The sequence below is a fragment of the Phyllopteryx taeniolatus genome, chromosome 15 (genome assembly GCF_024500385.1).
Source record: "Phyllopteryx taeniolatus isolate TA_2022b chromosome 15, UOR_Ptae_1.2, whole genome shotgun sequence".
In the NCBI taxonomy this organism is placed as follows: domain Eukaryota; kingdom Metazoa; phylum Chordata; class Actinopteri; order Syngnathiformes; family Syngnathidae; genus Phyllopteryx; species Phyllopteryx taeniolatus.
In genome coordinates, this window is record NC_084516.1 from 13,464,831 (window position 1) to 13,583,174 (window position 118,344).

The 118,344-nt window shown below is 41.2% G+C and overlaps 5 protein-coding genes and 2 long non-coding RNA genes across 19 annotated transcripts; 3 read left to right on the forward strand and 4 right to left on the reverse strand.

The window, feature by feature from the left end:
- Positions 1-9,201: 9,201 nt before the first annotated feature.
- rai14 (retinoic acid induced 14) lies at positions 9,202-55,638 on the reverse strand. Of its 5 annotated transcripts, none has more exons than XM_061800023.1 (21): positions 55,406-55,637; positions 52,889-52,965; positions 31,786-31,916; positions 29,472-29,560; positions 28,801-28,865; positions 28,626-28,683; positions 28,177-28,247; positions 23,580-23,686; positions 22,434-22,615; positions 22,186-22,211; positions 20,983-21,069; positions 20,641-20,721; positions 19,652-19,756; positions 19,060-19,161; positions 16,656-17,249; positions 14,555-15,021; positions 12,960-13,128; positions 12,651-12,818; positions 12,415-12,573; positions 12,270-12,335; positions 9,202-10,512 (listed from the first exon to the last, which is right to left on the reverse strand). In XM_061800023.1, exons 2-21 carry the CDS (start codon positions 52,922-52,924, stop codon positions 10,426-10,428), a joined length of 2,850 nt encoding a protein of 949 aa, XP_061656007.1. In that variant the 5' UTR covers positions 52,925-52,965; positions 55,406-55,637; the 3' UTR covers positions 9,202-10,425. The 5 variants fall into 5 exon arrangements, with proteins under 5 accessions (XP_061656007.1, XP_061656005.1, XP_061656008.1 ...); XM_061800021.1 differs by having other exon boundaries at positions 16,656-17,339; positions 55,406-55,636; XM_061800024.1 differs by lacking the exon at positions 19,060-19,161.
- A 4,302-nt stretch (positions 55,639-59,940) lies between these two features.
- On the forward strand, positions 59,941-74,738 carry scarb2c (scavenger receptor class B, member 2c). Of its 2 annotated transcripts, XM_061800313.1 has the most exons (12): positions 59,944-60,183; positions 60,461-60,618; positions 61,852-61,996; positions 62,105-62,296; positions 62,416-62,507; positions 65,463-65,582; positions 69,245-69,423; positions 69,497-69,615; positions 71,531-71,604; positions 72,915-72,966; positions 73,294-73,446; positions 73,902-74,738. In XM_061800313.1, exons 1-12 carry the CDS (start codon positions 60,064-60,066, stop codon positions 73,938-73,940), a joined length of 1,443 nt encoding a protein of 480 aa, XP_061656297.1. In that variant the 5' UTR covers positions 59,944-60,063; the 3' UTR covers positions 73,941-74,738. The 2 variants fall into 2 exon arrangements, with proteins under 2 accessions (XP_061656298.1, XP_061656297.1); XM_061800314.1 differs by lacking the exons at positions 73,294-73,446; positions 73,902-74,738 and adding an exon at positions 73,107-73,261 and having other exon boundaries at positions 59,941-60,183.
- A 3,100-nt stretch (positions 74,739-77,838) lies between these two features.
- Positions 77,839-92,214, forward strand: LOC133465030 (AP-4 complex accessory subunit RUSC2). 8 transcript variants are annotated; one of them, XM_061747361.1, is made up of 12 exons: positions 77,917-77,965; positions 78,083-78,147; positions 78,436-78,502; positions 82,260-83,436; positions 83,678-83,891; positions 83,970-84,797; positions 86,247-86,323; positions 87,003-87,177; positions 87,254-87,359; positions 87,434-87,480; positions 88,226-88,784; positions 89,199-92,214. In XM_061747361.1, exons 4-12 carry the CDS (start codon positions 82,312-82,314, stop codon positions 89,281-89,283), a joined length of 3,216 nt encoding a protein of 1,071 aa, XP_061603345.1. In that variant the 5' UTR covers positions 77,917-77,965; positions 78,083-78,147; positions 78,436-78,502; positions 82,260-82,311; the 3' UTR covers positions 89,284-92,214. The 8 variants fall into 8 exon arrangements, with proteins under 8 accessions (XP_061603350.1, XP_061603349.1, XP_061603344.1 ...); XM_061747360.1 differs by having other exon boundaries at positions 77,892-78,147; XM_061747364.1 differs by lacking the exon at positions 78,436-78,502 and having other exon boundaries at positions 77,892-78,147; positions 82,260-83,128; positions 83,225-83,436.
- On the reverse strand, positions 88,057-89,299 carry LOC133465031 (uncharacterized). Its single transcript, XR_009784533.1, has 2 exons — positions 89,160-89,299; positions 88,057-88,461 (listed from the first exon to the last, which is right to left on the reverse strand). It is a non-coding gene; the product is annotated as an uncharacterized LOC133465031 (long non-coding RNA).
- A 2,585-nt stretch (positions 92,215-94,799) lies between the features above and the next one.
- Positions 94,800-100,880, forward strand: si:dkey-106l3.7 (uncharacterized). The gene is made up of 6 exons (XM_061800311.1): positions 94,800-95,549; positions 97,901-98,035; positions 98,519-98,666; positions 98,755-98,837; positions 100,122-100,210; positions 100,401-100,880. Exons 1-6 carry the CDS (start codon positions 94,836-94,838, stop codon positions 100,498-100,500), a joined length of 1,269 nt encoding a protein of 422 aa, XP_061656295.1. The 5' UTR covers positions 94,800-94,835; the 3' UTR covers positions 100,501-100,880.
- Positions 100,881-102,224: 1,344 nt separating this feature from the next.
- rnf208 (ring finger protein 208) lies at positions 102,225-103,677 on the reverse strand. The gene has a single exon (XM_061800312.1). The coding sequence runs from the start codon at positions 103,313-103,315 to the stop codon at positions 102,539-102,541; it is 777 nt and encodes a 258-aa protein (XP_061656296.1). The 5' UTR covers positions 103,316-103,677; the 3' UTR covers positions 102,225-102,538.
- A 407-nt stretch (positions 103,678-104,084) lies between these two features.
- LOC133490350 (uncharacterized) lies at positions 104,085-114,875 on the reverse strand. Its single transcript, XR_009792176.1, has 3 exons — positions 114,284-114,875; positions 110,219-112,110; positions 104,085-106,632 (listed from the first exon to the last, which is right to left on the reverse strand). It is a non-coding gene; the product is annotated as an uncharacterized LOC133490350 (long non-coding RNA).
- Between the last annotated feature and the right edge of the window lie 3,469 nt (positions 114,876-118,344).

Sequence of the window (118,344 nt, forward strand, 5' to 3'; positions counted from 1 at the left end):
GCATACATACTGTGTCATTTTTCTACTAATTGCACATTTTTTTGTTCTCAATACAATAAAATGTTTGGCAGAAGAGGCTTTGAAGATATTTTTTTACAACACCAATTTCAATGATGCAACACGCAATCAACTCATTAAAATGGTACAAAAGAACAAAATGGAGAAATTGAACATAAAGGACATCAAGATGCGACTACTTTGCTCTCCGACATATATCTATGCTATCACATCAAATTGCTTTTGTACTACATCTTATTGAATTTGTAAAATAATTTTTAAACATCATATTGACAGTGGATCACAGAACTCTAAAGATTAGTTGGTCAAACAACTCGGGATCGAAACAACTGATTAAGCTTCCAGACTGGACAAAGGGGCTTGGATTTAAGTGAAACTTAACTAATATATACTAATCACAGTGTGTTAGTTTTTACTAAACCCTACAAACATTTGTAAGCGAATAGACTTTAAGGTTATGTTCAAACTAAGAATTTCAAGGCAAATATAATCCAAACCAAAACTGTAAGGATAACAGGACATGATGGGACAATAATAATAATAATACGGTTTTGCTCAATTGCTAAGACGCATTTCTTGAAACCATCCATCGGTTTCTCTAAACTGTAAACACAAAACCCAATTTTCAAGCTACATTCGAAAAACATCAGATTCGGTGCTCAAAACCAAACATTGTTGTCAAGTCAGAGCCTGCGTCAATAAAAATGAAAAACACCACCAAACATTCATTACACACAACATAGGAAAAATTGATCAGATCACAAGGCTGTATAGGCTGTGTAGGAATCTTTATTGTTCACAGAGGAATGCATTTTGCAAAACGAAAATCCTGTTTAGTACTTGTAAAAGAAAGCCAACAAAAAGAAAAGTACTAGGCCTACAAGTATAATGGAAAATTGATATATCGAAAGAACATTTTGTGAAAAGCAATGTATAGAGCCATACTGTAAACATGTACAGTACGCAATGAAAGAAGCAATTACCCGTTCACATCTCTGACTCTTTGGACTATGGTGGACACAGTGAATATGCTTAGATTCGACTGCACTCGCTGCATTCCCGCTTCCCTCCTTGTCAAACCATGGACAAGAAGATGGTCTAGGAAAGTTGCACGTATTTCACCCGAAATATATAATTGTTCTTTGTCTTACAGGGATACTCTACCTCCTCTCTCTCCTCTTACTCCTCGACCGTCCCTTACTCTTGCACTCGCTCTGACTCTCGGATTGTCTCTATCAGTAGTGAAACTTCAACAGCCAGTGCTCCCTGAACTGCCACATGTTTTTTTCCCAAATCATTAGCCACAAGTGTGATCAGTTTTGAGTTGCTGTGTTTATGTTGAGACTCCTGAACTTGAATTGAGTTTAACTTTTGCTACCTGTGCTTACTATTATGCATCATAGTACAAAATGTGTTTTAATGGGTGAAAATATGTTTGCAAGTTGGATCTGAATAGGTGAAAAGTGATTAGGGTTCTACCAAAAGAGTGACCGATTCAATAAATGGGTTCAGGGCACTGAGCATTTGGTTCAGACAATAGGGTTTTGCATTTTAGGAATTGAGAAATACTGTAATGTCCTTTGTTTAATCAGGAATTGAGAAGAGTTTTTCATTTACAATGCAAACGACAAAGAGGGTCAGAATCTTGAAAGTGTCTTCAAGTTAACGCAACTTTTATACTCCTCAATGATTGATTTGGTATTAAATCCTACTGAACTTGCTTGAAAATAGACTTGATGGATCCTAACGCTAATAATTACAAAAAAAAAAAAAAAAAAAGATACAACCTGCGCAGTTGCAGTGAATATTGTAAAATAACAAAACTGAGGCTTAGCAAAGATTTATCGATGATTATTCATGAATCATTTTGGTGGTTGATTGACCAATTCTGAAGAAGACCTTCACTTAACAAAACTAGACAAAGCAGTGAGTTTCCTTTGGCTTTTGTTTTTTGTGTGTGTATAACCTTGCCCGAAGTCAGCTACGATAGTCTCCAATTAGCAATGAACCTATTGAGGACAAGCACCGTAGTCTAGAAAATGGATGGCTTGTGTAACCTAATGTTAACTCAACTATGCTAAAATCTCACTTAAAACATCACCTGTAATGATGGAAAAAGTCCCACAGATTTCATTATGTCTTACGGTAAAACAAATAAATACATCTTATGGGGCTCCCTGACTGGAACATAACACCGCTAGTTCTCATAGTTGACATTACTGACATGCCCAAACGTTCCCCAGAGGCCGCATGCCAAAAGCAAAGTTTCCCTGCGGTGTCACCCAACAATCTTTAGCTGGATGCTAACACAAATGTTTCCAGAGCAACACAGACATCATTGCCTCTTGGTGTTTCCCCAAACTGATTTGTAAGAGTTTATTAAAAACCTCGTTTCCATGTAAACTCGTTACATTTTGCTTCCTAAGAATTGGATTTCTTTATTCAAGGATGAAATACTGGTCTGAAATGCTGTTACATCAAATGAGATATTTCTATGTCATTTGGGATTATTTTGCCAAATTGTGAAGCATCATAGTCATCAATCATTTCTTTCTTTGGCCTTTCGGTTAGCCAATGGAATTTCTCAGCATTCGCACATCATTTCTTTGACAATTGCCATTTTTCCTTGGCTGTAAAGGAAACATATTTTTCATTTTTTTTTCAGAATTGAAAACAGTTCCCAGGTGTCTTAACATCTCTGTGATTTTATCCAAATATCCCAAGGATAAAATATGATCGGACACTTTACACATCATATTTCATGTCATGCTGGAATCATCTCGTTTTTAGGGGCTGTCTCATACAAGTGAGCAGCCAGCCTTCATCCCGACCCATATACTTCTGGGCCAATGGAAAGTCTGGCTTCGTTACCAGATGACCAGGGGCGAAGCCTGAGCTTTGCAAATTTGCGTGATGTCGTTTGTCATATCGGCATCAAGTGTATGCGTAACAGTGGACTGGATCCCGCAAGGAAGTGTGCACGTTCAGGCTGGCGTTTGCCCGACGAGTGTGTGCTGTGACCGGCTGCTTGCTTCTACTTGGCGAAGGCTGTAAGGTCATCAAAGCCTTCTGCTGGCCTAAACAATATCAAAAGCATTTACGACCTAAATTATTTATATTGTCTCATGAAATTGTATGAATTTGCCGGCAATATTCCCGGCAGTGTACTGTATTCTCTGTATTTTTGTCCAATCAGATTTCAGATAACTATGTGCTGCAATGTCAATCTGCCCCAGTGGGCCTTCAGAATCAGCAGTGCTGGCCGATGTAATTTGAACTATATTAGCAACGGGACTGTTTCTTCTTTAAATTCGCCTCACAGCATAAACCCATTTTCAGTTCTCTGATTACCGTAGTTAGTCAGAGACACCTCTCTAGCCATCGGCACACATTGATACGTTAAATAATACCCATCACGTCTGTTTTTAGTTTAGGTTTTTGTCATGTGATTAAGAAATTTTGATTCTGAACTGCTCCAAATTATGTCTGTGGCACAGTTGTGTGCTGTTGTATTGCATTTTTGCTTAATACTGATGTTTTTTTTCTTTTATAATTGCAACGCGATAGTAAAGGTATTAAGGTGGATTAAGTTGGTCTAAGTCCCCACTGAAGGCCCAGCTACCAAATGCATGGCCTGCTAGTGGCCCAAAATGTGGAAAAAAGCAACTGCCAGGGCCCATTCCATCAAAATCCTTCTTTATGTCTAACCTAGGTCTAAATGAGTCTGTGACCTGATTTAAGTTCGATACAGTTTGATTCTACACTATGCGGTATGTCGGTTGAGTGCAAAAGCCCTTGACTACCAAACCGCTTCTAAAATGAGTGGATTTGAAATCGCCATCGTTGTGACGTAGTTTAGCCAATTCATTTTCAAGTACCTGCCCATTTCGTGGTTGCTACACTCATCTCAGCAAAAATGACTGAGTGACAACCTGGCTGCATCTTCTTCAAATCTTAAACTTTACGTCACCTGCCAAACTCAGGAGAAGTTGAGGAATATCCGTCCATCCATCCATCCATTTTCTGAGCCACTTCTCCTCACAAGGGTCGCGGGCGTGCTGGAGCCTATCCCAGCTATCATCGGGCAGGAGGCGGGGTACACCCTGAACTGGTTGCCAGCCAATCGCAGGGCACATACAAACAAACAACCATTCGCAGTCACATTCACACCTACGGGCAATTTAGAGTTGTCAATTAATCTACCATGAATGTTTTTGGGATGTGGGAGGAAACCGGAGTGCCCGGAGAAAACCCACCCAGGCTCGGGGAGAACATGCAAACTCCACACAGGCGGGGCCGGTCCTCAGAACTGTGAAGCAGAGGCTCTAACCAGTCGTCCACCGTGCTGCCAAGTTGAGGAATAAATTGATTAAATTTGTTTTTGGAGAAATTCCTGAGTGTTTCGGAACTGGAATTGTGCTTGGGTCGGGCCCATTTCGTGGAGGATGACTTCGTAAACATAAGCTTACACACACTACTGGAAGTGCATTTTGAGCGTCACACTGTGACGCACTTTAGTGAGAATCGCACAACAGTATTTACCAAGCATGGATCATGTCATTATTAAGAAATGCACAAGATAAACAAATGATTAGCCGACAGGAAGAATAGTTGATTCTTAAAGTGACAAGTTGGCCGCCAAACTGCAGGATTCGGTGACAGCCGTGATAACTCAACAGTAAGTTGTGGTTTCGGTCTTCAAAACAAACCAAAATACTGACCTTTTATCTGCCACTTCCTCTTCACTTGACAAAAATTGGGGGTAAAAAAAAACATTTGATTTTCAGGTTTAAAATAGGGACAAGATGTCTGTTTTAGCACAGATAAGAATGTGCCAATCATAAAATTGGCTTAGAGTAGCCCTTTAATGCGGCATGGTGGACAACTGGTTAGCACATCTGCCTCACAGTTCTAAGGGCCCAGTTTTTGGATACTCAAGCAAGCTGTCAATTACTATTATTATTAGGTTTTTTTTATTTCCTGTAAAGTTGTCATTTTGGAGATGAGGGGATTCGGCCCAACAGCAACGAGATATAAAATTTGAGTTAATACTGACTCTTTATATTATATTTCAGTCCTTTCCATTTTTTTTTTTTTCCGGGGGGGGGTCCTATAAAAGTTGTAATTTTGGAGGTGGGGGTATTCCACTCGACAGCAACTATATATAAAATATGACGCTTTATAGTATAGTACCCGGTGTTGTACCTGAACGAGTTCAATGAATGAAAGTACATGAACGAGTTCACACTTTGGGCGAACGTGAACTGAACTTAGTTATTTCTGCCTGATGAACGTAATTCTGTTGTCTGTGAACGGTTTTCGGGCCAAAATTAATTTTCATTCAAGAGTGCCAGGTTTTGTTAGGGACTTCCAGGACAAAACCTGGCTGAAAACACTATACAAGCCTTCATATGTCGGGGATAAACACCGTATTTGTGCGGCCATCATTCATGTTTGCATCGCCTTTGTGCGAGTGTTCGCGAGGTGCGTTCAGTGACACTGCGTAAATGGGAGTGAATTTGTTCTTTGGTACATAATTGTAAAAATCGATTACTAGGAAAATTATTTGTATCCAAATGCTTTAGTTATAATATGTCATAATATGGAATGTATTTTGTTGCACGGTGGCCGACTGGTTAGCACATCTGCCTCACAGATCTAGGACCCGAGTTCCCATCTGGCCTCCCTGTGTGGAGTTTGCATGTTCTCCTCGTGCCTGTGTGGGTTTTCTTCGGGTACTCTGGTTAATTGACGACTCTAAATTGTCCATAGGTGTAAATGTTAGTGCCAATGTTCGTTTGTTTCTATGTGCCCTGCGATTGGCTGGCGACTAGTTCAGGGTGTACCCCGCCTCTCGCCAGCACACCCGCCACCTGAGTGAGATTAAGTGGTTCAGAAAATGGATGGATGGATGGTTGGTATTTCTATATTGCACATTTGACTTATTGCGAGGGTGGTCTGGAATGTAACCCGAGCGATTGAGGGGGATTACTTTACGACAAAATGGTAGTGGGAAGTGATATGATGCTATTTTTCACATGTAAATACAATTGTAATCATGGGCATTTCCCAAAGCATCTGTAATTTGATTACACATTTTCTCCCAGTAAAGTAATGGATTCCATTTACATACATTTTGTAATTTAATTACAAACACTGGTCGTAACATTACACAAAAGCTTTTCTTGAAAAATTCATTATTCTCCTGAGATTATATGGATAAATCTTTGTATTTTCACGACTTCATTATAGGCTGAGGACGGGTCCTCACAGTTCTGAGGACCCGGGTTCAATCCCCGGCCTCGCCTGTGTGGAGTTTGCATGTTCTCCCCGTGCCTGCGTGGGTTTTCTCCGGGCACTCTGGTTTTCCTCCCACATCCCAAAAATATGCATTAATTGGTGTGACTGTGAGTGCGAATGGTTGTTTGTTTGTATGTGCCCTGCGATTGTCTGGCAACCAGTTCGGGGTGTACCCCGCCTCCTGCCCGATGATAGCTGGGATAGGCTCCAGCACGCCTGCGACCCTAGTGAGGAGAAACGGTTCAGAAAATGGATGGATGACTTCATTATTTGCAGTATTTAATTTTTAGTCTTTTTGCCCAGCGGGCAGGACACAGTGCCAGGACAGGAAACCAAGTGGTTTTGTGCCACTTGTTAAAGAAAACAGAGGACAAGATAAATTATCCTTAGTTGGTGTGGCGGGGACTTTTGAGCACTTTAAGAGCGATGACATGGGCAACCTGCTGACTAACACAGCAAGTTCATTTTCTTTTTTACAGAGTGTACCCTTTCGTATGCTTCTTGATGCAAAAGAAGTTCAACAATGTTTGTTTTCAGGAGTGTATGGAAGCACGCCAGTATATCAATTCAATCTATACTTTGGTCAGTTTGTCACAAGTAGCGGAGAATAATTGGGAAGTGTGCAACCATCCATCAATTTTCTGTATAGCTTGTCCTCATTAGGGTCACAGGCGAGCTGCAGCCAGGGCACAAATAGACAAACAAGCATTCACACTCACATTCACACTTATGGACAGTTTAGTTTTCAGTAAGCCTAACAGGCATGCTTTTGGAATGCGGAAGGAAGTCAGAGCGCCCGGAGAAAACCCACACAATCACTGGGACAGTGTGAACTCCACACAGAAGGCTGGAGCCGAGATTTGAACCCTGAATCTGAAATTTAGAGGCAGAGGAGCTCACCACAACCTCCCGGACTGCCAGACAATTATTCAGCATTTGGTAAATGTTGCCACCTAGTGGTCAATGAATACCAATACCAACCCATTATTGTCATCCCCCGTCCTCATTTTTCCTGTATTTAAATGTCGGTCACTGTTCACGTTGACAGGTAGGAGTTAGCTGACAGTTTTTCTTTTTTACTTTTATTTACCCATCCCGTTCAGCTGCATGGCCATGCAGAATGGTGGATCAGGCCCCAGGAGTCCAGCCAAGAGACGTGAATGAATACCCACCTCCCACCCTATTACTATCGTTACCAATTGGCAACCATTGTCCCGGAATCGTGATCACGTGTGGTGGGTTGTCGTGCATTGGGGAGACTAGTGGGGGTGAGGTGAGACGGTGTCTCGTCACCCCCACCCAGATCAACCAACTCCCCAAAGGATATGTGAATGTATGTGGTGCATTAAAAATCAGTGGGGGGAAGGCAAGGCGGGCCAGGGAACAGGCCGGAGTGCCGGAACACCTGGCCGAGTGTCCTCCCCACCCCGACACTGCCCTTCCTTTACCTATGGCTGTATGATGCATTCAAACTGGAGGACTGGCCGAACTGAGAAGGGGAGCGATTGGCCCACCGTCCACATCATCATGCCTTGCGAATGAGATGTGAATGTGCCCAAGGTGTGAAGTATGTACAGTGTGAGTAATACAAATGTGTAGACTGCATGAAGTAAGAGGCTATACTCCTGCGGGCCCGGCCTGACCTGCTGGAAGACCACAGAGAGAAGGGGGACAGCACCTCCCCGCCCTACAGCTTACCCACCCAGCCCCCTTCCCCGCCACCACCCAGCAACCAGAACAGGGCACAGCAGCCAGGCCTGCCTAAAGCGGGATGCGCAGACACCTCACGATAGGCCCCCCAAGTCAGCCGGTGACCCCACACAGCCTGAGCAAGAGAGGGGGTGGCGACCACGGCGGAGCGCCCCGGGGAGAGGCAAGAGGAGGACACAGGCCCCGGGAGCAGCAGCACGGCCCCCTGCACCCCACCCGGAGACTAGGACGAGGCTCCCGGAATGGGGCCATCGGACACCTCCCTGGCACCCAGAGACGGAGAGCTGATCCAGGTTAGAACGTTTGGCACAGATATTTTCTAGTGTTATATACTCTATGACAAGATTTGGCCATTGGTTAATGTTAGTAGCTTGTTTATCTTTCCAGTTTAACAATATTGTTTTTTTACGATTGCAAAATTACAAGTATCTGTTGAGCATGTTTATTCGGGAGAGCTATACTGTTCACGGTTATTCTAGCTAGGAAACGTTTCAGGTGGTCAGTGATAGCGCCACTGTCCTCTTTTTGAATGGGAACGAGAGAAGCTACCTGTTGTGTCATGTGATAGATAATACTAAAGCCTATGTGCTACTGAATAGCAGACTGACTGGAAGCCCGTTAACATTATTATTCCTTTTTAGGACAGAGAGAGGATCAAAGAGATAAGTTCACATATTAGTATTTGAAGTATATAAAGCGGCCGGGACATTTGGCTTGGCGTGCACACAACCGGTGGCGCTCGTGCACGGCTTTGCTGACATAAGGCTACCCTATAAGTCGCATTGTATTTGTTGAATAGTAATTTGTAATTATGTTTTGTTAAAAGTGGGCTGTTTGTATTGGAAATTATATAGGAATTGGGCAGAAAATCCTTGCAGCTCCAGAACCATCACTTTTCAGGAACCCCAAAAAAAAAACCACATTTGTGAAGCCATTAACATTGCATCGTCAGAGAGATAAATAATTTTTCCCCCCCAACACTTTAGATTGATTTGATTTACAATTTGTAAAAATAACAGTCCCACATGGCGACAGTATAGATTTGTGTAAAAATATGAAATTGACCAAATTAGGACATAGGTTTCTGCCTGACAGTGACGATGTATATTATATTTGTCGTTTTGTTATAATGCATTTAATCACAATGTGAATTGTTAAAGATGAACACAAGTATAATATTTTAGTATTAAGTTTATTAAAGAGGGCACAAAAATCAACTGTACATCCCCACAAAATTGCTGGGAAAGAAACAGCAAACTTGCATTTTTCCTTTTTGCCCTTGCAAAATATTTCAGAGGCCCTGATGGACGATGGTTTTACGACATTTAACAAAGCAAAACATGCAACAACAACAAAAAGACTAATCTTCTCACACCCCAACATATGTTTGTCAGGAGTGTCGTTACCATTCTTCCTGAGCAACACATGAGAAATGATAATGAAATCAGGCAGATTTGTATATTCCTTTTTGTATACTAACAGTCAAAACACCCCAGAAAAAGTCACCTGCTAAGTTCTATGGCTCTTGGCAAAGTACTAAGGCAAAAGAGGGTGGAGGAGTGAACCTTTTAGGAGATATACTACATAAAAGTGCTGCAGACATTAAACATGATGAAATGGAGCTGGGACATCAAATTAGTCTAATATGGCATTTCACAGCTCATTTAGACTGTGATGCAGACGAGTCAGAGTCACATTAAATTGTCTTATCAATAAGTGCAGGCACAATATCTACTAAATGAGCCCATCTTTCTATGACACTGAATATTCAACCCTTTACAATGTAAAAAGGACGCGAATAAAAACTCGAGTTAACATGTCAGTAGACCAAATAGTGCATTGTTACATTGGAGGACAAAAAGCATAACATTCAAACACAAGCCTCCTCTTACCGTACAGTAACTTGGACAAAAATACATTTTTAGTATCGTAAAAAACATACAAACATCGTCATGCAAATGTGGCCACAATCTCATGCATTGCTATCAGGGCAAAAATAATAATTTAGATTGTACCAAGGAAAGTGTTATACAATTGGACAGCAAGTAAAAATATCATAGTTGTATTGTAAAAATAGATGCTATAAATGGCAGCACCAATAAGGCTTTTATTTATACACACAATGTAACAGAACAGGATTGTAGTCGTTGCTTTCGTGCATCAATGTGAGATTTAAAATGTACTTTGTGTACGCACAGATAGGAAGTTGGGTTGTTGATTGATGTTAATGAATGTTTGGTCTCTTGGTTTCCCATGATTTTCTAGTTGAGACTTTGCAAGCAGACCATGTAAGTCTAGAGGCACGCTGTGATGCAGCCTCGCAGGACATTGGCAGCAGCACTTGACTTCAGTGTGTTTGTTTTGGGTTTGTTGGCTTTGGAGCGTGCTCAGTGCATCTCAGCAGGCCTCCTCGGTTTGACTTGGCACCTTGCACATCATCAAGATTTGCTTCAAGGCTTTTTGCACATCCTCGTCCATCTGGCCCTAAAGCACATAACAAAGCACAAACCATCAACTAAAGCAGGGTACACGCATACTGACAATCGGGCCAAATTTGAGCATTTTTCCCTACTTTGCAGTGTGTTAAGAGTGATTTTTTTTTCTCAGATCTGCTCACTTAAAACACTTAATATTAAACCTGGTCAATATTTACGATCGCAAATCCTAATGTAAATGGTCAATACTGAGTTGGGCCGAGTCATAGGCTTTGTGATTGTGACGGAACGACAGCCAATTCGGAAGCGACCTGAAGTTTCCGCTGTTGCTGGACACAAATACAAGAAGTACTCGTTGAGTCGTTTGTACAACGTCTCCCAAGTCGTGCGCCGCATTAAATGTGACAAAGGAAAAGAGTTTGCAACCACAATCTCGTCACCTGTCTTGTTAACAGTTAGCGTAGCTCCGGGGTGTCAAACGTATGGGCCACGAGCTACAACCATCCCGTCAGAGGGTCCAATCTGGCCCATGGAAATAGAGAGCACATTGTCAAAAAAGGAGCTGGTTTGTGTGTAGGATTAGCGAGTTAATGAGGTAAACAGCTCGCTCGACTGTGGCGATGTCATTTAAAACGTCAGCACTTCGCTCCAAGTTGCTGGTGTGTATGTTAGTCCCTAGTTAACACGCACGGGAAAGTTAACTTTTTATGGTTGCTAGCCCACGAGGTAATGAGCTAGCGAGCTAAGGAGCTAAACAGCTCGCTCCACTGCGGCAGAGTCGTTTAAAACGTCAGCGCCTTTCTCTAAGTTGTTGTGTGTGTTAGTCCCAAATTGACACAAACGCGGGAAGGTTAAGTGTTTAATAAGCATAACCTCAGTGGCACACGTTATTCAGCCAGTAGTTGACTACAGCGAATGAAAGTCAACTTATATTCGATTGACAGGTGAAGGGCTCGTTTTCAGCGGCCCAACCACACAGTCATATTGGTGCATGTGCGTTTCAACCTAAATGCAACACTCCGCCTTTAATCAGAAACCTGTAGTGTTTCTGGTCTACTTTCCACTACTAGCCAATGTACAGGAACGGGTGAGGGCTATCATAGCCATTAGCCACTGCAATTTTTCAATGAAAGTAACTGTTGTTGCTAATTTTGTCGATTGGAGATATCACTACTGACCACTAAAATGACCACTTCCCACTTAAATGACATTCTGAAATTGGGTGCCACTCAGGATTTCACACCTGATATTGATGCACTTGTGAAGGCTAAAAGATGCCAAGTTCTAGGAGCAAAGTAAGCCTACTTCATATAAAATCCTCTGCCACCGTTGCACTGGGAAGAATATAGTATTGTTAAAATGAATGCCTACTGTAGAAATATCTGAAGACATAGAATATTGCAACATGTCAATCACAAGCTTCAGTTCAAAAGAGATGGTTTTGTGGAACCCTTTTATGTTAATTTCATGCACTGCCAAAACGTGTATTTTTATGTATACATTTACAAGGTAGGCGGAACACTGTAGTCTCTTTCTGAATAGTAACCATTTTAGGTGGTGTGATGAGTCAGTTCAGATTGTCAAGAGTTCCAGATGGATGTGGAAATGTATGTGAATTTAAAATGATGTCTAGGTCTTAACTAGACCTAGAATAAAAATAAGGGGAACAGTGAACATAGAACAATGTGGATATGTTTCGGGATGTTTTCACATGCTGTTAACGTTTTGACTGCAAAAACGTTGTATATCACCACTGTTGAGTGATTCATCGTCGAACATAAGAAGACAAATGAGAGAACGCAGTACCTGAACAGCATAGAGAAGGTGCATCCTGTAGACTGACACGATCTCATTGTGCTGCTTCTTGGACTCCTGTAATGTAAACAGAGTAAGAGTGAGGGAGTACGAATTGTGTAATTTCATATGAAATTAAATGTAGAATCAATCTTACGGCTAGCTGATACTGCAGTTGTTTGACTTGTTGCTGCAATGCTTCCAGCTGCTGGTTCTGCTGCTGTCTCTTGGAGGGTGACCCTGAGCTGTACGAGAGCTGTGATAGGCTATTTAAGGCCTCCTTTAGCTTGGCTACTTCCCGGGACAGGTCGTCTATCTGGGTGGGATGAATGAGATGCTTGACTTTGTTCATGGAGAAAACAACGACAAGCCTTGTCTGACAGAGTGACCGACCCGCTTGTTCTTTTCCCTCTCAGAGGCCACGTGGTTCTCCACCAGCTGCTTGAGCTGACACACAGCGTCCTGGGACTCGGCCAACCTGGAGCTCAGGCTCTGGTTCTCTTTCTCCCTTGACGTCAGAACCTCCTGTATGGCCTCCCGCTCTGCTCGATTGTCCCGCGCCTTTTGATTGGAATAAAATGGCAATTATAAAAAGCAAGCACAAAACGTTGTCCACCCCTAGGGCTAGTCCCTCCACAGAAGCTTCATTTTACACAATTCTATGCTTCCAACTTTGTGGCAACAGTTTGAGGCCCCCCTCACCTTTTGCCAGGCATCAGCCGCCTCCAGAGCCATCTCGTCTTGCTTCCTTAGGGCCTCCTGGAAGAGCTGCATTAGGTGATTCACCTTGCCCTCCAGCTGCTCTCGCATTTTATTGTGCTCCTCGCCGGAGATTGAATCCTCCGAGGTGGTGTCTTTCTCCACCGTCAGCCTTGAGGTGAACAACCACATGCTTACACATAGAATGAAATGCCTCGAAAGCCGTGGAATTGAGAGTTTAAGCAACATTTTCTGGAAAGGTATGTCTCACCCAAGTCAAATTTGGATTTGAAACCATCATGTGTGATGTGAGAATCAAAATCTTCTTTTCCTTTCGGCGTGTCCCGTTAGGGGTCGCCACAGCGTGTCATCCTTTTCCATGTATAAGCCTCTCTCCTGGATCCTCCTCTCAAACCCCAACTGCCCTCATGTCTTCCCTCACGACATCTATCAACCTTCCTCTAGCTCTCTTGCCTGGCAGCTCCATCCTCATCATCCTTCTACCAATATACTCACTCTCTCTCCTCTGGACGTGTCCAAACCATCGAAGTAACTTTGGCTCCAAAACATCTAACGTTGGCTGTCCCTCTGATGAGCTCATTTCTAATTTTATCCAACCTGGTCACTCATACAGCGAACCTCAACATCTTCCGATATGAGACTCAAAATGATTAAAGTATTTAGCTTTTCTTTGATCTTTTTTTTTCCCTCCCACTTTTTATGTGATTTCGCCACAGAAGGGTACCAGTGACCAGTAACTATAAACAAGGAAATTGAAGTTTGCAACATTGGCAAGGGTTTGGCTGCTTTTATTCTCGATCCTTTGCGAATAATGACTAATATTACAGCTTACTGAGTCAGCTGTGAAACACTTCCTTGTATTCCCGTATAAACTCCCCAAATGGCCAAGGCACGCACATCAGAAAGAGCAGCGCAACTGAATGTTGAATTGAAGCAAAAAATGTAGTAAAAACAAATTCTTTACATTATATTTAATTCATTTCTGTATATTTTTATAAATAGTGCTATTTTCCTTATTAAAAAACACATTACAAATATTTTGTTGTGAGGCTGGAACAAATGAATGGCATTGTCATTCATTTCAATGGGGAAAGATAAATGTTTGAGACAAGACTGTTTTGAGTTAGGAATGTGGTCACGAAACTAATTCAACTCATATCTCAAGGCACCACTGTATGTTGAAGTGATACATCTCAACTGAGATACTAACATCTTTGTTTGTCAGGGAGGAGCAAAGTTTAGCCTGGTTTGTTAGTGGACGTTACGGAGACTCTTTGCCGGAAGTGGATCCATGTACACACAAACTTCCGGTGTATTTTTTTCCCAACATCAAATCAGTTGTAAGCCATTATTTTTGGGGGTAATGTAAGATGAGTTTGATATGATTAAAGTGTTTTGGGATCATAGTTTGTGGCATAGGTACAGTTTTAACTGTTAATGAAGGCAATTATAGACATTTTGGGGGGAGCTTCAATCACTTGAGGTTTTTCGCTATTTGCAAATGTAACTTAAATTGTCGCCTGTAGAACATTTTATGACTTTGGAGGTTCCATTGTAAAGAGTTCTGCTTCACTCACCTGTTCTGGAGAGAATCCAGTTGCAAGGTCTTCTGGCAGAGCTGCTCTTTCAGTTCTTCCGATTGGCTTTCTAGCTCTTTGATGGCATTTCCTAAAGACGAAATCACTTGAGTGTGGTCAGCGAGGGCAACAGAGCTCTGCGCCTGAACCTCCGCTTCCTGCCTCAGCTGCGAGATCTCCTCCAGCGCTGCAGAGTACTTTTTTTCCATGTCGGTGAGCAGCGTTTGCATCTCCTCCAGCCGGTTCTGCATCTCCTGGTGCAGTTCCTCCAAGGGCGGAGACGGCGCCCGGCTGCTCTCGGCCAGCTGCTTCTGCACGGCGCCGAGCTGAGCCCGGGTTTCGCTGTAGGAGTGCGACAACTCCAGCAGGCGACGCTGGAGTCCGCATATGACCTCGTTGAGGTCAGACTTCATTTTCTCAAAATCTTTGGCCGCAGCCTCCACAGGAACTGTGCCCCTCAGAGCCTCCTAATGAACCGCAATGATATATTGGATTAATATACAGTGAGGATGGGGATGAATAAAAATACTCTTTGTAGACATTTTTTTTTTTTTTTTACTATTGGATGTGTTTTTTCATTGCTATTTCTTGATGTCACGTTGGCATGTAGGCGGCATGTAGGTGGCACGGTGAGCGACTGGATAGCACATCTGCCTCACAGTTCTGATGACCGGGGTTCAAATCCCAGCCCCGCCTGTGTGGAGTTTGCATGTTCTCCCCGTGCCTGGGTGGGTTTTCGCAGGGTACTCCGGTTTCCTCCCACACCCCAAAAACCTGCATGGTAGGTTGACTGAAGACACTAAATTGCCCATACATGTGAATGTGAGTGCGAATGATCGTTTGTTTCTATGGGCCCAGCGATTGGCTGGCGACCAGTTCAGGGTGTACGCCGCCTCTCGCTCAAAGATAGCTGGGCTAGGCTCCAGCACGCACGCGACCCCAGCAAGGATAAGCGGTACAGAAAATGGATGGATGTTGGCATGTATTTTGACTACTTGGCAGCAATCAGCATTAAATGACCAAGTCCACCTATTTAGCTGACTAAATGGGCTGCAGAAGAATTAGGAATAAGAAGAGAGTGTTCTGTAGTGGAACCAAACATCTCCAAATGACGTTAGAGCATTGATGTATGTCCACGTGTGAGCTGGAGTCTACGTATGAACGAGATTACAGTAAACCGCCGTTAATCGTTATGTTCCAGAAAACCACCGCAGTAAATGAAATCCATGATATAGTGATTAATTATTTATTATATTAGTAAAAACTAAAACTGCACTTTAGAGAGAGGTGCAGGTATTTTATATTTCCACTTGAGGTCACTATCGACACACAACACAAGCACATGCCTGTTAGGCACGCCCTTACTTGAATGACGTGAACAACGTCAACCCATGCAGACATGGGGTGAACCGTGAACAGGCGATTTCCTGAGTTACAAATTTGCACTACTCACACTTACGGTCCTGGTAATGTAGTCAGTAAGAAGCATTATGGGTACCCAGAATTCATTGCGGTGATGTTTTAAACTGCAGTACTGTAGTTGTAGAAAATCTAGTTACATTTTTCTGCTTACATGCATTTGTTCCTGTCAATATTGTTATGAGTGTTTGGATTAGCTATTCGGCGGGCTAAGCTTGGTATTTCCGAATTGATTTCATAAAACTTGTGTTGTAAGCGGCAAGGGGGAGTCAGTAAGGTTTCTTTACCTGCTAAAAACATTAGCCCAGTAACCTTTTGTCGTTGCTGCCACGTTTAATTCAATTGGCCTATAAAGCTGACTGTATCAGAGATGTGCAGGTGAAATTATACTACTGACCTTTAAAAAAAATAATAAAAATCAGCGATGCAGTGAATCAGCAATAAATGAACCGTGATATAGTGAGGGATTCCTGTATTACTCCTTTCCTGATGGTGAAAGGGAGGTGTCCATTTTAGGTGTTTATTATTATCAACAGAATGACCCAGCCTGTGCTTTGCTGGTGACCAGTCCCAGGTGCACCCTGCCTCAGCTGGGGTAGGCTCCAGCTCACCCGCGACCCTCTTGAGGATAAGTGGTATCAAAAATGGATGGATGGATGACTAAATGGTGCAAGATGTGTACCTGGAGCATCCTAATCTCCTCCTGTGCCTCCTTGTACAGCTCCTCCATTTTTGCCGTCCTCCCCTGTTTCTCTATAGCGCTGCGTCCCTCCTCCTCGGCCCTCCTCAGCGCCTCCTCCAGCTGTCTCAATCTTTGAGCCGCGTTCTCATGCTCGCAGCCCGTCTGGACGAGCTGCGCCTTCAACTGCTTAACTTCCTGCTCGAGCGCAGACGCTTGCCGCTGATTGGCCAGCTCGCCTCCCATCTGCGCTCTCAACTCTTCCACCTCCTCCACAGCTTGGTGGTATCTCTCCTGGGTGTCTGTCAGCTTTGCCTGCAGCTCCGCCAGACTCTCGATCAACTCTTCCTCTTTTCCTTTCTCCCTCACGCTTCCCTCCTCTCCCTGGCCCATTTCTGTGCTCCTCTCAGGTTTCAACAGAGCGTGAAGCGAGCGGTTCTCTTTTCTGGTTTCCAGCAACTTCATCTGGACGTTCTCGAGCGCCTGTCTTAACAGTCGTGTCTCCTCTTGGCTCCCCCTTATCCCTTCATCCCCGATTCCGTCCTCCCGCGGTGCGTGGGCGGTGGAAGGTACAGCTGCTGCTAGCTCTAAGTCATCCTGTGTGGAATGGAAGGAGGAGTTAGAGGTCATGCTGTCGGGACGGCTGGTTTCTTTCAGGTCCTCGTTTGCTTGGAGTGATGGATGTTTCTGCGAACAAGAATCAGAGGCTGAACATAAACAACCCTGAACAAAAAAGTGCATGTTTGGCTCTTTTCCCAGTGCATGGTACCTACTTGGCTCTGCATAACTGTAATTGCTATTTGTTTACTTTTGTAATGGCAAAACCTGGTACTATTTCTAGCACCTGGTCTTCCAGGGTTCCAGATTAGTACTCTGTTAATCACCAGTTAGACATTGAGCAGATTCATTATCTTAGCATCATTTGAGGATGCATTGCTTTAAATAACAAAAATAACCCAACCTGCTATCATTGTAATCTTAAGCAATTTTTAAAATGTGAGCGAGCCCACCTATGATGAGGCCATGTGTGTACTTAATGTTCTTCTTGTGTATTCTATATAGTAAACTATTTGCGGGAGAAAGGGACCAAGCCCTTCCATGTATAGCAAAAAAAAAAAAAAAAAAACGCAATTGGCACGCCCCCTAAAAATATTTCTAACTGCCTATATTAACAGTTTGAACTGGAAATATTCCAAAAACTATGGTCCAAAAAAGACTAATATAATTTCAAACTCATTTTATAACATTACTGTTAAAAAGTTTGGCTTACAAATTATTTCATTTTGAATGTGTGTACATGAACATATACATTGTGGGAGGTGTGGCGCAGAGGATAAGAGTACCGGAGGGTCGCCGATTCCTATCCCGCATGAGCGCATGTCGTTGCTGTCTGCCTATGCGAGACACCTAACCCACATTGCCCATGAATGAAGGTGGTTGGATATTTCATGGTGGTCAGAGGGGCCGTAGGTGCAGAATGGCAGCCACCCTTCTGTCAGACTGCCCGAGGGGAGCTGTGGCTACACACATAGCTTACCACCACTCGGTGTGACTGTGGAGTGAATGAATAATGCATGCTCTTGTAAAGCATCTTTGAGTGCCGAGAAAAGTGCTCTATAAGTGGAATGCACTATTATTATTACGCGCATGCGGCGAAGACTCACAACTTCCACTAACAACCCAGGCTAAACTTAGCTCCTCCCAGACATACGTTGGTCTCTCAATCAAGATGTATCACACAATTATTACTTTCCAATTAGCCAGGGTTTTGGCGCAATGTTGAGGCATCTTGGAATAGCAATCGGTGAGTTTTTCGGTTAAGTAGCACAGGATGGGTTCACAGATTGCCAGAAAATACAAAGAAGAAAGAGTAGTCATTGAAGAAGTAGTAGAAGACAACAGAATCACTGTTATCTTAGCGTAACTACATTTCAGTTGCAAACATTTACGATTGTCGGCCCCTACCATTTCCAATTAGATTAGATTTGGGGGGAAAAAACTCTTAATACACCCCACATCAAAGGATAATCACTCAGGATAATCTTTGGCAATCGGGCCCTTGCTGACTTTGGCTGCAAGGGAGGGAAACTGCTCAAACTTGGCCCGATTGTGGGCATGTGTGTATCCCGTGTAAGCTTATCCTTTGGTTGCAGCATCCACAGTCTCCAAATTGCTGTTCTCGTGTTGCCCTGAGTGTCCTCTCGAATAAAGTTAAGTCTCTTTAACATGGTCAACAGCCATACCGAGGGGCAAATACAGCACCAGCATCCGTCTGCTGAATTGTTGTCATGCATTAGCGGAAATCTACCAATCCAAAAGCAAAAGAAAGGTATGTAGAGCTGAGCCGAGCTAGTACGGTGCAATGTAAAAGTAGCTTGAGCCTTTTATTGTGCTAAGGGCCACTTACCTTAAAATTGCTGGCCAGTTGCTGGTTTTCCAGAGTAAGAGCGGTAATCTTAGCTTGAAGGGCTGAAACAAGAGCGGCGGATACCGTAACACCGGGCTCTACCTGTCAGTGCATACAACACATCATATACATTACCAGGTAAAGACACATGAGCAGGCATGAGCTCTGGACCACTCGCAAGTCAGCGAACAACAAAACAGGTCCTGACGTGTAGGCTTTGGTTAGACCTCCTCCAAGAATGCTGAAGGTGAACAAGTTGAGCTCGAAACAGATATCTCTTGGCACTAAACTCTAAATATCCATCTAGATTTGAAGTTTTAAACTTGTCAAACGCGTTGAAAAGGTAATATAAAACACATCTATACAAAGATGTTTTCATTTCGAACAGCGACAATGTGAAAACATTTTAGTTAACGTACTGTAGAAAGATTCACAAAAATTCTTTGACATAATTCATACTATGTTCTGTCACTCTATTGACTAATGCTCTACTTTGCAAGACAAAAATATGATGTCACTCCTAAGCCAGAGAAGGTGTCCCCACGTTTGTCTTACTGTCTTGTCTAAAAAGCTAATGTAGTGTTTTAATAACCTTCGGATCCACATCATCGGCGTCCCTCGAGTCGTCCATTGTCTCGGGCAACATGGTTCTCTGGTTGTTGCGCAGCCTCTCGAAGTCCTCTCGGACTTCATCCTCCTTCCACACGAGAACAAAGGCGAGGGAGCAGTGGGGGTGCGAGAAAAAGTGGAGTGGGAGTGGAGATTGGGAAAAGATAAGAGGGAGTAGAGGTGGGACCTCGTTGTGCATTGACATTTTGTGGTGCTCTTCTCTTGTCTTCTCCTTAATTAATAACGGCATTACATTTCCTTTCATTTACCTTCACGATAATCTTGTGATGTCGTATTTGTCAAACATTCACCAAACATTACCGAAGTACACTTCAATCACACTACAATCTAATGAGATCCAAATTTAAAGGTCCCCTTCAATCCGTTTTTTTTTAACTTAATTTTTGCAGTTCTTTTAGGAGTTATGCATGATAATTTTGGTTGGAAATGCATAAAATGTCATTTTTCAAGCTATTCTAGTTGGTCTTTTCTGCTAGGCATTTGAGACTGATATTTTTGTTAGAAAGGAATCTTTTATATATTTGTTATTGATTTATTATTGTATTATTCTTATTATTAGTTAATTTATTCATGTATTACTGCTATAACAGCTACATTTCCCCTCTGGGCATCAAGTAAGAATATCTTATAAATCTGACATCCCTGCATTCTCGCAGCATCGCTAGCTCTCTCACACACTTTACTCATGTAGAGTTTTACAAGTGTGGCCAAGTGACGTCGGTAAAATATATGCAGCCTAGAAGCACATATCTCGGGTCAAATATTTCCAACATGAGTGAATGAGTGTGTTGTTTAATTTAGACACTGTCTTTTCGAGTATGGGCCACTATGTGATTGGTTGTCATTCGCAGTGGTGTAGGACTGCACTGTGTTTTTAATCTTGTAGTATATCTCTAATGTCACGGATAGTGAGTATATAATCATCCAATTTCCGGTGCTTTTGATCATTACCTTGTAGTTGAATCGCTTTGGAGTTTCACTTTTGTTGGATGATGGGGTCCCAGAAACTGAAGGAGATGATGTTCCAGACTTCTGCAGGTGGACAAAGTTAAGAGTGAGTTTATCTGAAAAAAATACTACATTTGTATGGAGAACAAATCCCAAAAGCTTGTTGAGACTAAGATGGTTTTATCCGCTAATAACATTTGATCCTTGCTTTTGGGAAACAGCTGTTCAAAGTTTTTTTAGAACCACTCGGAAAATAGGCTAGACTACCGTAATAAGTTTACAAATGTGTATTAATACAGAGTGCAGGACATTGATACATGCGAACATACAGAGACATGCATTTACCTGCAGTGGGCTAATAGGAGGTGGAGGTGCTTTTCGTTTTTTGGGAGTTGTGATCCGTTCATCACTTAGCTTAGCTACTTGATCATGCTATAGGGGTCAGCAAAGAGCGAAGAGAGAAGTGGAATCAGTGGTGGTTAGTTCAAGGAGCTTCAACGACTGAGTGACAAGAACTGCGTTTCTTTTAATCACAACTAACAGGTTTACACGAGCTGAGACTGTTAATATAGAAAGCTGTGGAGGTCATCTAAATGTGGCCATGACAATAAAAATGTTTTTTTTTAAATGTACATGTCGTATTTACGCAAATGGTGGCTTCTGCTTTAATCACCACAAATAAAATAATAGGTAAAGCCACAGGGTGACTGCAATTACCTTTTACAGTATATATGACTAATACCATCATGTCACGACATTCGCAGTAGAGGCCTTTAGCAAAACACACAACTTGCACTGCAGACATGGCATATGTAAAGCTTAAGTTTACAGTTTAAAGGCTGTTACTGTATGCAGCGCGCAGCATTCCGCAGTAAAACACTGGAAACATTTCAACTTTGACCAAAAAAGAATTTGGGGTGGAAAAAAAAAAAAAGTTAGTGAGGAGTTGGAGAGGAAGCTTTTAGAATGGATTCGTTGCATGCGGGACAAAACAGATCATTTATTTGTGGAAAAAAATGTATTTATCAATTTTTTGATAGGACTTCATTAATGAGCTGGAGCCTATCCCAGCTGACTTTGGGGAAGAGGACTGATCGTTAGCAAATCATAGGGCAAAAAAGCATTCACACGCAGAGTCACACCTATGGATAATTTAGAGTCTTGAGTTAACTTAAGAAGTATGTTTCGAGGATCTGGAAGGAAGACTGAGTATCCGGCCAAAACTCACACAAGCATGGAGAGAGCTTGCAAAGGAAAGCCAGAGCCGAGATTTGCATCCCGAACCTCAGAACCGTGAGGCAGACGCGCTAACCAACAGGGCAATGAGATGTCCTCCACGTGAAAATTCTAAACAAATACATTACAATTGAAGGCCTCCCCTCTTTAAACACCTTAACCCAATTAACTCTGCATTTGAGTAAATGAACACCCCCACTGTATGAGTATCAGTATTACATCTAGAAATGTAGACAAAACAATAGCTTTTCTTTCTCACAGTTCACTGATTGATTTGTGGAAAATGTTTTGTAGCTCTAGTGACGTTCTTACCGCGGGACTTCCGGGAGACTTGGGATCTGTAAATTGTGTGAAAGGAAAAAACATTTAACTAAACATCAACTCATTCACACATCCAAAAGCAACATGACTGAGGCTCTCCGGCAGATGGCAGTGTTGCTCTGAATTGACACCAAAGAGGCATTATTCTTATACAGTAATACTATACTGTCGTGCAAATTAAATGGATGAACTGAACATTCAATCTAGCTTTCTTTATTGATCCCGTGTATGTATCTCACCAGGGAGCTGCCTGGTCAGAGCAGTAGTGAGTGCAGCTTTGACCTCACAGTTGGTGGACAATTTGGCGTAGTGCAGGACATCGTGGCCGTGCAAATCCACTGGGGACAGGTGCGCCCCCCTGTGGACCAGAACTTCGACGACAGCAACCGCATGGGACTCTGTGGCGAGCATTAACGCCGTCCTGCAACGTACATTCAAAAGTGGCTATTTACTGTCCAGTGAACCGCCGCGGGCGAATGTGCAGTTCAGCATTCGTTAATTCGCCCATTGATGAATGTTTTGGGGTGAACCTATCATCCATTATTTGCTGAAAACCCCACATTTTCACTGTGTTTGTGCCTTAGGCCAAAGCCATGTCTAATATAAAAATATTTCTTTGGTGTAGCCTTGTAGAATATTGGTGCCAAGCAACTATGTTGAAGTGAGGGGAGGAACTTCATTTAGTCAGGCCGTAGCATTTCCTAATAGAAAAACGTGCTTTGCCGCCATCTTGTGGCAACTATGGCAAATTACAAACCTTTTCAGCTGGGCTTCACTTCCTTCACTATTTTCACGGCAGGGCTCAGTACCCATGCCCCGTAAATAGTGGGGGGTTACTGTACATTGGGTCCTGGGTTTACCAAAATTCCGTTTCTACGGTGGTGACGTAATCCAAATTTGGACATACAGTAAGTTGCAACCCACTATTGGCGATGACTAACCTACACTAATGCAGTAGTTAACTAATAATTACAATAAATATTTGCATGAAAACTGCTACTAGGCTTTGAATATAAAACTATTTAATGAAAAAAAAATAAGCAGTAAACTAGGTGTGTCTTTTTGTGCAACATGACAAAACTAGTTAATTGTGTGCTGTTTGTAGCCTGATAATGTCATATTTTAAGTATTTGAATTAAAAAACACTTGTGGGCCATCTGTGTAAAGCAATTTCATGAAAAACAGTGAGCACAGCAGTGAGCACAGCAGTGACACAGCGTGCCTTCTTGTGTCGCGTGAACACAATCTTACGGCACATGCTGTTCATAACCTTGAAATGTCCTATGTTGCGACCCTAAAGTGAGAACCCCCTGTATACACAGCACTGTGCACAAGACCTTGCTTTGTGTCCTTGTTTGCGAATTGGCTGCTGTTTTCCTCCCTACCTGCCACTGTTGTCAGAAGTGCTGATTTCAGCGCCGCAGTCCAGCAAAGTGAGGCACACTTCAGCATGGCCGTGTTTGGCTGCCAGGAGCAAAGGGGTGTGCCCGTCCTTTGGGGAAAACAACAGCAGTACCAACATCAGATACAGAAAAGGAAGTAACCACCATCCGGATTCAAACACAAGCCCTACATATATATACATCAGGACATGGAGTTGGACAGTAGACACTAGCATTAGACATGAATGGTATGTTCAGTGACTGTGTGGTGAGAGAAATCTCAGAATGATGTGAAAAAAGGGGTGAATGCGTCATGGCACCAAACGCAAATGTATAAGTGGGGATGAGCAAAGAAAACATTCATCCCTACAATGAAAATATTGATAATACAGTGGAACCTCCAAAGTTGACCCCAAATGCAGTGTAGTGATTAAGGTTGGGCATCAAGAAACAATTGGAACCGGGACATTCCGGTTCTCCCGGAATCGTTCAAAGTAGAAAATTTCATTTCCCAGTTTTGATGCCTACAGTCCGCCGACCCCGAAGAAGAAAGGGGCAAAAACCAAACGAAAAAGAGCGCGCACGAAGACGTGCTTATGCCCAACGGCGGCGGTGAACAAAAACGTTTCTTAACTTTGTTCAAATGAATGACCTTTCGCCTCAGTGCAACACTTGGAATAAGATTATATTGTGCAAAGGAGGCTTTCGTGACGTGTGTAAGTCGGACATGCTCCCTCCCTCCCGCTCCAAGCCACAGCCTACACCGCACGGAACTTCAGTGTAGTCAATTGGGTGAGTGTGAAACAATAAAATACGTCTATGCCAACATTAAGGCAGGTAACAAGTTAAACGGTGGGTTGCACTCTGGCACTGATGGTTTTTAGCGTTTATTTTTGTCTTCAAACCAACATAAGACCTGATGACAGACACAAAAAAATAATTACCATACTGGAAAGAAAGTGGAACCAGTCGCATTACAAGCTTAACATTGGGCTAAAACTTCACCAAAGGTCAAACGAGCAATTTTACACCACGATGAATTAGGACAAAATTCACATAAACGTTGTATCACAAACACAAACCTTGCACCTCGTCGGTGGGTAGGTCAAGGAATCAACGTTTACGGAGCATTTGGTTCCATTCATTACTCATTTTCATGTCGTCTCATTTCTCATTTTACTTTAGTTTTCACCGATGTCGTGTGACGTTAACTTTTGTGCCAAAATGTTGAATTCCGGTGCACACCCTTCAAAATAAAACCCTACATGCTTAAAACAGGAAGTCAAGTTAAATTTGCACAAATGAACCATTTGACATTATAAAACAGTCACAAATAATTATTATAACAATGATATATTTAACTTTGAGTTAAAACAATTACACACACATTGCCTTTTAGTTCATGGGTTTCATATTGATACTGCTTATAAAGAACCCTGAGTCAAATGTTCATTTTAGTGTGCTGCGGGCTGCTAAGAAAATGGATGTTCATAATTTGGACACCCCTTATTTAAACCATGCAAACTTTTTTTGACCGAGCCTTCAAAAAGAATCGGAATCGAGAATCGTTTGGAACCAGAATCAAAATGAGGAACTGGAATCGGAACCGGAATCGTCAAATTCAAACGATGCCCAACCCTAGCAGTGAGTAGATAGCCTATCCCAGCTATCTTCGGGCGAGAGGCAGGGTAAACCCTGAACTGGTCGCCAGCCAATCGCAGGGCACATATAAACAGACAACCATTTGCACTCACATTCACACCTAAGGGCAACTCATCTGCAACCTTAATGAGGACAAGCTCAATACATAACGGATGAACGAATATACCGTTGTTAGCTTCTTTTTATACTTAGGTGAGCATTTAGGAACGTGAAAACATTGCCTGTAAAGTTAATGTTTTTATGATGTCCAAAGTTGGAGCCTGGAACTAATACACTTTACATTACTTCCTATTGGAAAATTTGAGCAGAACTACTTGGTAGTCCACCGGCAGTCACAGAATGGATTGTGTTGCAGTGCATTTACACTTCTCTATGAATGGCCTCTGTCGCATTTCTTACCCAGAACGTGGCAGCTGCAGCAGTATGAATGTATTTTTCCCGCCAGGAATGGCAGCCCTTTAACCTTAAATTCAGATGCACCAAATGCACCACAAACCTTTGACTGTGACCCCGGGATGTATGAATGCCATGAACATGCTGAGAGGAGCTTATGACTAAGAGTGTCAACTTCACTGTCCTGCAAAAGTGGATTGGGTCATCAACTCTTCAAACAAAAGAGCATTGTAGTAAGTAATGAAGGCCCAACGCCAAAACCAAGCCCCAAAGTGAATGGAATTTAAAGGACTATTCTTAAATGATTTGGCACCAAGCACCCTACCAAGTAAATGTACAACTTAAAAGTATTTTGTGAAATGTATTTGCACATAATAAGGTTGGGTGGGTTTAAAATTTCCCCCAAATAATGTTTGAAAACAAACTATTAAATGCAATGTATGTATTGTTCTTAAAAGTTAAATATAACTGAACTGTACTTCAACAAATATACTGTACTGGGTGAGTAACAAAGTTAAAGCCACTGTAACATTATGCACACTGAACATTTAATTCAGTGATTCTTTCGTGTAGCACTACATACTTTGAGAATCACTGCCTAAAGGTTATAATCCCTTTATGGGACAGAAACACCTGTTCAACCTTGCTGGCACTATTGCTAGTTGTAGTGTACAAGTATTAAAGGGGAAAAGGTGGTCAAAAAAGATATCATGTGTAATACATCACATTATGTCATGAAGCTTTGATCTACAGCAGATTACAATTAAACATTAGGCTGACAGTCATGTGCAGCTGCAAAGGGCAAAAGGGTATCACGCAACAGCCGCGTCGTGTTTTATATTACAAGGCTTCCGCACGCATCCATGCGGCGAGTAGAAAACTATGTAGTAGCACCCTCAGAGCCCGGTTAAAGACTTTAGCAGGCCTGTGTCTGCTCCAATTTCTGTCGAAAACAGTTTCTAGGCAGTAATCTAAAGAGCTGAATCATTTTGTTCTTCCCCATTTAACACAAGCAAACAGATATGATTAGATACTTACGCTGCTCAACAAGCCTCTGTTAATTTTTTACTTGATTGATAGAGGTTAAGGTGGCACATCTGCCTCACGGTTCTGAGGGCCGGGGTTCAAATCCCGGCCTCGCCTGTGTGGAGTTTGCATGTTCTCCCCGTGCCTGCGTGGGTTTTCTCCGGGTACTCCGGTTTCCTCCCACATCCCAAAAACATGCATGGTAGGTTGATTGCTGACTCTAAATTGCCCGTAGGTGTGAATGTGAATGTGGCGAATAGTTGTTTGTTTATATGTGCCCTGTGATTGGCTGGCGACCAGTTCAGGGTGTACCCAGCCTCTCGCCCGAAGATACCTGGAATAGGCTCCAGCACGCCCGCGACCCTAGTGATGATAAGCGGTACAGAAAATGGATGGATGGATAGAGGTTAATAAAGTACATATGTGATAAATGAGTAACAATATTTTATTAATTTTTTAATTTATTATTATTTTTTTAATTCTAAACTTAAAACCTCAACTGGAATCTTACTTTTCAGAGAACACATGTTCATAACCACTGAGAGAAAGTATACAGTGGCACATTCATATAATTAAAAAAAAATTTAAAATCAAACTGACCCATCTTTTCAGGAATAAAAAAAAACCAAAAACAAACATGAAATATTGCAACTTCAAGGTATCTTCAAGCTTTAAAAGACCTTTTTTTTTAAAACATAATTTAGATCAAATTGCTTTTAAATTGTTTTATTATAGGGCGGCAGACCTATTTTGTCACTAGTATGGCAGTTAGAAATATTACAATATGAAATCATTGTCTTTACAGTTAATAAAGGTTTCATGACATGCCACTTTGACTATGGAATTCAGTTTCAATTGATAAGATGAAAAATAGTCCTGCAAAGGTTTCATTGTGTTTCAAAATATGCAACTGAAAACCTGAGGAAGGTGTAATAGTACACAGTTACATTGTCTCCGGCAGGAATTTATGTTTCCATTCATGTCAACAGATCCTTCTGTTTCCGACATACTGTATGTAAGACCTCAGTCATGACCTTGTTTTTATTTCAATAACTTACTGAGTGTTTATTTAAAATTGTGGGAATGTCACACGTGTATGTTGATGATTGAGGCTGGAAATTCAAATAACCTACACACACATTCACTAAACATCATGCCAGCCACTCAGACCAGACCACAAGCATGGAGCGCCACTGCAATGGAGACCACGTCTGCGGCTTCAGAGTAGTTCTCACAGTACATTGACCCCTCTAGCAAAGATGCATACATGCAAGGCACGCACTAATGTTACTCAAAGTACAGAAAAACAAATGAAAGATCAACTTATGAGTACAGCTGCGGCGCACTGTGATTTACTGCCTGCTACTTTTTACTTACTCTATCTTCAGAAACATAAATAACATCAAACGGATCCAGAATACATGGTGGAAGTGGATGACAAATATGTCCTGAGGTATTCTGTCCCACAGCCTTGTCCGTCTTTCCATAAAATAGGAGGAAGAAATGACAATGTACGTACGGCATCTTTGAGGTTGATAGCACTTTTCATTTCACACAGAAATTGGACAGTCTGGATCTTCCCACCAAGAGCTGCGGATGAAATGAGACAGACAATACGTATTTACAATAGCAGCATTCCGTAGAGATTGCAGAAGCGGATTACAACGATTTCTGACAGACCAAACCAATTAAGAGAGGATGTTTCCTTCCAATAATCCACCTAAATAGGGAAGATGCAAGCCCAGTAATTTGTTGAATAATTCATTAATCATTTTACTACTACGGCACCACTTTTGTGTTCCGTGAATGGCAATTAAATTCCATTTGATCACTTAATTCCAAGAACGGCAGATTCTTTTGACCATATGAGATGTGGGTTTATGAAAAGAGATATTTTCCCACAGCCTGGTCCAACAATTCATCCTCAATAAATCAATAAAATGAACTTTATATTTGTTGAACACTTACCAGCATGGTGCAAAGCGCTCCTTCCTGAGCCGTCAACTGCATCAACAGGACATTTACTCTGGAAGGGAAATAAGTTGTCTGAGTTATGTTTTGTGCAGGGAAAAGCTCCAGACTCGGTTTTTAGTTCCCTGAATAGCTTTAAACAAATAATGTGTCTCAAACTATCGGAAGTTACCTGAATAAGCTTTTTGCAGCATTCAGCATGATTGTTCTTGGCTGCTAGGTGTAACGGGTTCATACCTGGTGATTGATCAATCAGTAAGAGTATATCCATTAGAAAAGTTAGTTTGGTAAAAGCAAAAATAGAAAATAGGAAGAAATACTACCAGAAAGTTATATTATATTTTTTTTTAAGAAACTTTCTTTTTCCTCTTAAAATACAACTTAAAAAACAAAATAAAATAAAAGTACAATAGACAAACAACACAAAAAAAACAACTATGAATTAGTTCATTTTTGGAATGGTGAACTTAGTTAAAAAGTTTGAATTATGAACTATGAACCGAACTAGTTCATTCTTGGAATGGTGAACTGAACTTCGAAGTAGTTCACACAGAAAATGAACTTTCCCAACACTGACTATGCCAAACTGCTGCTTGTTGTGAAGTGAGTTGAGTTGCGTTTACTGCCACCATCTAGCGCTCATATCTTGAATTTATAAAAAAAAAAAAATAAATAAACTACTATCATAGTCGCTTAATACAGTATTTTATTTTACATGCATGTGTAATGGAATTGTATGTGGTTTAGCTCCATTTGTTTGAGTGGTATGTGTAGCCAACTGACCAAGCAAGTACAGTACAGCTATTGTCACAATATAGTGCACAGACTGTGTACAACACAAACCTGCAGCATCAGCCACTGTTGGGTCAGAGCCGTGTGAGAGGAGGACAGCTAGGCAGTCGGTGATACCACGTGACGCTGCTACGTGAAGACTGAATAGAACAAATGTAAAGAAACAGGAAAACGTTTGGAAGAGGTATATTTGACAACTGAAAATGCAGCACTGATGCCATGTGATAGAGCACCGACCTCTGCCGAGGTTGCACCGTTTGTCCACTGTACAGAACATTTGGGCTTGACGGTTTGTTAGTTAACAGGCTACTTTCACATTCATGGAGAATGACGTAAGGCATCGGGAATACACAGGCAGGGCTCTACCATTTGGATTCTGGGGGAATGCTTCCATGGTGACCCAAGAGAAAATGAATTCATCAAATTGTTGAGTGTCACATTTGTGCTTGTCCATTATTTAGCAGATTGCTTCCTGTTTCAAAGAGAAAACTGAGGAAGCGAGACTTACTGTAAGTGGTGTACACATACAGTATACTGACAATGGGGCCAAATTTGAGCATTTTCCTCCCTTGTGATTCAAGTCAACAAAGGCCCAATTATTGGATGACTCTGAAAGATGATCCTGAACAGTTATCCTCTGGCAAATGATTAGGATTCATTTACCAAAAATAAAGTGCTGCACCACAACTAACTAATAAACACAACAAACTAAACAACAAGCAAATAATACCTCTTTCCTACACGGATACCCTGGTGGAGGCCTCTACAAATGGCACTAAATGGCTCTTCAACTTCCTTACAGATCAGTAGTAATGATGCAAAGGAGCGCAACAACCAATACCATAATAGGGGGGAAAAAGCACCCTTTTAATGGTGGATGTCTGTTTGTACGTGAGTTCAGAAGGCAATCAGTTGAAACTGTTTCCAGCCCACTGACACACACACACCAACCACAGCTATGCCCACATGCCTTTCGATCAGCTTTTTATCCCCATGGAGATGCCATGGACTCGCCCTTTGTGGGGTAGTCTTGCAAAGACTGGACTGCCACATTCTTTATGACGAACAAAGTATCTGCGAGCCTGAGTGTGTTTTTGTGAGCGAGAAAAGGTCAATGATGTGAACTACATGTGTGGCGCATTTGTTTCGCCAGCACACTCAGGTATCAGCGGTTTCTCCCTGCTTTGTGATGTTGCTGGCTGCTGAACACATGCAGGTCAGCGGGTGTTGTGTTGCAAGTGAAAAAGAAAGGTCAAATATTAACACTGAGCTTCGGCGTGTTATAACCATCTCAAGCTGGCTCCCTTCAAAATGTAAAATCCACAAGGCTAACAAAGCAACCATTTTATTATTAGACAGACCCACTATGTGATGTGTTCATTATCTTTTCCCCAGTATTATTTGTTTATTAGGGTGGAATTAGACTATGATTCATGGTGAATTAAAGGAGACGGAGGATTTCTGGCAAGTACTGGCTGCTTAGTACATGTGACAACAATCACCCATCTTCTTTATGTGTATCAACGTTCAGGCTTCAGGATTGGTTTATTCTGAACACAGCCACATCCACAGTTGTACTGAAAGACGGAGTGCACACTCGTGAAACCACATTATTTCACTTTTCATTTGTACATCTCTCTAAAATAATACCAAAATCCAATTGAGTTGCAGAGGTTATAGGTCCCATTAAAGGCAGATATTTTTGAATGCTTTATCTTGGTCTCATGTTCATATCACAGAAACCTGGTATTTGAACAGGGTTGTGTTACTCTGTTACATAATATTGGAGTTGTATCATCATTAAAACAGAGAAATTGCAGACAACGGCCCGTGGAGAAATGTCAGCATCAATACAGAATGCTCAGTTACACTTTTTCACACCGCATAAACGCTATTCACTCCGTTTCATGGAGTTCAGATACAGATCCAGGGTCTGACATTAACGGTGGCCGTTTTATTAGGCAAGAGAGTTCCGTGTCAAGGATGCTGCAGCAACCCATTCCAAATCAAATTACCCAGGCAAAATCCACGTGAGAAACCATTGGAGCATCATATTTTCATTGACTACTCGAGTAACTCGCTTAAAATATCACGAGACCTAATATTTCTTCTGTGTCATTCTGTAAATAGAACTGTCACTACATTATTGTATATTAGAATAGCGATATAATGCCCATACGTCATATTGAATAAATGAAACATCAAAACTGAAATTTACAAAAATTAAGCTGTCAATATTTTGTCACTCATAGAGGCTTTTTTTTGAAAAAGTTGATTCGTATTCGAGTTATAAATTGATCCGTGGGCACATGGTCCTACAGTGTAAATCCAGCCTTATAGAGTACTTTACGGTATTTTTACTTACGCTGATTTGCCTTCGCTGTCCAGCTTCACAGCGCTGGCACCTTTCTTGGCGACAAGGGATGCCACCTTCTCCGCCTCACCATGCTCCACTGCAGCAAGCAACCGCTCGTCATTTTTGTTCCACTCGTTGACCTATGGAGGCACAAAATGAAAGTGAATTGGCCAATGGTGAAGTGAAAAAAAAAATTATCTTCTGTACTACGGTACGGCGATGGGGAAAAAGTGAAACACACAAGGTTATATGATTTAGAGGAAAATGTCCCTCTAAAGTCGCACAAAAATACAGTTTGAACCATCCTCATGTCACGTGTGAAGTTACATCCATACTACACAACATAATCATTACTCGTAATCATTAATAAATGATGCTTTAGTATTTGTTTTTTTAATGTATTTATTGCAACAACCTTGTAATGCCGGACGCATTTGCAGCCAAATGTCTTCTCTTGGATGCTGTTTTTCTATTCCCTATATTCACTATTGCTGTTGAAATGATGCAAATTTACCCATTGTGGCACTAACAAAGGTTATCTTATATTTTATTGCATTGTCTCAAGTAACATAGCAGACTAGCAGTGATGTATGTACTAATTCATTTCCAGTTGGTGTGTATTGCAGTACTTTCTCTCTCAACACTCATTCATTTGCCTACTATTTTGTTGTTCAGAGTTGGTTACTCTTCCTATATGACAAGTGTACTTTCTCACCCAATCACTTATTTTGGTGTTTTGTGACTTCATGTCATGATAGCTTAGCAATTAGCATGGCATTTTCATCTTTTTCCTGTTAATTACTCCTCGTCCTACGTGATAATGATACTTGTCAGACGTCTAGCTTATTCGCTGCCATGGAGGCGATGATGAGTGACTTATGCTGCGTTGACAACAGATGCGAAGCGTCTCTTCGCCTCCACGCCTCGGCACCGTGTTTAGCCGGGTTTGCTGGAGCTTATGGGTAGCTGGCACTGCATGCAACAAGCATTCCACCGCAGTACCCCAACAGTGGAAAGCAGGGAGGTAGGGCGACTGTTCATTGTGGACGCGCCATTATTTTTCTTCACAATGTAGTGTACACGACTGCGCGCTGGCCGCGTTTTTTTGCCTGCGTCATAACAGTAGCCTGTTTCGGCCGTTTCATTTCGGTGACAAAAGTCGTTCGGCCCGAAACAAAAAATGCACTTTCAGGGACATTTTCGGCTGAAAGTTTTCGGTAACCAAAAAATCGGTGCATCACTTTTCATTCCACATAGATTCTCAATATGGTCAGGTGTTTACACACAAACTTTTCAAAATGTCCTCTTTGCGCCAATACTTAATGTGAGTCATGTTTCTCACAGGCAGAGAATGTTACTTTGGCTTAGCTCAAGCCCGAAGAAAACATTTGTTCTCATGAGCAATTTCCAGTGTGGACACTCACATAAACACACGTGTCCACAAACTGGACGGATTTCTTTTGTTGGCAGGCTGTGAAGTCCGGTATCTGAAAACTAAAAGCATGAGCTCATACCGTAAGAACCCTGCAATACTTGCCACCAAAGTTGCCAAAACCTTGCAAATTTGAGCGAGAATAAAGGTGGATCCCTAAAAAGTGATTCCATGCATGCAATTGTACATATGACAAAACTGTACAGGATTTAATCTGACCTAATAGCCTACTGACCTGCACCATAATAGCGTTGTGAACTCTTTGACTCCATAAATTGTTGTGTTGCACAAAGTCGGGAATGTGTACGCCGGTATAGAGATAGACGGTGAAAATAGCCTCTGTGGCAAAGGCCCAAATGTAATCAGTAAGATACATTTTGCACAGCGGGTGGAAAATTGGCAGTAAAACCCTCGGCTGTCATTAAAACAGATAGAATGACAACTAGGCACTGCGGTACAGACCACAGAGTCGACGTGAGCCAGCGTAATGAAATGAAAAAATGGGAGACATGCTGACTCAGACATTGTCCGCCCTTATGTACGGGAAAGTTGATCCTTATCTAGTTGCTAAGACACAAGACTTGAAAGCACTGAAGAGGTGAGAGACTATTTCCAAGGAAACGTGAGCTGAACTATTTCAATGACAGAGTGAAAATAACGGACAGTATATTAAGACACAGACATTTTGAGGAGATATATGGCCACCAGGTGTTCTACCAAGTGTGCCGTGAGCTATTATAACACATTACACGTCAACCTTAAAGGTCAAACACAATCCGTTCCGGGTGCCCGTCAACCTCTTATTTGTTTGTATTTAGGAACATGGAAATAAACTGTTCAGGGCTCAAATAGAAGAAAACATTTTTAACGGCTTTATTTGAGCTGTCCTACAAGTGTAAAAAGAAGCTGACCCCCCAAAATTTTTAAAGGTGCATGACCAAGAATAGCATTTAAAGGAGAACTAAACCCAAAATTTGTTTTTTTGCAAGAACACGTTGTATGTGGCACCAGTAGTCTACACACACTATACTAATTAGTCATCTATTTTCATCCATCTCAGGGGGCCCTCTGCTGTCGACCGAAATAAATGTCACACCGAGTCGCTCGCTTGCGTTGCGAACGTCATGTGACCAAACCCGGAAAACAGGTAGCAGACTCCCCGTCTATGCTGCAATAAGTAGCATAACTACGGGTTCATGAGACGATGGCACTAAAAGGACGAACATTACTGCAGTTACTGAGTCACTTAGTTGTAAAACTCTTCTTCGTTTGTGTCCGTATGACTGTATGTACACACCAGAAGAAGCGCAAGGACTGGAACAGATTACATTTCAATGGGGAAAGATGATTTGTGAGAGGAGTGTTTTGCGTTATGAGTCTGGTCGACCAATGAATGAAACTCTTAAGTCAAGGTACCACTGTACTTAAAAAGTGTTATTGTATTCACAATTTACTGACACTTCACATTAAGATTAATTGTGTTCTTCAGCGTCGCAATAACGTCCACTATATAGCTTGTTGCGATACTGTATAGTGGTAGCTATAAGAAGCAAATCTGTGGGGTTAATATTACTTGCTGAGTTGAAGTCTAATGAGATTTTCTGTCTTGCATGACATCACACAGTCTTCAGTTTTTGTACAGTTGTGCTGCTTATAAACATAACATTTGATTTCTGATGAAATGTGCTGTAGATACCAGAATATCCCAACCCTTGCAAAAGAGGTATACAGACACACACGTTAGGGCTCAACGATTTGAATAACAGCCTTGCTGGCAACCATTTCAGTAACTCTCTTGAAAAGCTTTCACCTTATGTGAACCTCTGAATGTGTCTACAGGAGAAAGGCTACCTACCATATGCTTCCTGATCAAACAGAAATATTTACAGTGCACTGCTTATTACAGCACCAGCTCTTGTTAATCAAGTTTTTTAAGACAGACAAACCAAGGCTTCGAACAACCGAAGCGCTTTGTTTACTTTTGTGTGTTTCTCAGACGTTCATATACAGTATTCATTGAGCTCCTTTCATTCATTTTCTTTACCTCCGCAGGGAACAAAAAAAATCCAAATGCCAGTTAGTGCCTCTTGTATGACGGCTAGGAACTGTAATGTGTACAGTTGATTTACGTATAACTACGGACAAAATGTAAGTAAGGCTTCTTACTAGTCTGCTCTAGGCATTATCGACAACAGCTAGTGCAGCAGGTTTCTTGATTGTTTACAACCAAGTTAAGTTGTCAGCTTCAAAGTGATGCACAAAGTCGCACCCTGTTAGTAAATGTTTTGAGATGTTGATGGGAATTAGGCTGGATGCCAAAGTTCAGTGAGTACACAAGATTGTGAAAGATCACACATTTGATGCTGATTAACGGGAAATACTTTGTGGATTACCTTAGTTGAGCTTATTGTGCAACATTTGAGCATTTTACAAAGTGATAATACTGTTGACAAAGGTTCATTTAGGTATCCTCACATAGGACACGAGAAGGTAATGGATTTTGCACCATTCCCTACATACATTAGATGGCAGCATTCGAGGGGAGGATATTTGTGAAGAAAATACTGATCCACGGCCCAGTGGCCGCTGGGTTGTTAATAGGCTAAACAAAAGTGAAATCAGCGTGACCCCGATAGCCTTAGACGACATTGTCATAGACAGGTTGAAGTGGAGCGGAATGCGCTGCTCTACTTTCAGGCCCGTGTAGCGTCATGGTGGGGAGGCTGATGAAATAATCATGTGCTCGCAGAGAGCATGACTCAGCCCCTGACAAAAGTGACCAAAGTGGTCCCACGCAGACACGCAGGTGGTGCTACTTCAGTGTACTGGGTGGCATTAAAAGCACTGGAACAGAAATATGTCATGGGCCTTTTAAGAGCATATCTTAAGACAAAGTAGGTCTAACTACTAAATCAATTATACATTCCTAACAACAAAAGACAAACTCCATTACTTTTCACTGTATTGCAGTAATGTAAGGCATCACTCCTAGTTTTGGTAATACAGTATAGTGTTATCTCAAGAACATTGCAATTTAACCTTGTGACGATGTCTCATCACTTATAAATAAAATGTCCTGCTGTCATATTAAGCTAACAAGTCCCGTCTTCCTGCTGCCTGTCTATACCCCCACTAGCAGGCTTTTCAGTTACTGCAAATGTGTCATTGGACAAGAGACATGTCAGTCATTGTAACAGCACTATTGAGTGTATGTACAAGTGATTACGTGCAGCAGCAAGGATCATGTTTAAGATCTGTATAAATAGCGCATAATGCCTGACAGCTAAATGTTATTCATTATTTTCTTTATTTTTATTTTTTTTTTTTTACCTTGCTTTATTTTTTCTATTGAAAAAGATGAATTGGAAAATTTCATGTGAGAGACTTATACTGAAAGTCCACATGAGGAGAATATATATATTTTTGTAACTGAATGATTTTAGTTTTAATCTGAGGCTAATAAAACAAGTACTTTAGTTACATTTTTGTTTTGTCTAAAAATTCAATGGCGAGCCGGCCTATTCAAATGTCTAGCATTGCTTTGAATGGTTGTCTTCTGGGCCATTGATTGTCATACTGTAGAATTATGGACTTGGTTTGTTTTACCTCTTGGGATTCATAATTTGTATCTATCAATGACCTTCTGCGGTATTACATGGCGCATTTAAGGTCTTTAGCCACTTTGCTTTGCACAGGCAGTGCGTCAAAGGCCGCTAATCCCGCAATGATACTGTAAACCGGTCACGTCATTGTTTCTGTGTGTACTGGGAAATGGAATAGTCCTCACTTCCCTTCTAACTTTCAGTGGAGTCGAACAACCCACCTGGAGCTCTCAGTTTCAAACTCTTTCTTTTTCAGTTGACTTAGTAAATGCGACAGGGTGTGGACACTGGTCCAGCTTCCCCTCGCTGTTTTTAGCCAGATGCTCATTAAGACACACAGAGAGTTTGCTGATAACACTAAGAGTTTCCTGTTTGTCCAAGCCAGAGCTTGGCGGCAGGGACAAGAGAGAAAAAGAGCTAAAGAGATAGGGAACAAGGAAGAGGCAAGTTGAAAAAGGAATGTGGAACGGTATAACAACAAAATGTCACAAAAAACAAAATTATTGCTTTTTCACCTCTCTACCTCTTTCTCCACCTAATGTACAAACCGCACATTGATGTTACATTCCAAATAAAACACACACTTGGTAAAGCATCCGTGGATGTTTGTTTATCTACTGGTTTTTGGTCAAACATGTCCGCTAAGAGTGATTTCTCTGTTTCTTTGAACTTCCTTTACTCCATGAAGGAAAAACAAACACTGATCTGGAAACAGGACTTCCTACGGCGTAGATGTGTTTTTTTTTTTTTTTTTTACAGTGCCACAGTCACTGAGAGCAGACAGAGCTAGACATGCAAACATTTACTTTCCAAACACTCGATATTTCCCTTCAAAATATAGGTAAAGCTGTTTTTGTTGATATATGGATAAAAGTGTTTAGGTGGACGAGTTAGGGACTTTGGACCTTATTTACACAAGCTGGAAAGCCAACTGAAATTGGTAAAGTTATATTTTAACGCCTTTGCACAGATCTTCAATCTTCATTGATTGATGAATCAACAATCTGTCACTGCAAATGATTTCACAGGAAATCTATTGATTAAGGCCGAAATAACCTGTCGGTGAACAGTTGAGTTCAGACGTGTGAAGCATCACCTGGTTAGATTGGAAGACAAATAGCATCTAAGTAAGTACTAAACTGCAAAATTATATTTCTCTTATATGTAAAAGTGAAAGCAATATCACTGAACCGGACTACAACCCTCAAACTTCTTGGCAGTCAATGAAGAAAGACAACACTAACTCCAATGGGATTAACCTTGTAGTTTACGGGAATTTGCTTTGTTTGGAAAAGACAGGAAAAGGATGACAGGACGGGTGTATCTACAGAAGAATAAAAGGAAAAGAAATGTAGAAGTAAAGCCAGACACTGACACGTTTACAATATTACTGGCCTTTGATCTTCCGTGGGTTGTAACAGCGAACGCCTTATCTGCAACAAAGCAGATGGTCTCGAATGTCTTCAAACAATGCATCCTTTTTTTGTCAAGGCACAGACAAAAGATCTTACCACAACTTCATTGAGCAAAAAGACATGAATGTGAGAAAAGCACGCACCCACGCACATACTAGAATCAGAAACCAGAGGCTCATAATGGATAATTATGATCTGGACCCCAAGTATTAACATAACATAGACTGTATACTGTACAGTATCTATACCATAAACCATACTTTAAGCTTAAGTCATTGACTATACAAAACCATTCTCTATTTTTAAGCATCCAAACGTTTTATTTAAAAAAATGGTGCAGTTCCAGGAACAAAAATAATCAAGCTTTTTGTGCTCATTCAGATTGCAACATTGTAGCAAACTGCATTAAAGATTCATTTATTCATCTTCCGTACCACTTCTCCTCACTAGGGTCGCGGGCGTGCTGGAGCCTATCCCAGCTATCTTCGGGCGAGAGGCGGGGTACACCCTGAACTGGTCGGCAGCCAATTCCAGGGCACATATAAACAAACAACCATTCACACTCGCATTCACACTTATGGGCAATTTAGTGTCTCCAATTAACCTACCGTGCATGTTTTTGGGATGTGGGAGGAAACCAGAGCACCCGGAGAAAACCCACACAGGCCCGGGGAGAACATACAAACCCCACACAGGCGAGGCTGCGATTTGAACCCCGGTCCTCAGAACTGTGAGGCGGATGTGCTAACCAGTCAGTCTTCGTGCCGCCGCAAACATCATAAATCTATCAAAAATTCATAAAGTCTCTCATCTTACTGCTGCAACTATGTACTGTATGTGTGATTTGCAACTGGAGTCACAAACCATTCCATTTCAGCAAAAGGGAAGATAACAGCACATGTCCGGCATTGTGGCTGCAAGTCAAGACAACCCCGGGTTAAAAATAGTCATCATGCAACACTTCCTTGGGCTACTAATAGCTATTCCTGACCTATAAATAAAACACTGCTGGACTTGGAAATGAAACAGCATCACTAAGAAGGTTTGCTGATTAAACCAACTATGACTCAAAGCTATTTTGACGCTTCATTTACTGTACATTCATCAGCACACACACTCAAAGCAGTCGGGCACAAACAGGAAACAGGCTTCGTTTGGCCACTTGATATGCTGTAGCTGTAAATCTATCATTTTTTTAGTACTTAAATCATAGGGTTCAACTAAATACACAGCCTGGTAACTGGGAAGCAAAAACATTACAAGCCACAAATCAAAACGGTCCCCAGCCAAAAGTCTCTCATGAAGGAAATTTCTCATTTTTTTTCAGGTGAACTGAGACGAACCCTTCCCTCATCCACATCCTAGCCTGATATATTGTTCCAGTTAGGCCAAACAGGCCAACCTCAACAATATGTTTGAACCAAACATAAAGCTGGGAGCCAGATTGTTCCTCCGATTCAAGTAAATAAAGAATAAAGACATAATCCGTCTGATTTTTAGCCTGATTCGCCAACCAAATCAGCAAAAGTCTGATTATCTGATGGCTGTGAATAATCCTGATATTATTCCATGGTGTGAGGTATGGTCAGAGTGACTTCACCCTCCCAGACAATAGATGTTGACCTAAATTAGACATGTTCAAGATTTCCAGTCAACAATCCAAGAACATACAAGCCACAAACTTTGTGATTGTCACGTGAATTGGATCTACCGATATAGCCGATCAGTAATCGAGCTGTCTGAAAAGATAGATGCATAACAAACAAGTTAGGGCAAAGCCTTCCACCACTGAAACAACGAGGAGAAGAGTCAGCACCGCAATGGCGTTACCAGGAAGGCTAACAACTAGCCAAGGTGCTGCTTATTTGTGTTTTCCAGCAGCCCGAATTCTGCGCAAGACCTTTCTGTGTCTCTCAGGTCAGGCCGGGTACTACCTCAGGTTACATTTGATTGCGCGAGACTTCTGTTTTGGGGGACGAGACTCTTGCCTTTTGGTGAACATGCACTTAAGTGGGGGGGTGCTTTGTTGGTCATCTCAAAGTACACCACACACACATTTTTATATCTCGTAATTATTTGTGGGATGCACCCCACTGAAGGTATTTAATATTTTTACTTAGGCATCGCTTTGCTGCGATCCCCTCTCCACAAGCTGTCTTTTGACTTCCCTCAGCCTCTTTATCTGCTCCTGGCCATTTTGTCTAGAGAAGATTAGTACCGGCGGCACGGTGGCCGACTGGTTAAAGCGTCAGCCTCACAGTTCTGAGGTGCGGGGTTCAATCCCCGTCCCCACCTGTGTGGAGTTTGCATGTTCTCCCCGTGCCTGCGTGGGTTTTCTCCGGGCACTCCGGTTTCCTCCCACATCCCAAAAACATGCATTAATTGGAGACTCTAAATTGCCCGTAGGCATGACTGTGAGTGCGAATGGTTGTTAGTTTCTATGTGCCCTGCGATTGGCTGGCAACCAGTCCAGGGTGTACCCCGATGACAGCTGGGATAGGCTCCAGCACGCCAGCGACCCGAGTGAGGAGAAGCGGCTCAGGAAATGGATGGATGGATGAAGATTAGTACCTCTCCCAGTACGACCTCATGCTCACAATGAAGTTAGAGTAGCGAGTCATGCTCACTCCATGCGGTGCCATTAAACTTTGTTCAACAATAGTTCAAACACGTTACAACCAGACCTTGATCATAACAAGGGATGGGCATAATCTGTTGATTCATTGATCAAATTACATTTGGGAAAAATGTTACGTCCTTACCGATGAAGGCCCAATAGAATCCACTCTTTGGCAACCACTAGCCAGCTTCCAATAAATGTCGGCCCAATTAGTTCACTGCCTAAATGGCATCTGACCAAAGGTTAGCGATGGTTATGTCTTAATTCCTTCAATAACTTCATTTGCATAAAAGTCCTGCAAAATAGCATCATCGGAACCTTAATAGTGGGTCCAGCAGGGGACTGTCTGGTGCTAAACTCTGTCCTGCCTTTCCCTTATTCTCTATAATACAGGCATTGTCCCGCCACTTACGGTACTGATATTGCCGAATGCAGAATATTCATGGGACAATTATGGCCCTCCATTCCATATCAGTGCTGTTTATACAAAACAGCAACATGGAAAAAGAGATGTGGCCCTCTCTTATGAGTTTAAAAACTTTATTGATTCATAATTTATCATAATCCATAGTTGATTTTGTTGCGCTAGAAAGGGAATTCATTAATAAGAAACATCCAACAAACATGAATTCATAAAAGTGTGATTTTACAATGCAGAGTGTCTTGTTAATTTTTTGATTCTCAGCTTTCTAGAGTTGAGGTAAAAAGGGATAACTGGAAGGAAGATCCCTGTCTTCCTTTAATTGGATCTATGCTTAAACCCTAAGTCTCTTGGACTGTTGTGTGATAACACTAGGGACCTCCCGGAGAGGGGACACAGTGGCTGTATCACTTATTAGCAAACGAACATCCCACTGCGCACTCTGTATCCTGCAAAACGCCAGAATCAGAGACGTAGCAAAAAATTATCATTGTCACCTTTGCTTGATACACAGAATCCAAAGGTGGGATAATCCCAAAACGGTGCACTTTTTACAGTGACTTTGCTGACTGCAATCATAACTACATGCGGGGCAATGTGGCCAACGTCAGGTCAGGTGAGGAAGAAGTGACCACCCGGTTCCAGCTCTCCCTTTTCCCTGCAACTTTGCTATTCCCCCATACAGCCGTGGCTTTGACTCTCCCATTACGAGTCTGTGCAGTTCACAGAACAGTATCATGAGAAAAAGGCAGAAAATTCCTTTTATACGCATTGTGAAATAGACTTCTGTTACGACTCTGATAGTACTTTCTCTCCCATATGCACTGAAAGAACACAAAGAATCGGATAGCCTCAAATCATGCAAATCAAGTCTCGATCATATGTGGATAAAAATCCAATATGAATCGTATGTCTTCCAATTAGACAGCAACGAAAGCGGACAGATCAGATATAGGCTGTCATTGTGAGCCAGAATTTAGCAAAATGCGCTGATGAAATAAATATACCCACCCAAACAAAAACACCCATGGTAACCAAACAAAACCAAAAAAACCTAGGAGGTATTAAGTAAACATAATTACAGAAAATATTTGTATGAAAGGGGCGGCACGGTGGACGACTGGTTAGAGCGTCAGCCTCACAGTTCTGTGGACCGGGGTTCAATCCCCGGCCCCGCCTGTGTGGAGTTTGCATGTTCTCCCCGTGCCTGCGTGGGTTTTCTCCGGGCACTCCGGTTTCCTCCCACATCCCAAAAACATGCATTAATTAGAGACTCTAAATTGCCCGTAGGCATGACTGTGAGTGCGAATGGTTGTTTGTTTCTATGTGCCCTGCGATTGGCTGGCAACCAGTTCAGGGTGTACCCCGCCTCCTGCCCGATGACAGCTGGGATAGGCTCCAGCACGCCCGCGACCCTAGTGCGGAGAAGCGGCTCAGAAAATGGATGGATGGATGGATTTGTATGAAAACACTTCCATCCATTTTCTGAGCCGCTTATCCTCACAAGGGTCATGGGCGTGCTGGAGCCTATCCCAGCTATCATCGGGCAGGGGGCGGGGTACATCCTGGACTGGTTGCCAGCCAATCGCAGGGCACATAGAAACAAACAACCATTCACACTCACATTCAAACCACCGTGCCGCTGAAAGCACTTCTAGGCCATAAATATAAAACAAATGAAAAACACTACTCGGTGAGTATGCCTTATGATGACATATTTTTATGCTGCTGCACATCCGAGTTCAGTTTGCAGCGTCCCTGACTTGAACTGTCGTAAACTGAGGAACCCATTCTAATGGCCGATGGCCAATGAAGTAGGAGTCTTTTAGACTCGAATCAATCCAGGCCGGAATAAATGCTATGTAATGTTTAATACGATGTTTGTTTTTGTGATTAAATATACTGTAAATTGAATTCAGAGATTTGCCTTTGAATACATTATGCATGTTTGAAGCATGTGCTATAGCTGAGAACTATGTACAATGTAGTAATGAATTGTGGAGATAAAGCTTTAAACTGTTTTTTCACAATTTGTTTTCCTGATTTTTGGGGGGGCGTGACTAAAACGGCGCCCAGTGACGCGCTTGAACGTCCTGCATGAGTCCCCCCTCCCCCACTATATAAGAACTTGAGCGCCTTCATTTGCATCAGTGGTTATCTGGTGCAATTGAGTTACTTAGTTATCATTACTAGGCCTTTGTATCACTACAGCGTGCAGTTAGCTAGCTAGTTATGCCTACACTCCAGAAATGCATCTTCCCTGGATTCTGCAATTTAACAGAACAGCTTGTGTCATTATTTTAATTCCCAAAAGGGATTAGCCCTTTGCCTGTCCGCCGACAAAGAGGAGCCCCGGAAGTCCGTTAGCTCGTGAGCTAGCTGGTGGCTTGCGCCTGTTGTCGCGGCGACGACGAGGTGGGATATATTCTAACCACCGGAGGCTTGAAGCGGATATATTTCCACGGCTCAAACGAGTAGGGATGGGCATAAGAAACATGTTGGATGAAGTAGTATCTGGTTTTTTTTTTGTTTTTTTTAGCAGGGCATGGTTTCCCACACATTAAGCGAACCCACCCACAGCGCTCGTTATGGGGGATTTATGGCATACTACTATTACATTGCATACTACTATTGCATTGCCTTTAATGCTGACACTGAGTGTATCCGGCTAGTTTATGTTTGAATGAGGACATCTCTCCCTGGCTCAGATTTGTCAACACAGACACCCGCCCTTCCTCCCCCGGATTAACAAGGGTCTCTCCCTGAGGCTTTACTGTCACGCCCAGTATTAATACCCTTTTGCTGCACCCAGCCAGAATAAACTCAGACTGGCCACATCGAGTCAGACTGGGCCAAATAAAACATTCCCTACCAGAGAGACGCTTCAGCTGTATAAGAAATCATCAACAGCTGAAGGATTAAGCCGCCAAAATGTTAAGATTTCAATTTTTTTGCTTTGCAAGGAATTGAATCTATGTGGTCTATAGTTCCGCAAAATTTACTATACCCCGTGAACAGTGTAATTAAATGCTTTTATCCCCACAGTGCACAAAGGATTCTGTAGAAATGTTTTCAGATGATCAGCATGTGACTGAGTGCCTGGGCAGTGCCGCTGTATTTCACACAGCAGACATTCCACCACGCTTGATAAGGAGCTCACCATTCCTACAATATTTACACAGCTAAAATTAGATGATGTATATTGCGGAATCGCAGCAAAATTGTTGACATGTTCAATCAGGTTCCCGTGCTATGTCCAACCCCCCCTCCATCCGGATTAATTGACGCCATGGAACAGATGTGTGGAGTGAGAGGAGATGTAATCCGTGCGTCAATTAAATGTCTGTTTGTGTCTCTGCAAGCACATTGTGGATATGATGTACTGTACATGGAAGTTTGAGTGGGGGTTTAATCCTACCTAGACTGGCAGCTGTGGGAGCAGTTTTTTAAGTCGTGACAATATACGAAGGGCTGTGCGAGGCACTATTATCAACAATAGCATATACACAGAATACAACAAAAACGTTGCATGTATTACACGCGAGTGTGTGCAAAATAGTTAATGTTAAAAGGGATAACGGGCCTGAATGTGAAGGCTATAGTCAATGAAAATGACCTGCTTTCATACAAGTAGTATGTTTATGTGCCGATTCTCAGAATCTAATGTTAATCTGTTCATTCAACAACACTTCGGCTCTCAGATGATAGTGGTTTCTTGTTGTCCGGCTGTCGATTCTGAAAAAAGAAAAAGGCAGATCTTCGCCGTCCGAGCTGCCAAGTCATAGTTGTAGAAAGTCAGAGTGAGGGTGGTATTATTTCAATTAACTTGACTGTGATGTCACAGTAGCATCAAAATCTGCACAGCTTGCTGTAGACAAGTTCTGACAGAGTAGCACACGAGAAATGCACTTGATTGTGGGTTATTGTGATGGAGGAAAAGCAATGCAACATTGTGGCGGTACAAGGGTAAGTGATTTTCTCGTTGTACAGATGTTAAATTCTTTTTACACTTTTCTGAATGTTAAGAATGTTGAACTATTACTAGAGACATTGCCTCTCCAGTTAATAAAGGTTTGTATGAGGAAAGAAAACTAGCTTCAACCCCCCAATAATATATATAATATCCCAGAATGGCTTTGACCTAAAAGCTTGCGCTATATTTGTGAACATGACTCTACGAGAGTCATTTTTAGAATGGATTACCAGAAAGTAGCAACTTGCCATTATGATTTCTGCCGTGTGATTGTTCATGTGTTTGTCTCATTGTGGCTGTTTGTCAAACCTTTTTCCCATAAACCCAGATTACATGTCTGGTTGCCCTAACATACACACACATGCACACACACAAACACCTTATTATACACATTTTACAGTTGAGTAGCCCACATAATCCACACAAATTGTAGTACACACGCACACACACAAACGTGAAGACAAACACATTACAGTCTACCAGACTCTGACTCATGTTGACCTTGCATGACCAAGTATGATAAAGCAACATAAGTAAAAAAAAACATTTGTAAAGAAAAGAATTAGCTTTGTGTTAAATCATAAAACGGAAAATAAAGGACTGGCTTTGGGGGAGAACATTCCTTGGTAAACTGTCACTGACAACCAAAACCCAAAATAGAACCAGGGAGGTATTTTAATTCTATTGTGGTCGGTATGAGGAGCAATGGAATGACTTTTGGCTGCATGGTTTAAACAATGTAACATTCTTTTTGACATAACTTAATGACCACCATTTGTTTTAATCCAACAGTTGTGCAAAGCATGCTCACAGTTGGGGGGGAAAAAGTTTTCATCGTTGCGTTTCTTTTAATTGAATGCAAAGCAATGGACAGTGATACAGAGTGTGAAAGGAAGAACGAAAGTAGGCCAATCAAAGTGCTCAATAGAACGTGGGAGTGATGTGTGCAAAGACACACACAAGTGCAAATGGATTTGCTCTGCTCGTGTTTCTAAGCAACCTTAAAATCCCGACTCGTCTTTTACTCCTCTCAGTGCCTACAACTGGCTGACGTAGCAGTGAAGATGGGCAACATGCTTACAACGCATCCATCTCAGACAATGTACACCTCTTCTTGTAAATACAGTTTTTTTAAGGCTGGTACAAAAAGGTCAGATTGACACAGTCCACTGCTGAGACCTCGCAGAGCTCAACACCAAACGCGACGTTTTTTCTGAACAATGGACGTGGTTGTTCTCTCCCACATAGCAGACTGAATTAGCAATCATTTACTTCCATCGGGCCGCATGCCCAGCCAAAATCACAGTGATTCATATTTGAATTTGCAAGAAATACCAAGGACATCTGTCAAATTTTATATCGATTCTATTTCCCTTGAGCTCTGTTTCCACATACTTTGTAACATCATGTGGAATGTAACTTACAAGAATACACAAAACTAGTCTAGAAGAACTCCACTGCATCATACTGAGAGAGGGTTCTAATATTTTGACTTGCTATATGGACTAATGAGCTCTCTGTATGAAAGAGTACAGTCCTACACTATTGCAAACTACAGTCACAATAATCAATACAAAACATGTTAAGAAAAAAAGTTGACATTCTTATTTTGTATTGGATCTCATTTGATCAGGAAGATGAACAGTAGATATAAACATTCTACACACCTCTGTTCTAATGCCAGGTTTTTGTAATGTAAAAAAATTAGAGTAAAATAAATTATTTCAAATGTGACGTATAACCTGCATAACCCAATTGAAATATAATAGATTTTTGATTCTTTTTTGCTGGTTTTTTTTTGTTTTTTTTTAAATAAAATCTAACTGTGCACACCCTCTACTAACTGGTATGTCGGTATGTTCAGAATGAATCAATCACTTTCAAATTCATGTTAAATTGGAGTCAGCACATACCTGTCATCATTTAAAGTGCCTTTGAATAAGTCCAAATATTTTTCAGTTGTTCTAGTAGGCTTTCCTTGACTTTTTGCTTTCTAGCAGAGGCCTCCAGTTTTTGTGCTAACACTGACTAGTCTTTTGAATTGTTCATCATTCCCTCCACCTTGACCAAGGCCGCAGTTCCACTTTAAAAGAAACTGCCCCAGCGCATGATGCTGATGCTTCACTGTGGGTATGGTGTTTCTATGGTGATGTTACACCCTGGACTGGTTAGCAGCTAATTGCATTGCACATATAAACAAACAAGCACTCACACTCACATTCATGCCTATGAACAATTTAGTCTTCAATAAACCTAACATGCATATTTTTGGAATATGGTAGGAAGCTGCAGTACCTGCGGAAAACCCACACGAGCATGGGAAGAACATGAAAACTGTAAACAGGAAGGCCAGTGCCAATGTTTGAACCCTTAACCCCAGAACTATGAGGCAGATGTGCTAACCTTTAGGGTATTGTAGCTCAATTTAATTAACTTTACAGTAATGGCATTTTAAAATATTTATTAACTAAAATCATTTTAATTGAAAATGGATCTTGTAAAGAAAGCAGAGGCCGCTCTGATATTTTTCCTTCATTAGCTTATCCATGACTTAAGATCAAATATTGCTACACACAAAAAAAAACATGACTGCTAAGAAAATGGTGCTTCTGAATGGACTATTGTACAGTGGAGCCCCTAAAATCATGCAATGTGGAATTTGACCCAAATATCTCTGGAAAAATAGGCATCTAAAGTCTTCAGAACCGCCCTCAAGCAAGGCATCAACATACCTCGAGGCTTCAGCTCGGTGAGCAACTAAATGTTAACTTCACGTGTTTTGCCAGTGAGAATGACAAATCTATGTCCAGGCTGCTCAATACAATATGAATAAACAAGTTGATATCAATAAAAGTAAAATGGAATAAACACGAGCTGTGTTTAGTCCTAATGAAGAGGTTCACCTCGCAAGCACAAGCAGTAATGCGCCCTCTGCCACACATTGTCAAAGTTAAGGATGAGCAAACAACTTTAGCTGTAGGGCGGTTAAATTATTTTTATAATTGCATGACAGTTAAGAATGTTAAAAAGCATGACGCACTAAGTTGACTTCTTATCACCATCCTCCCTCTTGTCTACACAGTCTGTCACATCTCATCTGAGGGTGTGTAGTTTTAGGTTTCTTACAAAGCAACTAGCTTTTTATATTTAAGACTCTTAATAATGTTAAAAACAATTTTTAATATTCTCTATTTTACTTAATGATTAGATTCAAATGTCTTTTCATCCCCCCTCAATGCTGTACATGTATTTATTTTTACTTGTATGGTCGTTTCTGTATTATTAATGCAACACAGTGTATATGTGTGAATATTGCTACTGCAACACGGGCTGAAGAAAGCAGCAATCTATCTAGCAAGCGATCAATCGATCTAGCAAGCATCACTTTCCACTGCTCGGCATGCTATGCGTCAGCAAATGTTGAGTAGTACTTTTTTTTAATTAACATTATCTGTACAGTTCATAAAGTTTTATGTATTGATACTGACTTACATTTGAGTACCGTAATTTCTCGTGTATAATGCGCACCCCCAAAATTGACCTCAAAATTCTGGAAAAACCCTTCTATCTATGCATAATGGATTTTTACAATGCATGATTTTGCTTCTACCCATATGATCAAAACATGAAGTATTATCTGTATTTTGTTAGTTTTTTTTCATAGAATTATTCTGAAGTTAAGCAGTTTATTTGAATACTTTCTTGTTGTTGACTTGCTCTTTTTTTGAAATTCACAGCCCTACTTTTATTTAGTAAATGAGAAAACACAGTTGTGCTCATATGTTTTTCATTTTACCCTAATGCGCACTTGACAATTTTTGGGGGGGGGGAAATGCGCATTTTACAAGAGAAATTACGGTACATGCCGTTGCTGCATACTGACACTTGACTATGCCTTGCAATTTTGATGAAAATGTCTTTTATTTTACTAAACTATTGTTCAAAAATACAAACTTTTATTGAACATGACAAAAGTTTCAATCAAATATAACACTCCTTTTCCACGCAATCAAATATTGTGTTTAAAAAAAAAAACATTTAATATTATATACAGAATAAATTTAATTTCAATAAGTATAACACTTGATATTATTATTGTTATTGTTATTATTGTGTTTTATGTTAAAATTTGATGGAGTATAGAACTCTACCAACAAGAATAGCTTGGAAAGGGACATTCTGGGCATTTCCAATCCAAATAATCTTGCAAACCTGATGAAAGGGCATTAAAGATTCATTCATTCATTTTCCATACCGCTTATCTTCACTAGGGTTGCGGGCGTGCTGGAGCCTATCCCAGCTATCTTTGAGCGAGAGTTGGGGTACACCCTGAACTGGTCGCCAGCCAATCGTAGGGCACATATAAACAAACAACCATTTGCACTCCTATTCGCACCTTTGGACAATTTAGAGTCTTCAATCAACCTACCATGCATGTTTTGGGGATGTGGAAGGAAACCGGAGTACCCAGAGAAAACCCACGCAGGCACAGGGAGAACATGCAAACTTCACACAGGCGAGGCCGGATTTGAACCCAGGTCCTTAGAACTTTGAAGCAGATGTGCTAACCAGTCGTCCACCACATAAAAAGAAAAAAAATGACTGGAAGTGGACCTTTAAAGGTTTATACTTCGTTTTGCCTGATGTGTTATAGTATTAAGGGAGCGTAGATGAAGCCATTTGTAAGAAGAAATATGTGCTTGGTTGAATATACGCCGTGTGTAATTCTATTTATTGTGTGTTTAGTTTTACAGTAAACTTCAACAAGAGTGTCTATAAACAGCAGGAAGCAAACACACTTTGACTCTTTTTGAAGAACTGTTTACCATTTGCTCAACTGTAAACTGTATACTCAGGGTGGACAGAATAGTATATAATGTATATGACAGGCTGGTATTAAGTGTGATAGTTATCGGAAAATTTTTATGAGTCCGAGTTAGAGTACAGATGTACAGTATTGACACCAGTTTCGCTGCATCCCTTCCTTTATGGCCAGTCTTTAACGGTGCAATGGATGAATTCCAGTTACATGATTTCCTATTAGAAAATACTGTAAATGAATCTGAACAAATCAGCTTGCCTTCAACCTTGGCGGGTTCCACCGTTATGGAGCTCATGTTTATCTTGACCGGAGGGGATTGAGAGAACGTCATTTGGATTATTTGCAGTATAGGAATACCTCTGCTGTACATTCGATATTCCACAGAGGAGTTTTGAAACGCATGTCATGACCAGAGGTGGGTAGTAACGTGCTACATTTACTAAGTTACATTTACTCAAGTAACATTTTGGATAAATTGTACTTATCATAGTAGTTTGAATGTAACATACTTTTTAGTTTTACTTGAGTATTTATGTGAAGAAGAATCGATACTTTTACTCCGTTACAATGATCGACATACCGCTCGCTACTTTTATTTGTCCATTATTGCGTGTGCGATATATTTTTAGACTTCATCATCGCGTTGTTACGCCAATCCAACGTGATTACTAGTGTCATTAGACTCCAACTCACCAATCAGACGGCACAAGGCAGTCACATGACCGCACACAAAGCCTTCGTGGGGCAATCAAAGTCACTCATTTAGGGGGGAAAAAAAACTGAGTGTTTACGTTGCAGACTCCAAAAAACAACAGCTTTGTCATGCAGTGTAATCTTAAATTATGACTGCCCAAACATGGATACTTCAGCCCACTTCTAATTTGAGAAAACAAAACACCTTGCGGTAAGTAGTTGCTCTCTCTCTCTCTCTCTGGCACACGCTCTCTCGCTCTCACACACACACACACACACACACACACACACACACACACTATCAATAAGTCAGCAAACAGCTTCTTAATTCAGTCATTTAAGTGAATAAAGCAAATAAAGTTTCTGTAGGGCTTGTCTTGTTGGTTTTTGGACAGTGCCAGGTGTGTCTGGGCTCCATCTATCCATCCATTATCTGAGCCGCTTCTTCTCACTCGGGTCGCGGGCGTGCTGGAGCCTATCCCAGCTATCATCGGGCAGGAGGCGGGGTACACCCTGAACTGGTTGCCAGCCAATCGCAGGGCACATACAAACAAGCAACCATTCACACTCACAGTCACACGTACAGGCAATTTAGAGTTGTCAATTAACCTAGCATGCATGTTTTTGAGATGTGGGAGGAAACCGGAGTGCCCAGAGAAAACCCACGCAGCCACGGGGAGGACATGCAAACTCCACACAGGCGGGGCCGGGGATTGAACTCCGCTCCTCAGAACTGTGAGGCAGACACTCTAACCAGTCGTCCACCGTGCCACCTGTGTGGACTCCAATATAAATAAACAAACAAACAAACAAATAAATAAATAGTGGCACATCTGCCTCACAGTTCTGAGGAACGTGCCTGCGTGGGTTTTCTCCGTGTACTCCAGGTTTCCTCCCACATCCCAAAAACATGCATAGTAGGTTGATTGAAGACTCTAAATTGTCGGTAGGTATGTCAGTGGGAATGGTTGCCCTGCTATTGTCTGGCAACCAGTTCAGGGTTTACCCCGCCTATCGCCCACATTTAGCTGGGATATGCTCCAGCATACCCGTGAGCCTAGTGAGGATAAGCGGTGTAGAAAATGGATGGATGAATGGAAGTTACTCATTAGTTATTCTTTAGTTGAGTAGTTTTTTCACTAAGTACTTTCTTACTCAAGTAAATATTTGGAGGACTACTTTTGACTTTTACTTGAGTCTTATTATTATATATTAACAGTACTCGAGTACAATATTTGGCTACTTTACCCACCTCTGGTCATGACTAAGTCAAGGTGGAAAATTACTCCACCGACTAGGACAACCCTAGAAAAGATGACTCTTCATTTCTATTGTGCTCATCACATTACCCAACCACACGCTGTAAACATTCTTGACTCCATTCACCAATCCTCTACTTCGTAAACTTCCTTTGAGAATCCAAGTTAACCAGGAACTTCCAGACTTTTCCTGTTTGCTGTTTAGCTCTGTTGCCGCCAACACCACGATGACAGCGGATGAGTCAGACAAGTGGAGACGCCTCACTTCCTGTGAGTGTTCAATATGTTAGACTGCGAGGCAGAGACAGATGCATTCTTGCCAAAAGATGGATTAATCATCTGCAGGGTGAAATGTGCAAGTAGAGAACTGCAGTATTGTGGCCTTTGCTGGAATTTAGCCCAGCATTCCCACACTGTGGTCCTCTTAAGTGAGTAACTTTCAGGGAAGTATGGTTTCTGCTGCGTTTTTGTTTCACACCGCTCCAACGCCATCAATCATGGCTTCTCGACCTCATCCCCTGACTGTGACCTTATTTTTCTCGAAGTGCTACCTTTCTCGTGGCACCGCCAATTAAAGATGTCAAAGCATACCATGTCACACTGAGCTTTTCCCATGTGTTTTCTGTTTACAAAAAGCACACAAGGGGCTAGGGATGTGGGGGGGCTAAATGGATTATACTCATACTCTGATTCAAAACTGTTTGGTTTACTTTTGTTTTTCTTGCAAAAATATCAATCATTTGTGCAGCTCAGAGGTCAAGAGAGGCTGCCATAAATCATCCACAGCTGCCAAAGACGTGCACGGCCCTCCGCCATGTGGGCACGCGTGTACGCGCACTTCTTTCTTAGTCACGAGCATGTGTTTTAGTACTTACATCAGTTTTCCTGAACTTGGCTTTAAGGCTCTTCATGTTCGGTCTAGTAGTCCATGTAGTTGCTTGCTCACTTCCAGCTGGAAGAAGGAAGAGGGGTGGGGGGAAAAAACACACAGATGTTGAAGCACCGACTCGTTTGAAATGTTGTTTCTCGAACATATCTTTTAATTTGAGGTGTCCAGCAGCACAGAAGTAAATCAACATTTTAAATTTGATCCCACTTTTACATTGGACTTATTCCCCAAGCAACAGGCAATTCCGAAGTAGACAAAGCACATGCTATTCTAATTTGAACCTCACTGCAAATGGTTTCCAGCTTTCTATGGTTTCCTCCGATGTTTTAAATCACCTCCAAACCCTTCGGGATCTCTGGCAACTGTATTTCTGCCTTAGTTCCCTCAAGCAAGCGCCATTTTTTTCTTGGCCGAGATGACCTTGTCCATGATTTACCTCTGAAAGTATCCCGGTGAGCATTGCATCCTTGCAACGAGGCTACTTCATTATGTTTCCAGGCTCTCCTGCAGCTGCTTGTATTTCAAGCATGTATGCAATGCTCGGCTATTTGAATGTAAGTTACCTGCCAGTGTTTGGCTCTTTAAATGAATGCAGGGGGAGAATATGGTCGCATTTTATTGAGTATTAGAGGAGCAGACACACATTGATGTTGGGGACCACATATTTTTAGATATTAGAGGTTTTATATGGAAAAATATGGCTGTAAAGTAAAGCTGGGTGATATGCCCTTATAATAAAATCAAGAAAAAGAAAAACTACTTCCTCTTGAAAATTCTTCCTTTTAGTCAAAACATGTAATGTGTGTAAACAGGACCCTTGATGAATTAACATTTTAAATAATTTAACATCATAAATGAAATGTCAAACTGCATGGCTCGGCTAGTCCATATGTACGACAGTAACTCTGCACCCCAGCTTTCTCACGCGCTTATGTAGCGTTTTACAGGTGAGGCAAGGCGACCTTGGCAAAATATTTGCAGCTTGGAACCACATACATCAGCTTTGTCATGTCTCTGCTTCTCCAGCGTACACATGGGCACCATGTTTTGGAAATGTTCCGCACGATTGACTCTGTGATTGCCTTCCACTGCACTCCTTTCTTGTCATTTGGGAAACAATGTGAAAAGAATTCTGCTCATTGTCTGCTTCTTAGCGGCAATTAAACTTTTTGGGAAAAAATAGTTGCAATGTTCAAAAGTGAGTGCACGCATCTCAGTACAATATGGCAACAATAAGTAAATAATAATAATGAAGTGTACACAATGTATTGCTTTACTTCACTGGAGAACTTCTGACTGTATAGCACTTGTGTGACAGTTATGAAAGTTTAAACGCACTATGCATAAAGTCGACTTGCTTTCACCTTTTACACTTGTTTGACAGATGTGAATGCTAAAACGCACTACGAATGAAATCAACGTTAGCGGTGAGTACACATATGAATTGCTGTACTTCACCTGGTGACTTCTTTGTACACTTGTAAGAAGGTTCAAACCATCCATCCATGTTGGAGCTATCTTTGGGCGGAGGCGGGGTACACCCTGAACTGGTCGCCAGCCAATCGCAGGGCACACATAGACAAACAACCATTTGCACTCACATTCACACCCACGGGCAAGTTAGTCTTCAATTAACCTACCATACATGTTTTGGGGATTTGGGAGGAAACCGGAGCACCTGGAGAAAACCCACACAGGCACGGGGAGAACATGCAAACTCCACACAAGGGAGGCCGGATTTGAACCTGGGTCCTCAGAACTGTGAGGCAGATAGATGTGCTGACTAGTTGTCCACTGCGCCGCCATATTCAAACTAGAATTCCAAAATTCAGAGTTCTAATTTAGCTGTGGGAATGAATGGGACTTTAAGGGAATAAATTCCTAAAATTTCATAGTTCCTATGGAAAGTTTCCAATTTGGAATATTTCCAAAATTCCCCAGCTTGACTTTCCATTGAAATTAGAACTTTACAGAAATTTACTAGGAATTTTCCACCCGTTTGCATCCCTAGATTAAAAGCAATATGCATTAAGTCAATTTGCTTATTACCTATTAATATGCAGAGGTTAACTTCTTTTTAAACTTGTATGACAGTTAAGAATGCTCAAGGGAACTATGCATAAAGTTGATGTTAGCAGTGCATACACAAAGATGGATTGCTTTACTTCACCGGTTAACTTCTTGCACTTGTGTGACCATTGATAATGTTACAATGTTACTCGAAACAGACTGCACAGCGACCGTTTGACCCTCTTATCTGATTATGAACATGTTTGCAGATCTACGTACTCCCAAGAATCCACAAGCCGGTTAAAGTTAACTTCCTTTTGTATTCTGCCAGCTAAGAGTTGTAAACGAAGAGTTTCCCATTTCAAGGCGAACAAGACTAAAGTAACGTGCATCTCCGCGACCGAACCACTTGACGAGTACGAGACTGCAGCAAACAATTTGAACGAACGTCCGAATTCCGTGCGATTCATTTGCCGAGAATGCATCTACTTACCCTTTCTTGTTTTCTTTCTTTTTTCTTTTTTTTTTTATGGAGTCGCGGAATTCTCTTTTTAGGAGCCAAAAAGCGGATTAGCGAGCGAACAGCGAGTCGTTGTTCTGCCGCCGCTCGAGTGGGAGGATGCAGAGAAAGCAGAAGAAAACAGTGCGGGCGGACCGAGCGACACACTGGGCCGGCATACATTCAAAGTTGGGGCTGTTGGCGCCCCCCTCCCCCCTCCCTCCACGCACAAGGCTGCTGGCCGCCTCTGTAGTGTGACGTCACACGGGCTCTCGTGACCGAGGAGTGGAGGGCGTGGGCGGGCCCGGTGGCTGGGGGGCGTTCGTGCCCTCCATTGTGCTCCATTCACGATCTGCTTGCGGGGAATTTGCTGCTTCGCATTACAACGGAGTTTCCCCAACCTTTATTGAGCCAAGGCACATATTTGACATGATATACTGTAGAAAAATATGGCACACCACCAAACAAACAGAATGTCACAAAAAAGTACATACCAGCGGTGTCAAACTCATTTTTTTTCACCGGCCACGTTGTAGTTACGGTTTCCTTCAGTGGGTCGTTACGACTGTGAAACCATATAAATGGTAAATCGCTTCATCATATGATGCAATAATTGAAATCAGAATTCAAGGACAATTATTAGTTTGTTCAGCTGTCTCAACAATATTTATTAAATATGAAAGTTAAAAATGTTGATAGAGATTTTAGCAAGAATCATGAAAGTTGACACACATGATTTGCTTTCACGGACCACATCGAGTAAAATGATGTAGTGGGCCATATCTGGCTAGGCCTTGAGCTTGACACCAGTGGTCTACACCGTAATATGGTACCTTGACTTCGGAGTTTAATTCCTTCCGCGATCATGCACGTAATTGGACAGTGAATATAAAAGTCTACACAACGCTGTTGAAATGCCAGGTTTAGGTGATACATAAAAAATGAGACCATGATAAAACAACCAAACTTTTTCCTCCATAATTTGACATATATCCTGTACAAATCATTTGAGGGGGGAAAAAATATCAAGAGGGGAAGTAGAACTAACTGGGATAATGTGGTTGCACAAGGGTGCATGCCCCTCTCATAAGTGGGGATGTGGCTGTGTCCACAATTAGTCCCCAGACTCTGCTTCCTCATGGGAAGGCATGTAGGTGGAATTGTCCAGCCGGTACCCATTAGCTGCCTCCGGAGTCCCACGGCAGAAACGGCCCTATAGGACTCCTTCTTCAGCTTGACGGCATCCCTCACTGTTGGTGTCTAGCAACGGGTTTGGGATTGCCGCCATGACAGGCACCGACAACCTTACAGCCACAGCTCCAATCAACAGCGTCAACAATGGAGGCACGGAACATGGTCCACTCAGACTCAATGTACCCCGCCTCCCCAGGGACATCGGCAAAGTTCTGTCGGAGTTGGGAGGTGAAGCTCCTTCTGACAGGAGACTCTGCCAGACGTTCCCAACAGGCCCTTACAATAAGTTTGTGTCTCCCAGGTCGGACCGGCATCTTCCCCCACCAAAGGCGCTAACTCACCCGGCCGGGCCCCAAGGGTGCGGTCCCGGCCACCAGGCGCTCGCCTTCAAGCACCGACCCCCAGGCCTGGCTCCAGAAGGGGGCCCCGGTGTCCCACATCTGGGCAAGAGAAACCTAGGTCCATTTGTGTTTATCATCATAATGGGTCTATGAGCCGTCTTTGTCTGGTCACTCAACTAGGCCCCGTTTTCCATCTACCATGGGCGTAGGATCATCGGGAGTTTTTTTATTTGCTATTGTGCTTCGTTATTGTTTTGTGTTTTGCACTTCAGGGCCACCGTAGTCTTGGGCCAAAGTCACGTAATACTCCGAAATCCACAGATAGCTGGTCAGGAATGCTCACACCAGATTGTTGCCTTCATTCCCAATTCACAGAGAAACAGACTTCACTGTCTTTGTAGCAGAATCCCCAACAGCCACAGGCACCAGGAAACAAAGTAGCAGAACTCGAGGTCAGAAGCAGAAGGAACAGACAAACGTGATCATGTTTTGCTTTCATTCAATAGACAACGTGCTTTGGCCACCTGGGGGCAGTATACTACAGAAATATAGATATACTATACATGGAGAAGCGGCACGGTGGCCGACTGGTTAGAGCGTCAGCCTCACAGTTCTGAGGACCCGGGTTCAATCCCCGGCCCCGCCTGTGTGGAGTTTGCATGTTCTCCCCGTGCCTGCGTGGGTTTTCTCCGGGCACTCCGGTTTCCTCCCACATCCCAAAAACATGCATGAATTGCAGACTCTAAATTGCCCGTAGGCATGACTGTGAGTGCGAATGGTTGTTTGTTCCTATGTGCCCTGCGATTGGCTGGCAACCAGTTCAGGGTGTACCCCGCCTCCTGCCCGATGACAGCTGGGATAGGCTCCAGCACGCCCGCGACCCTAGTGAGGAGAAGCGGCTCAGAAAATGGATGGATGGATGGATATACATGGAGATTGTCTCAGGTCCTCAGTAAGCCTAAGTCATATTCGTCATTCTTCGCCAAGGAAAAATAATATATAATAATATGTGTTGCCCAACCGTTTGTGTTCAAATATCACCAATGCTATCCGTTAGCCTGTTTAAGCCGTTTTTAGGCGTTCGCGTTAAAGTGGTAGATTTTAAAGGCAAAATTATGTGGTTGTCTTAAATACACAAAATGTAATTCTCTTAAACAGTAAACTTTACTTGGAAGTGGCAATGAACAGCTTGAAGCGTCATTTTGAAGACTTGTTGACTGTCTGCCAAACTGCTTCTTGTTGTGAAGTGTTAGATCGCAAGTCAAAACAGAAAATCAGCAGAACGGCAGCTCGTATCTGGCAAAACTCACAAATCGGTTCACTCGTATTTGAAGGCACCACTATATTTTGGAATTGGGCTGAAAAAAGTAACAGCGCACCAGTCCTGAACAAGCCATACATATTGTTCTTGACTGAGACATGGCTACTGGGAACCCCATAAGAACACAGCATAGCCTTAGTCTGTCTGCTTGACTCATTCTGCATTTGCACCTTTATAGAATTTGCGTTTCGTTTCTGTTGTTTTGCTTTGAAACTATGCGAGTTAGTTGGTGCATGTAACCACACTGCAGTAAAAGTATCGATGCAAGCAGCAACGTGTCAAAGCTGTAAAACTGCATTGACTTGATCTTACTTGATAAACTCGGATAAGCCTGTTGCAACCTCACAATCTGTCACAAAGACATACGCAAACATGTAATTTGAGTGCAAATATATCAATAAAACAAAGGTGAGAAACAAAATCAAACGACCATAGAGCCCTGGAAAGAAATTAGGTCACTGCAAAATGATCAATTTCTCAGATTTTGTTTCAGTAAAAAGAGCATTTGTTTTATTCTATAAACTACAGACAGGTCCCAAATTCCACATTACAAATAATGTCATTTAGAGGAAATATAAACATGGTAATAAAAAAATAAAATAAAAGAAAACTAACAAAAAAGGTCATAGGTAATGTTTTTCCCCCCCAGCACTGTATGTTGTTTGTGCACATGTGGACACCACTGACCTCTAGTGGAGATTCTGAGTCAATGTCAGCATAAGGTGCCTGTGAGACTTTCCCATTCATTCATTCATTCATTCATTCATTCATTCATCTTCCGTACTGCTTATCCTCACTAGGGTCGCGGGCGTGCTGGAGCCTATACCAGCAATCTTCGGGCGAGAGGATGTGGGTGGAATGTTGCCGTTTAAAACAAGTTCACAGATTTGACAAAACGCAAAAAACATTGGTAGCCATGATGTCCGCTGGCCGGAAGCGCAGCCGCACTGCAACCCTAATAATTGCCCCTGCATTTGATTATTATAGTTTTTATGATGGATAACTCGTTTTGTACATAAGTCGAGGATAGAAATTGTGGCAAGCTTTCTCGGGCCGCATAAAATGTCATGGAGGGTCCGATCTGGCCCTTACCTGAGTTTTACACCTGAGATGTAGCTGATATAATGCATTTTTTAAATGTTTAAACGTATATTTTACCCTTACACTCACACAATTTTTTTTTATTATACTGCACAGTATATGTATTTTGTCAGGCGACCTCCAACAATGGAAAAAACAAAACAAAACAAAACAGGAATTTTAATTATTTCAAATAAATCACTGAAGGCTGTTAAATCTTTAAATCTATAAAACGTTTACACAGAAAATGGCAATTCTAAAATGCAATTAGCGTTTCCTTGGAAGAAATACTAATTTTTAAAAAATGAATTAAAATTTAAAATGACTAGCCCGTAGGGTACAGTGTAACGTGATTGCATACAAAGATTAATAATCGGTAAAATTGGTACACGGGCACAAACAAGTTTAGTTTAAAAAAAAACGTCACTGCATCAACAGTTTATTAGGCGCTAGGAAACAAAATACATTAAAACAATTAAACGTGTGCGTTATGTAATTTGTATTCCTCGAATATGAGGCATTTGGGGAGATACAGCAAGAAAAGGTGACTAGCGAAGAAACAGGAAGTTACAGCAGTGAATTATTACATTGCGGTAGTTGGTCTTTGGTTGCGCAGGCGACTTCCGGGTGTATCAAAACATACGTGAGGGCCGTCGGACGCTGTCATTTATTAGCGGCACTTGTCACCGTTAGACGCCACTCAGTGGGGTCCCATCATGCTTAAATCATGTTGTATTTACGCAACCGGATTGTTTTCGTTTTTACTTCTCATCCTGGGCATCGCGCTGGCCTTGTCGAACGTGTTTCCAAAACTAGTCGAGTCAGTGGTGGAAAAGGTAAGCAAACGCCATCCGACGTTTGACATTTCAGTAGCCTTGTCTTGTCTATGACAGTTGCGACACAAATGATGGTCTCGGCTGGCTAAAGTTCAAGACTAAAAACAACCCGCCGTTTGTTACCTCCCTCACTGGCCTAATTTTGTTGTAAAATACTGCCACACTATGACCTCTTTACCCTCGTGATATCACGTTCAGCTTGGTCAGCATCTATTATTTATTTATTTTTTTCGTACGGAACTGCACATGTTCTCAACCGAGCTTAAACTTCTCTCAGGAAATTGTGTTAAAGAATGGCAGCGACGCCTTCGATGCTTGGGAGGATCCACCCGCGCCAATCTACATGCAGTTTTATTTCTTCAACCTGACCAATCCCCTGGAGATGCTGGACGGGGAAAGGCCTGCTGTGTTGGAGATTGGACCATACACTTACAGGTAAGTGTGGAAAAACTACACAACAGAATAGAGGGCACGGGTGTAAAATACCCCATATTCCCCATAAAATAGCAGGGGTGCATTCAACAGCAGAGAGTAGCAGCTTTCTGTTTGTACAGTGATTCCCAAATTATCCAATTACACTCATTTGAATGCAAATTGTCTGCAAAAAAATGTATCGTTGGTCATCTATATCATTGATGGTCAATCGTTTTACACCAAGTAACTAGTGCTCTGTGATATGGACAATAGTTTTGTATCGTGATATAGGTACATGATCCTGATAAGGCTGTATATCCCAATATAGTATTTTTCCTCAAAATAGCATGAAATTGATGAACTGCTTATCTTTTCTCCATTTATTTATGAAACATAGAAAAACCACAGTACCGTTAATAAAAGATGAATACAAATATAATAAATAGAAATATCCAGTCGAAAATTACCATTCGAAATCTCTTGTAGTACAACTAGTTTTCAAGGAATGTAATATAGTCCAAAGAATTAAATTAAATACAGTAACAAGTGGTTCACTTAACATTCAAGTATGCCTATTATTCAATTAGTAAAAGTGCTGATAAATGAACTGTTTCAGAGATTGAGTTTCATGAACACAAGATTGTCATCTTGTTCTGATATGAAATGAAATATCTTAAAATAACTTGTTGCTTTCTTTGTTCTGTTTGACGTGTAACAGGTTGAGAAATTGGAAAACAGACTGGTCAACTCTTTCAAACTTGAGACATGATCCTTTTTTTTTTTTTTTTACATGAGACTATCTACTGTTAAAGTATTGTGCCATGTACTTTTTTTTTCTTTTCATCACTTAGTGGTTTTGATGTACAGTAGACCCCTGTGCACTTGCAGTTCAGCACCCATGGATTCATCTATTCATGGATTTAAAAAAATAAAATAAAATAAAATCGAAAAAAATTCCACCAATATTCTTTCAACTTTTTTTTTTCCATTTAGTTTTTTCTTTTTTTGGGGGGGGGGGCAACTTTGAAAACCCTTCTTGGCAGTTTATTGCCGCTTATTCAAGAATTGTTTGGTTTAGGAGATAAGGGTTTAAGTGAAATTGAATACCGGTAATTTCCCGCAGCATATTATTGGAATCACTGCTTTTTATTATTATGTTTGAGAAAATACTGCAACAAAATAAAGAGGGGGTTCTCCTCCATGTCCACTCCACTCTAACCCGCTTATTATTTCGTTTCTTTTTGTTTAACCCAGAGAGTACCGGCCTATGGAAGAAGTGAGCTTTCAGGATAATGGCACCAAAGTAGCAGCGGTCAACACTAAGACATACATATTCCAGCGTGACATGTCGCGGGGTCCAGAGAGTGACCTCATCAGGACCATTAACATCCCTGCTATGGTGAACATCGCTCCCTACTTTTGCATTTGACCACAAACTAACTTATTATGTCAGTTTGACCCAAGAGGAGAAAAATACACTCTTTTCCCGTTCCTCCCTCCTGTTTAGACGGTGATGGAGAAGTTCAAGCATCAGCCTTTTTATGCCAAGCTGATCTCAACCTACATGACGAACAAAGACGAGGGCCTGTTCACCACACGTACAGTGGGAGAGCTCCTGTGGGGATACGAAGACGCTCTGCTAAAAGTCATCCACGCTTTCAAACATGACGTGGAGCCTGTTTTTGGACTGTTCTACAAGGTCAATAATCACACGGACCTGAGAATTTACATCATGAAAAGTCATCAAGAGTTTAATCTATTGTTTGTCCTTAGCTTTGTGTGTTTTGTTGACACGACCCCTTTGTGACGTGATTATAGAGCAATGCGACTAATGATGGACAATACGTGTTCTTCACGGGCCAGCAGGACTACAAGGACTTTGCTCGAGTGGATACATGGAACAATCAAAGGTAATCGTACCCACTTACCTTACCTCTATCATGCCTTATTCATCCAATCAACAATCAATCAGTGAGAATGTGATTGAATCAGATGGTGTTTAGTTAAGTCATATCAGTGTGACAATTCCTAGTCTGCTTGGGGTGACGTGAGGTTATTGTTTGTTGTTTTTATTAACTAGTCAATTTTCCCAAACATTTTCTTTTATATAGTGTAGAAGAGTGGTTCGCTAGCTTTTTACTAAGTACCACCTTATAAAACAATTAACTTTGCAAATACAGTACTGCCATCATGACCAACATTTAAATACAGTAGCGTAGTAGGCCCGATTGTTCATCAAAAACAAGACAGAGAGTTTATCGCTAAAAATTGTATTTCATATTACTGTAAGCCACTGTAACATTTTGCACAGCTTGAACTTTATAACGATGTGCTGAAATATAGGAACATGTAAAAAACAAAACAATACTTAAAGATTCAATCAAAATGTACTACACATAAAAATAAAAACAAATTGTACCTGAATAAATATTTAAAAACAATCAGATCTGAAAGATTAAATGCAAGTATATTGAACTTAAACCCTAAATCCAATTGAACTGTACTTAGGCAGTGATTCTACTCTCTTTTGAGAGTCACTGATTTGGAACATAGTTCTCTATCTGTATGAGTGATATAAGGACAAGTCTAGCCTCGTCATAATTTTGTCAGAAATGGTAATGTTGTGGTAGTATATTCCTACATTACTGTATTAGCCACTGCAGAACAACCAAACAGCCAAATGTTGTCTTTCTATAGTATTTTTTTGCAAGGAGGAGGAGTGAATGTGTAGAGCAAATGTGCAGAATACAGTGTACTTGTTCTGACTGTTGTCCCTCTTAAGGTCAGAGGACAACGATGTTATGTGGTCAGTTAAAATTCATTTTTTGCATTTTTGGTATGTTATGTAATACATGCACGTCATTTCCAGCAAGTTGTCAACTGTAATTTAACTAAAAATGAGGTTTTTATTACGCGTATTGAGCACTCCCCGAGCATACCCGAAGTTCGAGACGCTGGCGTGTAGTTACTCCATCCACCGCAAAGGCTACCGGAAGTGACATTGCAATTGCCAAACACTCTCGATGCAATGGCGAGCAAAGTGTTGGAATATGAGGAGGAGGAGGATTTCGACGTACAAGAGCACCCAGCTGAACTTGTCATCGTCAAACCGTACATGTTCGAGCCAATTAGGAGGTTGGAACCTGACAATGACGACAACGAGCAGCCAAGTAGCAACTGCACAACAGAAAAAGCTGTAAAAAGGAATGCTTGCTAGGCACCCATAGCTGAACACGTTTCTACCCCTGTTGATTAACTTTCCCACTGCCTGAACCATTTGTACAACCAGATGCCACACAATAAACCATCGTGAAATTGCTAAATCATACGACAACAAATACACAAGGACAGGAGCAACAGCATGGAACAATAGCACACAATGCCGAATGAACAGGCTGTTTGGCTCGTGTTACGTCACAGCACCGGATAGAGCGGAAAGGAGCAGAAAGCACTCGATGCAAAAAGCAGAAGGCGCATTCTGAATCATATTTATCGATTTATCTGCTCTATAATCACTTCGAAATAGCAAATGTGGTTTATAAAGGGGTTCTAGAGTTATCAAGAACATTTTGAACATCTTTGTCCTCTGGCCTTCAGTACTACAGGTGCAGCTCAAGTAAATTGGAATATGATAGAAAAGTTCATTTATTTCAGTAGTACAGTTAAAAAACAGAAACTCACAGTAAGAGATTCATTCATCAGGAAAATACTTTACACAAGGCTAATTTGTTAAAATCATTTTCATTCATTTCATGCTTTCATTTTCATTTTCTGATTTTCAATCAATTTATTTTGTGATATTCTAATTTCTTTCAGTGACAGATTTTGGGGATTTGTTGGTGTTAGCTATAATCATTACAATATAAAATAAAAGTATTCCACCCTGTGTGTCGTGAATCTATATAATACTCTGTGTTTCACTGTTTGAACTTAACTACTGAAACGTTTTCCATGATATGTAATTTATTTAGCTATACCTGTAATTGAGCTGCCATGTGATCGCTGACAGATTTGTATGCAGTTAATTGAAACAGAGCATTAAAAAATAACATTGGATAATGAGCCACATGCTGCTTCACCATGTCTAAAGACAAAATACAATATCTAAATCACATGTAGCAGCCTGTTTTGGTGAAGCTCCATGACATGTCGTTTTTGGAGAATAAAGTTGTAATATTGAGAGGAAAAAGTCAGAATATTATTAATACTAATTATACTCTTCTATATAGAATAAAGTAGTGTCTTTAAAACATTGTGAGTCATACTTTAACAAGATTTAAGATTTACTAGAGTAAAGGCACAAAGAAGAAAGGCCTGTCAAAGGAGGAATTTGTCACCTGCGTCAAAGACGAGAAATGCAAAAAAGGCCTCTTGGGTCGTCAACCTGGAATGGTTTAACCAATATTTAATTATATTACATTACAACAGTAGGAAAGGGCTTTGTGAGGCACTATTGAGGATGGTATGCATGGCTGTTGGGGTCTAACTGCTGTGTCGTGTTATAGGATAGAACTTTCTTGTTGCTGTCACAGGAACAATGGATATCAGTTAGGCCGCTCACAATTTTCAGTTGTTGGGAAAAAAAAGAAATATAAGAACATATTGTAATTATCAAAAGACTTGTTTACAGAACAAACAATTGATCGCGTTTGGGAAAATGACCATATTTGTAGTTATGCGATTATTTACATCTGGATATTGTACAATTGTACAATAACTTGTACAAAAAATATATTCTTGAAATATTATAACTTCCCCCTTCATAATTAAGGTTTAATTAACTTGGGGCCTTAATACTCCTTCATGATAAACAAATGCAAACATACATACAATTCTATAGTTTATGTGCTTGTTTATGCACGCAGCTCGCTGAATTGGTGGACATCTGATGAGTGCAACATGATCAACGGAACCAACGGCGCCTCTTTCCATTCGGTCCTCACAAAGAAGGAAAAGCTCTCCATGTTCTCTTCAGACCTGTGCAGGTGGCTTAAACAACACTTGCATGCCTTTATTACTTTTTTTTTTTTTTTTTTTCAATATCCCCAAAGTTGAAATTTACCTTTTTAAAGTTAATTAACAAAGATAAATGTTCAGATGACTTCAGATCAGCCAAGGAGCAAAAACACATGGCTGAAGCATCGAGAAGTCAACAATGACTGTAATGTTTTCAGTCTGTTATTCCCTTATTTTTATCTCACTGTCTGGATTGAGTTAGGAAACCTCTCCTTCTCCATTAGCCAGGTCTGGATATGAGATAATTCATTACTGATTTGGTCTGGCTAGGCAGCCTCATGAATGAGGTCTCTTGTTTGCTTACTGCTTATATATACTGTAGCACGTCCTAAAACTATTTCTCTGTTCATGCTTTCAAACTGAGATTCCAAGAGTGATTTAAAAGGAGAGAGAGTGATTTAAAAGGAGAGGAATTAGCATCATAGACCCCTGAAGAGGGACAATCTAACAGTGTTACGTTTCAACATGTTACAAGCTAAATTGTCTCTTTGTAAGTAAAGTAAGAAAAACAGTGTGAAGGGCGATTATTTGTTTGTCCATCCGTATTTTAGCAGGCTACTTCCTGGTTCACAGAGGAGGAAGTAAGAGGACAGGACTGTAACAATTATTATGCAGAGGTGGGCTGTGTGTGACGGTTCCAGTACTTTTTGGTTCATGTTAAATTATATACAACCAAGACAAATGAAATTAATTAGTCTACATTCCTGGCAGGAATTACTCCATTGTGACTCAAAACGAGGAAAAACATACTGTAATTTCTTGTGTATAATGCACATTCTTTCCCCAAAAAATTGTCAAAAGTCAACAGAGCGCATTATACATAGGTATAGTGGAAAATGAAAAAAAACTTTCACATTTTATAAATGTATGCCGCCATCTAGAGGTTATGAAAAAGCTGTACACTTTCATTCTAATATGCCACCGCCCCCGAGAGGTTTTGAAAAAGTTGTACACTTTCATTCTATTATGCTCCCGCCACTTAGAGCTTATGAAAAAGGTGTAGCCTGCACTTTCATTCCAATATGCCAGGGGTATGTATGACTGCATATGTACAGTTGTGCTCATAAGTTTACATACCCAGGCAGAGTTTGTGAAATATATATATATTTTTAAATACGACTGATGACTGAACAACAACTATAATTAATTTCTTTTTATATTTTGTTTAATGACAGTGCTTTTCTGAGATGCTTGACAGTTTAATTTGAATCCCATTAAAATAAAATGTGTTTTGCCTGGTCCTTCATGGTTTTTTAAAGAATTGTACACATCTTACAATTCTCCCTGGGTAATCAAACATGAGCACAACTGTGTTTTCTCATTTAGTAAATAAAAGTAGGGCTGCGAATTTCAAAATAAGAGCAAGTAAAGAAAAAAAGTATTACATGTACATATAAAGTGCTTAACTTCAGAATAATTTTTTGAAAAAAATTAACAAAATACAGATAGTAATTCGTTTTGATCATATGCGTAGAAGCAAAATCATGCATTGTAAAAATGCATTATACATAGGTAGAAGGGTTTTCCAGAATTTTGAGGTCAACTTTGGGGGTGGGTATTATACATGGGTGAGCATTGTACACAAGAAATTGCGGTAATTGATTGTCTTCGTAAATGTGCCATGCCTTACACAAACTTTAGATTTATTTACAATGTAAAACAGTTCCCAGGTCTTAACAACATATCACTGCAATGTTTTTAAAAAAAATTCCCCAAAGATCAAGAATTATAGGAGGACACTTTAGTATTTCTAGCTGAAATGAGAGGGCGTTCCTATCTCATGCAAGTGCGCGACTGGCTACCCCGGCCCGTATACTGCCTAGCCAATGGCAAATATAGATTTCGTTACCATGACACAAAAGGGGTAGAGCTTGGCTTCTAGTGAGGGACTGTGGGAAACAAAGCGAGTGCTATTAGGTATTGCTCATCTTTGCAGCCAATAAAAATAATTGCAGCTCTGCTTACTAGTGACGCACCGAATTCTCTTCGGCCGAAAATACCCCAAAAGTGCATTTTCTGTTTCGAACCGAAAGACTTCTGTCACCAAAATAAAACGGCAAAAATAACATGTTGTTTATTGTTGCTAACTCTAACGCTTTGCCGCGGCTGGTGCGCAAGCTTGTACACTACATAGTTAAGAAGTATTTGCTATTAACAAGCAACATAATAATTGGCTGGTACAGTACACTTGTCACATTAGTCTGGCTGGAACCGCGCTAGAGCGCAGATTAGCCAACTTTGAAGAGCAAAATATCAGGCAAATTGGTACGTGTTGATAGAGGAAAACACTGAAATATATGATAACGCTAGACAGCTACATAAACACAGGGACTGGAAATGAATTAATATATCACCGCTGCTATGTCACTTGAGAAAATGGGACTAGAAATTTAAAATTACATTAATATAATAAATATTCAGAGTGTAAGATCACCTTAATTAGTCCAACAATAGGGAATTTGCATCATTTCAGCAGCAATAGTGGATACGGGAAATACAGAAAGAGCATGCGAGACAAGTCATTTGGCTGCAAATGTGTCTGCCAGTAAAAGGTTGATGCAATAAATAAAGTAAAATAAATATTGAAGACATAATCTTTTTGTGATTATAATTATAAAGTAATGATTATGTTGTGAACATACATACATAACATACAGAAATAACTGTCCCATGGTAATGTTCTTGACATAATTTTAAAAATATGTTCAAACAAATTGTTCTGGAAGTGAATTTCTATAGGTTGGCAGGTCTGCAATCATGGCCATAAATGCAATTTTAATAATGATTGGCATAGTTTTATAATCAATAATTGGCAGGTTTGATTTATTTTTATATTTTAATTCATGTAAAGTGCTTTGTGTTGCTTTTTTGGGGGGGATGAAAAGCACAAATTCAGTTTGATTGATAATCCCTTTCAATGTGTCTGCTTCCGGCCTTGGGCCCCCAGTTTCGGTTTTCGGTTTCTGTCAAAAATGTTCATTTCGGTGTATCACTCCTGCTTACCTTTGCCCCTGACACGATAGCATGTGTGTTTTTCTGTGTAATTGTGCCTCTATATAGTGTATCAGACAGTGTTGTCCATCTGTTGCTTGACCGTGGTTCTGGATCTTCGCCCAGTATTGCTGATCCTGTCATGGGCGGAGAAACGCGGTGTGGAGGCGGTTCTCATATAAATTAGCCTCAGTGTTACATAACAATGGTGTAACAGAGAAAAACGGCTCATTCTCACACACACACACACACACACACACACAAACACACACACGCGCACACACACAGACAATTTAAGAACGAGTCAAATAACAAAAGATTTACTTAGTTGTGTAATTTCACACTTTTTGGGTTGGCAGGCATTCCAGATACCCAGCTATTTGTATACAAGCAATTTAAACAGTATCTTTTTTATGTAATGTGTCCCCAACACATTCACTGCCATTGACGGATTTAGAAGTCAAATATCCAAATATCATTACAAAAAATCTACTAAGCCTAAACTGGCAAATCCTGATGGCCTCACATCTGTCTGAATGATACCTAAAATTAAATACCAGTACATATTTTTTTCCAGATCCCGTAGCAAAATCTTTATTAGAGACTGAGCTGCTTTCATACACGCCATCCTCTCTCTTAGGTCTATGTACGCTGTGTATGAGGAGGATGTAACGGTGAAAGGAATTCCCGGGTATCGCTTCGCTCCCCCCAGTCAGGTGTTCGCCAACGCATCGGTGAACCCTTCCAACGCGGGCTTCTGTGTCCCCTCCGGCAACTGCCTCGGCTCGGGCGTCCTCAACGTCAAGCCATGCAAACAAGGTGATGAAACGTCACGTTTAAGTGTCCTATATCCAGTTTCTGGGATAATTGCAGTATCTTGTGCTGTGTTCAGGTGCGCCCATTGTAATGTCCTCACCGCACTTCTACCAGGGAGATGAGAAATTTGTGCGGGCAGTTTTCGGCATGAGGCCCCGCAAGGAGTATCACCAGACCTTCATTGACCTCAATCCGGTTAGATCGCCGTTCTTTGCTTCCCTCTATATGCTCTCTTCTTGAGCTACTTTGAATGTACAGGGGTTCCTCGGTTGAGGATAAAGTTCTGTTGCTTCAAAACTGTCAATTGCCACATTGTCACCACTAGATGGCTGACAATGGAAAAGTCTAATCAGAGCCAGTAGAAATAATGTATCAACTATTCTTAAATTTTAAAGAGCACCGTTTAAATTGAGTTAAGTTCAAAATGTATAATTGTGGTTGAAGTGGTGTAGTCGGCTGCCCTGACGGCATCATACACAAGTTGAAGGGAAGATTTCTGGTGGGATATATTGTGGTCATCTTCAACCATGCGTTTCAAATGATCTTTTTATATGCTGAATTTTTGCCGTTTCCAGGTCTTGTACTGTATCATAAAGTGTAAATTCTTTTTTTTCTTCGAACCTAAATATTATCGATCTGGGAATATGCAATGCAGATGGCACATTGTGTTCTGTATTTCTGCCTTACAGTTCTAAGGTTCTGGTTTGAATCTTGACTCTGGCCTTCTGTGTGGAGTTTGCATGTTTTCCCTATAATTGCATGGGTTTTCTCCATGTACTCCGGCTTCCACCCACAGTCCAAAAATGCATGTTAATGCACAAAAAATATGACGTAAAGAGGCAGCACGATAAGCTAGTGGTTAACATGTCTGCCTCACAGTTCAGAGGTTTTGAGTGCCAATCTGTGGAGTTAGCATGTTCTCACTATATAAAGGAATACTTTTTTTAATAATGGAAAAGGAATAGGGTTCACATCAATATATACAATTCCACCATTATTATTTTTTTTTTCTAGTGAAAATAAATCTAAAGTCTTCTAAATTTGACACACCACAGAGAAGAGTGTTGGTAACAACTCTGCCAATTATGATTTTAAAAAAAAAAATAAAAAAAAATAAAAAATAAAAAAACATTAAAATGATTGATGATAAAATTGTGAAAAATTAAGCCGTTCTCTCAGCTCTTGAACGCTGTGAGCGTGTTCACTGAATGCGCTGAAACCACGCGCCGCTCAACTGCCAATCAAATACCACTACTATGACCTGTAAAAAAAAAAAGGATCCTACTTCATCTAGTCTACTTCATCTTTCTTATGCCTACACATACATAACTACATGTTTGCGCTGTGCAAATATACTTGCGTAAAGTCTCCAATGGCTGGAAAATAGCTCACCATTAGTATAGAACTAACTAACAAGAAGTATCGGAATCGCAATTTGCATAACCGCTGATGCTAACAAGGGCGCTGAAGTTCTTATAGTCAGGGGTGACTAATATCGGATGCCCAAGTGCATCCATCACTAGACTCCATTTTAGCCAGGGCCAAAAATTCTGGAAAATTGAAATGGCGGAAAACAGTTTAACGCTACCGCAAATGAGTACTACTGTTCATAGTTCTCAGCCTTTGCACGTTTTCACGGGCAATAGGGACCGAGCCCGACTCTCGGCCTAAGTCAGCTGGGGTGTAGGCACCTGCTCACGTGCAACCTTAATCAGGTCAAGCACTTTACAGGTTGAAACGGACAGATGCGCAGTTTCTAGTTGTGCAGGTGTACCTTATGTTTTGGCTACATTCGTTCACTCATCATAACCACTAGATGGTGAACTCCGAGAGCTTTGTAGCAGTCCTCCACTGAAAATAACCCAGTAGCTCTTATCATATATTATATCCCTGTTGTTTTTATGACAAAGCTGCATTAAAGATAACATGAAGTAAACAGCACAGTAGCCGAGATGATTGCCGCCATGTTAACTTTACCTTGGCCTTTGAGCTTTTGATACAAGGTTAGCGGTTTCCCCACTCCTGCTCTGAATGCATCCTCATTGTTTTTTTTTTTCTTTCTTAATTTTATTTTTCAAATATTTGTGACAAACTACATGGTGTATTGCAGCTCACTGGAATAGTCCTGCAAGCTGCCAAACGTCTCCAGGTCAACGTCTATGTCGAGAAAATAGACACATTCAGGTAAGGAAGTCAAATGTATGCAGAGTACGTTTGATTCAAATTTTCTTGTTCTGTTTTTAATAACGCTCGACCATTTATTCCTTGTTCTGGACTTGTGTAGGAGAGGGTGCCAGTAACTCACAACTGTAAACTAATAATGCCACCTTATCTTTATTAATGGACTTTGATACATTCCTCTCTCGCTTGATGAGCACAAAGAATCCTGACATACTGTATGTGCATTATGACACTATACCTTAGCACCGCATATTAATATTCATTTTTTTAATTTCACGTATATACTAACATGAACTGAATCTTCTGTATTTGTTTGCTTGTTTTAGTTTAGTTTTTGTTTTTTTTTAAGCGATAACTGAGCGGCACGGTGGCCGACTGGTTAGAGCGTCTGCCTCCCAGTTCTGAGGACCGGGGGACCGCTTCTCCTCACTAGGGTCGCGGGAGTGCTGGAGCCTATGCCAGCTATCTTCGGGCAGGAGGCGGGGTACACCCTGAACTGGTTGCCACCCAATCGCAGAGCACATATAAACAAACAACCATTCGCACTCACATTCACGCCTACGGGCAATTTAGAGTCTTCAATGAACCTACCATGCATGTTTTTGGGATGTGGGAGGAAACCGGAGTGCCCGGAGAAAATCCACGCAGGCACGGGGAGAACATGCAAACTCCACACAGGTGGGGCCGGGGATTGAACCCGGGTCCTCAGAACTGTGAGGCTGACGCTCTAACCAGTCGCCCACCGTGCCGCCTCACCTCATCATATCATTACATATACAGTGGAACCTCGGTTTTCATATGCTGTGGTTTTCATATGATTTGCTGTTGGTAATTTCTTTGGCCAAAATTTTGTCCTAAGTTTTTGTACATCTGCTTAGTTTTCATACAGTTGAAAACAAACGCTAAACGCATCGGCCTGCCTTCGTCACTCCTATGTTTCTTATTTTAAAATGGTTGCAATTTCTCAACATTATTGAAAGATTTTTAAATTGGGGTCCAATAGAACATGAAGTAGAACCACAATTTTTTTACGCGGGCCACATGTAATGATATGGCGGGCTGGATGTGGCCGCCAGGCCTTAAGTTTAACAAAATTCAAAACAATATTACTTACATTAAATCTATTAAAAAAAAACATTGTGGGATGCCCTTTGTCAAAAACATCCCATCAGCTTCCTTGTTACAGTCTAATTAGCAATTTTGCACTTCTATAATTCCCAATTATTCCCAGTATTTTCCTTAAGTCCAATGGAAATATGAAATTCCTAGAAATTTGCAGCCTTAATTGTGGATTTATTGTTCTGATTTTTCAGTCAAACTGGAAACGTGACCACAGTGATCTTTCCTGTAGTTTACCTGAATGAGGTAAACACGCACGCACGCACTCACACACACACACACACACAGACACACACACACACACACACACACACACACACACACGGTGTTCAAGAGGTAGCTTGAAAGAGTCCTGAGAACTCTGTGTTTCCATCACATTTGCATAGGTTCCGGCAGAAATATCCACCCACTGGTCTTTGAAGGGTCAGAGGAGAATCTCGGCACACTAAAAGAGGAAAACATTATTAACATAATCATAGAACAGAAGTGAAGTAGCTCCAATGCAGCAAAATAAAAAAAGGAGGCAGTAAAGAACAATAGGAGTCATGCCTGTAACCCTCCCGCCTCCCTCAGAGCGTCATCATCGATGACTCATCCGTGGCCAAGCTGCACGCTGTGGTGGTGGAGCAGAACGTGCTGATAAACATTCCTTTCATGCTGATCGGGATCGCCATCCTCCTGGGCGGAGTCTTCATGTTGCTGGTGTGTCGGCACAATATGCCTGAGGTGAGTCACATCTTCACTCGTGCGCATCGTTTCCGTTTAACTCCGTAAAACGGAATAATGTTGTTTTGTCATATTTTTTTTACATATACGAAAATATTCACATTGCAAATAAATGAAATTAGATTTTGCCTGGGTAAAATCTATATTCTGTATATCAATGAAATACTCTTTTTTTTTTAATAACAAAAAAAATCACACATTTCTTCTGCATAATCTGTATACGCTGCATATCAATACATATTGTTTTTATTAAATAAATATTGGGCATATTTTTTTTTATAAAACATTTACTCTCTATAAAATATATACTCAGCATATCAATAAGATATTGTTTTGATTAACAATATTTATTATAATTAAATGTAGTCTGTGTGTAATATACTATATATTGTGCATAGTTGATGTTAGTAGTTGGAAGAAGTATTGAAAGGAATATGTATTGTTGTTTTTTCCAGAGTACCGCTGCCGAACGGGAGCCGCTGCTGGCGTCGTAGCCCCCAAGACCGTAAGTGACAGGCGGCGCGTCACCACGTCCTCCCGCCTTATACCTAACCCAAGTAATCCATCAGTCTGTACCTTTTGACGTCTGAGTACAAATGTGTTTTTTGTGTTATTCTCGGTTGGGTCAACCTAGAAGTTCTGAAATAATCCGACTTCCCGGCAGGTTTAAGGATGACATCATTGTATTATTTTAATTTTACAGTGAAGTGTCATAACTGTTAACTGAGTGGAAGCCATCAAACTGCAATAGTTGTAAATAAGTACTTTTTTTTGTCGTCCATGAGAAAATGTCAAGTGAACTACAGTTCAGTGAACCTGTAATAACATAGTATTGCACACTAACAGTATAAAGGGAAGTTTTTGTGTGTTTTTGATTGTCTTCCCTTAATTCCAATAGCCCCTGACCCCCAAATCCTGCTGACAAAATGCTACAACCATGTTGGTTGATGCAAATTATTTTGCTTGCTCGCTGCTAGAAATGTCACATCTTTTTTGTACAACTGTTTGTCCCAGCGGAATTTTATCCAAATAGTATTAGTGAGTATCTTTTTAATTGAGCTGCATGAATTAAGTTACTGTATGACAACACAAAATACCACAATAACCACTCACCACTCTCATAACATATCTATTTTTGTGTTCTTGTTCTTTGAGCAGTTTTAGATGGAAAAGAGAAATGTGTTTACTTTGTCATGTCATCTTTGAACACACTCACCTGGTTACCTAATCAAAGATTTTGGCATTTGCCATAAACCAGATAATAATCAATAATAAAGTCACCGTTCTTCACATTAGCGTGTTGTCATTGAATCAAATTTATACTTGTAATTGCGCCTTTTTCTCCCCTCCATGTGCTTGTTTTTGTGTAGGATTACACAAAACCGACTAAACAAGGGAGAGGCTGTTAATATTTTGGTATTGGCTACTTTTTTTGGGTCCAATTAGCAGTCACTTTATCTGTGCAGCAAGTACATTAACTAATGATAAAGCGCACGTAAGCAACTTGCCAAGTAGAACAATCCTCTTTGTCATGACAAACTGGTGCTTTGAGATACAAGTTTTTAATACAATAACAATTAATGAAATTTTTACATTTGCTTGGTGGAGGCACTAAACAAAAATACAATTGTAAAGTACATAAATCTGTGCTCGGAGTAACATTACCTCCTTGGATTTGAATGTGATGGTGGAGGTGATAAATAAATGTTAAATTAAGAACAACTAAATTAATCATGGTCATGAGAAAATTACCAACTAAATTAAATGGTTTAATAAATACTGTACATAATCATTGCATACACACCCATACTGATGAATGTATCAGCTCCTTAGCAGAGGTTGTAAATGCGTAATCAATTAATAAAAAGTTGGTCATGAATACAGTACCTGCTATATTAAGATTTGTTTGCATAACACTATCTGTTTGCGATTGCACTTTGCAGCAACAACAAATAAATGAGGAATTCATATATAAACAGGATAAAAATAAAGACAACCCATGAACATGAGTAATTGCACTTAATAATAATTGTGGCATTATATATAAAGGAGACATTTGTTTTTTCTCAATTTAAAACAAGTCCCAGGTTTCTTAAATAATTTTTGGGGAAAAATGCTTTGACATATTGACGACAAAGGACGGAGCTTGGGCATAGAACAAAGCGAGGCGCTGCTCAGTTTTGCAAACTTTGTTGCTGTACTTTTTGTACCCCTCAAGTGACAAAAAAAAAAAAAAACGATGACCAACAAATCTCGTGACTTTTTGTTGCGTTATTGGTATCCAGACTGCACATGAATGATGCTTGCGTGCAGCCACCCCCACTACCTAATTCAACCATTTAACCACCCCACTCTTGAAAGTGAGCGCCCATTTCTATTCGATTGCATTTTCACTCGTGGAGGCAGCACTTCATCACCGAAAATACTTTTTCAATTCGTGTGGATTCCTGCATGTGGTTCATGAAGTGACACGGCCTCAAATACAAATTTCCCCACCACCAGAATTGAGCAAAACATTGAAGTATGTGCCGCTTATGGGAAGCTATTGCGGGTAACACTGTTAGCTAACGCTAATCAGAATCAGAATCATCTTTATTTGCCAAGTATGTCCAAAAAACACACAAGGAATTTGTTTCCGGTAGTTGGAGCCGCTCTAGTACGACAACAGACAGTCAATTGACAGAGAACACTTTGGAGACATAAAGACATTGACAAAAAAAAAAACAGTCACTGAGCAGTAAAGGGTTGCTAGTTATCTGGTAATACCGGTAAATTATTTATTTATTTTTGACAATTGTGCAAAAAGGTCGAATGACTAATATTGCTATAGTCCGGTGCAATGACCATTGTGCAAAGGGCAATGAGACTTCAAGGCGTGTATGCAGTTTAAAGTGACGAGTAGTGCGATAATCTGGGACAATGTTGGTTGTGCAAATGTTGCAGATACTCTTCAATCAGTGTGCAAATGGAGCAGATGCTACTCTGGCACGAGTGGCCAGTATTGGTCAACAACAGATATGCAAATAGTGCAGCGTGGCGAGACAACTACAGTGAGTGCACGACTAATGTATAATTGGCCCCATAGAAATGTGACAACGAACTCAAGTCAAAAAATTGCCAGCATGTTGTAATGGAATTGTAGGTTAGGTGTTTAAGAAGTTGATCGCAAGAGGGAAGAAGCTGTTGGAATGTCTGCTAGTTCTAGTTTGCATTGATCGGTAGCGCCTACCTGAGAATGCAAAAAATTCCATCGGGGCGAGTGTCGGCACAACCAGATTCTTCTTCATGGATCAAATCAACTCAAAGAACAAACAAATTGTATAACAGTAGTGTTCTGCTTGAAATAAAGATTTGGCTACTGGCTCTTTGTTTATGATTAGATTACCCCAAGTAATCTGATTAGTCTGCACGGCTACAAAAACAAAGCTGTAAAAATGTGACCCTCAACTGTATAAATCTGTTTATCAGTCAAGTATACACACCCATGCAATATTTTAAGAGCTGTCCTTTTATGTATTTATAGCTACATACTTACTGTAAACAATGTCACTAGGTTGAATTTTAACACGTTTTGTCAAGATTTTCATATAACATTTAAGTCAAATGTATACAAATTAAGCCTATTTTTGTCTCTCGACAGGAAACAATGACTTTTTAACTTAAATCAATGATTTGGAATTTTGTGATTAAGTTTATCCATTTAACGTCAGAAAAATAATCCTAAATGCACTGTTGTTTATATTATATTATGGTAAATCTAAAAAAAAAAAAAAAAAGACTCACTGTTCAAACCATTAGGTACACCTACAAGCTCTACTGTGATCTAATCCAAGTTAGTAAAATAATAATGAACAAGCTTGGCCATTTAGCTTGGCAGCATCATCAAAATATTAATAGTAGTTTTAATTGAAATGTGGTTATTATTGTGTTTTAACATCAGGATCAATATCCCATGATATTACATTATGCAGGTGTACCTAATGGTGTGTCCATGAGGCAACTCCCACAAGTATCGTTTCTTGCCACTAGATTGCAGGCTTGGCCAGCTTTTTATTTTGGTTGTCCATCAATCCATCCTTTCTCTGAACTGCTTATCCACACTAGGGGACATCTACGAACATAATAACGATGTGAAAGCTCTATATTAAAATACGTTTAATAATTCTGAGAAATTTTTATTTTTTAAAGTGTGTATTCTTCAAATATATTTTGGTTTGCTTTATTTTGTATTTACATTTTTTGTATTGTATTTTAAATATCTTTTTCATTGTATTATGTTGTATGATACTTTTAGTATCAATCATAATTAGGCTATAAAAATTACATATTATAGTCTTTAGTTGTAATAGTAGCAGTACTAATAGTATTCTTATTTTATTTATTTATTTATTTATTTCAAACGTGTCGTGGATACTGATATCCCGCTCCCCTCATTGGTTGACCGGCTCGTGACGTCACAGCTCCTCCAGCTGGCTGTCGGTGTTGCGGATCTTCGGCATGGGGGGGTCCGCCAGGCTCGGTACCGTTTCACTTTCGATTACTACATCTACGTCTTACTTTACGACAGAATAACCGTGCCGTAATGTAGGACGGAAGCGTGCAATTGTTTTTTTTTTGTTGTTGTTGTTTTTTTTAGATGCTTACAGAAGAAAGTGACCCTAATGGAAGAGGATGGAGGTGACTTGTGACTGACGGCTGTTTGTAAGTATTATCATTATACTTGTCTTCAAGTCACTTGTACCTTGTTTTTACGGAGGTGTATATGTATATATATGTATATATATATATATATATATATATATATATATATATATATGTCTTTGTGTGGCAGTTATTTGAGATGCACTATTGAACAAAAGTATTTGGACAGTGCCCTTAATCAACAGTTTAGCCAAATATTCGAGTATCTCATGGTTATCAGAAGCTAATGCTAATGCAAATCAGTGCTACCAATGCAGCTCTGCTTACATTTTGGCTTTGACATGATAGTGCTTCTCTGTGGTCCGGTGGGTGGATGGACTCGGGCGGTCGTTTGAAAGTGGCTCGAGAACTCCAGGTAAGGACGGTTATTATGTAAATTAGCAGCACTGTTACATCACAATCCGGCCAAATTCTGAATGGCTTGCTCACAGACATTTTCACAAATGGGCAAATAAAGGATTTAGTTGTTTGTTTGTTTTAATTCACATTGTCACATTCACGTTTTGGGAGGACACTCCAGAGAGCCAGATGTTTGCATTCAAGCATTAAAAAGTCAATTTTAAGAAAAGCCAATCCTTCATCGATCCCTAGCGATGAAATTGAAGATTTTCCACATGCCCTCGAAGGTGACCACTATCCCACATGTGGGGAAGATCCCAACTATTTCACTGTAAAATACCTAATAGACATTTCAAAGTGAAGCAGTTTCGTGTTATGTTTGCAGAGAGTTAGTATTGTTTATTTCTACCTTGTTATTTCTACCCTGATTGAAATTCCAAAATGAAGGCTCATTTCTTCTCTGATCTGATGTAGTAACAACAAGGTCATTTTTGCTCCTCGACGTCGCAAAACAGTCAACAGATTATCTTTGTTATTGTGAATTCCGCCACCAAACCCAGCAGATTAACCCATTTTCTGAGGCTGGAATATATGATGAAACAATTCTTGAAAGAGCCCTATGAGTATGGTATTAGATTGTTTACTCTTTGTTGCCATGGAAGGGATGTTTTTTTTCTCTTCCGCAAATATAAACTATGTTGTGCTACAGAGGATTATCTCCACACGTTTACATGAATGATGCCCAGACAAAACACACTTGATGGTTATGAGCACTTTCTTTCCCCTAATATTTATTTATATTTGATAGAGTGGTGGTTCAATTGCAAAATGAATGCATTTACTGTACGTAAATCACTCTCATAATCCTTAGAGTGTTGTTTTGAGTTTATTTTTCCTTAGTGTGTGTGTGTCAATGCCTAATTTGTCAATTAAAAAGCCAATGGGTGAGGCTGAAATATGCTAATTGCCTCATTAACCCATTAATTCTGCTTAGCAACAACTGGCTATGCAAACACGTGAGGTAACATATATTGTACTGATTACATTGCTCTGTCTGTTTGATAGTTAATAGTTGTATTTCAGTTGTGAAGTATTCTTTTAAATCTAAGAGAATAATAAAATCAAATACACCCCCTTCCTCCCACATTCCAAAAAGATGCATGTTAGTTCATTGAAGTCTCTAATGAAATAATGAATGGCTGGTGACCCAAATGAGGATAATTAAGCACTATAGAAAATAGATGGATAATAAAAGTGTCAAAAATAAAATGTTTCCTCATGGGTCAATATTTTTCTAATATTTAATCGTATTTAAGTAGTTTTTTAGTAGGTGTAGAATAAACACCTGTGATTATAAAGATTTGTTTCACTGACCTATGGGGAAGTTAAGATTTCACCTGAGAATTCTATCTAGCAACAAGTGACATGTACGCATCCATAACGTGACCTGGCAAAAGTTGTTTATCCTATTTACTCTGTTCATCTATATTGCGGCATCTGCTTGACGATTTTATTTCAGTTCCAAAGTGTTACAAAGCTTGAATTAAATAAGTTATAAAAATGTAATTTTTCCTTATTTAATAATTAATATAAATTAATATTGCCATCCTCCCATCCATTAAATTTTATACAGTGCTTGCCCTCATCAAGGTTGCGGGGGAGCTAACTTTAGATGAGAGGCAGGGTACACCCTGGACTGGTCACCTGCCAATCGCAGGGCACAAATAGACAAACAAACAAAACAAACAAACAAACCCATTTACCCCTGTTGGACAATTCAGAATCTTCAATGAACCTAACAAGGATATTTTTGAAATGTGGGAGGAAGACAGAGTACTGGTGGAAAAACCCACGCGAGCATGGGGAGAGCGTGCAAACTCCACACTGGAGCTTCCAGATCTCCAATTCTCAGACTTCTGTGGTGGATGTACAACAAACCGCTTGTGGTTATGAGGCATATTTTCGTTGCCGATGGGGCACTTTCGATTGAGCCTATGAATTCTGTCTAGCGACAAGTGGCTATACACGTGTGATGTGACCTGGAAAAATAATTTGTTTATCCTGTATATTCTGGAAGCTGTCATTGCTGCGGCTGCTTGATTGTTAACCCTCCATCCATCATCCATCCACCATTTCACCCAAAAAGTATTACTATTAAGTATAAAAGATGTTTATAGTGTTTTAAAAAATTAATGACTAAAAATTTAATTTTCTCTCATGGAATTAATATATCACATTTAATGGAAGTCTTTTAGGGCGGCACGGTGGACGACTGGTTAGAGCGTCAGCCTCACAGTTCTGAGGACCCGGGTTCAATCCCCGGCCCTGCCTGTGTGGAGTTTGCATGTTCTCCCCGTGCCTGCGTGGGTTTTCTCCGGGCACTCCGGTTTCCTCCCACACCCCAAAAACATGCATTAATTGGAGACTCTAAATTGCCCGTAGGCATGACTGTGAGTGCGAATGGTTGTTTGTTTCTATGTGCCCTGCGATTGGCTGGCAACCAGTTCAGAGTGTACCCCGCCTCCTGCCCGATGACTGCTGAGATCGGCTCCAGCACGCCCGCGAGCCTAGTGAGGAGAAGCGGCTCAAAAAATGGATGGATGGATGGATGGAAGTCGTTTAGTATTTTTTTCAGGTAGAACAAATCTGCTTGTGTGGAAAAAATGAGTCGCAGCCAGGTTTATATCCACAATGTGACGGTTGTTTTAGCGTGTAAAATGGGTGTTTGAATGAATTTGCGTGAGTTTGCAGTGAACACGTGTTTCCTCATAGCAGTGCTGGCAGTGATTGTCTGCAGTGCAGCTGACCTACTTACACAGGCTGAGGAAGTAGAAGACAGAAATGCTGCGGTAGGATCAGATTAAGACTGAGAGCAAGTTTATTCATTGCAGGAGCAGGCACACTACAGCATAGGATTTGACTGATTTCTAGTGTCTAACCCTAAAGTTTTGATGCTGTGTGTGTTTAGGATTTAAGAGGCATTTGTTTCTCCAGAGCGGAAAGTCCCTGGACCGCTTCTCATGTTGCACATTCAAAACATTTAGCGGCTAAGTGCATCTCAAATTGTTTGTCTGAATCATATTACTGTAAGTCAAATGTAAACCAGCAAAAGGCCGAAGGAAAAATTCCAACATAGACACAAGCAACATTCACACTTCTTCAGAACCTCAACAATACTCGCACTCTGTTTGCTGTGTTTGACAAGCTCACAAATCCCCCTAATCAGATAGCTCCAGAACTACTCACAGCATATAAATGCAAGGAATTTTCTTTTTTTAGTGAAAAATATACAACCCATCAGGTTAACTGTCAGCAGAAAGCAGCAAAATGATCAAATGATGCTACATCGGAAGCCACCCAGGAAAAACTCTATTACCATGCCAGAATTTGATATAGGTGACCAAAAAAAACTGTTGCGAAAATGGTTCAGCAGCTGAAACCATCAACGAGCTGTCTTAACTCAATACCAAAACTTTCAAAACTATTGTAAAATATCCCTTGGTAGAGGGCAGACCACCGCCAAGCCAAAAAATACTGTACATACATGAATCTGATTCTGATTCTTCTGATTTTTATACATTTCCGTTTGATTAGGCCAGTTAATTGTGTGCTGTTCGTAACCTCGAAACATCATGTCTGTACTGTCCTAAACGAGGATCCGTGTATGTGGCAAGGTATTTTTTTAGCATTTTCACCTTTACACTATGTAAAACTGTACATCAAGTATATATCTTCCTCTTAGCAAACTACATGCTGTGTTTTTATATTTTCAGGCTTTAACTTCCACAACATGACAGTGGATATCATTCATCTCCGTGCACCATTATGATTGCCGCGTCCAGTGTCTCGGGGGACACCTTGATTGCATGCCACTTCCCGCTGCTTCCACTTCCCGCCTGGCAACTTCCCGTCCAGGCCCTGTGCGGCTCAGCCAGGAGGCCTGGCTCTTCGGGTTTGCCCCGGGCGGCGTCCCTCCCAGAGCAAGACAGGATAAGCCAGGAGCATCCCATCGCTATCAGTCATAAGCATTTTTCCAACAGTTTTGGTAGCCTCAATGAGGACCGAGTGGAGGAGGAGGAAGAGGATGCTAGTGACTGCATCTCCACCTCATCACCAGAAGAAACTGGAAAGGAAGGGTTTCGAGCAAGAGGAAGTCAGCGCTCGCACAACTCATTTCTTCCTAATCCAGACTTTGATGAGGACGATGAGGATAGCGATGGGGACAACCTTCACAAATATCACGAGGATTCATCTTTTGTATTGCACGGGACTTCCACCTGGCACAAAAGCACCGACGACGCTGTGGCCCACGGGAGCATGGACTGGGGCCATGAGGACTTACTGCAGGCTCAACCCCTCCATGTCATCAGATCTAGTGTCATGGCACTGAACAGAATGCCCAATCACGTCCCCTGCTGCATCCACAACCAACACGAGTCTTCTTCAGAAATGTTGCCCAATAGTCAAGCCGACTATGCCAGTGACTCCTCCTGCGGCAGCTCTGATGGGATCTTGGTGAACTTCTGCACCATGTACAACCGGAGCAACAACCCCGCCCTGCCTCATGACATCAGCAGCCCGGCGGCTCGCCCCTCTCCGTCATCTGAGGGATCCGTATTCCTCAACCTCCAACCCCTTCCCAGTGAGTGCGATGACCAAAGTGTGCACAGTCCTCTGAAACCTCAGGAGCTCAACTCAAACTGCACTCTTTACCCCATTGAACATCGACCTCCTCCAGGTTTGTCTTCTCTTGAGGTGCCCGACCTGGCTGCCTGTCTCCAAAGCCAAGCCGCCCTGGTCACTGGGACTAATCAGACGTACTACAAGCTGGTGACCTGTGATCTTTCATCCCAGTCGCCCGGTGCAAACTGGCCCAATGTCACTGACTTCCTTGAGGATCAGACCAACTTTGTCAGTCCTAAGACAAGACAAGACCATATAGACATGGAGGTAAGGTTGAAACAAAATGTCTGACTTTCTCTACCTATTATTAGAGGTAACAAGTATTCACTAGTTCAGCAGTTATCAGTCAGCCAAGACAGAAAAATCCATCCATCCATTTTCTGAGCCCAGGCACAACGAATTACAACGTGATATGATTGCGATTTTACATAGAAAAATGCATCAGAACATGTTCAGATTGAATGACGATGACATCAGAGCCAAAGCTGTTTTATCGCTTCCTTCTTAGGATCAACAGAGGGAAGATCTGCTGACCGATGACTTTCAACTTGCCAGCACTTCCAAAGAGAAATCCCCCTCCAGAATGAAAGACCACATCCGTAACCGATGTCACATTCCCTGTTTTCTTTGCTTCAACCATAGCTGTACATGCCAGAGTACAAACTATACAACTGCCCAAGAACCTTTGACATTGAACCAGGAACAATGTAACTTTGAGAAGGGTAAGTGTAGTGCTTGAGTTTTGGGTACAAGAAAAAATGGTTGTAGTAATGTGATACATTTTTGTTTCTTTCATACAGGAACAAGTTTTTGCTCCAATAAACCACAGAGGCCAACATCGCTACCAATCCAGCCCATTGTTCTTGGTCCCAGTGACAAAAGTCACACCAAGGATCAGCAGTTAGGCTTTCTTGTGGAGCAATACATGAAACAAAATAATAGCAAGAGGTCTGGTGGCTCCCAACCAGACTTAAAGCCTAAACTAAAGCCGTCATCATTAAGTAACCATTGCTCTATCTTCATGGAGGCTTGCTCCAGCTCTGACACCTGCTCCACTTGCACGCCGAGCCCAGATGGCATCAACCACCGAAACACGTGGTTTCAGGCCCACCATAGTCCATGGACATCCGAAACAAGTCCAGATAGAACTCATACCAGCTCAAAGCTATATCAAGACAGAACTTGCCTACAAACTGGTACAGAATTGTTCTCAGGCCTATGCCAGCCCAAGTTTGTTCGAATTCCTACCTACCAGGATCTTATAAGCCTAACAACCCCCAAGGAGACCCATCAAATTCCTGGTCAGTCCCAGAACCAGAGCTTCTTTGAGTCCATACTCTCTGATTCAATAGCCCAAACCAATAAACCATATCACGCAAACCCTCTCCCACAGACCCCTGAACCTCAAAGCTTTAGTTTAACAAGTGCACTTGCCTCGGTGGCACCTCTTTCCTCTTTGGGTTCTCTGCTCTCATTTGCTGCTTCTGGTCTACAACATCAGCAAAGCCTCAAAGGAATCACTGAGGGTCAACATGATGAACAGCTACTGCTGGGTGACAGACCTCCAACAGACCTCTCACCTGACACCCCATATGAGTCTCTGTCCATCAGTCATCTCCAGAGGAGAGGTGAGAGTGACACTACATCAGAGCGTGTAACATGGAGCTGAATGGACTCAAAATCAGCATGGATGATTTGACTTTTGGGGGTAAATTATCTGTCGGATGAGGAGCTCTTATATAGAGGAGCAGGGAAAAAGCACTTTGCTTCAGCAGCGCCTTCAATGCCCTCAAGGGGCTTCCTCTCAAACATGACCTATTTTTAACTCTTCCTGCACAGGATTGGCTGAGTCATCTGTTCGCCGGCCTATGTGAGAGCACAGGAATGATGCAGTACAAATAGCACTAATGATTTATGATCTGCATCACTGGTTTTCTTTTAAAGTCAGTTGCAAATCCTTAATGATCGAAATGTTAAGGCGACAAATCATGGTCGGTAATATTCTGTCGGTGTGATGCGACCCTGGGGGCGGTGTCAGCATGCATAAAGAATTCACCGTGACATTTGCGGAGACAAACCAGCATGACATGGAGGGAGAAAAATCATTCTCACATCTAAGGGATAACCCAGTTAGTGAGGAGAAAAACGTAACTGTTAACTTGTCACTGCACCTTAGAAATGTGTTTCTTTAAAATACTGCCAGTGCAGTTAACCTACAGTAACTACAAACAGTATTACTGTCATTCAAATACTACTTTGCTTAAATAAAACTGTCACAAATCAACCATATGCACTAACAACAACAATGTACATGGTTACTGGCAGTGGTTGGAAGAAACAAAAGAGAAATACGTAGTAACAGTACTACTTAAGTAGACTTTTCAGGTATCTGTGCGTCACTCAAGTATTGATATTTCTGATGACTTTTACTCCCTCCATTTTAAAACAGATATTTGTACTTTCTACTCCTTACTTTGTCAAAATAGGCCGATTTTTTTTTTTTGTCAATCTCAGTGGATGATAACATGACATAAAAAACAATATTTAAAACTGAGCTTCTGGTGTTAAAAATGTATCTGTCTAATGTAAAACAAAACAAAAAACACATACAGAAAGGTAAGGTGTATTTTTTTCAGATGTTATCATTAAGTCATTTACCAGATACATAGCTATTAAAATGTAAAGTAGCTGTGTACTCATGCAGGACCGGTTGCTAGTCACGTCCTGTCAGGATTGAGCTTCTCTATGTGATTTATTCTTTCTTAGTATGAGGACAACACAAGTTAATAAAGGGGGAAAACAATTTTATTTTATTTTTTTCCGTTGTGCAAAATCATTAATACAGGTATCACTTTTACTTATGTAAAGGAGTTGAAGCAGCACTGCAACTTTTTTTTCTTTTCTTTTTACCAAGTACCTCCTGTATAACATCAACTTATTTTTGCCACCGATGGTTACCGCCCACAACATTAGACACTAACAAGGTCAAAAAAATCAAACATTATCACAATATAGGTATTCAAAATGCATTATTGTGATTACAATGGTGTTTACAGCTTATTCATCTTTGTGTGCAGGTTTGCTGAGGTCTGTGAGCAGGGCAGTGGACTTAATCATAGCTCATTTTGGCAACAGCAGAGACCCAAAAGAAAAGGTACATATGTTTACATTTAAGTACACTAATACAAGGAGCATTTTAAGGCGAATTTAACAGGAAATTGTACAAAATGTCTATTACCGTCCAGGCCAGCAGGTCATAAAGCTTTTTGGAGCTCCCTTAAGTGACATTCTTCAAAAATGGCAAATCCTGTCATAATACCATTGACATGGTGCAAATACCATGTATTGTTACATCATATTTTGCCATGCTAATGCTATATTTGTTTCAAATTTTACCAAAATTAAAAAAAAAAAAAAAATCTGTTATTGATTTAAAAAAAAATAATAATAATCATACTAAATTCCATTTGGTTCGCAATTGGGATGAGAGTGATATAAGATTAATTGATTGTAATTCTGTTAATTGTGTGGACTTGATTATTTATTAATCATGTCTTGAAGCAACTGACGCAAAATAGAGTGCACTAGTTAGCTGTAACTAGCATATTCACGCTCAAATAGTTTGCTGTCTAAAGACAAACATGATGCCAGCTATGGAAAGTTGAGCTCTTACGCCAACTCATATGTGCAGCATTATTCTGCTCAATGCAACAATGGTGTGGAAACAGGAGTTCAGAACATTCAGAGGGATTCGCACACAATAATATTCAAAACCATAACATTTCCCCATAGTCAAACATAACCAGATTTTTGTTCTACTGTTTGCACCACAGATGCGTCTCGGCAACAGCTATCTGAGTGCCATGATGGCTAGTCTTGTCCTGGATCACTTGTGTCCAGCCATCCAGAATATTCTCGAAGATGGCCTCAGAGATCACAAATTAGACGTTGTCATCGGTCAGCGTCGTAACTCCTCCTGGACCGTAGTGGAAGTCTCTACCAAGCCTGGTAATTTAAAAGTATGGTTTCGTAAAAATAAAAAGAAGCGCATTCAAACTAACCTCCCTTTACCTTGGTGCAACAGGTCCAAGCACCAAGGTTCTCTCCAGCCTGGTTTGTAAAATCCTCAAGTGTCCACAACTAAGCAGCCACAGCATGAGACTGAAGGCCTACATCATGGGCTTGCTTAAGTGAGTTTGTATCTTGTTTTTAGTCATTCTAATGTCAGAGATGCCACTTACAAAGGCTCCTCGACTTTTTTCAGTTTGAGAGCTTTGGAATTCTGGCTCATTCACCTCCACAGTCAAAAAGGTGAGCGCACATTCACTGTTATGTATTGCATACTTGTACCTTGACATCCAAGTGTCCAAATTTACGGCCTTTTCGAGTTATGAAGCATCATTTGGTTGTTTTTTTCTTTTTTTAAATTCCCTTTGTGTTGGTAGCCAAGGTTTGAGGTACAAGCCTGCTTCACATATGCCACCACTCAAATGAAATGAAAAAAAAAAGAGCAATTAAGGCAGTGGAATGCTTTTAAACATGGGCAAGGAGAGCTACAGGCACCGATGCATTTGCAGCTGTTTATTGAACATGACAAACAGCCAGTAACAAATGAAAGCACTGCCAAGGAGCTGCTGTTGCCCACAGCTCTCGCCGAAACGCTCAAAGTGAATTAACCGGGCAGCCCGACTTCAGCTCCTGATGTACTCACTAGGGCAAGCCCCTTAAAATCACACATTTAACGCGGATACTACAGTACGCACAGTAATTATACTCAGTGCATTATTAGACATACGATTTGGGCAACAAATATGGCGTTTCATCGCTGCCCTCGGTCCTCACTGTCAGTCCCAAGGTACTGCTGGTATGATTTTTTTTTAAGACCAGGAGCGATTGGAATAGCCGAAACAAGAGAGGCTAACCGCTATTGTCATCTACCACAATTTTATTTTTGTACTCTCGAACCCGTGTGTGTTTTCTCATCTTTCCACTGTACTTGGGTGTCAAAAATTCAAACATACAGTTTTTGCTCAAGCGTGTCTCCCTGTCTGCACAGATGTGGTGACTTCACACTACCACGGTTGGGGCTTCCTGTCCATGTCGCTGGGTCGATGTCAGCCTTTGTTTCATGAGCTTCTGCTTCTCCTGCAGCCTCTCTCCGTCTTGCCCTTTGAGCTCGATTTGCTGCTGGAGCCCAGGTTGTTACGTAACGGACAAGCATGCCCACTGGGGGACTGTGTTTCCCCTCTTCCGCCCTTCGCAGGAATCTCAGGCCACCAGACCAATGGGCATCTACAAGATAGTTTTCAGAATACAGCTTTCAGTGAGAAGAAATGTGAAGTAAGGCAGGTCAACAGGAGCCAGGTGGTGTTTACTTCTCCAGAGTGGAGGAATTTGGGGGAATGCGTGGTTGAAGGGAGTGGCTGCAGCCAGAACTGTCTAGATGCTACACCTCCAGTAAGTATGGACTGCAGGGACATGGAGAAAGACAATGGAACCACAGCTAGTACTCAGGTTGAGAGACCTTACCAAGGTGGACTGCGCTGGGCCAAACTTTTTGGAGCTGCAAACACTTCCACCAGGCTGCGGACGACTTCTCAGAGTCAAGTCAAAGGGTAAGACCTTGTATGGATGTACTGCACAGTACAGTGGCTCTACGATGTGCCATGTCATCTTCAATTTCAAAACGGTGAATTGTTTGGATTCACTTGTTGTAGATTCCAAACAATCATAAAAGCCTTTATTCACTGTGCAGGTGATGATTAATATAACATTATATATCCCTGCTGCACAAGTATAGATCAAAGTAGCCAATGTAAAAGAAAACTGAAATAAAGTAAAACTACTCACCCTCGACGCCTGACAGACACATAATGAAGTAGAAACACAAAGGTGGTTGCAGAGCAATACTGTCACCTAGTGGCATTTGGGTCATTCAATTGACGTTCCTTTTTCAAATGATTTATGATTGATTTATTCAATCTTTGTACCTTCTTGATTTAGGTTTCTCCCAATTGTTGGTTTTCCAGGTGCCATCGTCCGTCACAGTGGCTGCATCTGGACAGATCACACCTTGGACTCTTGACTCAGTCCATCAGGTCATTGAAGCCTTGATGCAGTCAGTCTAACAAAGACTGCAGAGAGAATTTTTCACAGAAAGTCTTCCAGAGGACGCCACAGCTAAGAACACAGCACTCAGTCGTTCTGCTGCACTAATCACAGAGAACACGAATAACAAGATTAACAGCTTTGGCAGCCTCTCTCATCAAGAAGTGGCTGTATTTACTAATTCTACGCTGAGCCAGCTATCAAAAAGTTCATCATTAAATGTATGTGCTATGTCTTTTGAAAGGTTGAAACTGCACTGATAAACTGACTCATAACTCATCAGCCTCTGTCAAGCTAGCAGGAAAAAAAAAAGCCCTCGGGTCAGCAATTAAAAAGCTGTCGTTTTCTTCTTTGAAAAATATTCAATGATGTGGCTATAAAACAAACTACTAATCATAAGAGTCAGTTAGTTAGCCAGAATCATGCATAATCAATGGCATCGATGACGCTAATGCTAACCAATGCGTTATAGCTACATTTCCGTGGAACATTTCTGCCAGCAGTTTGATTCCTCGTCGTAACATGGCAGTAGTCTAATCTACTATTTATATTTGTTATTATTCAGATATTTCCTGAATAATCCAAAATCAAAGTAGACCCGGTGGGGGGGAAAAAAAAAAAAAAGCATTCTAATGCTAGCTGGAGTGCTCTCGCTACTCTTTGTTGACGCGTCTCAGTTATTGGTATCAAAAAAAGTTCCTCGTTGTGACACATCAATAAACATCTTTAATTTGATATTATTAATTTGCTGCTTTAATTTGATGACTAATCATGATTTTATTTTTTGTTACAATTATCAGTCATAATCATTGTGTACACCCAATGAAAAGGAATGCGCCGAAACACAAATGTTCAGTTTCGCATTTCTACTTATCGTCAAGCTATACCAGTTTGAATATTTAATACTTATTGGTCTGAATCATACTACTGTGCTAACAACACCTTTTAAATATGAGTGTGAGCCATAATCAATGTAGATCTATGGTAAAGAAAATGGTAATGCTAACCAAAGCGCTTTGAATTATTTTCTGTGTAGCTTTTTTGTTATTAGCAATTTTGAGTTATGATTGCTGGTCAACAATCATATTTCATTTTATAGAATGTTCTTTATGTCACGCTAGCTATGTTGGCTAACAATATAAGCGAGCTAACTATTTATTCTGTCATGTTCATCCAGTTGCACCCAATAGTTTTGGTTTTGAATTTTAACTAAACTACAAATTATAAGTCAGCATTAGCACACCTTACCAATGTCGACTTAGTTCAAATATTGAGCTACTGCTCACCAAAGCGCTTTAGCAACTTTTCAGTGTGTATTTTGTTATCCTTATTTGTGTCAAATCCTACCAGTTTTGCAATTTGTGGCTGCACATCAATAATCGTATTTAATTTTTTCATTTATTTTTTTTCCAGTGAAGCTAGTTATGTCGGCTAACAACAAGGAGCTAACCATTTATTTTGTCATTTTAGATAGATAGACAACACCACATAATTTTTCAGATACTGTGTAAATCTTACTTTGTAATTTATTAACTTATTTATTTAACTGTAACCACTGCTGCGTTGTCCCAATATTAAACATATCCCACCTATTTGTTTAGTAGAAAGATTTCAGAAGTAGCATAGTATACTGTAGCTTGAATTATTTTTTTCCTTCACAATATAAAACATTGTTGCTGTCAGGTGGAATCAGGTTAGCAATACCACTGCTTTTAAGGAAATAATAATAATAAAAAAGAAACAAAAAATGCCATCTTGCTTGAGTTCCCAAACACTACTTTGTTCAAGTTGGTATTATACCTTATATTGGTATTATATACTGTTACACACGCACACCAACACAACATCAGCCCAAAATAATGTTCAGTCATTAATTTATTACGTGGGCATTGATCAAAATGGTACAAACATGGCACCGGGTGCCAGCTCGCACATCAAAATCCACAGTCAATACGAGCCCCTGACCAGACAAAAAAGCCTATTTAATATGTCACGAAAGCAAACGCCTGTGTAACGTCATCATCCCAAACTCTTTTTCAATGATGCAGAGCCATGAGCGATGCGATTTAATATTAAGGCGGATATTAATGTTTAAACTTACCTCAGAGGCTGACGAGCATCCTTCTGCAACGAAGCATTACAGCATTTAATTTTAACTAAAGCCTACTCAATTCTATCATGGACATCACTACTTTTCGCTCGTTATTGTCTAAAAACAATCACCGCATGGTTTCTGTAGAATGAGGAAATAGGCAGAGTTTCACAACACTTCTCAGACATTTTGAGCGTTCAAGAGCATCAATAGATTAGTTCTCAGGCTATTTCCACCACTTTAATGGTTAATATTGTGTAAAAATACGAGACAAAGTTGGGACAGACTAATAATATCCACCCATCCATCCATTTTCTGAGCCGCTTATCCTCACAAGGGTCGATTTGTGAAAAAATATCAAATTTACCAAATTTGGACATTTCTGCCCGACAGCGGTGATATTCAAGTAACTCACGGTGATCCAGGTCCAAGTCATATGTGTTTATTACTGTTTGAAGCTAATTCCTTGCATGTTTTTCCTCCATATTTGCATGATATTGCATACATACTGTACAGTTGGTATTAGAGTAAAACTAGATCACCTAATCTCGTACTGTATGTATGTTTTTGGAGATGAATTCTAAAGGCAGATTAAGGTTTGGAAATGGTCTCATGGAGATTGATATGTGTGAAATCCTCTGGTATAAACAGTAGCAAGCCATATTGTAAATTGTGTTGTTTTGATAGACTGCTAGTAAAAGAAGACTGATGTACATATACAAACGGAGACTTGCACAATAACCCGCAATAATCAATGGTGTGACGTGAGAAATGAATGCTGGAATGCATCCTTTAATGTCCAAAGACAATCATTTCAATAAAACAATTGCATATGTATAGACAGATTTATCTTCTTGTTACTCAAATCTGCTTTCAGTTTTTTTGGGGGTGGGGGTCTCCTGGTGGCACGCTTCTCCAAAGCTTTCTTGGACAGACGACCAAAGGTGTGCCCATACATGAATTTGTATTCTGTGGGATGGGTTAGACAAGTTAATTAACAGTGCTTACGAGGGATGTCCAAACTTCTTCCACTGAGGGCCACATACAGAAAAGTGGGAGAAAGACGGGGGGGGAGGAGGGGCACTTCGCCTACTGGAACCGGGGTACACCCTGAATTGCTCGCCAGCCAATCACAGGGCACACATAAACAAACAACCATTCGCGCTCACATTCACACCTTACTGTGCTCAATCCTGTCTCCATATTGGTGCTCTGAGAGGCACCATCCGGTCACCTGCACTCTTGTTGACTGGTTGCTCAGGTATTGGCTTGCTTGGTTGCTATGCACAATAGCCTCGAAACAGCAATAACCCTGTGGCTCACACTCACAAATGGGGATCTTTAAAATGATAAAAATATAGATCATGATTAAGCCGACTATTTTATTTAGTTGTCTAGGTTGAAAAGTAATCACTATATTATGTATGTTCCTATTACTGTTTCATATTAGTTTATACGTGATTTAGACTGCAGTAATGTCTAACAGCTACCTCTGGTGGAATATTGTTGTAAATATTAGGGGAGGGGGGGCGGGGAAATAGAGCACAGACGGTGTTTTAATAAATCCTTCTGTTTTCTATTGCATTTGTCCTCCTAAGGCTGGTGGAGCTGGAGCAGATCTTAGTTGACTTTTGGGCAAGAACCAGGTTACATCCTGGACTGGTTGCCAGCCAATCGCTGGGCATCTATAGACGCGCGCGCACACACACACACGCACACACACACACACACACAGCATACATTTAGTTATTGTTACGTGTCCTTGAGTTCCTTTAAAGGCACTAATATAATATTTTTTATATTCTTTTATTAAATTCAGATTCATCAGAATTTTTCAAACAAAACCAATAGTTCCTCAGTCATTATAAAACTAAAACTATCGCAATTTAGATGAGTTATACTACCACTGCTTTATATTATGAAAAAAAAACAATATTCCAGGAATTAGAAATTCTTTTTTCTTTTTTTTTTGTCTCCGTCACATTTTTTTTCTGTGTAATTTATTACCTTTGCTCTGATCATTTTGCTTATTTTCTTTCATTTGTTCCTCCTACAAATATGATGCAGGGGGTCCTCTTTTTCCAACAGAGTTCTGTTCCTTTGACGGCTATGTAACACAAACTTGTGCGCAAGTCAGAAAACGTACTAGTATAGTCATAATTACGGTAAATATTAGTGTGGAAAACACTTCTACGCCATAAATGTAAACCATTCGAATGAAAAACGTTAATTACAGCGGTAACTGAGCATGCGTTCTTACGCAGCTGCACAAACTAGTTGATGGTGCACCATTTGTAACCCCGAAGCCTCGTATTTCAGTACCTTTATAAACCATAGACGTCCTGTAAATAGGAATAATTTACAGAAATAATTCCCATTTCTGCCAATTATGGTGCCTTTTTCTGGAAAGACCTTCAGGGTTGCAGTCTGAGGAATTGACATTCACTGAATTAATTAGCATGCGTATGGAGATTTTTTTTCTAAAACATATCTTGAAATAAGGGAGATTTTCAAAAATTATTTAACTTTGGTTGTCATTGTGACTCATTTGCATTATTATTGCTGTCAACGAAAGCTCAAGGAGACTGAAACTGTATTTCACAACAGCAGTGACAATATGTGTGACAGTAGGAATTTGTAGAATGGACATTCCTATGTGCTGATATGATCTGAGTTCCCTACATCAAACACACACACACACACACACAAGCCTTTTCACAATCACTATTGCACTAAAGCAAATCTCCACGTATCTGCTTAGATGTTGACACACAATGTTGTATTTTTATCTCCTTCACGAAGACATTTTCACATAAAAATGTAAATAAATGCAGATTTAATGGAAGGTGAACATTCAATATATTTTTACAACCAAATTTACAATTAAAGAAGTGAATGACTTTCAAAGGTTTCCTCATATGTATATATCAATTGACAGGTTTTGAGTTCAGATCTCAGCTGAGGCCCTCCTGTGTGAAGTTTGTCCTCCCTGTTCATGCACGACCTCTGACTTCCTCCCACTTTCCAAGAACACGCACGTTAGCTTAAATTAACTCTAAATTATCCTTCGTGTTTGTGTGTGTGTGCGCGCGTTTGCGTGTATGTGTTTCTGTGTGTGCGTGTACGTGACTAAATGTATGCTTTAGAGAAGAGAGGAGAGTACTTCTAGTTTAACTGTTTTATTGGACCATGATTGATGCCTCACCATTTTCTTTCTCAAATAAAAAGTTTTACAGTACACGTAGTTCCCATATTTAAATCTAAATCTTCTGTCAGAGTTGAGCCACATTCTGCCTTGCGTGTTTCACGGCTATACGTGAGTCCCGCAAGGAGCATGGGGAACTGGCTGCAGTCATTGTTTTCCCATGTGAGCGACCGCAAGGTGCGAGTGTGAACATGCGGCTCTTACTGTGAGGTAGGACGGGCGATGTGGAGAAGGCGTGGTGACAAAGGTGGGGAGGCAGTGATGTTGCGAATTCTACTTGGGCAACTCACCTCAAGAAGATTCTCTAAACTGGATCGTCGCTCACGTTCTTCCTCCAGTTGTATTGCGCCGCTGAAGTTGGCACCGAAGCAGGGGCTAATGTATCTGTACAGGAATTTCGGTAACCTAATGGAGGCCTGGGTGGCTGAGCAAAGCCCAGACCCGCAGTTGCTGGAGGATATTCCCGAAGGATCCCCCACACGTTCTTCGTTTTCTTCTTCGGGCTTGGAGAAAAATGTGCGAACAGAATCAGTGGACTCTGGAGTGGAGATAGCCAGCACTGACACTTTCTTTCCAACCTCGTCATTGTCCACGGATATGGCAGAGATGGACTCTTTTGCGTCAGGGAAAGGGAATGACAGCTACATGGAGTTTTCTTCAATTCGATCTGCTTCGCTGCCATCTTATCTGTCACCACCTGATTTCTCCCAGCCTACCAGTCCAAGCAGAGTTCAGGGATATGCAGTCTTTAACCAAAAAGTGAAGCAAGCCCTCCTGAGATCAGAATCCAGGCGACTATCTGAGGCCCATGCAGCTGATCAACGCTTTCAAACAGCTTCCCGCCACAGACCCGCCATGCTGAGGTCCGAGAGTTTTTGCTCATTGAAGCCCGCCAGCCCATCAGTACCGGCGTGGCCGATATCGGAGATGAGCAAGCAGATGCTGCCTTCGACAAGCAGGATGGAGCTAATGCAGGTAAGATCGGTGATATCTCAGGTTAGGGTTGGAGTTTTGGGTTAGGTGACTGGGGTTGGGGCTTGGGATCGGGGTTTGGATTAGGGGCATGTGTTAGGGTTGGGGTTTGAGTTAGGGTGTTAGATTCTAGGGTTTGGGTTAGGGGTTAAGTCTAGCGTTGGGGTTAGATTAGGCACTAGGTTTAGGGTTGTGTTTGGGTAAGGATTTGGGTCTAGCGTTAGGGTTGGGGGTAGGTTTAGGGTTGTACTGGCTGCTAGGGTCTCTCTCCCACCAAACATGCTTATTTTAGTCTGTTAAAGGATGCCAGGAGCAGTTTGAAGCAGTTTACATCAATCCTACAACAACATGCTTAGACTTGTCCCCTCGTAAAGATAAAAGTAAAGAAAAAGGGGGGACAGGGTACTACTCTTCATTTTTACTTACAAGTTGTGTTCACACCACACACATGCTAGTACTCACTCGGCACTGCTGACACAAGTCTGTCTGTGGTGCAAGAGATCAGAAACCAGTCTGACTACATGACTTCGTGGCCACAGGCAGTGGGAGCAATGGAAGGGAAATTTCAACAGTAAGTCTGGGATGTTCTCTCTAGTTTTAAGTTTTCATGAGTTAATTAATCAATCAATCAAGCTTTAGATGGATTTACATTGCAGGTCACTATGTCCAATTGTAATTGATATGCCTAGCAAAATGCAAAAACAATACATGTACTTGACCATTAACACTGATGACCAGTGGCCACATAGTGTTGAAACAGTTGAGGCAGTCCTTGGAGTTCTATTTCTGACTTGAATGTCAATTTGTACATACTGTCAGTTGGAGTGGGCCATAGTCTTCCACTAACCTTTGCTCACGCAGTAGTAAAGTCATTACTATAGTAAGTAATGATCCAAGGCCCCAAGTCAGCTATGTAACCCATCACACTACTAGCGGTCGCTAAATTACACAGCACTCCTGAAGGTCCCTGGTTCGATTCCAGCTCGTACCGCTCTGAACACCCCTTTTTTTTTGGGGTGTTGTTTTCCCCACGCCTGTGTGGATTTTGTCTGCGTACATTAATGCTATTGTCCTTCGTCAAAGTGCTGGTACAAGCTCTGGCTTTGGTCCTTGGGCGCCGCATGGTTAAACTCGGTAAGCAAATGCCACTTTAGAATTTACATGTAGCAAATAGTTTACCATACTTATTTGGGATAGTAGAAACTGTTATAGCTGCAAAGGAGGAACACAATTTCACATTTTCTTCCATTTTCTCTTGCTGTATGTGTAACTTTAATGCCTATAGTTTGTTTGTCACCCACCGAACTGCACACTTAGTGTTGAACTAACCTCACTGTGTATTTACAATGCCCTGTCGGTGCTGCCTTTGTTCTCGTGCGTTCACTTTATGATTCTGCGAGTTCAGAGGCAAGCGCCTGAACTTTCGATGAGCGACACCGCACGACCTAGTTTCCAGTAATTTACAAACCATAATTATATTTAATTAAATCTTCTTTTGTTGCGTTTAAACACAGGGGCAGGTACACAAAGATTTTGGGGAGGGGGGGGATGATGTTATCAATCAGGCTAAACTTGTTGAAGATAGTAACCTGCAGCTGTCGTGTCAGACTGCCAGAGAAACACTGATTACAAAATATAAGCTTACTTTGCATATTTATTTTTATAGACCATGAGTGCTAAAAGACCATAGAACTCCACCACGGCTTAGGCGTTGGTAGTTTTGCCGGGATCTAAGAACATAATAGAGTAATTATTACCTACAAAAGCACACACGAAAAAACACAATTTAACTTAGTCGGTGAGGGGAGTGGTTAAAGCTACCTCTAACTGCAAAGGTTGCCTTTATAAGTTTAAGTAGTCCTGTTTTTTTTTTTTACCCTTTTTACTCGGTATAACACACACACTGAATCATGTGGATAGGTTTTAAAAACTTACTGCATCCTGTGTGGGGCAGCTCAATGCCCTCGTGGTTAGGACCTCTGCCTCGCAGTTCTGAGGTTCGGGGTGCAGAGTTTGCATGTTATCGCTGCCTTTATGTGGGAAAAACCCGGTGAAAAACATCCATGTTAGGGTCAATGAAGACTCCAAATTGTCCATAGGTGGGAATGTGAATAGTTGTTTATCTATATGTGCCCTGCGATTGGCCAGTGTGTACCCCGCCTCTCACCCAGTCAGCTGAGATAGGTTCTAGCTGACCCGTGACCCTAATTGATGGATGAGTTTGCAAACTGAATTTGATGCTCAGGGTTCAATGCAAATGATATCCACAGAAAAAAATAAATAAAATGAAAAAAATTAATGAGCTGTAAATTATGCTTTTCTTAGTAACATTCCTGCTGCATGCTACGTTTCAGGACCACGGTGAGGTGGCATCCACGGGCCTGAGTCCTGGGTTTAGGTACTTGGAGCAGGTGTGCCAAAGGTTGGAGGACATCGCCAAGGAACAACGTGCTAATGATGGCTACCACGTGGACAGGACTTACAGTCAAGTAAGCGAGCCTAGCACACATGGCTTTTTAAAAAAACTTTTTTTTTTTTTAATAAGAGTTCTTAACGTGGCGTCACGGTGGACGACTGGTTAGAGCGTCTGCCTCACAGTTCTGAGGACCGGGGTTCAATCCCCGGCCCCGCCTGTGTGGAGTTTGCATGTTCTCCCCGTGCCTGCGTGGGTTTTCTCCGGGCACTCCGGTTTCCTCCCACATCCCAAAAGCATGCATGCTAGGTTAATTGAAGACTCTCAATTGCCCGTAGGTGCGAATGTGAGTGCAGATGGTTGTTTGTTTATATGCGCCCTGCGATTGGCTGGCAACCAGTTCAGGGTGTACCCCGCCTCCTGCCCGATAGCTGGGATGGGCTCCAGCACTCCCGCGACCCTTGTGAGGATAAGCGGCTCAGGAAATGGATGAATGCATGGGTTCTTAATGTGGATGCCATCCTGTTTACTAATGACTTCCTCCTCCACCTTTTGTCAGGCCTGCAACAGCTGTCAATCATCAGACCAGCCTCTTTCTTTTCATGGTGCTAGGCTGGAGCACTTTTCCAAGAAGAAGAAACTACTCAAAGAATCTCCTTTTGGAAATTTTCGTCAGAGATCAGCTTCAGATACATCGATACATCTACGTGAGTTTTTAGATTTTAGTGACTAATGAATAGAATATTGTAGTGCTTAATAGGTTCGACTGTATTTTTGATTTTTGATTTTTAACAGGAAATTTAAACCTAGGCTTCAGCAGGCAGAAAATGAGTACATTCAACTTACTGGACAAGCAAGCTAAGGACACTAACATACAGGTAGATATCTGTTACAATCTACCCAATAAGAACTATCACGATAAAACGAAGACACTGGTTTCATCATGAAGTTATTTTAGCTAATTGTTGATATCATTTTGGGGAAAAAAGATTATTGCATTATTATTATTACTACGACTACTACTACGACTACTACTACTACTAATAATAATAATAACACTGATTATGATGACAGCGATAATAATAATATTAAATTGTAATAAATAGGTTTACAATACAATTATTATATTATTATTACTATGAACAAAAACTAATTATTAAAATTGATAAACATAATAAAGATTGTAATCAATGCCTGATTAAATAATTTTTATGCAACACATTACCATTATGCGGCACGGTGAACGACTGGGTCGGACATCTGCCTCACAGTTCTGAGGACCCGGGTTCAAATCCGGCCTCGCCTGTGTGGAGTTTGCATGTTCTCCCCGTGCCTGCGTGGGTTTTCTCCGGGCACTCCGGTTTCCTCCCACAGCCCAAAAACACGCGTGGTAGATTAATTGAAGACTCTAAATTGCCCGTAGGTGTGGATGCGAGTGCGAATGGTTGTTTGTTTATGTGTACCCTGCGATTGGCTGGCGACCAGTTCAGGGTGTACCCCGCTTCTCGCCTGAAGATAGCTGGGCTAGGCTCCAGCACGCCCGCGACCCTAGTGAGCATAAGCGGTACAGAAAATGGATAGTTGGATGGATGGATGGATGTTATAATGGTAAATGGTACCATTTTGTCCTTTACAAATCATGTGCTTTCTTTCATATATAGTATTTAATTGTGTAATAATTTTACAAAATTATGCTCACATTTTAATTCTTTATATGCCAGTCAATCCTTTCATATTATGTTTTGTGATTTAGATTTTTTCTCATAAATGAATATTGCTAGTAACAACACCTGCCTCAAAAATTAGTAATATCATCTTTGTTGTTGTTGAATCATCCTAATCCTGGTCCATTTAGTCTTTTACTTGATTAATATTACAATCATTAAACATTATTAGGGTGGTATTGTTCTCAGTGGTAACGGGGTTATTAATATTGTAAGGGGCGGAAAAGTCATGACTATCCAAGGGCTCGAGAAAAAAATATTTTCAATTTGTCGCACTTAAATGGTGATACGAGTGATTTTTTTTCACCTGTGGGAATACTACAAACACATGAACACGTCATTATTACTATTTTGTGCTTTATTGATTATGTTGTGTATGTTTATGTATCTTATGTTGTTCATGTTCGTTTTCCCATGTTTTATTCTTCTTCTAAAAAGGAGGACAGAGCACCTAAAGGCAACAAGAACCGAAAGATCAAGATCGTGTCGCAAAAGAGAGGCGAGTCTAGTCTCCCAGATAGAAATAGGTGAGCTGTAACATTGTTCACCAGTGCAAATAAGCTCTTAGTGGGGCGCGTGCCCCTGCCATATGGTGCCTGACGATACAGTGCTGCTCCAACATGGCATCCGGCCACCCTTGTGACTGCTTCCTGTTGTCCACAGAATTCTCATCTCATCTCTGTTCACATTGGTGTTGTTGTTGTGGTTTTATTGCAGCCAAATGATGCAGTCTTCTGAAAGAAACACCGCTCGACGACATCTAAGCCAACTGTTCAGGAATAGATGGAAAACTCTTCCTGTTTCTACCACACAGTGACACGACAGGAACATTTTAGCTGTAGACGTCTCAGGATAATGTACAACGTACATACAGTCATTGTAATATACACATTTGTCTTACATTCTTACTGTATTACAGTATTTTGTAACATGTACATTTGTAACATACAATACCTTTATTTACAAATATTGATTTGGTGTGTAAAACATATGCAATATTGACAGAATATAGTCATTATTTCATCGTGTTCATTTGCAACCTACAACACTTTCCTGTCTATACTATCTAGATAAAAGTAGTGAGACAGGTGCCGCTGACTGATTGTCTCAAGACTTTTGTGTATACGGTGAATGAGCCTTTCCCTTAAAATAAAAAAAAAACATTATCTGCTGATTAAAAAAAACAAAAACAAAAAACACCAACCTTATTTCTTATTTTATGGTCTATATGGTAATTGAAAGTGAGATCTTGTGGTGTGCAAAAGAATCACAGCCCAAGTACAGTTCAAGAGTATTTAACTTTTAAGTTCAATACATTTGCATTTAAACTTTAATAACTGTTTGTTTTTAAACATGTATTTAGGTATTTTTGGTATTTGTTATTTAACTCGTGCAATGCGTTTTAATTAAATCATTCTTGAAGTACATATTTTTAAATTTTAAAGTGCAGTGCTATTTTTTAAACTGTTGTGGCTTAAAATAATACTTTTTAGAATTAAAACCTTCGTTTTGATGAACACCACCAAGACCCACTACGCTACTGTCTTTTAATGTATTTTTTTTTTAAATTGAAGTGGGACGGTGTAAAAAGTTAACAGAGCCACTGGTTTAAATTTCCGTGCACTTTGACACACACTAACAAAAATGGCTATTTTAAGAAGCAATGCTAAACCAAAGATTTAAGTGTTATCATCTGACTCCATCTTTGTTGCTGACACTTCCTTCAATTAAAGAAAATTACCAGAAATTTGGTTAAGAACAAATGAGTCTCCTAATAAAAAGCACATGCTCATCAGTCATCAATATAGTGGATGTCCCATTAGGGGAAGCCTTGGTGCAAAAAACAAAACAAAACTCTTACTGTTGTTTTAAATATTAAAATAAAATCAAGTAAAATGAATCAATTCTTAAAAGGGAACTCCATACCTCCCTTTAATCATCTGGGGAGAGAAGTGGGTAATAAACATGAAAGAGTCCATTTGAATGCTGTTGCTAAGCAAAGTTACAGCAGCTATCAAGCCACGTAATTTGATGAAATGATTGACAGAGCGCATGTTGCCAACCGCTCCCTTGCGCGGTATTCAAGATGACGACGTCTTGATGAGACTTTTGCATGTGGTGGCTCCACGATGTTGTGTGTGTTACTGCATGTTCCGGGGAGATACATTCATGCAAAAAAAAGTTTTGGTCTTTATTGCGGGTTTTCCTTTACTGCATATGGGTCTGGAACATGGTTCATTGTATACTAGAATACTGATGAGCTCATCCCAATTTACTCACAAATGTACCTCTCAGTGCGTGCGTGCCATAACTTATTCCGTTGCATGAATGTCATTAATTTTGTACCTTCTGCCATTTCGTGGATGAGCAATTGCCCTGTCTGTCACTATATGTCGCTGGCACAGTTAGATGAATGCACAATAAATGCACAACGATGTGGCGCAGTGGTGGGGCATCACCGCCCTCGGGTGGGCTAGGCCTAACCCTAGAATTAGGAGATATCAATAAGAGGCAACAGTTTTGTCATTAATTTAATCTTTATTCACCTTGAGGAGACGGGTGGGGGGGGATTGACCTCCCCTGGCATTCCCATGAAAAGAGATGACAAACACATCCAACCAAACAAGAGAGGGTGAACAGGATTCCAGTCCATACGTAAAATACATATATTTACTATCTATCGAATCGTCGGCATCCATTAGTCCCACACAGCATCCATCTGTGCTATTAAATATATAGAGATAAGTCATCTGTGGAGGGATTATTGACGGTCTGTGTGTGTGTGAGGGGTAGGGGGAGAGCTTATAGTCGACAAAGGTGTGGCTGAGCAGCGTTACGTGGCGCCCGCATTTTGTCTACATGATGCCGCAGGAGGACAGCGGGTTGGCGATGTGGCAGGTGCAGGCCGACTGGCAGTACTGGCGCACAGTCTGGTAGCAGCTGCGGTCGACGTCCCCGCCCCACTGCACGGGCCCGTTGGGGTTGGCGGGCAGCCGGCTCAGGATGCTGGTGTTGATGGCGAGGGCTGCCAACCCGTAGTCGGTAAACAGCACGGTCTCGCGGCGGCAGGTGGGGCAGGAGATGAACTTGTACTTGGGGCACGACTCGTAGAGGATCTGCAGGCACTCCTCGCACACCGAGTGCAGACAGGACAAGATGCGAGGGCGCTTGCCGGCGAAGTTGTAGGTGTGGCCACAGGTGGGGCAGTCCAGGGGCTCGCAGGGCACGGGGGCCCCCGAAGAGGTCGAGGACGAGGACGAGGACGTGGAGGAGGAGCGTAGCACATACTGGTTGACTATGACGTCGTCCATCTTGTAGTGAAACTGGTGGTAGCAGATCTCGTTGGCACTGGTTTTGCGCTGCGCTAAGAAGCTTTGCTCCCTGCGGACAACGGGGAGCTGGGGGGACGCCATGGGCCTGGGGGTCGCCACCGTCATGTCAAGCGTAAGGTCGCTGCAAGCCTGGTTGACTATGATCTCCCCTTCGCCGCCACCGTCCCATGCCACTCTGGGGGGCGGGGCGAAGCGAGGTTGGGTGACGGGCACCGTGCACTCTCTGGGGAACTTCTCGGACTGGATGATCTTGACCGTGTCCATAGGGATGGTGACGGGCTGACGCCTGAGGCAGGACATTCGGAATTTGGAAGTGGACACACAGAGGCTCTAAAGAGGAGTGGACACACCTGCCTGGTTCTGGGCAAGAGGACTGGGTAGCGTTGTTGTGTTAAAGTCAGCCATTAGAGGGCACATGTGGACGAATGACTCCATCCATATTGCCTTTAGAGACCCCAGTCCGGACCCTGGTTGATGTTCCTGTCAGCCTGAGTCCTTATGTGGGCTTGCCGGCTTAAAGAGTTGAGCCAGAGCACCTTAATTCAATGCTTAAGAAGAAACACTCCAGCTTCTTAGACTGGTGTTGGCTACTTTTGTATTAAAACAACATTATATTCACACAGTCAGCACCAATAGATAATCTTAAATACACAGTTATACACACCCACCCACCCACCCACACACACACACACACTACAGTTTGGTTGATGTCTGCATGCACAGGGCAGAATGATCCAAGTTCCAAGTACCTCAAAGTGAATCCAGTGTCAGGCCAAGTGAAACTGTACTACTATGTGTTCCTTACGTCTGTCTGTGCTCTGCTAAATTCCCTCAGCAGACCCTGGTTGACGCCCTTTTTAGTTGCCAAGTGGGTGGTCTCATATTTGGGGGGAGGTGTCCTTTGCGGCTCGTCCTAGTGGTCGGAAAGATTCCCTTCCGTGAATTCCTACGAGGTGGGAGTTGATGTTTCGATAACAGTCTCAAAGTGTGGGCCTCCGTGCTCGTCTCCCTTTTTAGACGGTGATAAAGTGTCCTCCAGATAGCTTTGGTGCATCTACCTGTGAAAACACAAGACAAGGAACGGTTTTGCTCACATGTGGATTCACAAGGACACATTGCTGGTTGTCAGCAGGCATGAAGTCTTGTGACATTTATCGTGAGCCATATCTGTGCCGACTGAGGCAAATATCACCGATGGAAATTTTGCTGTAGATCGTGCAGAGAAAGCTGTGGTAAAAATCATACCATTGCATTTTATATTGAATACACAATAGTGAGTCATTTACAAAGTTAATGTAAAGAAATAGACCATCTTATCCCTAAGCCTAACTCTAACCCTACTATTCAAATACGTTGTATTGGGATGAGAAATTGAAGAGCGAGTACTATACTGTAGTTGTCCTGGTATACTTCCAACCTATACAAAGTCGGAGACCAGCCATTTTTTCACTTTATAAATGAAACTTGAATGCGTTGCAAAATCAAGGGATGCTCGCTTCCGGGACATGTACTGTACTTGTCCTGAAAGCAAGGGACAGTCAAGTGGTCATGTGTGAGAGACTCGATGACATCGCAGTGTATTGTGCTTTATGTAGTATTGTAAAACCACACCGCAGCGTTGATCGGATGATAAAAGGAGCACTTTGGCCTGGGTCCAGGTACAAATGTTTTCTTTTAGCATGACTCAACGATCGAGTTACTTCATGCTCCAGGGGCAGACTAGTTATTGTTTGACTTAATTGCGGCAACAGATTTGCTTCGAACCGTCTCCAACTGTTTTTAGAATCCATATACTGCAAATAAAGAATGGAACTACAGTAACAAGATTACACATTGACAGTGGTTGGAAGTAACAAAGTAGAAATACAGTACTTTTTTACTGTACTTAAGTAGATTTTTCAACTATCTGTGCTTTACTCAAGTCTTTTTTTCCTGATGATTTTTTGACTTGTATTCCCTACATTTGAAAACAAATATCTGTGCTTTCTACTCCTTACTTTGTAATATAGACTCGTTACTGTTTTCAATCCTCACGAATGACATTATGACACAAAAAAAGATGTAAACTAAGAGCGTAAAGTAAATAAAGTCCACCGCAGTTGAGATCTTGACATCTTTGGCATTTATAAGGCAGTAAAACAAGGACAGCAGCACCGTGGCGAACATGACCTGGGAGCGTCAATGACAAAACAGATCTGCAGAAGCAAAATACTGCCCATCCATAAACTAATTGAAGTAAAAGATTTGATTTTGCAGACTCCAAGAATGATTCGTGGTGAGTACATCGTGTCAAAAAAAAACCCCTCTAGCTTCCGACCTTCAAACATTGGCCATCTAATCTGAAAAAACACAAACAGGTGATTTTTTTTTTCTTTTTTCCAGTGGTTATGATCAGCTAATTTAGCATTGTTTTTGTTAGTAAGCTCAAAATGTTAGCAAAGCTATTGGAACACATGGTTCGAAAGGCATAACAACCTGAGCCAACGCATTTAGCTACAGTAGTCCAAAACTCACGCTTGTTGTTGTGACTCAGCTTGTCCCAACGTACAACAATGACGCTTTATAAAACCAGTTTATGTCTTCATTTGCTTTTATTCAGTTATTTTTTCTTATATACAAAACAGTGCTATTCTTCTTCATTAATGAACACATAACAACCGATGAATTGAATTTTAATTCATTGCAATGGGATTGGAGAACATGAAGTAGATATACTGTACGAGGTGTGTCAGAAAGGTTTCAGGACTGTTCTGCTATAAGTTATATTTCAAATCCAAGTTTTCTCCTTTGAAGTAATCCCCCTGGAGTCTTGCGTGCTTTCCCAGCCTTCTTCCGGGACCCTCCGCATCCCCGTCCTCACGGCGATCTTGATGTGGTCCACATCTTTAAAACGAGTCCCTTTGATAATGTCCTTGAGCTCGGGAAAGAGGAAATGAAAATCACATGGAGCCAGGTCGGGCGAGGAAGAAGTTTGTTATGGCACGGTGATCTTATTCTCGATCTTATTCAGGAACTGTCAGATGCTCATTGTGCGCAGGCGCGTTGTCATGGTGAAGCAGCCATGAGTGGTTCTGCCACAACTCTGGCTTCTTCTCTCACATTGAACGAAACTAACGCCACAGAATCTCTTTGTAGATGTGCTGGTTCGACTGTGGCCCACAACGAAGGGGAAAAGTGGTAGTTTGTAGTTTGTATTTGAAACATATGCTTTGTGACTCCTGTCCTGGAATTTTAAATGGCGTTACGACCTTGGTCACGGAACGAATCAAGCTCGTAAGTCAAGGTACCGCTGTATCTGAATTTCTACTTAAGTACAAGGTGTGATTACTTTTGCCATCTGTGGACATAGTTAAACGAAACACTGTTGAAAAAGAGCATTAATAACTTTGCAGAGGCAGCATGTGTTTGCTACAGCTCTTTTAATGTAGAAAGACATTCGTGTGACAGTGAAGATGTTAAATAAACAGACGTCTGGTGAGAGCAGGTGACTGTGGCAGACATGCTTCCTGCTCTCTGTCAACGCGCCGTCATCCTCGGAGCTCTCAAACGCATGGGAACGGATCCCAAGGGATTTCTGTCCTACGCGAGGGTTCACCAGCGTCAAGCATGCGGGTGATCTGTTTTTAAATGCAACAAACAAACAAAAAATGAAGAGCTAGGACGGCACCTCAGTTCTTCATTTTGTGCAAAGAGATGATTCACTGAGGCGAAATAAGCGAGCAGAGGAGGTGACCTACATGGCGAATGAAGAAAAAGAAAAAAGGCAGTACAGGTTTCTATTTGTGGTTTGTGTAAGCATGCACACATCAACGCTTCCTGCAGCCCTCCTCTCTGCACCCTCAACAGCGACAGGCCTTCACTTTCACATGATGCAGCGGCCATATTAGACACGTCTTCCCTCCCTTTATCTTCCCACCATGCATCTGTTTGTCTGCCCACTCCACACCCAGTCTCACTAACTGTGTGTCTGTAAAACATTCCCCAAAATAGCCTATGTCTGTTCCCCCTCCCGTTCCCACGCATGTGATAAGGTCCAGCATGGAGCGACAAGCTATCCATTTGCTGCAAAAATAAAATGGAATGTTAACTCTAAAGACGGGTGGCGGACATGAAAATTACTTCTTGTGCCGGGGAGGTGAGTCTCATCAAATCAATGCAACACACAAGATAACTTTGTGGTGTGCATTCAGTTGTTTTATGTGCAACTAACTTCTACACTGAGCAAAACAGGTTGAAGCTAGGGCTGGGGAAAAAACAAATCCAGTAACTCGGCTAAGTCGACTTCAAAAATACATAGGTCGATGCCAAATTTCTGCCTCGAAGCTCCGCTGAGATAAAAAACAAAAAATCAAACAAACAAACAGAAAATAAAACTCATGTGTCACATGGACATTTATTGCAGATGGAAGCAGTGTTGGGCCACTGATAAAGTTCACCAAAAACAATATGTAAGTGATTTTTAAGACAGTGTAGGATGTGTAATGTACATATAACATGATGTATAAGTGAGCGGAATGCTAGCGTTTTTTTTGAACAAACATAGTAATCGCTAGCGCGCTCATACTAATCGCGATTACTAACAGTTGAGCCTTTAGCATTTTGCTGTCTCAAATTCAGAACGACACATTTATACCATACACTCAGTACCAACATATGCAGTTTAAGGATCAAAGTCCATCCCTCATAAATGAGAATAAAATGCATGTTGGTAGTAAAAGAAAAAAAAAAACATTGTGGGGAGGTGGGTCGTTTATTATTCGATCATTTAACCAATAATCAATGGGAGAATCTATTCTAAAAAGATTTGATAGTGACAGCCCTAGTTAAAGAACTTAAAGCGCTTCCGGTTCATGTGAATGGCGGAGCCCTATGGCAGCAGACATGGACACAGCCCCTGTAGGAATATTAAATGTCTACAATGTCTTTTGTTTTACAGATGATGATTTCAAGAGTTACCAAAGATGACTTGATGATGACTTCTTGTCAGCGATTTTGTACGAAGGAGCCAGGTCAGAGTGGTGCTTACCGCCTTCCTATGTAATAAGTTCCGTTTCTGTTTCTGTGCTTATTAAATTCTTCCTTACTATCACTGGTACTCTAAAACACAAACAACCCAAAGAAAACAATCCTAATCTCATAATGGTGTCTAAATAACTCTCACATAACGTCTTCAACAGCAACTGTATTCATTTTAGGGAATACATTTTTCCGGCACCTCCATCTCTGCTTCCTGTTGTCTCTTCAGTGTCTCTAATCCGTACATCATGGCTGGCCTCGCCACTGTTTTATAAACTAGCAGAGACTCTTCTGTCACATAACACACCTGACACCTTCCTCCACCCGTTCCAACTGGACCCGTAGTTCCCACAGCTCTGCACATCACCCTTGTTCTTAAAAATGGGTACCAGCACACATTTCCTCCATTCCTTAGGCATCTTCCCACATGCTAGAATTCTATTGAACAAGCTGGTCAAAAACTCCACAGCCACCTCTCCTAGATGATATTGTGGATATAGGATATATACAGTAAATATGCAAGAGAAGACGTCATTACATTTTTTTCTTCTTACATGTGCCGGTACCTCTTGTACAGGTAGAAGAAGTATCGGTTCTTGTACACGTACAAGAAGTACATTGCACAAAATAGAAACCAGAACTATTGTGCATCTAGCTTAGTCTATCTGCAATGTTATTTGTTTGTTTAAAAAATAGAATGCTGAGTATTTATTTTGACGTTTGGGATCTGACTAATCTGCTTTAATTTTTCATTTTTTTGGTCCTGTTTGGCTTTTAGGTCAAGCAAAACAGAAGATCTGTATCCCTTTTATGCCAGGACAGTTTTATTGTGTCACAGTGGACTTTTTAAGCTGCCACTGTGGTTTCTTTGTATTGTGATGGATATTTGAGAATTACAAGTCCTTCAGTCGAACAGGACAAAGTTTTTAAAGGGGAGTGATAGAAAAAACAAAGGAGAGAGAGTGGAAAGGTAACTAAATAATATAAAGAAAAGACAACAAAAGACAAAGCGCTAACTATAAACAAGATGAGGAAAGTAAAGCATTATATAACCAGTACAATGACATAATGGATTTGAGTGTTGTATGGGTTAGTAGTGCTACACCTTGTGAGGGAAGGACAGGACAATATAGGACAGGACAGGACAGGGACAGGAGGGAAGCATGCAGGACAGGGGTCGTGGAGCAACATGGGGGCCCACCGCCCTCCAGCAGAAGCTGGAACGGGGTATCAAGGGGGACGCCAGCTGACACCACTTCAGCACCAGCGGAACATGGGCGAATCCACCACCAATGCTCGCCAAGAAGCCCGCCAGGTAATATGCCCCCGCCACCCCAGAGGTCGGGAAGAAGTAAAGAAAGTCCTGCCTGCTTTAATCTAATTAAATCTGCTATTAACAGACTTGCCTTTTTTTTGGTGTGGTTTTTGTTACCAGGTTTGAAAACAGAATTGGCAAAGGTGAAATAATCCACAGACACAGATATTTAGGATGAATAAACGTCAAAATCTCATACACTGGTACTATGACTGCATCCACCTTTACAAGGTTGATGTAATAAAAACATTAAAATTGCAAATATTGAAGCCATAATTTATTAACGATTATGATTATGACTATCTCACGGAAATGTTCTTGACAAAATTTTCAAAATATGGAAATTTGGACAAATTGTTCTGGTTGTGAATTTTTTTAGATTGGGAGCCCTGGGAAAATGAAAATGGTACTTAAATAATGATTTATTGCAAATGTATTTTATGTACATTTAAATATATATATTTTTAAAACAAACAGTTCTTGAAGATTAGACGCACATGTGTTGAAACGTAAAGTTAAATACAACTGAACTGTACTTGGGCCGTGATTCTTTTCACTAGTGGTACATGTGCTGCACTTTGAGAATCACCGTTTTTGGGTTTTGATGGAGATGAGTTCAGGGCTCGATTAGGAATTGATTTATGAATTAAGACGTGTGAGCCAAGACTTAAGTGAACTTTGTAAAGCTCAAATACTGTGAGAATATGACTGAAGACTACAAAGACACATCTACATGAAAAATAAAATGTAGTGAGATCACACTTTTCTGTGTGTGTGACTATAAATAGCGTGATTAGGTGCACCTATCTGGGAGGTGGAAATAAAGCATCAGGATTGTTTGACAAAGGAGGAGACAAAGCAGTTGCAATTACCCCTCTCTGATTTGCAGACAACACGACACGAGCCAGGCTGATAAGAGACCAGCCTCGTCCTGCAGATGGGCCGGCTTTGGAGCAGCCTCCATCCTAATCGACGTTAGCCCCCTGCTGTTATGTAAAGAGCTGATCCCAACCCTGGCTACCGCGTGAAAAGTGCAAACCGGCGCAGATTTTCCTGCAGCTATCCCGGTGACGTGTTTGCAGCCTCCTCTCTGGGTGCATGTGCCAGGCCATCATGACGCTAATGAAATCAAGGTAGGCATCTGACATGCTGATTGTCATCACAAACATTAGGACGATGGCAACTGGATGCACACACAAACACACACGCACGCACACACACACACACACACACACACACACTTATTACACATTTCCATGTGCACAGCATTGTCACCCTCATTGTGACCCATGCTTTTCATTCCATTGAGCTGACAAACAAACGCATGGCAAGCAGATATCAGACACAAACATCATCTCATGCATACTCAAGCCTGTTCTCATGACAGTTTAGTGGGATTGTTTACAAAAAAATCAATGCGCTGGTATTAGTAGAATGCTTTTTTTCCTTCTACTTTTTAAAACTATTGATGCGGACACTCTGATTTTTCCTCTCTCTTTACACTGTGTTCCAAATTAATAGGCAAGTTATATTTTTCTGATTTTCCTAAATAGTTGATGGAAATGACAGCTGGCATAATTTTCAAGTCATCAACAGCCAGAATATATCCATCCATTCATTTTCTGAGCCGCTTCTCCTCACTAGGGTCGCGGGCGTGCTGGAGCCTATTCTAGCTATCATCGGGCAGGAGGCGGGGTACACCCTGAACTGGTTGCCAGCCAATCACAGGGCACATACAAACAAACAAACAACCATTCGCACTCACGTTCACACCTACGGGCAATTTAGAGTCTCCGATTAATGCATTTCTTCGGGATGTGGGAGGAAACCGGAGTGCCCTGAGAAAACCCACGCAGGCACGGGGAGAACATGCAAACTCCACACAGATGGGGCCGGGGATTGAACCCGGGTCCTCAGAACTGCGAGGCTGACGCTCTAACCAGTCGTTCACCGTGCCGACCAGCCGGAATATAATTCAAATATTTTTGAACAAACCTCCCAATGATAATAGTATTTTTTGAAAAATAAAGCAACAGAGTTTCAAGACATTAGACAGGTTTTAAAGAACTGAAAATAGTCATTTATTGAATTTGCAGCATTAAGAGGTCATATTTACTGGATTCAAAAGCTATTTCAATTTAAAACAAATCATAAGTCAAGTTACATTTTGACATAGGGCCCCTTATTTGATAGCAACTTCACAATTCTTATATCCATTAAAATTGTGACTTTTTGGAGAGTTTCTGCTTGAATTTCTTTTGAGTTGGTGCATTGTCATACTTGAAGATCATTTTCTAAATGAAAGCACTGTTCTTCTTTTCGCACCAAGGTGGAAACTGATCAGTCAGAAAGTCCATATACAGTACTATTCACTTTCACACCTTCAGGGACCCTAAAGGGGCCAACAAGCGCTTTCCCTGGCACGTTTCCGGCCAAATATGTGACTCCGCCAGTCTGCCACCTCCTTGCTGACGTCGCAGCCTTGTTGGGACATGGTGGCCTTCCACCAAGCATCCACTACTCCACCCATCTGGACCATCCAGGCTTGCACGGCAATCATCAGTGGACAGTCTCACGTTGCAAGGTATAGCTCTGCTTCATTTGCTGCTACGGGCATAAAAGGAGAGAAAGTCATGTTGTGACCCCCATCTTCCCCTGACCTCAACCCTAGTAAGAACCTTTGGAGCATCCTCAAGCAAAAGATCTTTGAGGATGGGAGGCAGTTCACATCCAAACAGCAGTCCTGGGCGGCTGTTCCGACATCCTGCAAAGAAATTCAAGCAGAAACTCTCCAAAAGGTTTAATGAATGTTGGCCCCTTTAGCGTCCCTGAAGGTGTGAAAATGACCTCTGAAAAGTATGTGGACTTTCTGACTGACACTTTCTTCCATATTTGTCCCATTGTACAGTCTGTGTCGGTTCGTTGTTGCTGTCTCACGTCACGTCATGTTATTGCTGCACTTTATAGTGGTGAGTGTTTTCTTCCCTGTGTTACTTTGTATCTTGCTTTTTTTTTGGGGGGGGGGGGGGGGGTGACTTTGTTAATTTAGTATTTCTATTTTTTCCAAGTTCCTTGTCTGCCTTTTTTTGAGACTGAGTCCTGCACTCCTGACTTGCCTCCCTGCTCCCGTGCACTTGGCTCCACCACTTTTTGCCATCAACTCCACCATGCAAACCTGCAACCTTGTGCCAACAACAATAGTTTCTTTCTTCTTTGGGACATTCCAAATGGTTTTAAAGGGTATGGCCAATGTTTGTGCAATGGCTCTGACTGATTTTGCATTTTATCTTAGCTTCACAATTGCTTGTTTTTGTAGCCATGGACAGCTCACTGGTTTTCCTGTTGGTTACAGATCTAATGGGTAGAACTGTACAGGAGGTCTTCAGTTCACAATGGAGTTTCATTCCTATGGAGGCGAGCTAACTCAAATTTGTACAATGGAACTCATTAAGCTACGCTAACGGAGTAGCAAAATTATAATTACGAAAAGCACTTTGAGGCCATAAAAAAAAGGAAATGAAAAATAGTAAGTACGGCAGTAACTGAGCATCGCTTTTACTAGTTTACTGTGCGACGTTCTTAATCTCGAACCTGCATATGTCTTGACCCCTGGACGGACGGACGGACATATTGTAAGATTTGTGATCTTTCCATATGATTTCGTACTAAATTCTTGTGAGAACACTGTTGCCTGAGAAAAGGCCGCTAAACATTCCAATCATCCTCACACACTCACTATCATCCGTCATCTTTTCCGAGCTGATTCACCTGCGATTGGAGGACGGCGGGTGGAGAAGGGTTCTGAATGTTCTGAATGAGTCATCAGTCTGTCTCCATGCCGACCCCATCGCTCTCTCTCTCTCTCTCTCTCTCTCTCACACACACACACTGTCTCGTCTTCTCTCAATGGAAACCTATCTCTCCTACACATCCTTTTCATATTTGTCTAGTCATACGAGTCGGCATGGAGACGACCGCATGCCGCCGACAGATTGGAGGCATGCGGGCATATATGTCAGCTATGTTGAGCCAACTGACCACATTCAAGCCTCGGCTGGTAAAAAAGCAGCGCGGAGGGTATTATGTTGTATTTTGATTATGTAACATCCGCTGACCTTGAGTCCAAATCCCATGGTTTACCGTATGGAGATAACGCAGTGAATGTGTCAAGACTGGTGGTGCTTTTACTTTGAAACGCTTCTATCTCTCACCATCCACAGTTGACTTCGGCCATTTTGCAACTCATTTCCGCTAAGTGCTCTTCATTGTTCTCGTAGCCGCGGCGGCAACAACATGGCAGAGGTGCACGCAGGCGGAAAAATGAAAAAACCCAAACCATCACCCGCCACCTCATGGGGATTGATGGGCTTCTGCAGTACGCCGGTGGTGGATTGATTGATTAAGGCCACTTGATTTTTCCAAAAAGGCCCGCCGTCTCGAGAAGCGCACGGCCCTTGTTGATGTGCACAATATTCAAGATGGAGAAGCTTTTTTGGCACAGGGGAGAGAGAGGTGCGTTCAAGAGACCCGGTTATGCAATCGTGACATTTCCCACTGCAACACCGAGGTACGGGCCGGGATGTCGGACACAGAACACACACACACACACGCACACACACCTCATGCACACTGTCTAAGAGGTCTGTCATATGTCATAACTACTCGAGATCTCCAACCAACACAGCACGGCTGGGAAACATGCTGCCCGTGAGCCACATGGAGCCTACGACAGCAGTTCATCAGGCTAAACAACAACAATAACATTCAACCCATGCATTCTTGTAATCGATATTAAAACACATTTGATATTTTTTTTCATAAATGGCCCAAGGAGGGTTATCACCAGTCATGCATGCGCAATGATGCAACAGCCATGTAAGCCCCCCAGCGCCTCATTCGGTTCGAGAAGATCCCTCTTAGATGGAAAACATGCTCACCTTAAGCCTCTTTCAGGTCCTGTCTTGAAGATTTCTCTGCTTTGGGGATGCGAGGTCTGGTTCCCAGCAGGATGACGGCAGCAGGAATGTTAAGATGGAGGAGGCAAGGTGGAGGCACGTCCGCATCCCTCGTCTTTTGTCCTTCACGCCGTCGCTCTGCCTCCTCCGGTGTGTGTCGGAGCGTCTCTGTCGGCTCTCTCCATCCTTCCTCTTCCTCCCTGGTGTGGCTTATTCAGTCCTCCTGGGCCTGGGTCTTTAATCTAGTCGGACCTCGCTTTTTTTTCTCGTCGTCCCGCTCTCCTGTGCCCCGCTCACAACAACACCTCCTCCTCCTATTCCTCCTTCTTCGTCGGTTCCAGGCGAGCGCACCTCACCGCTGCACATGCGCACTCTCCTCACTTCTCCCTCCTTTCTCCCTTCAATATCTCTCACTCCTGCTCCCTCGCCCTCTATCTCTCCATCACACACTCCCTCCCATCCCCTCGCTGCAGCGCACACTGCAGTGGCTCTGCAGGCAGTGTCGCGTGTTCTAGTTGCCAGAAAAAATATTTCACCCATTGAAGAACATTAATAGCCAACCCCCACACCCTCCCTCCTTAACTAGCTATGTACACACATAGATTCAAACTGACACACACGCATTCAGTAAACTGGCACAAATGCAGATCCAATCTACAGAGTGGCGAGAGAATGAAATGAAGCATAAATTCACTAACAAATCATGTTCAAAAAAGATGCTGACTCCATGCTACAAGCTCAACCAAATGCATTTCATCCAACTTTAATGTTCTCTGCAAGGAGCACCACTTTACATTAAGGGTACACTTATAAATGCTTTAAAAATGTGTTATTAACTAATGTCTTTATGGTTAACATATGAGTCATGTTGTAAGATGAGCACCTTTTTTTTTTTAATTCTAGTTTATAACTTAATGATAATGATGATATAAATTATTTAAAAACACAAAGGGTTAAAGTGCAGCAAGGTGGTTAGTGTTGAGCACATCTGCCTCACTGTTGTAAGGTTCATGGTTCAAATGCCACGTTTTTTTGGGGTGTGTTTTCTCATCTTTTCATTCAAAAAACATGCATGGCAGGTTCATTAAATTGTCCATAGATGTGAATGTGAGGATGAACGGTTGTTTGCAGATATGCGCCCTGCGATTGACTAGCGACCAGTCCCGCCTCCCGCCCAAAGTCAGCTGGGAGGGGCTCCTTCTCACCCACAAGCACTATAGAAAACAGATGGAGGGATGAATACAGCTTACACTTACAAAGTAGTTCCAAAGTCATTTTATATTATGGGGGCCATTATGAAGGGTGTAAACACTTTTAATTATGTAGTTTTTTAACACTTTATGAAGCCCTTTACAGTGCAAGGACCATACACGGCAACTTAAACTTACAGAGACTAAAACCATGTGATTATTCCCAGTCAATCAGTAAATAAAGGTAATGTTAATAATGGGAAGAAAAAAATAAAGTCTTAAGGCACCATTCAATTTGTTGTTTTAGCAATGTCATAATAATCATACTGAAGGCCATTAAGTAGAGCACAGGCCTCCACCAAGGCTGAACTATTAATAAAAGTGAAAACAATTCATACAGCTTCGTATTTGGTTTTGTTTTTACAATATTTTTTGTTAGTCAGCAGACTTTTTTCTGGTCTATGAAGTATGGAACACAGACGCGAGGTGCTATGATTCTGGAAGTTCCATGGTTCCAAGGATACCACGTTGATTAGCATGATTTAAAAAATAATAATAATTCACCTTTACCCAGATCATCCCTTTATCCATCCATTTTTTTTAGGGTCGCAGGGAGCTTGAGCCTTTCCCAGCAGACTTTGGGCAAAAGGCAGACTGGTTGCAAGTCAGTCACAGGGCACGTACGAGGACAGACAACCATTCACGCCATCACTGAGCTTGAACTGAACCCATGCAGCACGTACCGAAGTCAGACGAATGTACCACCACACCATCAGTGACTATTGTTAGCCAGAGGTGTCAAGTAATGACGTACAAATACTTCGTTACTGAAGTAGATTTCTGTGGTATCTGTACTTGAGTACTTATTTTTCTGGTGAATTTTTACTTTTGCTCCTTACTTTTGAACACAAATATCTGTTCTTTCTCCTCCTTACATTTTAAAAAGAGCTCGTTACTTTTAAAATATTCTATGGTTAGCGACGACACGGCGTAAAAGGCGCGATGCAGATACTCAATCTGGTGTGCGTGAGCTAATATTTACCACCAAAGATTTACAATATTCAACTATAAAGCTTGAATTGGAGAACAGCTAGATAACGTCCTTAAGATCCTTTTTAATGATTGTTATATAACGTCAATCACCTCAGCACTTTTATTGTCATCGATAAGAACATTAATCAACATTTAATATAGTTTACCATTTCAACCGTTTTTATACTCACATTTTGGTGATGAAAAGTGTCACTTGTGTCACCCTCCACTTGATCTCTTTCCTTGGCTGCTATTGGCAGGAGAATCATTATATTACATGTTTACAAGGTATCAAGTTAAAACAATCAGTCAATATTCTAGTGTGATGGGTTTTCTTTGTACAAGTCAATATTAAAATAAAGATTTCTTATTTAAATGAATTCATCATAACATTTAGGCCTGGGCGACAGGAAAGATTTGGTTATTGTCTGTAGTGGCTGTATCCAATGTCATGTTGGTCATGCTATAGAATGATTTATTTCTTGCATTTAGTGAATAATCCTGAAGATAAACTTAACCCCCAACATCGCATTTTAAATTGCAATGGCGATATTTGTAAAAATGAATCACAATTAGCGCATTTGCCAAAATCGTTCAGCCCTAGTCCTGATTGATAACTAGGGAGTTTTAATTAGCCCCACATTATTATAAGCTTAGTGGCTTCTAGTGACAAGGACTGGCTAAGTGTGGCTAAAGGTTTCACCATAAACACACGTGATGTTGTGGCTAACTACACACAAGTGTGGCTCAGAGATTTTTATACTGTTCAGCCACATTGGCTAAAAGGTTTAGCCCATTGCCAACCCTCCAATTGGGAAAAGAGACGACCTGTTCTAGCAATTTTTTTTTTAAAAGAGACCTTAATTGCTATATAACAGGTAACTTCAAATGGCAGGCGTTGTCACAGAGCTGGGGTTTTTTTCTCACACAGGCTCTCTATAGTCATTTTTTTTTTTAGAAAGCTAGCTTGTTAAAGTGTGGCTCACTTGCAGTAAATGATGTCACGTTTCAAACATTTCAGTGGGCAAATAAATGTTTGAAATAAACCTAGCTCTTTTTTATCCTTAACTGTTTATGTTGTATATAACTTCATTTGAATAGTACATATAAAGGCTCGTCTTTTCATTAAAGCCTACCTGTTTTTATTTTTGTTTTGTCCATTGTTGACACCTGAAAAAGCATCGCAATCATCTGGAGAAATACAAATATCTCCCTATATGTATTTTATAATTGGGCCGGAAAATATCAATTTTCCTTTTTATTTTATTAATTAATTTATTTATTTTACTTAAGTACATTTGTAAGTACATTTTTATAAGTTTAGTACTTTTTCTTAAGGGGTGACTTCAGTTCAGTACTTTTACCAGAGTTATTTTTTCACACAAGTATCTGTATTTCTACTTACTAAGTACTGAATTCCAGTACTTTTGACAAGCAAAATGCATTGAAATATACAATAAACCATTTACAAGGGTACCTGTGGTCACAGTACCGACGTAATTCATAACCAGCAGAGGCTCACAATTAAAATGAGAATAGGCTTAAATATGTCCACGTCAAAAACACTAATTCTCTCCAACACTATTTTCTCCTGTCCTATTTCCTATAAATATATTAAGCAGCCAACTTTAAGGCAGCATTTATTATTATTATTATTATTTATTTATTTTTTTAGCTTTGCTTCATATTGCATAACACAGATAATAATACGATTTCTCTAAGCTTTCATCCCCCCAAAAAATAAAAAATCCTCAGATCCTAGGAGGAAAAATATCATAAATCATTTTAGTTGCATAACTTACAAAAAGCCTTAGCCATTGT

Coding starts and splice junctions, on each gene's coding strand:
- scarb2c (XM_061800313.1), top strand. CDS start 60,064: ATGCTTAAATCATGTTGTATTTACGCAACCGGATTGTTTTCGTTTTTA. Junction 60,184..60,460: donor TCGAGTCAGTGGTGGAAAAG/GTAAGCAAACGC, acceptor AACTTCTCTCAG/GAAATTGTGTTAAAGAATGG. Junction 60,619..61,851: donor ATTGGACCATACACTTACAG/GTAAGTGTGGAA, acceptor TGTTTAACCCAG/AGAGTACCGGCCTATGGAAG.
- si:dkey-106l3.7 (XM_061800311.1), top strand. CDS start 94,836: ATGTTGCGAATTCTACTTGGGCAACTCACCTCAAGAAGATTCTCTAAA. Junction 98,036..98,518: donor TGGACAGGACTTACAGTCAA/GTAAGCGAGCCT, acceptor ACCTTTTGTCAG/GCCTGCAACAGCTGTCAATC. Junction 98,838..100,121: donor CTAAGGACACTAACATACAG/GTAGATATCTGT, acceptor TCTTCTAAAAAG/GAGGACAGAGCACCTAAAGG.
- LOC133465030 (XM_061747360.1), top strand. CDS start 82,312: ATGATTGCCGCGTCCAGTGTCTCGGGGGACACCTTGATTGCATGCCAC. Junction 84,798..86,246: donor CAGTCATCTCCAGAGGAGAG/GTGAGAGTGACA, acceptor CTTTGTGTGCAG/GTTTGCTGAGGTCTGTGAGC. Junction 87,481..88,225: donor TCACCTCCACAGTCAAAAAG/GTGAGCGCACAT, acceptor CTGTCTGCACAG/ATGTGGTGACTTCACACTAC.
- rai14 (XM_061800021.1), bottom strand. CDS start 52,924: ATGAAGAGCCTTAAAGCCAAGTTCAGGAAAACTGAT. Junction 28,684..28,800: donor GCTGCAAAAAGCTTATTCAG/GTAACTTCCGAT, acceptor TTTCCCTTCCAG/AGTAAATGTCCTGTTGATGC. Junction 15,022..16,655: donor AGGAGATTAGGATGCTCCAG/GTACACATCTTG, acceptor GCGGTTCATTAG/GAGGCTCTGAGGGGCACAGT.
- rnf208 (XM_061800312.1), bottom strand. CDS start 103,315: ATGTCCTGCCTCAGGCGTCAGCCCGTCACCATCCCTATGGACACGGTC.